Consider the following 131,046-nt stretch of genomic DNA (forward strand, 5'->3'; position numbering starts at 1 on the left):
GCATGCGGCTGTGTCTTTGGCACGCTTTGGCAGGACACTTAAAGGCATGCGCATGCCTGAAGGTGGACATGAAGATTGGCTTCCTTGCCTTCCCGTCCACTTAATCTAAATCTTCAACCACCAGGTGTAAGCCTGGATACGACAAACAAAAACAAAAAACCGCGGCGTGACCGGATAAAAAAGGTACCGGTAAGACATGAACATTGTGTTTCCATGTCACTTTATTTATCGAACTACCGTAGGCTACCGTACTAAGACAGATAAAACAAAGGAACTTCAACTGGTTTAGCACATTTTTTACACAAAGAAATATAACATCATTTAAAATAAACTCATACACTTTTGGCACATGGCGCAACCTATTTCGTCCCCTGAAAAGATTGAGAAAAAAAAATACAACAGAGCCGAAGTCACTGACAATGGGAGTCGCCACAAACATTTCAAAATTTTTTCCTTGAAAAAATTGAGAGAAATAATACAGAAATATCGAAGTCGCTGATCGGAATTGCTGTTGCCAAAACAGTTGACCACGCTACGTACAATATTTGAAATAATAGTTGATAAACCGAACCTCACTTTAAGGTTAGGCTATTGATTGATTGATTGGCGTTTATTTTGTTGCGAGTATAAGTACCGTAGCCTACACACGCAAAGTCAAATAATACAAACAATCACGTAGAATGTGTGGATACTGCAACGGGTGGCTGCGAAGTGACCTGGAAGATCTTCTAGTCAAGCAACCACCAGGTTAAGGTTATCGAATTAAGATTGTGGCCCCTCTATTACAAATGACCACGAGCTGCCACACTGGAATGATCTATTCACTTCCAACTAACATTTCTAGACAAAATTACAAACAAAAAGTTACACTTATTTGTGGTGGCCCATAAAAATTCAATGATTACTGTACCCGGTAATTCAAGGGCAAAATTTTAAATGTTTGCGGAAACTTCAATCAGCGACTTCGGCTTTATTCTATTTTTCCTCTCGATTTTTTCAGGGGACAAGATCGGGAGACAAAGTGTGCAGGGGACGAAAGTGCAAACTCAACAAGTGATACACGAATGATTACGAGTAAATAACACTGCTGGAAACAGATTACATGAGTTGTAAAATACAAACATGTGACAACAATGCCTGTTGAGGGAAGGATTGTAATAAGATAGTTCAATTTGCCTGTACACTAACTATAAATAATAGCTTTGAACAAAATAGCAGTAGCTCAACAGCTAACACAAGAATGATGACAAGCAAACAACACAGCATGAGACAAATTACAGGAGGTGTGAAAGTGAGACACAAGCAAGTAATGCAAACAATTCGAAAATGCACAAAAGATGACAGGCCATAAGAAAACAATTGCCTGATTAAATTTTTGCATTTGATACTGTACTCAAAGTTTTCATAATTTTTTTGTCATGAAAGCCCTCACTATCAAACACTATAATGTGTATTTTGTTTTTTCTACATTGTTTGCAGTCGCCAGAAAAATAATTAGCAAACTGATTGTTTATTACTTGTCAATGCAGAATTTGTATTTTTTAAGCTAGTGGGTTTATTTATATAATATTGGAGACCTGGTAACTAAAAGTTAAAACACTGACTGTCTTTTTTTCTTTAAAAACCTGCTGGGCTGTGCAGAGTTTGCAATTTCCACATCACAAATAAACCAAAAACAATGGAAACAAACAGCATCTCTATTGAAGGCATGACATGCAACTCATGTGTGCAAACTATTGAACAGCAACTTTTAAAGACAAATGGAATTTTCAGCATCAAAGTAAGAAATGTTGATTTCACAATATATATCTTTACTTCGTGTTTGTGTACAACTGTACATCTATAGTTTCTAGCATCTTATATGTTTTGTTGCATTGTATTATATGTATGTTCTATGAAAATAAATGACATAGACATGATGCATAGGCTTTCACAAACCACATATTTCTATCAAATTTGTGCTGTAGTAACAATTTTTGACACCCTGTCTTGTAATACATCCTTAAAATCTGCACCCAGATGTTGATCCACAAGCCATCCGAGACGTTGATAATTACAGTAACTACTGCTGTTAAAGTCGTACCGGCAAGAAAAGATTTTTAGTTTACATACGGAGAATTCCATTCAATACTTGAACTATTGACTGTGTTTACATATTGCTTTGTACATACTATGTTTTTTAATCATACAAAAGGCTCTCAAGACACATCAAAACCATAAATTGCTTCAAGAAGCATTTTAGTCGAGTATAGAACCCAAGAACATTTTTTATCTATAATTGGCTCAAAATTTCAGTTCTAAAAACTTGTCTTGTATATACATAATATCCAGGCCATCAGAAGGTCTTATTCAAAAAGATTCTATTTGAATAAGACCTTCTGATGATCCGTTAGGTGAAACAATTTGTAAAGGCTTCAGATAGTAATAACTACATTTGATTTAATTCGCTCTGCTTTGCCTTTTTGCTTGGCATTGAGCACTTTTTGTAGTATTAATAGTTTTCATTGTTTTAATATCCAGGCCATATATTTGTGTAGGTCACTGTTGTATCTAAGCCATGAATGATGATAATACTCTTTTGAGAAGAAAAATGATAAAAATGCTTGTCTTTTTGTCAACTTACTCAGTCTTTGAAATTAGCCTCGGCAATCGGCAATTGCCGAGGTGACTGCCGAGGCAGATGCATGAATAGCACATTAGCCTCGGCCAATGCTGCCACAGCAAATTTGGAAAAAGCACAAGATTTAAGAAAAAAAAGCACAAGATTTGGATACAAAAGCACAAGATTGCAAAATTGAACCTTTGCGACCCATTTTGTGCCAAATTGAAGAATAACATGACTCTGAAATGAACAGTTTAGAGAAGATACATGCTTAGGTTACTAATCAAATCACTGTTCTCTTTCGATTCGTGGTCTTTAATTTATTATATAATCACAAATTTCATAAAAGGCTACGTATCAATTAGTTTTGTCTTCTAGTATCGAACTTTTAAAATCAGAATCATTCAACCATTGACGATTAAAAGGCTGTTTATACTACCACTTTTTCGTTTTGGGAATGATGTGAATGATTGTCATTATTTGATGCTGATGTACTCTTTTCGCTGCTCTTGTTATCTACAATCGAGCAACACAACCTCTGAGTCTGACGACGAGCACATACCGTACTCTCTTCAGATCAAGTTTTTAGCTAATCTTGTCACTGTCAGGCTTGATAACTCAATGAGTAAAATTGGTCATTATTCCTAAGTAGCCTACGTACCAGAAACCTACGTAGTTACCAAAACCTTTTAGTTCCAGTCCTTAATTCTCTACCAAACTCAAACCATGGTAGCAACGATTAATTTGACTTTGATCAAAAAACACAAGATTTAGCCAAAAATAGATCGGAAAGCACAAGGTCAAAAGTAAAAACACAAAATCTTGTGATAAAACACAAGCCGTGGCACCACTGGCCTCGGCAATAAAAATGCCGGCATGCCGAGGGCACACGAGCGCGTGTAAGGACCACAAGATTACAAAAATAACCCTAATTTTCTCAGACCAAACCAGACTAGGAGGTTGATTTAATCTTACTATTGCTTAATGTTTTTATTTGGGTTACTTTCTACTTCGCCGGCGCTTATAGAAATATCACCATATTTGCATTGATTCAACGCCAGTAGACGTCAAATTATTGTAAGCATTTACTCCTTATCGCGCTTCGCCTTCCGTTATCTCGTCCAGCTGTATCAGAAACAATCGCGCCGCTTTCACAACGAACCACACAACATCAACAGACGTAGAATACATGTAATGATGTAAGTAATAGGTTAACGCGTTAACCTTTATAGTGAGCTTGGTTACTAATTGCAGTTTGTGATAGATGTCTGGTTGCGTAACATTTTTAACAACAGCAGGTGCAATTTTATGCGCTGACAATGCTCATGTGAACTATAAAAAAAAGTTTGCAACCTTATAAATACTGGTTTAGTTGTTACGCAATAAGTTATTCTTTCATCGATTGCTTGTTCTTTTCCAGTGTCATTACCAATATAAATCATGGTAAAGGAAGAGTAGATACAGTTAAAATATGGAATTTACCTGCTATAGGTTATGAAACAGAGGGGACAGAAGGAAAAGTTAGTGTAGTATTTTGCAAAATTTGTAAAGAATTTTATGACGGAAACAAATCAGAATTAGAAAAGCTACGGGGCCCAGTTAAAAAAGTAGTACAAAATTGGATATATAAATGGTACTTCGGCAGATCATATGACATCGCGCGTTCATGAACGGGCAGTTTTGCGTCTTCAAGCTTAAGCTTCAAGCGTCTTAAGAAATGACGTCGTCGTCGTCATTTCTTATTGGGCGTTGTTGTTACGCAATACAACCGGTCGGGAAAATTAAATCGATTTGTGCTGACTCGAACGTTGAATCAACCCAAAATTAACATACTTACCCCCGGGAGTTATTTAACATGAATTATCGTAACAGCGTGAGTATCGCGTTGCTCGTTTTATCGCTACTTTTGGTATTATTACATCACAACAAATCAAACAATGCGGTCTTGATAGACTACTCTATTATATTTTTCGCTTCTCGTTTTACATGTTGTGGTAGCCTACAATTTTTTCGTAATAAACGTTCACAGCAATTGCCGAGGCAATTTCAACTTTTGCCGTTTGGCCTCGGCAACGTTTTTGCCGAAGTAAAAATATGCTAATTTCGAAGACTGCTTACTTGCGTTTGTATTGAAGGTGCAGCTAAGCAGTGCAACCGGAGTGGTTGTGCATGATGAAAGCATCATTAAAATTGGTGACGTGATTGAGATAATTGAAGACATGGGATTTGATGCTAAGCTTTTGGGTGAGTGTATATTTCAATTGATATACTAATCCAAAGGTAAGTATGTGCAATTGTGCATGTGTGCATTAATCAATCAATCGTTTATTTATCAAAAAACAAAACACAAAAGTGACATAAAACAATAGTACATACAATGTTTAGGTTTTGTTATTGATAGGGAGACAACGAAACGACCATACGGTCAACTAGTCAGTTGCCACCCTGGAAAGAATAATTTGACTTATGAAACTAATCAACAGTTTAACTAAATCGGTTACAATCAAAAAAGAAAACACAAACAAGACTAATACTTCGATTAGTAGCTTACAATTAATTGTCAGCTTCATAAAATTGTATGCGAGATTGTAAGATTGTATGCGAGATCATAAAATTGTATGCATTTTCTATATCATACTAAATAATGCGGTATTTAAATTAAAAGGTTTAGAAAAATAGCCACAACATAAAAAACGACATGAACCTTTTAAAAGTAGAAGGTTGTAATTTTAAAAATATAAAATTTCATGCACAGCTCAAGAAGAAAAGGTTGTGGTGATCAACATTGATGGTATGACTTGCGATGCTTGCGTCAATTCGATCCAGAATAAGCTTTCTAAACAAAATGGTGTAAATGGGATCCAGGTAATTATTTTATGTTGATACTAACGCAGCTGACATAAATGCTGTGTTTTCTCTCATACTCTGAGCATATTTTGTACTGCTATTTTATCTTTCAATTTCAGAGCCATCATGTATAGAACTGGTTTTATTTACACAGGTTTTAAAAGAGAATTTATTTGATCCCTGCTAATGCGTTTTCAGTTAACTGTCATATTACTCTATTTCTCGCCATTAACATGTTTGGGTGGACTGAACAAGTGAACATAGCTACAAATCCTACAATATGCAATACCCTTCACCAAGCATGGATTGTTGCTTCACGCGTTTGAGCAGTGAAGTCCATGATGGTATTTAGTTGTTGATTTAGTACTGCCGCAAAACCTACAAACTGAAGAGTCACTATTGAGTAATATCTTTGATATTTTACTCCCTTTCTCCATGCAGTTCCGTTCACATCCAATTTTTTTGTGATATTGCATTTGAGTTTTCTTTTACAGGTTTCTCTCCAAAACAAACATGGAATAATTCGATACAGACCCGATGTAGTTCAACCTGAAGATTTTGTTACTGAAATTGAGGACATGGGGTTTGATGCCTCGGTCAGCAAAGATGGTCTTTTAAAGCGAACTTCAACTGGTGTTTTATCAATTCAAGGAATGACTTGCAATTCTTGTGTCAACTCTATTCAACAACAAATTGGATCTTACACTGGGGTGCACAGCATCATGGTAATAATCATTGCTGTTTATCATTTGTTTTTTTGGGTTGAGTGGTCGGATAGTAAAAGCGTTCGGCTGATGCCAAAAAGGTTGTTGGGTGGAAGCCTACTAAGAGCCCAAAAGATTGGCTTCCTTACTTTCTCTACCTCTTGGTCTAAACTTGTATTACCTGCATAAACATGAACTTGCGTTGAACAAAGTAATATTTTTGGTAACAATAAAGTTAAATCCACTTGCTAGGGTAAGTTCAGCCCAGAAGTACACAGTTCTTTGCACAATGCTGTATTTTTTTAGATGAATCTTTCAACACATGCATAAAACACTGTTTTTAGTTGCATGAGTTTCATCCATTTAAACAACGTAGCCTAACAATGCTTTACTTATACCAGGAAAAGTAAAATTCAACTGTGCCTGTGCTTAAAACGTCAATTTTTTTTTTTGGATTTGCAGGTATCGTTAGAATTGCGTGAAGCGGTGGTAGAGTATAACGCAGAACTTATACAACTAAAAGAAATAAAAGATGCTGTCGAAGACATGGGATTCGTCGTTTCAATTAAAACTAGTGCTTTTTCTGATGAACACACGGCTGCTCAGTCAAAAGACCTTATCACACTGACTGAAAATTTGACTGTACAAAACAATGAAGTTTCTGTACCGCTGATTAATGAAAACCTTACGGACGTAACCCAGTTTACTAAGTTATTTATTGGAGTGGAAGGAATGCATTGTAAATCTTGTGTTCGCAAAATTGAGGAAAACCTCAGAGAAGTTGAGGGCGTTCATTCTATTAAAGTATCACTTAATGACAAAGCCGCTGAAATTTATTATGACAACAACAAAGCACATCCAGAGAACTTGGCGAAAAAAATAATGGATTTAGACTTTACCGCAACGTTACCGAACGGAAAACAGTACATCCCAGACACTGCAAAAGACAATGAAACCTCTTTAATTCTCCCATCTCCAAATAATAGTGATCGAACCTCGCAGAGTTTTCAGGAGGCTGCGATCTTACCCGTCAAGTCAGTTCATTCTAAAAGCTCTCAAAAAAGCAAGTCTTCTTCTGAGGGAAATACAAAACGAAATTTGCAGAAGCGAGGCATTAATGTAACCAAGAAGTTCGCCCCAAAACCAAACTCGGATAGCGTAGTGATCTCAATGGATAGAGACGTTGAACGATGCTTCATTAACATCGTGGGAATGACTTGTGCGTCTTGCGTTAACAACATCGAAAGAAATATTGGTTAGTTTGCCTATGTTGTTGACAGCAATTTGATGTTGATTTATTATAGTGCTTACCATGTTATTTGGATCCAGACGCCTAGCAAATTAAACCCATCTGGCGAGCTAAACGTAAAAAGAGGGCCGAATGCTTGCTCATAGTCTCAGTTTAGATTATGGCATTTTGATTGAACAATAGGGCTAGTAGATGGTGGGCTGGTAATTTGTATTACTATTTTTTTGTTTCTTTTGTCATAAAGTAGTTACGCCACTGCCTACCAACACATGACGTGGTTACGTGAACAGTTTGATTTTCGTACATCATTCCTGAACACAACGCCACGAAGGACACAACACAGCAACCCAAAGCCAACCCTTAGAATGTGTGCAACTGACTTGATATTTTACTTCAGGCCGCGAAGAAGGCGTCATTAGCATCTTAGTTGGGCTCATGTCTGGCAGAGCTGAGGTCAAGTACCGACCAAGCATTCTAACCCCTGAGAAAATCGCCGACATGGTGGAGGACCTTGGGTTTGGGGCTACAGTCCAGGAAAACGATGGCAAAGGAGGGCAATTGGAGTTAAATGTGAGTTGATCCATGCCTTGTTTCCCACAACTTAGCATATTAAAATCTTGATGCAGAATATCGAAATTTATTGAAAACAGAGTAGTATTGTATTTTTAATCCATGTCATAAATCACCTTTTTGTAATTTGCAAGTGCAACTATTTTGCATTCATCAAATGCTGGCATTTGCACAACAATCTAACCTCTTAGTGTTATTTATTAAGTAAGTGCAAGTGCAATACATGATCCACAATAGCACAATAAAATATCCCACTGTGTTGGTTATTACAACTAAGAATTGCATTAATATCATTGGATTACACCAGATCACTGGCATGACCTGCTCGTCATGTGTCCATTCGATTGAGTCACGACTTAATGACGTAGAAGGAATTTCTTACGCTTCCGTTGCCCTCGCTACCAGTAGTGCTGTGGTCAAATATGACGCCGACATCATTGGAATCCGCGACATTATTGAGCTGATTGAGGTAACTAAGCAGCGATTTGCCACTGCGTTCATTGTGCTGCAGTGTTGCAATGCATAGCCAATTAACAAAAATCAATACAGATTAATTTTTGGTTTTAAGCGCCATTAGCCAAGTGTTAACCGGCAATAAATATGATATCCTTGCTTAAACACAGAAGAAAACAAATGTTATGTTGACAGTTTTATTTTACGTTATTTAAAGTTGTTTTTGCAGCACTGTTATAATATATGCTTTTGTAGCACTACTATACTATACTACTGACTGCACTATAAGCTTCAAACAGATATATATATATTTAAAAATAATGTACTGTAGCGGTGTAGCCCACTCTGCGTGGGCTTGTGGTGTGTTATGTGATGTTGCGCAGTGCAGTCAGCTTGATGACTCCAGGTGTGAAAATAAATTTATTTGTATTACAAGACATATAACCGAGTCGTTCATATCAAGCATTGTTGTGGGTTTGACACCTGTCAGAAGATATTTCATTTTCTTGATTTTCCAGGTCAGGACAAATTTTTCTTGAGTATTGTTGCATGAGTATGGCTGATACTGCTCTTGAAGTGCCATGCTGTTTCCTGCATTGCTCAGGAAGTTATCCCAACCTTTTTTGCGGTTTCATAACAGCCAATTCCCATACGGGTTTGATGATTCTGTCCGGCTACGGATGGCGCAGAGAATAAGGCTCTAGCTAAGTGCGATCCTGGTTCTTGATTGCTTAAAAACACCACTCACCTCTACCCAGAATGTAATAAATTGAGTGGGCATAGTTGCTGAAGGCAAGACGGCCGAGAGAAAGAAACTTACCAACCACCCTACTCTCGTTAGTGCCGAAAGCTAATAACCTTACCTTTTCATCCCCCCATTGCTTGGATTCAGGTATGAGAAACTTTTATCTTAAGAGAGCAAGCCTGCTGAAACAAGTTGTGTTTTTTTAGGATGCTGGTTTTGGTGCCTCACCTCGCACCAATGAGAATCGCGTTGGTGCTCTTGACCACAAAGTCCAGATACAGCAATGGCGCCGTTCATTCCTAACTTCTTTACTTTTTGGTGTTCCGGTCATGATTATCATGATTTATTACAAAGCTTCTGGAGCTCACAACCACCCTCAAATGATTGTACCTGGCCTCAGCTTGCAAAACCTACTTATGTTTATTCTCAGCACCCCAGTTCAGGTTTGTTTCATAGCTGACCGAGTTGATTGAAAACGCAGTATTTAATCATGTTTAAGTGGGCGAATCTGCTTTGAAAATGACTTTTAGAACTTTAAAACTGCAGGCCACTATCCCAATCACCCTTTTTCAGACGGTAGCAACTTTAACAAGTCAAAATTCTGCCACTGAAAATGACTAGAATGAAACCGCCAACCAATCATAAGCTACGGTTTAAGTGACGTAAAAAATGGCGAAGAGAAGATAATAATAGAAAGAAAATTAAGTGATGGATTTTTTGTCAGCTGGTTGGCTTAGGGGTTAGGGTTAAGGCTAGAAAGTAGTCATTTCATTGACGCGGGTTCGGTTCCCACCACTGCTATTGCTCTTTTTCTTCTGTAATTACCAAATAAAGTTCAAAACAAGCATTAACTCTTTGAATGAGTGCTAGAAGGGTCACAATTGGACGGTAGCCTCTTATAACATGTTCTGATTGGTTGGCGGTTGCATTGTAGTCATTCGCAGTGGCAGAATTTCCACTTGTTAAAGTGGCTACCTTTTTAGACGTTGTGTATCTTCCCAGTTTGTGAAATTTACATAAAGTTATGAGTTAAATTACTTTACATGAGTTTTGTGCTTTACTTACAGCAGTTCTTCAAAGATACCTTTCGAAAGAACGATTTTCTCTAGCAATACAAACGTTTGTGCGATGTACTTACGTACAAACCTTGTCATTTCTATCTATCTAAACTACTTTATGATGCATCTATTGTTGAAAATGCAAATCACGTTTTATCAGCATCTGCGTTTCATAGTTTACATTCTTTTTCACACTTTACCAAACCATCATTGATCTAAACTCTGTCACAGATTTTTGGAGGAAGATATTTTTATGTGCAAGCATATGCTGCCATAAAACATCGCACTGCAAACATGGACGTTCTTATTGTGATGACCACTGTCATAGCCTATGGTTACTCTGTGATTATTCTGGCTGTCGTCATAATAGAGCAGGCTCCTGGCAGCCCGAAGACCTTCTTCGAAACCCCTCCAATGCTGTTTGTATTTGTGGCTCTTGGTAGATGGCTGGAACATATTGCTAAAGTGAGTTGTGAAAATGCAGCTTCAAACTTTCATGTCATGCAACAATTCAACCAGTTAACAAAGAGTTGTCGTTTGTACATTGTTTTAATGTTCTGTAACGTTGAAACAATGTAGAAAAGAGTATGAAAAGATGATAGTTTGTGTTTATCTATCACAGTCGATGGACGAGCATTGGCTGAGTTGCTGTGACATGTTAGCTGTAAAATTGAGGGAAGATGGTAGCTTGTTGAAACGCTGTGATTTAAGCTCTGTCATTACTTGCTTATACCCAACGATCAACGATGTTATTCGTGTGGTACTCACTATTAATCACAGGACTGCGTGTGTCAATGCATGATTGATGTTAATTCTTCAACTTCACTGTGTTTTAGTCTACTAAGTGAACTGAGATTGCAGCTCATTATTTTTCACTAAGTTCCCTGAGCAACACTTTCATTTTATTCTTGTCTTAGGGAAAGACCTCAGAGGCTTTGGCCAAGCTCATGAAACTCCAAGCTACCGAGGCCATTTTGATAACATATGCAAAAGATGGCACAACAGTATTGAAAGAAGAAAGCATACCCGTCAGTTTGGTCCAACGTGGAGACTACTTGAGAGTGACCCCTGGCACTAAGATACCGACTGACGGAAAAGTTGTTGAAGGAACATCTCTAGCGGACGAAGCAGTTATCACAGGCAAGTTAAACAAAACATGTTACACAAAGATGTGCTTGTGTGCTTTGTTACCTGTAATATGATTCACTTGTAATTTGCATCTACCTGCTTTTCATCGCGATAAATTCAATCGCATCTCAGCTTATTCTGTATGCTGCCTGTCATCTCATGTAGGATGGGATTTCAGCTGAATTTTTGTAGGATGGATTGAATTTTTGTGGGATGAATTGTAGCTGAAAAATTTGAATAACATTCTAAAGGGATTTTCGAACACTACTTACTGTAGTAACTTGAGTAAACAACTTAAAAAAGCTCATTTAAACGTCAGACAATACACACCCCAAGGAAAAGTCTGTCCGGCTTATTAGCCTACATAGTACATACTTACATTTCTCAACATTGAATCGACGGTTGTGTTGTTGCGAAGAAAAATTTGGTCGTCGGCAGGCTGGAACATTCGACCAATAGCTTGGAATATTTCCGCTTATGATTGGGGAGTTACTAGGCTCTGATATGTCTACGTGACTAAAAGAAAAGTTTCAATCCTCCATACATGTGGAGCAGTTGCCTGTTGAAACATCTCAGTCAGCATAATCATTCTGTTTTTACATTGATCCAACGTCTATAGACGATGGATCAATGCAAAAAGAACGTGGGATAGCAAGTTGTAGTTGATTAAGCCTTCTTTAATGTTTTATGTGTCAATAACACAATTAATCTGTTTCGTTACATTGAGAAAGCGCGGTTTAAACCTAATTGGTACTTAATTACGTTTGTGAACTAACCTATCATTTACAGAAAGATAGGTAATGTCAGTCATTAGGCAAATAAATACTATCAATCGGTTGAGTTTCGCTTTGAGCAGCATGATCGTTGTTTACTTCACAATCGTGTCCAGGTCGTTTGTATCCACCTTTGTGAAGTAAATACTATCAACTACCAAACGTACTAATCATTTTTGATTTTTTGAAATGCAACTCTGCATGGTAACCAGCGCAACTATGATAATTATTTTCACGAAACGCATGCCTTCAACATCAATTTTGCCGACTGTTGGTTGGTCAATCCTATAGCTAACTGGTCCCCAAACATTTCAACGTCGTCTGTGGGCCGACTATTTTACGTATTGAAAATAGCCTACAACACACATAACAGCGGTCAAGTATTGCTGCACTGCTTAACTGCTCAGTAGCATGTTTCAATGTGACTTATGGAACTGTTTGTTACCGATGATACAGTAGTTCTAGTATTTCGAGCTAATGCGAAAGTTGAAGCGACATGCGGACACTGACTTAATTTGACTTTTGCTGAACACAAAGAACTGACTCATAGAATGAACAAATAGGTAATTGGGTATTCTTTAGAACAGCCCTGATCGCCTTTGACAGCGTTGAAAGTAAACAGTTTACAGTCACCTACCCAACTTGTAATTACGGTACAGTCTGGTGGCTACCATTAAATTTGATTTTTTGCGTCAATTCATTTGCATAAAATTATTGCAAAACTAAGCATTGTGAAGAAAGCTTGTGGGCTAAATTCAAACCCTTCGTGGGCCAGACTTTGGGGACCGTTGCTATAGCTTCCAACAGCCTACGATTTGTAAATTCGCATTTTGGTAACTGGAAAAGTGCAGTGTTGTCACTCACGACTAAATCATAAATTGATGCTCTTCTAACGTTGACAGTATTAATTGTGCATCATTATGCGCGGTTTACATTTTGACTTCAAAATTAGTTTTGACCAGGGTTGAGGGAATTATAACTATCAGTCCTCATTCGCTTCTCAAAGCATTTTTTTATGTTGAATAACAACAAAATGTTGAATAAAAAAGCAGGAGCAACGAAATGATGCTATTGAACATCAAACCAACGTCATTTATTTTTCTTTACCACCGAACCAGGAATTTGTCAATTGTTTTGCGTTGTGTGAAATAAATTGAGCAATCTCCGTTTGCTTCGTGAAGAAAAATACATTTAGGTTTTTAGATTCGCACCTTGTTTCTAAACGTTTGTTTGTTTTATATCGATTAAACGCTAGTAGTATGACACTATGGCAGGACTGCCTTGTTTCAGAAAATATTTTCTTTTCTAGGTGATGTTGACACAATTCTAGGTGTTGTTAGGCAGGACAACTCCAACATTGTTAGACGTTACTATGTCATTGATAGATAATATTGCAGTGTTTTTCCGCAACAGCAACAGTATATATTATTTTGTTTTCCGTTTGCAAACTTTAAGACTGTCAAGGACCAAAGTAGCTCAGTTCATTCACACTACACAACGTGTGACATAACTCATTAAAGTTATGCTACATCTTCAGTTATTCACGATCATAAAAGTAGATCTAATCAAAAAATAAAGAGCCCAAAATCTAGATACTGAACTCATGTTCAGCAAACGTTTCGAGAACTGAACTGTTTTCATCTTCAGTGACATTAAATCAAGAACTATGACAACAAATTTCATACGTTTGCTAAACATCAGTTTAATAGTATTTACATTTTGGGTCTTCGTTTTTTTTTATCAGATTGACCAGCTAGATCAGTTATGTATTTTTAATTTATGTACAGGATCAGTCATTTTTTACTTGATAAGGGCTAACATGTATATGGCTGAAAACGTTCGTAATTAATAGTTTATTTTCTCTTTATTGTATTATTATGTTAAATGCCGTGTGGTTGCTGGGCTGTATTTGTCTATTTAATAAAAGTCGTACAAGCATGCTAAAACACTGTTATTTCAGTATGTTATGGTTACCTTGCAGGTGAATCAATGCCAGTTACTAAGAGACCAGGCTCTTCTGTAATTGGGGGTTCTATTAATATGAACGGTTCTCTGTTGATCAAAGCCACCCATGTTGGGAGCGATTCAGCTCTGGCTCAGATTGTCAGACTGGTGGAAGAAGCACAGACATCAAAGGCTCCAATTCAGCAGGTTAGCACCGCCTGCCTGTGGCGTTCCAGACAACAAAATCCATCATTGCAGACGTTGAAGCAATATAAAAATGACAAATTTTGCTGTCTGGGAAACGACATGCTTGCAGGTTGGCTTGTTTGTCTTCCCACCCGTTTAATCTATTTCTTCAACAAGTAGGCAAAAAGCAAGTTCGACAAAATATAAAACAACCATCAAGAAGGTCCGACAAAAATCTAACGTGAATCTTATTTATTCTTGTGTTCTCTGTGCTTTGCTCGACCTCTTAATACAATTTGTCAATTAACATGCTGTTTAAAATACGTAATAACTTTCGAGCAATGACTAATAATGACTTGATATGAACCTCATATATTTTTGTCATGGCTTTAGTGTCAATTTTCATGCTGTTCAATATGTATGCATGGATGTTTGTACCGGTTGGCCGACAGCCAGGTGTACACATAAACAGTGCTGGGTTAAATAAAGTCTAATTATTTGCGATTCGTAAACACAGATCGAGGAAGTTTAATGTACAAATATTGATAAGAGTGGTCGTTTCCAACTTTTGTTAATAACGGCCGCTTTCAAAGAATTATCAAGCGTTTTTAAACCAAACAAAATGTTTGTGGTTGACTTTTAGTGCTTAAATTTAATTATTCTTTCCAACTTAATGCATTCGCCTACCCATTTAAACTGACCCAAGTAGTCCGTAAACTCAAGGTTTCGAGCCACTACAGTGTTTCTTAACCTTTCTTCCTGTTGGCACCATTTTGAAATCACCAACCAGATCTCGCCCCCCCCCCCCCCCCCCCCCCCTTCAAAACGACTGAAAAGTAATAGTCGCCTACAATTCAGAATATTTGGTAAAACCCGGCTATACAAGCATAGTTTCTGACGTCATTTTACAACTAACCCTAATGATTCAGCATCCACCACCCCTTAGTGGTTCGTGCTCCGCCGGTTAAAAATCCCTGCACTAGATTGTACAAGTTCATTTCTTTTTTAGGTAATAACTAGAGAGCTTGAGCTACTGCATCCAAAATATACTCTAAATGTTAAGTAATCTTTACTTTTTCATAGGTTGCTGACAAGATAGCTGGTTACTTTGTTCCTGGAGTTGTTCTCATATCCTTTCTAACTTTCGTTGTTTGGACAATTGTGGGATTCTCAAACCCGGATATCCTTGCTCCTTATCTTGCCATGCACATGTAAGTTGTTACAGTTTTTCTTTGGATATCCTAAATTGCTTGCCAGCACCGATCGTTATGTGGTATGTTGTTTTCTTTTACTTTGCTGCAAGGGTTGGAAATAAACAAAACCGCGTGAGTTCGATTTTGAGAGAATGTAATTACAGGTCAACAGAAACTACTTGCCTAAATGGGAACAAGTCAAATGCTTATTTCATTTAATTTCTGCTGTACGAACATTCATAGTGATTAGTGACATGCTCAAGAAAATAAGAAATTTGTAAGGACGTATTTACCAAGCCCTTTATTGTTTCTCGGCAGTCGAGTGTAGCAAGAATTGACAGCGGTAGACACGTGTTTCGCCCATGAAGCTGGGCTCATCAGTATCGCACACTAATTCATGCCACATAGTTCTCAACCGCTGCTTTTGTTAGTCAATTGAATCCTTACCTCTGTGGAAAGAAAACAACTAAACTAATTGTCGCCAAAAATATGCACTGTTGAGAAGGAGCGATCTTCCGTCAGCGTCAGCACTACCTGACTACGTGATGCGAGAGTGACGAGTCCAGCCTCATGGGCGAAACACGTATCTATCGCTGTCAATTCTTGCTACACTCGACTGGCGAGAAACACACGTTTTTGGAAACGTTTTGATGGCTAGTGTGTAGGCTACACCGGTATGGTTAGCGAAACACAATGCTCGCTGCTCTATAGTGAGTAGTTAGGTAGTGCTGACGCCAGGAAGATCTTTCTCAACAACCCCTTTATTGCTACATTTCTTCGCCTAGTACGCTTAAATTTGCCTTTTTTTTCATTCCTAAAAATCTATTTTCTCTCCAGCTACTTATCGTCCCACGAAATGGTTATACGATTTTCTTTCCAAACGGCCATCACTGTTCTCGCAATCGCCTGCCCCTGTTCCCTTGGTCTGGCCACCCCTACTGCAGTCATGGTGGGCACTGGAGTTGGGGCCCAAAACGGGATACTCATAAAAGGCGGCGAGCCGTTAGAAACATCACACAAGGTAGATTAGTCTAATTTTATTCTTCATTGAAGGAAATTTTGATTGCTGAAAAGTTTAATTTCATGTGCAGCCCGATGTATGAATGAATTTTGCTTGCAGTGCGTTTCAGCGGAGCTTATGCCCGCCCTAATGTCCTAGATATACTGTTAAGTGTTGATATTTTATACAGTACTTTTGCAATCCAACGCAGGTTAAGACTGTCGTGTTTGACAAAACTGGAACCATAACAGAGGGAGAGCCTCGTGTGGTGTTAGAGGAGATGTGCAGCAAGGAAGATGGTGGCAGTGGCATGTCCTTACGCCACCTGATGGCTATTGTGGGGACTGCGGAGACAGCAAGCGAGCATCCGTTAGGCGATGCTGTTGTCAAGAAAGCAAAAGAAGTACGTTTGGTGACTTACAACTCAGGTGACAAAAGTTGTCGTTTTTATGTCGGATCAGTGTTTAACGACGTTCAAAAAGACAACTCTTGGTGTCTGTGGAAACATTTCAACGTATATACAATACATTGGAGAAAATTTTTTAACATTTAAATATTTTAGGTGCTGTGACAGAGATCTTTGGTAGAGAGATGCTTTTCTTGTGCCTTAAACATATTAAATGAAAAAAACACAAGTGGGTTTAAAGTGCAACTGCACAATCGAATTAACATTGGCTAGAATCCATTGCCAAGACAACCGGTACCGGTTGAAAAAATCACTTCCTTACAATTGAGGCCCACAGCCATGAAACCGACCTTTTCCCACTCTCTCTAGCTGTTCTCTCTCACGCTACCTGGAAGTGGCAAACTCGTCAACGCCATCTGGTGATATGACGTCAGTTCAAGGCGAAACGAGTGGAGACCAAACTAGCCGAGATAGGCTTGGCATCAAATAACGAAAAAATAACGAAAGGACTTCTAAAAGCGATTGTCGCTTCGAGGTCTGTCTAGAACTGACGTCATAATCCGGTGTGTTGTGCAATACAATCCGCCATTGCAGCAACGTGCCCAAAAATACAAGCGCGTGGAAAACCATGGTTTTGATAATTTTCATTGAGATAAACATAGCCTTAAAAGTTAAAATGTAACGGCGAAGTTGGTATTTATAGATTGAAACATGTTCTTTCAGATAAAGTGCGGTAAAAGTCATCGGGCAGTTGCATTTTAACATTCTTTTATTTCAAACGTGCTGAAAAAAATAATTGATGCAAAGAAATGGCGGGTTTCTTCAAAAGGTTTCAATGTGTTGAAATCATTATTAGAATAATTAATTAATTAAAATGTAATCATATTCTATTTAAATAAGTTTAACTAAAGATGATCCAGCTGCTACCAGATCGAAATCAAGTTTTAGCAGAACTGACTCGTGTGCATATGAATTTATTTGTATTACACGACATGTCACCGAGTCGTTCATATCAAGCATTGCTGTGCGTTTGACACCTGTCTGAAGACATTTTGTTTTTTTGAGTTAAAAAAGTTTCTTCTTTTTCAGTTGTTGAAAGTGTCTCTGCTGGGCAGCACAACCGACTTCAAGCTCATACCCGGGTGTGGTATACAGTGCAGCGTGTCTGGGATTGAAAGTGTGCTTCTCAACAGCAACAACGCTTCACACGGACTGATGGTGTGTTGTCCGCTTTTGTTTGTCGTCACTATTAATCTTTGATGTTGTTTAAATATCATGATGACGTCATGTTCTTGCTTTTTCATAGGACGTCAAGAGTAAATAATAGCATATTTGTCTGGCACGCCTCTTTCCAAAAGATGTGTCATAGGATATTCGAATAGCTTTAAGTTAACTTTCTGTGAGCAAACCACCTAAAAACTTCTTCGCATACTGCTTGCTCCTCAACATTGTTGCTGTTTGGTCATGCATCGCCGTTTCAATTTTTTGATATTTAACGTTATTGCGCAATGCGTATAGCTTGTCACGTTTTAAATTAGGCTGTGGTCGTTGTTCAGTCGAAGATACAACAGAGCTTTATACCGCCATTGCCTACACTGTTTTTTTTTGTTTTGTTGTTTCTTGTATGTCACTTTAGGCTATGTCTTTTTTCTGCTGTGTCATTATCGGTCTGCAATGTATCAGGATGAGGATAACATGCAACTAACTTCGGAAGAGTCAGCGTCACTCTCCTCCGGATCATCGTCTCGTGTCTACACTGTTCTCATCGGGAACAGAGAATGGATGCAACGAAACGGGATTGTTGTTCCTGTTGCTATTGACAACGCGATGACAGGTTTGACAACAGTTAACGCCGTGAGACTGAAACTTGGTCAATGGTCATATCAGTAAATTGTTGAAAGTATGGAAATTCTGACCTTGTAGAATGCATTAGGAATAGAAGTTCCTACAACTGTCACGATACTTTCATGAAAATTTGTACCATTTTGTTAATACATTTCATAGCAACACGCGATAACTTTTTAAGCTTCGATTTTGTAACGTTATCAGTGGTTTTGTTAACTTATCCCAGACAGCAAATCAGTCATCTTTTACATTGACTCAACGTCTGCAGACGTTAAATTAATGCAAATATGACCGATTTGCTGTGTGAGATACAACCAAATACGGACGGTACAACGCGTTTTCATGTGACAGAGCAAGAAGAATGTGGATACACCGCTATTTTAACTGCTGTGGACAGTAACTTAGAAGGCATGCTCGCTATAGCGGATACTGTCAAGGCAGAAGCTGCCATGGCAGTTCACACTCTGACGCACATGGGAATAGATGTGATTCTGTTGACTGGCGACAACAAGAAAACTGCAACTGCCATCGCCCGTCAGGTCAGACACCTCTTTGCTACTCAACCAGCAGGGCTGGAAAAAATGTTTAGCTTCCCGGGAATCTGTTTTTTAGCGAAAAAATTTCCCGCGGCTAACAATCACGATAATGACGTCATAATTATACCGTTTACAGTTTTCCGGCGAAAAGCCTCACGCAAAAAATATGGACGGCCATCTGTAGCTTCATAGTTCCAATAAAGAATCTTGGTATCGTACTCGTAAGCAGGCATGGCGCACTGTTTGTGCCTGATGTGCCCGCTTTGATCGGAATACATTGGCCAACAACTATAGGCTTAATAAATTAGACGCCGCATGCTCACAAATTAGATCCACTGACTCACCCACCACCGTGTGAATGTCATGAAACAATGCGACATCACGAGCCGCTTGTTACGTACTTGACAAGATGCTTCATGCTCGAACGGGTTGATAGTATGTACAATGTGCATGAATAGCATAACTAATTATTAAGCGATATAGGCATATAGCACAAAAAACGGCCAGACGACTGAATGCACAAGTTTCGCTGAGTGAGAACGCAAGACGTTGGGAAAATTACTTCTGCAACCTACAAAACAACCAGTCGGTTACACGAAGAATAACGAAACGCATTAATTAATTTGACAATATCAAAATTATGACGCTAAAACAGCTGTTTTTGTGAATCAAAGAAACCGCAAGCAAGTTTTGCCCATGCGAAATTACTACAAATACATTACCGGGACATAAAAAAATGATGACGATTTCTTGTTGTTTGGTCTATCTACCACAGCAGACACTTTGTATATTTTCGAGCGAACGTCATTAGTACTACATGAAATGCCATAGTTTTCCTTTAAAATGTAGATTAAGACCCTGTTTCACGAAGCTATTACACTTGCTTCTGTGTGGCCCATTCCAGTGAATGAACAGCTCGTTGCTAATGTCTTTATTTATTTTATTTTATATTTGTGGATGTTTTTGTACCTCCGCAAACATTTCGAATTTTATCAATTACACTTCCCGTGCTTTTGACGACGCTTTCGGGCGGACTACTGCAATATATTTACGCAATTTTGGTGAACTTGTTCAGCTCTGAGGTACAAGTTAGAAATCGTAAATACGCACTACGCAATGATACGAATCAGTGTCGGAACTGCAATGTGTCAGCAAATTACGATGACGGTTGACGGTGAATGAAAGACGTTAGTAACGTGATTCTTACGGTAAAAATTTCCCGCGAACTGACAAATTTCCCGGGAATGTCATTCCCGGATTCCCCATTTTTTCCAGGCCTGCTCAACCAGACTGCAAAATCCGTTATTTTTACGTTGATTCAACGTCTGAAGACGTTGAGTCAATGTAAAAATGACGAACTTTGCTGTCTGGGTAATTGCTGTGAAACAAACGATGTGCTTGCCACTTGTTTAAGCGGAAATGACGACATGGCATTATTTAACAGGCGGGCATAAGGCAAGTATATGCGGAAGTGCTGCCATCTCACAAAGTGGAGAAGGTCCGCCAGTTACAAGCACAAGGTCAATGCGTGGCGATGGTGGGCGACGGAGTGAACGACTCCCCTGCTTTGGCTCAAGCTGACGTTGGGATAGCGATTGGTACTGGCACGGATGTTGCAGTTGAAGCGGCAGACGTGGTCTTGATCAGGGTAGGCTGCTCAGTGCTCATCATGTGTTTCAATAACTTTCAAGTATTCTTCGTTGTAGATTGTTGTACTGTACTATGCGTTTATTTAGCCATTTGTTGCTGCAAGTTGTTTTGGCTTTTTGAACATCATCAGCAGTTCAGCGCCGACTCACCAGCATCAATGCTTCATTGATTTGTTAAACGATTCGCGAATACTTGATCTTTGCATTCATAGAAACTGTGTGAGTGTGTGACCTTAAAGATTATTACCAGTGCTTTCTCAACCTTACGGGATAGTTGGAATGCCCCCTTTTTAAGATAACTTTCTATTGTTTTTCAAAATTTGGTTTGAGCACAGTCTTCTAATATTCCAACTACGATTTGCTTTTGAATTGCTTCAAAATGGTGGCAAATACACGTCATTGTTCACTCACATTCTAGAATGATCTGATGGACGTAGTGGCGGCAATCGACCTGTCGAAGCATGTCATCCGCCGAATCCGCCTGAACTTCGTTTTCGCTTGCATCTACAACTTGCTGGGAATTCCATTAGCTGCCGGCGCGTTCTACTCGTTAGGTGTCGTTTTAGAGCCCTGGATGGGATCTGCTGCCATGGCAATGAGCTCCGTGTCGGTGGTGACGTCATCGCTGTTCTTAAAATTGTGAGTTGAAGTTTCAGGTTGTTTTCAGTTATAACTTAATTTGAAATATTTGAGTTTTTAAACTGAGTGACTACAGCTTTTATAACAGTTTTGCACCTACACTGTGTGTTAGTTGATTTCAAACATTATTGTTTAAATGTGCGTGTTTGACAAACATTCGCAGCATTGGGCGACGCTTAAAGAACTGGCAGGCGGTTTCCGAGGCACATTCTTTGGACAAGGTGGATGAATCCACTTCAGCAGCTTCTTCATTGCTGTCACACAGTTTCAGCAGTGATGTGGCTTCTCAAAAACACTTTGTCTTGGCCAGCGCCGCTCTTGCTCATGCAAACAGCCTCCCTTTCATTGATGACGATACGGGTTCCCAGAATGTTTTCAGCGGATTTGATTCTTTATAATATCTTGCTTCCTGTCTTCATGTGCTAAAGAACGTGGTAATGGAAAGCAGTAGCTGTCGAGTGCTGTAGTGCGAACAGGTGGTGGGGTCGTTGGGTTACTTGTATTTTCGGCTCGTTATTTTATCACATTTTTATCAATTCAACGTCAGAGTATGTTGAATTACTGCAAAAGAAAACGATTGTTCTTTTGCTGTCATTTACATCACCAGTCGAGTAAGCAACCATATCACTATCAGCCAACAAATCAATCCATTATACATTGATTCATCGTCTGCAGATGTAAAAACGGAACTAAAATAGCACTGATTTGCTGGCTGGGAAAAACTGGATTTATTGTCTAGTCATGGCTGGTTGGTCACATGTACGTCACGGCCAACTCGTCACAGCTGAATGGTTTCCACCATGATAGTGGATTGGTGACAACCTCCGTTGAGTTCAAGAATACTTTTTTATGAAGGTCATAAATGAAGGGCAGACTTTTTTGAAATGCTTGAAAGCGTGTAACAAATCTTGTATATTACATCGATGTCACATCGACATGGACAGCGAAATGCTCGTTGTCAGGCAACTCACGAATTAATGCGCTTGTAGAATATGTTTGGAATTTAGAAGCATTTCCTTTTGAAGTAGTCGTTGGATTGCCGGTGGTGGGCTTCTGTCTTCGTGTAGATTAGACATTTTTGTTTTATATATTCGTACTTATGTTGTTTTTAGGTTAATTACGTTAGCAACACTGCTTTAGTTTGTCAAGTTGATTGACTGAGCCTGATTCAGTTTCCAGCCGCAAATTTGTCCTTTTTTACATTGTTTCGACGTCTGCTGACGTAACAAAGGACTGATTTGCAGGTTGATTTACGTTCAATATAGAAAATACCGAAATAAGGTTATTTGGTGCTGCATCAGGTTGCATAGCCGTGAGAGCCCTGGTTCGACGTTCAATAGGCCGCCGGTTCGACACCGCTTAAGAGCATGTAGCTGTGTCTTTGGCAAGACAGTTAAAGGCACGCCGTCGATTGCAGAGTGGCGCCCTTCGACTATAACTCTCATTATGAATTTCTTTCATTATGAACAGTGAGCTGCTCAAGAGAGAAATGCCGGCGGCCCTTAGGGCTATGGCTTGCTGAACTGAACTGAAAACCTGTGGATTTGTAGAATATTGATGGTGGCACTGCTTGTAAACCGCTGCATCTACAACTCTACGTTAAAAGAACCATCATTAACGTTCTTTGCATCATTATTTACAATTTTAAAGTTTATTTCAAAGATAAAACTGTTTCTCTTTACGTAGGTATAAGAAACCTTCCATGGACCGCTTTGGAGAGCCTACGTACGTGAATGCCACTGACGTCTTAACCGACCGTGACGTGCAAGCTGTGTCAGGAGTTGAAGGTGCTCTCAGGCCTCCTGTCAAATCGCTTAAAAAGCAATTTGCCGGCCTTAAGCATAAAGTGGTCGATTCTTTGCATTCTCTGTCGCTCAACGATGATGGACAAGCGAGCTTATCCGGAAAGCGATCTACCGGATCGCGCTCCGGGATGCTAGGAACGTCCGGGAAGAGCCACGATGACCAAGATCTTTCGCTCTTGCTGGATGGCGAAGATGAAGACGACGAGGTCTTGTAATTGACTGTGTCAAAGGATGCTCACAATCAATTTCCCAACAACTGATTCGAGTGATCATTTTGTGGCATGGTTTGTTATTTTTTCTTAATTTTGTGACTCCCATTCAACGCTCTGAACCGCCAATACTGTCATCATCACTATTCCAAAACGATAACAAAACTTTCTGGAAATTACACCGCCAGATGCACTTGCTGAAAACGATTCGGTATCCAGTTGGACATTAGCAACACTACGGTCCTTCGATCTGACGCGTCACGTTCTTACAAAACGTTCATAGCTTTGTGATGTGATACAAATTAAAAGACAGATCTCTTTTATTTGAAGTAGTCCTTTGTCAGTTACTGTCTTTGTCAGTTGCTTTGTTCTTCGTTTTGCGAGTATTGGACGTCAGCAAATTTCGGTCAAATCGTCTCCAATAAATTTGTTATTCCGACTGTAACAAGGAAATTTTTCAGTCCAGGTCTTGGCAAAGTTTTGAACCTTTTTTTTTTATTTATAGTGACGTGATTTGGGTGTATCGAGTTGGTATCGCCTTGCCCGATGACGTACGCAGTGTGTAACATCCTTCTTGGGCTTGTTTCATTCTAAACGAGAGCACTTCTTCTTTTGTTGCAATCAAACTGTTTAAAAATATTTTTTCTAGGTCTTTATTTTTTACTATTTGGCCTTTAATACCCCAGACAGCAAAATCCGTTGTTTTTACATTAATTCAACGTTTGCAGACGTTGTATCAATGTGAAAATGACGGATTTTGTTGCGTGGGACCATGTTGACCTGATTTATCATTCTGACATTCATTCTACCTTGTTTCAGATAAAATATTATCTGTTTTGTGTGCAAAGTTTGATGTTGATTCAACGTTTATTTGATTGGAGAGTTATTATGCATGCCAAGAATTGTGTCCTTGATCACCTATCTCAAGCTGAAAGCTCAACCAGCAAATGTTGCCACTTTTACATGGTTTTAGCGTAGGCTACGACGTTAAAATAATGCAAAAATGACTACTTTTGGGGCCTGGAATTTTCAGTTAAGCAACTTTTCTTACACTAAAGTTTATCAGAAATGCTATTTAGTTAAAGGACACGAAATCAAGAATCTTAACGATTCATCTCGCGAGATGTGGTCACGGAATGTTTATGGCAAACTTTTTGTAATTTTACATTTCTGGTCGAAAGCTTTTCATCTTTTGGCCTTGAGATTGCTTTGCCTAGGTCGGATCCATCTTAAATCTAAAAATGAACTGCCGCCGTACCTGTGACGTTACAAGTCACATGATTGTGAAGAGTCCAATCTGCAGACAACGCCAGAACCACGTCATGTGCAGTAGTTGCGTACAATTGGGCATTTTTGTGGCATAGCTGTTTTATTATTGAGTACGCAATGTTAGTATATTTTGTATTTCACGAAAAAGAAGTTTCGTGAAAACAACTGGCTTTTTATCTCGTGATCGTGAATTGAACGATGTACGTGATTATGGAGCATTCTTTTTTAAATGAAGCTACTAAACCTAATAAACTTGTCAATTGCGATTAGTTCATCAAACTGAGGGGTTGTTTAAGCAACATATGGCGGCTGGTTGTTGAGACGGTCATATTGCGTTGTATAGGCTGACGAGTCTGTGGTAAACCAAGAAGATTACGTCATATGAGGTTCGAACCACTTTTAGGCCATTGTTTCCCAGCCCTTAGAAATCACGTACCCCTTTCGGTGAATCAGCAAGTCTGCTTTTACAAAGTCATGAAATGGATAGTGTTTTTTCCTCAATGCTTTAATGATCTTTGGAAAACACTGTCCTTAAACACAAGCTTTAGAAAGTGGTTAATTAGCACTTGCAAAGTTTTATATAAAAAGTATCAAATGTATTTTAAGACGCACAATTCTGTAGCACGTATGCATCGAAGCAATGATTTTTTAGCATGATCGTGTTGGTGTGCAGCTATTTTATAAGAGTAATTTTTCGAAAGACATATTTTTAGTCAGGTGGAGAATGTCACCAGCTTCAACCCATCACCTACTGTTGAACCAAACATCCGAAGAACCCGTTTGGGTGGACGGCAGCCTACGGAAGCGGATGATCACGTATCAGAAATGTATCAGGGATATCTGAACGTATTCAGTCTTTTGAGATTGAAACAAATTGTGAACAACAAAGTGTCCTGAACACTACTTGGCCTATGCCGACACTGTAAAAAGCAGTTGCTTATTCTCAATAGGCTAAATGCATCTGCTAAAATAACTAAAGCCTATTTAAGTTTGATATGTGCAATTGTGCATGCCTTCCCTTCGAGTACACTTCTATAGTACGCTACCACAATTTTCTTGAGACATTTTTCATCTAAACTACATTATTTTTGTTCTTGCATAATAAAAAATGAACACGAAGTTCGTTTCCTTCGTATTTGTAATTCATTTGTCACGCTGAGGTTGTTGAAGCAAGACTATGTGAAGATTTCTAGACCAGTCATATGTAGAAGACTGTGAAGAACAACTTGCATCAGTCTCGGAAGATTTTTTTCAAAAACTGTTGAATTCAACTGATTTAATTCGGTTTTCGATGCGCACATTTTCTGCTAAACAACAGGCTATCCTTATCAGAAGCGTTCACAAAGTGTAGCCAATTTTGGACCAGGGAACGAAGCAAAAACATACAACCTTTTGCTATGTTATTTTTTGGTGGAAAAACCACCTTTTCTTAAATAGTCTACCACATTCCTTTAAAGGAGATTGTTTACTGCAGAAGTGCCTTGTTCTTGGTGCTCATAGCGTAGGACATGGAGGGACGGTCCCTCCCCCGCTAAAAAAAGCGTCGCTAATTTGAGCTAAATAAATTAATCGAACAAAGACGTAGTTACTGAAAGGCCAACGAGAGGAAGAAACTAGCCATCCTAATGTCGTTAGTGCCGAAGACCGAGTATCATAAGAATCTTACTTATTCCTCGATACTTGAAATCAAGTGTGGGACTACCGTACCTTTTTTGTCTGAAAGTTTGTAGCCTGTGTATATCCGTAGACCAGACTCAAAGCAAATATTAATAGAACTACCGTACATCAAAAATAGCTTTATATTTCGGTTGCATCATGATTATGTATTTTCCCACACCACTGGTGTGCAAACAGCTCAAGCTTCCATCTGCCTTCACCTATTTGCTTGCAGCTGAAGGATAACTTCAAAAACAACAAATGGTTTCCCAGCAATCGGTACACCATCCGTTTGTACAACATTTAAAAGTGGTCGTGCTTCAAAATTCCTGGTTTGGGCAGCTTCAGCAAATCAGATGTCGACTTATTTTGAGGTGGCTGCAAAATATAAAGTCACTTTGGTAATCACTAATCAGACAAAAAATATACGGTAGTAGGCTACAGTAATAGTTCGAACTTGTTCGTAGCGTAAATATTGAAGCAAATAAACGTAGCTTTTGTAAATAAGTGCAAAGATTTTTGGCCTGCAGTAGCTTATCCACCGAGTACCGGTACCTACAGGGCGCAAACTCTTTTATCTCGAGGGCCGCATTCAGAATCTTAATTTGTTTGAGGGCCACACTGTAAGTTAGTATAATTAAGATTATAAGACAAAACACAAATTCTAACATAGTTAAAGCACAAGCTTTTATTTAATTTTAAAGTGACTAAAGAAATGGAGATATTATATATTACATAAAAGATGTACAAAACGTTTGTCTGGATTATTCATCTGAATACAACCCACATCAAGATCACCTACGTTGCCAGACGCACTTTGAGCGAATTAAACAGAGATAACAACATACAGCTCATCAGAAAGACATCCCGTTATTTATGAATGACCGACGTCGACGTCGAGCAGAACTGATTTTGATTTTTCACTAGGAATTTTACCATTGTGGAATCAAAAAAGATGATTTCGAATAGCTTGTCTCCTCCTATGCTCACTCGTCGGCTGTCTCTACGCCTTGTGCTACTGACTTGAACAGACCTTTTCCTTTCCGCTGGTGTTATATTTGCAGTTGATCGTAATATAGAAACACTTGGGCTGAGACCTAGTCTGAAACAAGGTGGCCAACATGGTTTTGGTGATTTGAAAAAAAGCATTGGGCAAAAATCCAAACGTTGTTGTTAGTATACTTTTAGGCTTATGCCTAAAGCTGCGGTGAATCAATGATACTTTTCTATAGCTTGCCAACTAATTAACTTCCTTCGATTTAAAAACGCGCAAACGTTACATTGTCCTAACCAACAAAATGTTCAACGAGCCGATGCATTCGACCGGTAAAAATGTTAAATAGGCTATGTAGACAATAAACCGTTCAGGCAAGGTTACAATATTTTTATTATCAAAATGAAAAGACATGTTTGATAAAATTTGTCAACAACACTACAGTAGTATAGGGAAGGCAATATACTCTACTTGCTGTTCTGCATTGTCTGGGCTCTATGGGCTGCTGCACAATAAATGGGAGCAATAAAAATAATGCAGCCGAACTTTACACATTAAATTAAATACGGTAGGCTACTAAACTTAAGTAGTGTTGGAGTTTTGAAAGCAAAAAAACGCAAAAATGTTATCTGATTTAGCCCATGAATATTTAGCATTCCGTGGCTTTTTTCAAAATTGTAATATAATTTTTTAGCATATCGCGAAACTGGTTCCCCACAACTTAACAACAACTATCTCTTTTTTCAACCGTTGTCGCTGCACCAAGACAAAAATATGTTCTTTTAAAATACCCAGACTGCTAGAAGTGTTACTCACAAATTGTTGTTCCAGGCAGGAGCACTTGGTCTTCTTGTTGCTGTGAAAACAAACAATTTGGCTACATGTTGTAAGCCTAACACATAGGCCCTAGTAATAAAATGCAACATAGGCTAGTTACGCATTTTATATCGCTTTCATTGGAGATATACCTATATCATGGGCACTGGAAGCTATGTGGTTACACTTCTGCCAAGTTTTTATGCATTAACTGTTTCACTTTCCTGACTTTTCCTGCAGCCAGTGTTGGGCGCGATAACTCATTTTTCAGTTAAGCGATAACGATAATCGATAAACGAAAAATGCCTAAAGCGATAGCGATAAACGATAAATCAAAAAAAAGTTAAGCGATAACGATAAACGATAAATTATCGCCGATAATGTCCGATAACATTAATTTTTTTTTTCTTGATTAGCGCTTCCCCATCCCATGCAGCACGAACTGTTTTCATCAATGTGACGAAAAATCGAACATAATATACTGTAAAGGGACAGAACTTTTTGTAAGTTATGCATAAATAGAATCGCAATAGCGGCAGTGGGTATCGAATCTTCAACCTCTTGATCCAGAATCAAACCACTAAGGTAACCGCCGTGCTTATAATTATACCTTCAGATACCAGTTGAATGCTTTTATCAATTGAGTTGCACTGGCGCTTACGTGCAGTAGGCAAAATAATTAAATCAAATGAAAATACCATAAAAAATTCCAAACTTTGTATTTTGCTTTCTGCTTAAAGGGCTGTTTACAGCAAAGTCAGCAATATTTGAAAAAATTCCCAAAAACGCAAAATGCTTGAAAATTTATCAGTAATCTTAAGCATTATTGGTAGTAAAAATGTGCATAGGTACTGTGAAATCCATCAAGCTTGTCAAATTAGTCGTGTTTGTTTAAGAACAATAACATAATTATCGTAATTTACTGATAATTTCAGATAATTTTTTTTGTTTTCTTTGTGAACACCATCATTAAAGCAATGGCAGAACGCTGAGTTGTTGAGATAAGAATTACAATGTAGGCACTGTATTAGTGGGAATAAAAATATTTGATTGAGGTAGGCTATGTCGCATAGGTACAGTAAATGAGAAAGGTTAGACTGTATTTAGCATAATTTTACCACGCAACTCGATGCGCCTATTGTCATGCAAAAACTACTACAAGATGCAAAAAATGTGATGTCGGTCTGCATGTCAAATGCTTCAAGCAATATCATATTCCGCAATGACTTGTTTCAGTGATGTTGTGTTAGTTTGCTAATTTTCATCTTCATATTTTTTGAACTTTTATTTCAATAAAATGCTCGATGACAATAATGACATGACAAGACATGAACAAGACATTTTCCATTTATCACTTTGAGCGATAAGTAAAATGTACTAACGCTTAAGCATTAGGCTACGCACAAGAAACTTGTGACATTTGATAACGGATTTGCCTAGCGTCTTATATATAGGACGGCTTTTTTCTCAAAAAGTGCAAACATAATTAGGAAAAAAATAATTGTGATATGTTTTTTAGGTCGTAATTATGCAATATTTATTTTTTCCGAAATTTTTTTTAAGTACTTTCACTTTCGGCACAAATGGGTTAACTTTTTAAGTTAAATGGCACTTATGGATTTGGTTATTATTTTTGGATTAAAGTTATATCGCCAAGCTAGAAAAAAAATCGATCTTACAGTCTATAACCGATCTTGTGTTGTTATTGTGTGTGAATTTTGTCTTTTAATCTGAGTTTGTGACGTAACCGCACGTCTCAAGGCAAGTTCTTGCAATTTTAGTTAATCTACTCATCTAAAGATTTAATGCGCTTAAAACAGTAAGTTTCATGTTTTGACGAGAAAGATTTTATTTTTTTACGACAATTGCTAAAAACTAATATTTCCAACGAAAAAAGAAAACACAAGAATAAAATAGTTGATGGTGAGGTGGCGCGAAAGACCACGTTTCCGATGTAAAAGCGGCCTCGTATTGCGACACTTTCACAAACCACTTGCCAACTTCTTTCGCTTCGCTTCAAAGGAGGTTGTGCCGCCTATGCGCTTACATTTTAATTGTAAATTCACTCGCGATTGCCCATTGCAGCAAAACAACAAGAGACTTGTTGCATGCATTTCATTGCATTGCAATTTGCAACTCTAAAAAATATTGTGTTGTCAGGGCCGTCACTGCAGGGGGGCGTGCCCGCACCCCTGATAACGACCTGTGCACACACACTTCAGGCACTGAAGAAGAACTGGTTTTAATTTTAGTTTCATTAACTAAGTGACTAGTAAAAATATTACTTTTCATGGTCTTACCACTTGTGTGTTGATCCGAAATAAAATTTATCGGCGATTAATTATCGGCGATAATCAAATATTGCCTTTGGCGATAACGATAAACCATAACTGAAAAAATAATTGAGCGATAACGATAAGCGATAAAAATTTATCGCCGATAATTATCGCCGATGAATTATCGCCGATAATGCCCATCACTGCCTGCAGCTAGACAATCTAACTAAATTATAGCTGTTCTTGTGCAATAGGCTAAGCTACGAGTGAAGCTATTTAATGAAAATGATTTTTATCGTGTATCTTAATAAAAATTAAAGTCTGAAAAAAGTCCACGCTCCCACTTATTGCTATAACGATATGTTTGCAGGAGTCAATCTTCTACATAGCCTACTTAGAAGCAGAAGTTTACTTAGAAGCTTAACTTTGCTGCTGCATCTAGCAGCGGATCTATGGTAGGGGCATTTGGTCACGTGCTTTCTAAAAATTGAGGAAAATAAATGTTTAATTTCTTTCCGTTTGTAAAAAAACTTCTGGCTCACTTTGCTGAAACACATTGTTCAATCAACGAGTTAACAATTAAAATCACCTACCGGTACTTTAATGTGTTAGATGAAATGTGCCTCTGGCTGTGGGCTACAATAGGAAAAGGTGGTAGGCTACTTTGTTAACATTTTACTAAAAGAAATGCTATATAAACCTTCAACAAGTAGGCTAACTTGTTGAAATCATTCTGTGGTCGTAAAAGAAAACTTTTAACATATAGAACGAACGATAACTTCAGTTTTAAGCCAAAACTTGTACGCCAGCCTACTATTTAAAAGTTGTAAGAAAGTTCAGTGCTGATGGATTTGGTCGAATATAAAATGTGCATCTTAGTCAAAAAAACATTATTGAGCTTAAACATGCACAAAAAAGCTTCAAAACAAGGTTAAATTTGTTTGAATTTTTTTGTGGCAAACCCCCCGGACCCTTACCACACTGGTTTAGTTTTTGGACTTCACCATTTGTTCATTTTGTCTTACAAACTTTACTTTGTTGAAACTTTTCAGGCCTCAGCGTTTGATTTCTAGAAATCAACCTTAGTGGACATCGTTTGAAATGGGTTGTCACTGCGCTGTCACTTCCAAGTACACCACAGACATCATGAACGAACGAATGAGAATAATATGACAAAGCGAGTTTGAAATAAGATAGTAGGCCTAACGGTACAATAAAACAAGGAAAACATAGGAAGACACCATGAAAGATGACTTGACAAAAAGGAACTTAAAAATTGAAGATATCGACGATAGAGAAATGGAAAAGTCACTGCAGACAACTGGTCGTCCTATGATGTTTTGAGGTGAAAACCAGGCTTCCTTAAAGAAAATGGAGAGAGAGAGTGAGAGGAGAGGAGAGAGAGGGAGAGAGAGAGTGAGTGAGAGAGAACGTACTTGCAATTTTGCAGTCTTAACTACATTTATCATCGCATTCTACTATGACCAGTGTTCACCGCTTAAGGAGTAACTCATTCAGCATTATTAGCCTAAGTTATTTTCAGTTTTAGTGTAAAAGTTACACCTGAAGATTTTTTTCAGTCTTTAAAAACGCACGTGACTAATGACAGCGAAGCACCGCGTCAAACCGGCAACAAACTTCATCAAGCAATCAGACTCATCAAACAAGCGTCCATGTCCCACAATTTTTTTTACATCCGCTACTGACTGTATAAGGCAAGCACATAATAATAATAATGCATGCTTTTATATAGTGCTGTATCCAACGCAGAATGCGTTGCTCCTCAGTGCTTTACATAGCAGCAGTGTCAATGACCATATCAATGATCTGGTAGACTAAGGTACCTCAACATATCAGCCAAGATTAATATATGGCTACGCCAGGATAATGCAGTGGAAGGTTACAATAGAATAACATGTTTACTTACCGTGCGGTATGTCTAAAATTCTTTTTTGTGGTGTATTTGAAATTCCAATATTATCTGACGCAGCCTTTTTAGAGCTATTTGTTGGTACAGACATATGTTCCAAGAGACTTCTATTGCTATGAGATTTAAGATCTTGCGGATTCAGTGATGGGACTATCATTTTCTGAATTTTAGTTACTCCTTTTTCATGGCTGACTTTTGGTTTGTTGTGTCTTAGTTTTCGTGGAAGATCCGACTGAACTTCCATAAAGTTGGTGCACCAATCTAGAAAATATGCAGATAAACTTCAGTCAAAACAACAACTAATTATTGCTAGGCTGTGTATTGTACAATTGCTCAAATTTCTAAAACTTGCCATAAGTTTTAAAACTAAAAAGCATCAGGGATTGTTTACGTTTATCGCATAGCCATAGAAGATGAAGACAGTGGGGTATAGTTTTTAAAACGTTGGTTTGCTAAACATGAGTTTACTAGCTACATTTTGGGCTCTTCATTTTTTATTAGATTTATCAGGAGTTACAACTATGTTGCTCTTTACTTAAGTCGCATTTTGTAGAAGTTGAGTTATTACCAAACATATGCTGTATGATGGTCATTTTGGTCAATGCTCGTCCCAACGCAAAATTTGATTAAAAACGGCTCAATTTTCTATAACACACGCTGGTGTTTGCATTGAGATAAAAGATTAAACAAGGTTGAAAAAACTTTAATTTGCTTTATCTTTAAATTTGTGTTTTAGACTTAAGTAGTTCTTCAACTCAGGTCTTCAATTGCTCTATCAGCGTAAATTTTATTTTTGCTTTAAATTTTGTCACATTAGTCTACTCATCGCTAAACTTGAATTTGTCGGTTGGCTACGGAAGTGTCTACTGTACAATTCAATTCCAGTACGGTACTGAAGATAAAAATAGTTCAGAAGGCTATTTTAAATGTAGCATACCAAACCTAAACCATAGCTCAGTGAAGGCATCTGTGCTTAAAAATAAGCAGAATGGAGCTAAAAGAAGTCCTTGTTTAAGCCAGGAATGTAGCCACGGCGGAAGCAATCGCTCTTCCCTTCCGAAAGAAGTCTCTATCTTGCCCCTCCAAGAAGTAGGTTTTTAATGCTATTACAACATTTCAATGACATTGTATTACGTGGAGAATAACGTTCAATAAATGTAGCCTATAGCATAGCATCTTTTCACAAATTGGGACTAGGTGGGCAAATTTTAAAAAAAGGCCACTTTTAGCGCGAGAGTTATGTTAAAAAGGATACTTTTTGCGCGTAAATGATGGGAAAAAGAGCGTAAAACATAAGCTGAAAAATGTAGATTTCTCAGACAAATTGTGGATAAAAAAGCATATTATACCTAGACTAAACTTTTGACACCCATAATTGATTCATATATTCATCGCCGCCCACAATATTTTATAAATAATAATGTAATAAAAATTAATCTAGCAACATTTAGTTGCAGAGGTCTCTGTACTAAAGTAAAAAGAAACAACTATGATAATATAGCCTATCCATATGAAACACAACTGCGAAGATATTATAATGAGTTGAATCTTTGCAGAATTAGATGATTCTAAAAAGCTGGTATTTTATTTTGATGAAAATCAGGAAACAAACTTCTGCAATTCAGACATTTAGAATCTCACACAAAGTTTGAGGTAGCCTACTCACAACACAAATTGATAATTAATCTGCTTAAATAGAACATTAAGGATACCGTATTATAAGTAAGGTCAAAGGTAGGCTGATAAGTTCTAAATGTAGGCGCTGAAGCTTTCCATGTAGCAGTTCATTCTTTAACTTGGATCTAACTTAAACAAAAATTAAGTCTTAAAAATTGCCCACCTAGTTTCAAACTAGGGGGGCAAAGAAAGGGCTAGGAGGGCAAGCAAAGGGACTAGGTGGGCAATTGCCCACCTAGTTTATATGTGAAAAGATGCTATGGTCTATAGCTGCATTTAGTAGCTATATTTTTAAACAAATTCTTTAATTGAAATGTTGAAGTGTTTACCCCCCAACAGTTGCTTTTCCTTCCTTAAATTTTACTTTCGAGCTATCTCACTGGTTTAAGCCTACCTACTGGATTCAATAGCCATATTTTTGGTTCAAAATACAAAATCAAAAAAGAGCTCTATTGCTACATTAAGCTTGCCTGGAGACTCGCTTCTTACCTTTGGCAATGAAACCCGCAGGGTATTTAAAACGATAATTTTTGCCCCATAGGCTACCAATGAGATTTTTGGGATCCAAATCAAGATACTTTTAAGAACTAGTAGCCTATCCAAAGAACTAGTTGAACTAGTTCTAGTTGAAGAACTAGAACAGGGGTGTCCAACCTTTTTGGATAAAGGGCCACATGTAGTTTACGAATGGTTGCGCGGCCACTTGAGTATTTACTGCTAATTTGTAATCAAATGACTGTCTGATAATTTCTAATTAAAACCCTCACACGCAAATTCTAATTTTAGAAATGTGTTTGTACATTTTATGGGTTATATAAGAAGAGTGAAGTTGGTTTTAAAGTGGTTTAAGGTTTTTAGTTGAAAGCAAGCCAGCAGCAAAGCGTAAAAAATGTCAAATTGGCAATTGACTCTTCTGATGTTGCCGGAACAGCGAAGTTGCGCGTCCCGTAATGTATTGTCCGGCTGTCCTTTTAGGTTCATCCACGAAAAACTTGCTGGTAGCCACTTTAACAAGTCGAAATTCTGCCACTAAAAATGACTAGAATGAAATTGCCAATCTATGAATCCTCTGATCTTTTTCTTAAGAAACAATTTTTTTTTGTAAAATTCTAGCAATAGAAAGTTTTGAACTTCTCTCGCTAAAAGCAAGAAATATTGCTGATTGACTGACTCTTGAAGCACCAGTACTATTGTGTGGAAAAGGGTATGCGTAACAATGTGCATTGTGATACAATAAAATTAACTTGAACAGTTGCGCACCCCATGCACTAGGGCAGCGTTTCTTAACCTTTTCTGACTCTAGCACCCCTGTAAACAGGTCTGAGCAGTCTAGCACCCCCTAACATACGACTACTATACAGTGCCGATCAAAAGTTTAGTAGAGACCGCATTTTGACATGCCTTTCAGATTGCTGGCGACAAATTTTGAAATGAAGTCTCTTGTTGTTTAACAAACTGTGCAGTTGTTTTAACGAAGTTGATTCAGGATTTGGTATTTGACTTTCATTCACCAACAGAAATTCAATTATAACAATGTGTAAGTGAATCAACTCTCTTAAAACAACAGCACAGTTTGTTAGGCGACAAAAAATACAAAATATACCGCCAGCGATCAAAAAGCATGTCAAAATTTCGGAGCCGCCATTAAACTTTGGCCGGCTCCAAAGTTTAATGGCGGCTCCGAAAATGGAAAGCGATGCGAAACTATTGAAAGGAAAGCGATGTAGCCTACAAAGTGATCATTTTATTTATTCTTCAAAACTAATGTCGTCATTGACGATAAAAAAAATAGGAAAACACGAGAATAGTGAAAGAACATGGACAAACTTAAGCATACTTAAGTTACCCAGCTGGGTAACTATAGTTACACATGTATCAATGTGATTTCTGTTGTTGCTTATGTGAGCCCAATTTCTCAATTCAAGGCTTCGTGTTGGTCAAAGCCACTCTCATATCGTGGAGCCACCCATGTTGAAGGTGGTTCTGGCCAATTGTTTTGATTTGGAGCATGGTGGAGAACGCCTTTTCACACAAGTAGGTAGTCGAAAATGGAACGATCAATTCCAATGCTGCTCGTGCCAATACAGGATATGCTGTCAACTGATCACATCAGAAATCAGCAAGCAGAAGGACGAAATTTTGTCCGACAACTCTGATTGACCTGCATGTCAATCAGCTCCTCCTTTAGTCTATTATCATCACTCATGTCTGCCAAGAAGGGCTGCTGTATCCACTGTGGATGTGAGTGATTTGTGGAAACGTATTTTGCCATGGTGGTTTCTAGAAGCGAGAGGTGAGCAGCAATATTACAACAAAGCACCCACCAGGTAAGTTTGCACAAACTACTCAGGATCAATTTGCGTACTTGACTGGGAGATAACTACAATAACAGCAAATCATGTAGGCTACTGTACTTCGAAACAGCAATCATTGACAGTGATGGGCATTATCGCCGATAATTTATCGGCGATAATTATCGGCGATAAATTCTTATCGTTTATCGTTATCGCTTAATTATTTTTTCAGTTATCGTTTATCGTTATCGCCAAAGGCAATATTTGATTATCGCCGATAATTAATCGCCGATAAATTTTATTTCGGATCAACACACAAGTGGAAAGACAATGAAAAGTAATATTTTTACTAGCCACCTAGTTCATGAATCTAAAATTAAAACCAGTTCTTCTTCAGTGCCTAAAGTGTGTGTGCACAGGTCGTTGTCATGGGAGGGGCACGCCCCCTGCAGCGACGGCCCTGACAACACAATAATTTTTAGAGTTGCAAATTGCAATGCAATGAAATGTATGCAACAAGTCTCTTGTTGTTTTGCTGCAATCGGCAATCGCGAGTAAATTTTACAATTAAAATGTAAGCGCACAGGCGGTACAGATTCCTTTGAAGCGAAGCGAAAAAAATTGGCAAGTGGTTTATGAAAGTGTCGCAATACGATGCCACTTTTTCATCGGAAACATGGTCTTTCGCGCCACCATCACTGAAACAAGTCATTGCAGAATATGATATTGCTTGAAGCATTTGAAATGCAGACCGACATCACACTTTTTGCATCTTGTAGTAGTTTTGCATGACAATAGGCGCATCGAGTTCGAGTTGCGTGGTAAAATTATGCTAAATACAGTATAACCTTTCTTATTTACCCATGCTGCATAGACGAGTGGTGAGAGCGCTGGAACGGCAATCGAAAGGGCGCCGGTTCGACACCGCTCATGAGCATACAGTTGCGTATCGAGTTGCGTGGTAAAATTATGCTAAATACAGTATAACCTTTTTCATTTACCTATGCTGCATAGCCGAGTGGTGAAAGGGCAGGACACTTAAAGGCATGCCTGAAGGTGGACATGAAGATTGGCTTCCTTGCCTTCCCGTCCACTTAATCTAAATCTTCAACCAAGTAAGCCTGAATACGACGATGATTTACCTATGCGACATAGCCAACGCTCAATCAAATATTTTTATTCCCACTGATAATACAGTGCCTATATTGTAATTCTTATCTCAACAACTCAGCGTTCTGCCATTGTTTGATGGTGTTCACAAAGAAAACAGAAAAATTTATCTGAAATTATCAGTAAATTACGATAATTATGTTATTGTTCTTGAACAAACACGACTAATTTGACAAGCTTGATGGATTTCACAGTATGCATATTTTTACTACCAATAACGCTTAAAATTACTGATAAATTTTCAAGCATTTTGCGTTTTTTGGAATTTTTCCAATTATTGCTGACTTTGCTGTAAACAGCCCGTAGAAAGCAAAATACAAAGTTTGGAATTTTTTATGGTATTTTCATTTGATTTAATTATTTTACCTACTGCACGTATGCGGCAGTGTAACTCAATTGAGAAAAGCATCCAACTGGTATCTGAAGGTATAATTATAAGCACGGCGGTTAGCCTACCTCAGTGGTTTGATTCTGGATCAAGAAGTTGAAGATTGATACCTACTGCCGCTGTTGCGATTCTATTCATGCATAACTTACAAAATTTTTTGTCCCTTTACAGTATATTATGTTCGATTTTTCGTCATGTTGATGAAAACAGTTCGTGCTGCATGGGATGGGGCAGCGCTAATCGAAAAAAAAAATTATCGTTATCGGACATTATCGGCGATAATTTATCGTTTATCGTTATCGCTTAACTTTTTTTTGATTTATCGTTTATCGTTATCGCTTTAGGCATTTTTCGTTTATCGATTATCGTTATCGCTTAACTGAAAAATGAGTTATCGCGCCCAACACTGATCATTGATAAGACAAGTGCTGATACTGGCAGAAAGACGAAAAAATGCAGAAAAGTAAAATGGCAATTTTTGATATTATACTGCATGCATTTAGCACCCCCTATAGTCTATTCCAGCACCCCCAAGGGGTGCTAGCACCCCCGGTTAAGAAACGCTGCACTAGGGATTATAGAGTAATAGAGAAAGAAAGCAAACAATAAATGCCAATTTATCAAAATGTAAGTTTGCCATAAATTACGTTGGGGATTGAGTTGATTGTATAATATATGTCATTTCGAATAATATCGCGCGGGCCACTCAGAACCTTCTCGCGGGCCACATGTGGCCCGCGGGCCACGGGTTGGACGCCCCTGAACTAGAAGAACTAGTTGTAAGAAGAACTACAACTAGTATCCAAAAAATACGCGATGATTTCTTCAAGTTTATAGACCTCTTGGAAAGGTTACGACTCGTAACTTACGAGCCCCTAAAATTACCCCGGGCCCGCATTTAAAGGTACTTTTTGTCAATACTATTGGACACACCTTCACATTTTTCACTAAAACATTTAAAATTTCATAAAATTTTCTTCAAATTGTGAAGCTTTTGTGACACACAGCAAACACTGAATAGGTACGGTAAGAATAGCATTTCAGTGTGAGCGGACGTCGAATTCTACTCAAATCTTAACAATATTCCACCTTTAACTATAAAAGTTACCTACGTCTGATACCAGATGGGCATAGGCATCCCATTGCTTGGAGGAATCCTCATCTGAAATCACATTTTATTGTTTCTTCCGGACTGCATTTTTACTAATGCATGTTCTTTTGACCTTCAATGTATTGCATTAAATTTCTCCTTTCAATCATACCAATTGTTTTATCATTATTTTTCGTATGACATAACAATGGCTTGATGTAATGATCCGAACGCATGAAATTATCAGTGCCTAAAAATTATGTTTTTGTAGCTGCACATAATCTAAGCGCAGAAGCTGAGGCCACTAAGGACATCTAGGATGCTGTCCGAGTTAAGGGAAACCAACCAGCAACTGCGGGAAAAACTGCAGGGTTTGCGGAAAGAAACTTCTAGATTGTCCGGAGAATCCGAGCTATGTTTAAATGCTTCTAGTGTTATGGATACTTCACTAACGTCGTCTTCAGCAGCTTCATCCACCAGGTAATATTGTTTTAGATTACATACAGCTGCCTAAGCTCACATTGTAATATATAGCTGTGCTTATACTCTTATGTGTATTACTGCAAGTACACAATATTCAAAATTGAATTAGCAGGGTGATCTATTTGCAATTTAACTTGCAGTAGCCTAAATCACCGTACTTTGTTTAAAGTTGCATGACAAAGCAGCTCAGTACAGTAAAATCTAAGATTTGTTTTAAGATCATCCTTTTCATACGCCATTGCCTTCCTTCATACATCATAATTTACACAAAAAATGTTCATCTAGAACTGAATACAGTAGAATGGACTACACTACAGGTTAGTCCATGTTCAAGTTACGACAGTTTGGTGAGGGGTAGGCTGATTGAATTTTAATAAATCAGAAAATTTGAGAGCGACAACAGACAGATGATTCACATGCAAGAAAAATGACGTTTAGGCTATGCATGAACAGCAAAACATCTTCACGTAAATGCAAACAATTGAGCGGGACCAAGAAACGACTAAAAGTAGCCCACGCCAATTTTCCAAGAAAACTAAATCAAATTTTGCAAACCCACCTTGAGCAAAAGCTTGGCTGGCGAACGATAAGCCGTTGTTTCAAAACCTTAAGTCGACTGTTCACTTGTTTTATTTTAGCCTATATAAATTTTATTGAAGGCAAAATTCCATTTCTGATCATGGAGGAGTACCAGCGCCTTGCAGTGGAAGAGTTTCGCCATGTCGCTTCTTGATGCTTTCCGACAGAGCAAAGCACATTAGAGGAGAAGCATCCAAACGGATAGATGGGTTGCTCACTGACTGGAGAGATTACAAAGAAAAAGCAGATGAAGAAATCCGGTAAGTTAAAATATACGACAGGAACTAACTGCTACCTCTGTGAAAGTGAGCTTAATTATTTTCTTAAAATTTGTCAATTGTGATCAATTGCTTGAAAACATATTTTTATGTTTAGGCTTTTGAAAAAAAGAACTTGTATGACATTAAGAAAACATATTCAAACGTCTCTTTCGTCAAAAACTTTGCAAACGTTCTATGAGAATATCTTGTCCAAAGCTGCTGCCGTTGGCTAACTAGTTGGCTAACTGTAGTCACAATAATAAACAGTTACCCCAGAGGCCAGAAGCACGTTTTGGTTTTGATGAAACTAACCCTTATCAAAACTGTTGTTTTCAGACGCCGGCATAGAACAGAGCAACATCTTCGCGAAATGCTTGCTCGAAAAGACAGAGAAACAGCCGAAATGGCACGGGAGCTTTCTTCGCTAAGAATTGTCGCAGATGAACAGAAAGCTATGGTTGACCAATTGACATGTGAACTTGAGACGGATGAAAAGTGCAGAGCGAAATGTGTGTCACTGGAACTTGAGGTTTGCATGGGACAACAAAATTGCTCCAATTTGATATTTTTAAATTCACGATATAATACAGTAGCCAGTAGGTTTGTCCTGTTTTTTGTAACATTCATGAAATTACAAACGTTTACCTTCATCTGCAGCGCTTTTATTGATTGTAGATTGTAAAGATATGCGCAATGAATGAGTAAGTGTTTCTCATCAATACTTCACACGATCAAAATATTTATTTCAAGTCTAAAAATTCTTGAAATAGAAACATCTGTCTAACTCTGAACTTTAAAGTTTTCGTGAACATTGCTGAATTGTACAAGTTTTGGAAAAGATTGAGGAATTTGTCACGGTGTTCAAAGCAATGGTAACTGGCTCCTTTTTCCCAATTTAACAAGGTCTCGAAACTTAATCGCTCCATGACCCAATTAACCGAAGAAGTTCGAGCTAGAGATCAGCTAATCCGAACCAGTGAAGCGGAACGTGATTCCCTGGCTTCATTGAACGCAGAGTTACGCGAAAGAAACAGGGAACAGAAAAGCAAAATTGAATCTTGTGAGCGGGATGTCAATGGTAAATGTTGTGCGAAGAAATTATTTTCATCGTTATTGTAAAATGATTCTATTTGTAAAACGTGACACCAGCTAGTCAAATCTGCTGACTGCATAATCCTAACTTTTGATAATGATAAAATAGTTTTGTTTATTGCATAGTTTACGGTTACGATATGGATTGTGTCGCTATATGCACTACAGTACATGCTATTATTAGTATAAAATCACTAATGATAAGATAGAGGTTTGACAGCTAAAAAATATCTGAACATTACTACCTAAATATGTAAAAGTAGGGTATAACATCATATGTTTTTTCATCTAAATGACGTAAGTTAAACGTCTGACTGGCACAAGAAAGTATGCTAGTTTAATCTCACTCGTAAGCAGTAGCTTTCGTTCGGTTGGTTTTTGGCTGAAATGGCGTAGTCAAGACTTTCAACTCTGGGGTTAGTGACTCTAGTGAAAGTATGAGTCATAAACAAAGGTATGTTACTGGAATTTAAGAAGTAATTTGGAGCGATCTGAGCTTAATCCTGGCAGTTTCACATTCATGTAAAGACTTCACTGATACAGAACGAATCACTGATGCAGAACCGGTCACCGAGATTGACAGAGTGAAGTTTTCACTTGTTGTTGAAAAGTCAATTGTGAGTCCGTCCACTATTCCACTCAGTAGATGCGGCTAAATAGAGAGCAGTTTTTGAAATGCATTTCTCAAGCGCACACCCCGAGAGCCGAACCAGTACCGCTTGATCTTGGTGCTTCTTCGTCTATGAAGTCGGTCGCTTGACCAACTGAGTTATTGAGGCGTTCTTTCTGCGCTCTAAATCAAATGTTCAACTGCTACGCAAGCTACAAACTTCAATATTTAAAAGACATTTTTGTTTGTTTGTTGCTTCTATAGAAACCAGAATGGAATTAGAGATTTTAGAAGAAATGGTTAGAGCTTTGAATGAAAGAAAAACAAATATATTTACCCACAGCACAGCTAACAGTGTCCGATCAGTGACACCAATGTAAGTAAAAAAAAAAAATCTTTTGGTCAAGAAAATAGTTACAGCATATTTAATTAGGCTATGGAATTGAATCTCAGCCAGAAAAAAAATCTTGTTTACATCATTTCAACGCCACTAGATACTAAAGCGATGTAAAAATGGAAATTTTTTCTGACTTGGCTCATAAGATGTACGATTTCTATAACATATTATCACAACGTTCACTATTAACGGTACCGTTGGTCAATCCAGCAAAAATTGCAGTGCCGTTAGTTTGAACGGCGTCTTTCGATAATTTCTGAAACACAATATATTTTCCATAATATATATAGCCTACCGTTGTTTGGCAATTTTTTTGTTGACGATTTTCAACGGTTGGACGAAATAGCACTATATGTCCTTTTTTTCATTTTGTTTGCTTATTTCATTGTTGTCTCTTCATACCGTATATTGTCAGTAGTAGGCTACTCAGTACCATCACATTAGAAGCCTATAGAAAATTTAAAACCAGTCTGTCATAAATTATATCTTTGAAAGGCTCTGAAGTCAAATTCGCATTGGATTAGGCTACTTATTTTTATTCAACTAGTACCCCTGCCGACGTCTCGTTCTTATCGAGACAAAATGTTCTACAAACAGCAGCTAACAAATCTATTTCTTCCTCCGTACCTTACTGCAGCATGCGAGACGAGATTATTCCCACTTCATACAACACTTCCCGATCTCCGCAATCTGTGGTGAGTGTGATGAAACTTTACTTTATTGAAAGCTTTAAACTTAGAAGTGAAGCATCTAAAACCACAAAAAGTTACTGAAAATAAAGCACATAACTGAGAATAGAATTAGGCATCTGACTGGGAACTAAACACTTTTGCTTGTGCAACTGATCGGGTTTGTAACAAACTGATTAGTCAACGCAAAAGGAACACAGGCAGAGTACAGAGCGAGTGAAACAAACATGTCAATCAACGAATACAAATGAACTCAGGCAAGTTTTAGGGCAATTCACAACAGTGAGTATACAAGGCAGCCTGCAACAGACTTGTAGTTTTTATCATTAATAAAACAGCATACGTATTGATGGCTAGTGAGCTCTCGTCTTTTTGGACATAAACCACCCAATAAAGAATTCAGAAAGCAATTTGAAGGAGACACTACAGATGAAAATTTCTCGTATAGTCGCTAAATGTTAGAGCATCCATCAGTCATCCACAACTCATGTTTTCAATACCCACCAGGCCCTCTGCGCTATGAGGTGGTCTGTACAGAGAACAGTCTTTAATTAATGACAAACAAGGATTCCCAGAAGGAGAAAAGAAAGTAACAAAGGGCCATCGACAAAAGGGTTTGAGCCATTAGTTTCCAACATTCATTTGGTCATCGGAAATTAAACAGTAGCTTTTAGGGTTTAAACGAATAATAGTATAATTATGTTTCACAGTTTGAATGTGGTAGCTTGATTCTTTCTAGTTTCTAGTGCTCACAGACCCCATGTACCTTATGAAAGCCGCAGGCTTAAGCTTTGGGTTTTAAAAAATTAAAACAATTCTCATTGGGTTGATTGGTTTTTGAATCTTTATCCTCAGACTGACAAAGCCTTGACAGGTTATTCCTGGTAGTTTCGCATACTTGCAGAGGCTTTTGACGCAGGGCCGGTTACCGAGATTGACAGAGTGAAATTTCCGATTGTTGAAGTGTTGTTGCCGGACGAATTATTCCATTCACTAGGTGCTGCTGAATGGAGAGCAGTCCTTGGAATGCGTTGCTCAAGTGCACATCCCGAGAGTCGAACCAGCGCCGCTTGATCTTGAAGCTATTTCGTTCACGAAGTCACGCGCTAACCAACTGAGCTATTGGGCTTATTAATCATCCTTGAAAACCATCATTTCATCCGAAACTTTGAACCAACCCAAGACAACTTTCTCTTCTTATTTTACTGCACTGAGGAGATCCAAGATCGAAACATTGGCTGTGTCTGCAGTTAACAATGCCTTTTTAACAAATTTCTTTGGACAAATAAAAAAGAGTTAAAAGTCATATAATTTTCGCTTTGTGTTGGGTTAAAAGGTTGCTGATACTTTTTTATTTGCATAGCTGAGTTTTCATTAAAGAGATGAGATAAATTACTAATGTAGCCTAAAACTTAAATTATTGCCATTCATTTAAGTATAATTTAAAGGAAATGCCTCCACCAAACAGACAGTCAACCATGGTGAAAGAAAGTAGTGACCGAGAGTTGGCAGATAGACGCTCCGCAATGTCAGCTCTGAAGTCTCTGCAGAAAGAACACACAGAGAAATGCGAGTAAGTATAACAATGCCAGTCACGAGTATACACGGTCAAGTTTTTCAATGATGTTATTATTAATTCGTGCATGTGCATAGCGCTTTCTTTGGCAGAAGCTAAATCTAGAAGATGGACACGAACAATGAACATTGCCCCTTTATATTAAGTTAATATAAGTCTTCAGTAAGGATGGATAAACGTATTAAATATATTTTTACTGCTTAATTTTTTATGGCGTTTTCTCGTTTCAGCTACTTAGCGGATCACATCAGAAAATTGAAGGAGGAAAATAAAGCTAAAGAAAAAACAATTTCAGACCTTCAGACTTCTACAAGCAAAAAACTGTCAATGTAAAATATGATATTTCTGATATTTTGAAACCAAATACACTTTGATTGAAATGCAACTCTGAGTTGAAATATTCTTTAACGTCTCACGTTGTCGTGTTGGATTTTTAAATTTTGAAAACACATGCGAGTGATATTGCTGCCGTTATATTGATCTGTTGATGCAGGCCTGTTTCTGAGGTGTATTTGAGTGTCTTATTTTTCACTGTGCTTTTGTACAATAGAAATAAAATCGACCAATTTTGCGCATTAGCCGAAGTATAGTTTATTTATATCGTTGTCCTGTAGTCTACAAGCGAAGTTAAACCGCAATAACTTTCTAAACAGCATTAAAATTGCATAGACAACCTTTCAGCTCCAACTACATAGAACAATCGACGACAGAAAATATTTTATTAATTAAACTCACTTAAACAGTTTTAATATGATTAGATGTTGATTCGACGTATATGTACCTCTGACTATTGCGAATCCTCCTGCATAAAACATGATACTCCGAGACCCCAGCAATTTACATAAAATTGGTCGTTGCAAGCGCGTTATTTATTGCGAGATCAAAAGATACGCTGAGCTACATGATATAACGACGCTACAGAATATTGGGAGCAGCTTTGCAGAACATGCTTCACAACATACAGCAGATGAAGAAAATCAGTTTTTAAAACCTAAAAAAGGGCTAAAGATTTAAACAAGCATAAAATGAGAAAAAACTTAATCTGCCCTAAGAAGCCGAGTTGTTTTCCGTTCAAAAGCAATGCTTACTTTTATAAAGTTGGTCCTCTTGCTGAGCGGTATAGCAGTAAAAAATTCCTTGTGTTTGCTTTGCTGGCGATGTAACGTAGTCGGAGGAGAAAGTGAATGTTCTAGCCGTGGCAGGCCAGAAATTTGTCAGAAAAATCAAGTAAGTAGGCTACAAGGTTGGATTTCATTTACTTTGTTCTATGCTAGGGTACGGATATCGTACCGGTGGAAATTAAAATTATTAAAGAGAAAATCCGGACAGGTTAAAGCTTTTGGGCTCGGATGAAGAATTGGAAAAATACACCATGATACCTCGACCAACTTTTCAAAGACTTAAACGTGGTTTGCAGAAAAAAAAATTTAAAGATGTTAAATTTTAAGCATTTTTTATTTTGCTAAATTTATTTATATGTCTAGAAAACTAGGCTGTCTGAAAACTAGAGGAAAGATGCTCAAACTAGCAACATGGAATGTACGAACATTGCATGCTATAGGGCGTTATGACAATTTAAAACAGGAGATGAAAGAAATGGGAATTGACATTATGGGAGTTAGTGAAACACGGTGGAAAGATAATGGTAAAATAGCACATGATGGTTTCGTAATGATCTATTCAGGCGGATGTAAACATATGCATGGAGTGGGAATTCTAATGAAGAAAAGCGTGGCATCTGCAATGATGGGATATTGGCCAATGTCCAACAGAATTATAATGATGAAACTGCAAGTAACCCCTTTCAACATAAATGTTATACAGGTATATGCACTAACACAAGATCATACAGATGAAGAAATAGAAAAATTCTATGACAACATAAACAATGTTTTATCATACACCAAAAGGAATGAAATTACGTTCATAATGGGAGACTGGAATGCGAAAGTTGGAAACCAATATGAATTTCCAGTAACAGGACATTATGGTTTGGGAGAAATGAACCAACGAGGAAGACGACTATTGGAATTTTGCAAACTCAATCAGCTGGTAATAATAGCAAACACTTTATTTCAACAACCACCTAGACGACTATACACATGGCATAGCCCTGGAGATCAATATCGTAACCAAATTGACTTCATTCTGATAAATCAAAGATTCAAGAACTCAGTAAAACAAGCCAAAACGTACCTGGGGCTGATATAAACTCTGATCATAATCCAATTGTTGTAAAAGTGCAAATAAAACTGAAAAAAAAATGAAACGAAACCCCATTTTGGAACAGCTAGATATGAATCAACTTACAATTGAAGAAACGAAACGATAGTACAATCTTTTGGTGAACAACAAATTTGCCTTATTGAACAACGAATCTGGACCACAAGAAGGTGACACTGAGAACATGATTGAAAACCAATGGCATGAAATACAGAAGAACTTGAATGATGCAAGCAAAAAAGTTTTAAAACAAAAGAAAAAAGCCTCTAAGCAACCATGGATGAATCAAGAGATTCTAGACTTGATGATAGAAAGAAAAAGAAATAAAGACAATAACATCCAGTATTTTAATCTACATAAAGAAATAAATCAAAAGTGCCAAACAGCAAAACAAAAGTGGTGGGATGAACAGTGTGAAACTATCGAACAATTAGAAGCTACGCACAAGTCACGAGATATGCATCAAAAAGTTAAAGAAATGACTGGTAATAGAAAGTCAAAAGCAAGACAAAACAATTGCATCAGGAATAAAGATGGAAAAATGATTTTCGACCGAGATCTGGCGACGCGAAGATGGGAAGAGTATATTAGCGACCTGTATGGAGATGAGAGAGGAAATATTCCTGCTATTAATAATGAAGAAGGTGAACCAATACTGGAATCTGAATTTGATGAAGCCATAAATGAATTGAAAAGCCATAAAGCTCCTGGTAAAGATCAAATAACAACGGAAATGATAAGAGCTCTGGATTGTGAAGGACTAAAACATATTTATAACTTATGTAATAACATCTACATGAATGGCCACATACCACTAGAAATGAATGAATCCATTCTTGTCAAACTGCCGAAGAAGCCAAAAGCCACACAGTGTACACAATTTAGAACCCTTAGTCTGATGAGTCATATACTAAAAATTTTGCTGAGAGTCGTTCTCAGAAGAAATAGAAAAATCATTGAAAATGAAATTAATGAAACTCAAAGTGGTTTTATGCCTGGAAAGGGAACACGGGAAGGAATTTTCAATATGAGAACTAGGCCTATATGTGAACGTTACAACCAAATCAATAAAGATGTTTATACCTGCTTTATAGACTATGAAAAGGCCTTTGACCGAGTTAAACACGAAAAATTGATGCAATGTTTGGCTGATATAGGTTTAAATGGAAAAGATCTGCGACTGATAGCTAATCTATATTGGACGCAAAAGGCATTTATTCAGATGGAAGATGGTTTATCTGGTGCAGTGGACATAAAACGTGGAGTTCGCCAGAAATGTATAGGCTACTATCTCCATGTCTATTCAACCTGTATACTGAAATGATTTTCAGACAGATTGATGGAATGGAGGGTATCAGCATAGGAGGTATGAACATATCCAACCTACGGTATGCAGACGATACTGTTTTATTGGCGGAATCAGCAGAAGCTCTCCAAACAATAATAGAAAAAGTGAACAATATTGGAAAGGAATATAACATGAAAATCAACACAAACAAGACGAAAACGATGATTATTACAAGAAAAGAAAATGTACCAAGTTTAAATATTACTATTGACGGAATGCTGGTCGAGCAAGTCAAAAGCTTTACCTATCTGGGACACACAATAACTGAAAATGGCAGATGCGATACGGAAATATTGAGACGAACAGAAATAGCAAGAAACAACTTCGTAAAAATGAAAAAGACATTAACAACACGCAAAATTAACATCAACACTCGAAAACGAATTGCGGAATGCTATATATGGACTACGTTACTCTACAATGCAGAAACATGGACACTGTCATCACAGATGGTTAAACGACTTGAGGCATTTGAAATGTGGATTTATAGAAGAATGCTTAAAGTTTCATGGAAGGATAAAATCACAAACAAAGATGTACTATCCAGAATACAAACCAACATGGAAGTTCTACAAACAATTAAATCAAGAAAATTGAAATATTTTGGCCACATGATTCGCAATAATTCTATTCAAAGACAACTACTAGAAGGAAAAATGAACGGCAAACGAAATAGGGGCAGACCACCAAGAATTTGGACTAATGATATTGAAGACTGGTCAGGACTTAACTACAAAACTGCAGTAGAAAAATCTTACAACAGAGAAACTTGGCGTCTCATTGCCTCCAACCCTCGACGAGAGGAAGGAACTTAATGATGATGATTTTGCTAAATAGAATTTAAAGAGCTCCTGCTGGTTAGAGCTAACAAACGTTTGGTATATGAAATAGACTGTGCTTCAATGCGCAGTCAGACCTTGTTTAATCAACCCAGCCCAAGAAAAAAGAAAAGCATGAGCTATAAGGAATAAGAAGTGTAGATTTAGAAAACGGAGAATTAAAATTTCTTTCTTGTTAATTCTATGATTATGTATTATTACCGCTCAATATAGCCAACTGTGTTTTAGCTAAATTTATACTTGACCAAACTCATGTCGGTCCAAGTAGGCTAAAAACTAGAATTCTGTAAAAGTTAGAGATAGAAGGTTTGGTTTAAAATTGAACTGAAATTTCATATTATTTTTTTCTTACACAACTGTTCTTCAATAATTTATTTTTTGACAAAGTTTTGTATTGTGTAGTTTGATAAATTTCGATAAGTTTTGTATAGCTGATAAATTTCGAAAAACCGTTCAAGGTGTCTTCACCTTTACCTGTAGGCCTACCACCCACAAGGTACATTTTACCCCATCGGGTACTTGTGTTTAACACTGGAATATAAATGAGTTTAATTATTAAATTAAAAAGCACTGTGTATACTTTGGAATGTTCAACTATTTTTTGAATTTTGAGAGTCAGAAAAAGTTCTATTTTGTACGTAATACATTATTAAAAACATGCGTGCCAATGTTGCCGGTTAGGTAAAAATGTGATTGAGCGAGAGAAAATTTTGCAAAACAAAAAAAAGAATGTTTTTTTTTCATTTCTTGGTGATGCACGTGACCAAGTTCCTCTCATGAATCCCCTACTGGGCTAGCAGACATACTTAATTTAGTTGTTTTCGTTTTCGCAAGACTTACTTAGGCTTCTTACAGTGAGACTACTCGAAGTAAGATATTTTATTTTTACCAGGCGTGCATAACAGAACTCCGAGAAGAAAACAAAGTGTCCATCTTAATACGAAGCTGCAAACAAAAACGGGCATGTAGAGTCATGGAGAAAGACAACCAGATTACTTGCAACAAATTTAGGTAACTTAAGCCTAATCTTAACAACTTGAAAAACTTTTCTTTATAGCCTATCTTCGCTTTACAAAAGTAAATTCGTTTTAATGAGAAATTTTAATTGTTCGAAAAAATATTTATCTTCGGATTGAAAAAGTTTCTTTTGCAGCTCAATCTTTGTAGCTTTTCACACGTGCAAGACTTTAAGCCACTGAAACAAGCCTGGTCACTAGTGTTGACAGGAGTGTGGTTTTGAATGTGTTTCGTAGCGCAAGCTTGCAAGCATTAGCACAAGGTCGAAAATTGTGAGGAGAGTTTTTTTTTTCTTTTACAAACAAAACTAAATAGGCTACGGGACTTATTTAATTTAACTAAAATGTAAAGTTGCTAAACCAAACTCTGAATCCACTTCACTCCTTTTCTAAAAAATGAAACTCCGAATCCACCACATGTTTTGAAAATCGGGCAAACTCCGGTTCCGCTCCGACTCCACTCCATGCTCAACTCTACCGGTCACTAAGAGTATTAAAGATTTTCTCTTATGGTTAACTTTTTCCTCCATTAGGTGCTGACTAAAAAATTATTTTTGAATTGTGCTGTCCAAGCTAGGAATTGAACCAATATCGCTCAGTTTTCTCATTTTCTATTCTGCAAAATATGTCATTTTGAAACGAATCGCGCGTAATTATTTTAATGGTCTGTTGCTTTGAGTTTGGACTTACATCATTCTGGATGAGGCTGATTTTAAAACAAATATTCAACTAAAAAATTTTTTAGAAGTTGATATGCCACTTTCTGCAGTTAACTTTTTTCTGTGTATTTTATAAGTAAACATTTAAACTGATATAGGAATATTTTATGTTAAAATATAAATTCAAAGTAAGGAAGGTTTCTTCTTAAGACAACTCAAGACAAGAAAACGTCAGAAGAGTAAAATAAGTTTATTGTTCTTCAATGCGAAATTTTCGCTGAAATTGCAATATTCATGCGCAAGAAAATTAAAGCGTTTGAGAGCTTCACTTGCTAAGCAAGCTGTCTTTTCCAATAACATGAGCGTGCATTTGATATTTTTCAGGCGTAACATACAATCGAGTGTTTGTTACGATTGTTGTACGAAAGATTTCTGCAATGCCTTGCACAATGGTCCAAATATGAACACATCGAAACAAAGCAACACCAAGCCGTTTATCACAAAGCATCTTGACGTGACGGAGAGTCCAGATGAAGAACTGAACAAAAATCAGGCAACTGATAGTTTTGTTGTTACTCAAGGTACTAATCTTGGGTTACCAACGGAGGCTCATGCTAAAGTTGACTACAAAGAGAGAGAAAAAATAAATGATATGCGTCACACAACTCAGGGTAGCTCAACGACAACTTCAACGCAAGATTCAACTCAACAAATAAATCACCAGTCAACGCAGCAATTAACTCAACAACCAGTGCAACATTTAACGCAACAGTCAACTCAACAGCCAATACAACAATCAACCCACCAGCTAGTGCAACAATCAACGCAACAGTCAACTCAACATCCAGTGCAACACTCAGTGCAACAATCAACGCAACAGTCAACTCAACATCCAGTACAACACTCAATGCAACAATCAACTCAACAACCAAATCACCAGTCAACGCAGCAATTAACTCAACAACCAGTGCAACACTCAACGCAACAGTCAAATCAACAGCCAATGCAACAATCAACGCAACAATCAACTCAACAGTCAGTGCAACAATCAACGCAAAAATCAACTCAACATCCAGTGCAACACTCAATGCAACAATCAACTCAACAACCAGTGCAACAATCAACGCAACAATCAACTCAACAGCTAGTGCAACAGTCAACACAACAGTCGACACAACAGTCAGCTCAAGATCTTCATCTGGTCAAGTATAACTTAAGGGGTGGAATATTGATTGTAGAGCCAGATTACTTTGAAAAATCAAACGGATAAGGCAAAATACCTCGGTTAGGCTGCTATGATCCTCGTGTGACGGGGCATGTTTGAATGATGTTAACAGTACGGTTAGTTCAAAGGCTAGTTGTTATACCTTCTGCGCCTGCAACAGTAGACTCGATACCAAGTAGAGGAAGTGCCAGCACCAAAAGAGTAACCACTTGGCATTCATAGCTGCCTTTGGAGTGTTCTGACCAAAAGAGTAGGCCTAGGCTAGTGCCACATTAACAAAATAATGCACAATGTCACCAAATGTCCATTATGATACAAACGAGCCTTTTCTGTAAGGTGTTACACAGTAAATCGTATACTTTATTCATTAATTGGATTAGTAACTTACAGTATCTCAAAATAGCATGACATTGTAGCTTACTGAATATAAATATAAAAACACAAAAAAGTAGTGCATAGAACAAAGTCCATTTTTCAATTATAATTTAATTAATACTCCATCGACAAACAATTGTCTTCCATTCCAACGGACCTTCTGTCCATTTCTTTCAGCTTTTTCTGCAAATTCTTTTAGCTTTTCTAAACTTAATTTTTGTTGGTCAGTTAAGTCCTCTTCAACTTTTATAGGTAAAGCCAAAGATTTTTTACGATAAAAAATTCTTGTTCTGTCCTTCCATCTTGCAAACTTGACTAAAATCGGCCTGTGTAAAAATAAAATAAGTTTTTAATTACAAGTGTTAACGGTACTGTAGCCGTAGCCTACAAGTTTAATAGGTCGGGATTTTTTTTCAAAACAAAATCTTTAAAATTTGCTTTGTGGTTCTTAGAAAAAATCTGTTTTGAAAACTCATAGAAGTACGTCAAAGTTAAACTACAGTATAAACAACTCGTTACAAGCCATGAGCTTGAAAAGAAGTGGACTGTTGACGTCTTAGAGAATCTTAAGAGTGAGGTACCATCACAGAACATTGAAACCTCTGCGACTACAAGTATTCAAGTATTATTGACTAAATTATGAAAACATACTAGACAGCGCTTGTGCAACTTTCTAAACAAGTGGTTTTTGAAATGGGGGGGGGCAAGCTTCCCTTGGGGGGAGCGAAGGTGGTAGGCTGTTGCACTAATATGCTACTGTATTGTATAAGTTGCAAATGAAAATGTTGGCAAAATACCGTTTTTTGTGTCACGATTATTGACTGGAAATGTGGCCTGGTTTTGACTTTTCTTCCTGCGCTTATTCTTGTGGTTGTTGTTTAGTTTATTGTTCAGCAACCAGGACTGTTTGTTACGTTTTTTGTCTGAAATTTGCTTGGAGCAAGCTCGGAACAAACTTAGCTGTGAATCTAACATCCTGTGTACATTATCTTCAACTAAGCCACGAATTAACATAATCTTTTGATTTATAAATGATGGAAAATACAGTAGAATACAATCTTTATTTTAAAATCTAAAACATGTAAAATTTATGTAGTTTGACTTTAATTTATAACTTAAACGAGAAAAGGAGGCACAAAGTTTTACTCGTGACGTCAAGGGGGGAGCAGCTAACAAAGTTTAAGAACCCCTGTTCTAAAGGATGTCAGTTAAACATTTATCAAAGACGAGAAGCTCTGCCTTGGCAACACACTTAAGACATAGGCAGATACTCTACACAATGGCTTTTTTTGCCATTCAATCCCCTTAATATTTGAAACCTTTATTTTTTGTATTCGTAGGCTACTATCAAATAGTTGTCATGTGACACGAAAACGCGTTGCAAGTTCCTCACCTCCTGTTTAAATAGCTCAGTTGGTTAAGAGTCAGATCAAGCCGCGATGACTCGACTCTCGGGGTGTGCGTATTTCAAGAACAATACACCATTTAGTGGCACCCAGTGAATGGAATCAATTGCCGACAACAGCACTTCAACAATCAGCAGAAAATCCACTCTGTTCTGTGACCGGGCTTTGCTCAGTGGTCCAAAGCCTTTACAAGTAGGCTATGCAAAACTGCCAAGAGTAATCTTGTAAAGAAGCTTTTTCAGTTCGAGGATAAAGATTTCTATAATCAATCAATGTTAAAAAAAACATGGTTTACGATGCACTGCGACAACTTCAAGCTACATTACCTTGGTTTCAAATCTTCGTTTACTCGGAAAGCAACATCTATTTCGTCATTGATTTGTATTCCCATTTTTTCTTTGATAATCGTTTTTACCAACGTCAGTGGATCATCAGAAGTCTCTTCCGGAATGCCCAAAAATTTCAGATTATTCCTAGCAATGTAAAATTCACCATTTCAAATTATAGGCCGAGTAGCCAACTTGCAAGAAAATAATCATAGCGTGTGCTCATAAGTTCAGGCCAATATACAAAACCAATGTTGTAAAGAAATTAGGAGATCTTACATTCGCTGTGATAGACAAAACGACTTCCACAAGATAAACTTATTGTATCAACACTCAACAGTTTTGGATCACTTGTCGAGTGAGCTTTAACTTTATCGACCGGCAAGTTTTTAATTTGTCAACAAAAGCTTTGTGGTTATATCCACTATTCAAGCTAACTACAATATCTGTAGCAAATTTAAAAGGAGGCACTTGATTAGCTCAATAAGCTCTCAAAAAAGTTTAAAAAGTGTAACAGAAAGTAGTGGGACAAAATAAGTTTTTTTTTTTATGAAAAGCATAGGCCCTACTCCACAAGTCCCCTAGCTCTAAGAGCCGATTACGTTGGACTCAAACTGTAATTTATTTGTCCCATGATTAATATTATTTGTTTGTTTGTTATATTTTTATCCTGCATTGCGGGAAAGCGGACTTGAGCGCTATGCATCGGTGTACGCCTTCCGACGTACACCTGACCCACGCTGCAGCCGACTGCAGTGCCTGTTTCCGGTTGTCTACTCTACTTATGACTTAAATTTGGTACTACCCATTACTCGAAATCGATCACTGGGTAGAGGCAATTATCGTAAAGTTTCTTGCCCAAAGAAACAACAGCAAGTACGGGTGGCTGGAGTCGAACATGCAGGCTCTCGACTGCGAGCCCAAAGCGCTAACCACTCGGCCACTGCTGCCGACAATGAAGCTAGCTTGTGATTTCCCCATTTTTTTCTACGATTTATCACAGTGGTCAATGCCATGCACAAACTACATGTCATCTCCTATCAATGGCCTGATTTAATGGATATGTATCTAAGTCTGTCACAATTTCGGGCTTAAATGCTTGGCAAGAGATGGCAGCAAACGTTTTTAAAAAAGAACTTCTATTTCATCATTAAACTTTAAGCTTACCGTTTAGAATTTTGTTCCAGAATTTCAATGTGGTCTTGAAGCGCTTTATTGTTTGAAATAGTTTTATTCACTTCCATCAAAACTTTTCCGTGGGTGGATTTCAATTTCGTTTGCTCTTCCCGAACAGAGAGAACTCGATCAACCATATCCTTGATCTGTTACACTCAATAACAAGTATTTCGAATTCAGCGGCTCTTATTGGATGGAATAATTTACATAAGCCTATTTAACGTAGGCACAACTCTTAGTTGCCTGTTTAGAAACAGCTTGGCATATATGACGATGACATTAAGCGCCAAGTTAGAGGTTTATATTGTACAGCGAACATGCTACGTTCACGCTTTTCTAACTGCTCTTCCGCTGTAATGAATGTACTATTTCGCACGTATTGTTTACCTATGTACTCCAGTTAACTGTGGGCCAGATACTTATCCTCAAGTATGAATAAATTGCGTGTGGCTTACAATAATGCATTTCAAACATTGCATAAATCACCGAGGCGTGTTAGCATTAGTAGTATTCAGACGTACCATCATATTCCTGCGTTTCATGCCCTATTCCGAAATCGTATATTTAATTTTATCAACCGCTGTCAGGTCTCATCTAACAAGTGGTTAGTTGCAGTTTTTACCTCAGAGTGTTATGCTTCTCACTATAACGTGACTATGTACGCATAAGTTGTTCACTGACAACAAAAAAGTTTCTTGCCGAAAAAATATATTATTATTTATTTGCATCAGGCACTAAAGAGACGGGCCCATATTCATAAACACAATATGGGCCCGTCTCTTTAGTGCCTGATGCAAATAAATAATAATATATTTTTTCGGCAAGAAACTTTTTTGTTGTCAGTGAACATCAACAGGCTACGATAGGTAAAACTTTTGCAGTAGGTCTACCCTATTGGTTTGAAAAACAAGCTAATATTAGGTACAAATATAAGCTGTCGTAAAATATGCTAAGTTATATTAACCTATCAGAAATACAGCCTACCTGAGTTTCCAAAGAAGTTTGCCTTTTAAAGATAAATAAGGAACACGCTCCAGAAACAATAATCAGCAGCAGAATGTACCGCAAGGCTGATCTGGCCGAACGATAAGGTGCACAGTTTACCATTCTATATCAAATAGCATACTAGCTGTCACCCTTAGCTTAAATTCAGTAAGCTATGGGCTTGCCCTGTGTATTCAAAGCGAAAACAGTCAGCAGCCAATCGCACAAACTATAATGTTGCTCCTGTCGTTGAAAAGTAAAACTTGTTGAAACCTCATTAAATCAATACCTTTTAAATCTATACTTTGGTAAGTAACAAATTTGCTCTATGGCCTACAAAAAATTTGTGTTTCTGTTGACTTTACTGATCCTGCCACGTTTTAATTTATTCAACACTGCATCAACAGATCTTGTGGCAGCTCTCGCACAACTCCTCTGATTGATTTCATGTGAAATCTTTCAGTGCAATTTGAAGCCTATTGCCTGAGGGGAAATTGAAGATTGAACAGCCGAGAGTGTTTAGTTCATTCTGTAATTATGGTTGGTTTTGTAAGTCATGGACGTCGCTATAATAGCATCTGGACTGTAAGCCAAACGCTAGGCCTCATCTTGCACGGGAAAGAAGGTTGCCGTATTGGCGGTTTCAACATCAACTTTTAGAAATTTGAGCGTTTTTAATACATTTGGCAGCTACTGTAGCCTACTTTGAATTTGGTATTTTGATAAACTTTTGACGCTTTTTCAGCATTGTAAATAATTTAAAAAAACCGCTGTTTTATCAATGCGCAGTGGCCTATTTACAAAAAATATCAGGTTTGAAAAGGCAACTTTTCCCGAATCTTGATACTTTCATAATATTGCATTTTGGGCTGATTTTGTCAACAGCATGATTACTACCATAGCCTAAGTTGTTGTGACAGTGCCATATTTTAATCAGAAAACACAGTCTATCAAAAAACTTCTCTAAAATCTGGCGTTAAAAAAGCCAGTATGGCAATCCTGTTTGCCGTGCAAGATGAGGCCTAGCGTTTGGCTTCGTCCAAATGCTATTATAGCGATGTCCGCGTATAGCTTTACTCGAACAAGATTTTTCAGGTTATACGAAGACAATCGCAGATGGTCTTCAATGTGCAAATCGACCGTCGAAGAAAACCCTGTTAGAATGAGTCATTGCAAAAATAAAATATATTTTATTGTCGTACTGCAGTAAAACTTTTTTTTCACTTTGCATAAACATATATTTATTAATCCACATAAATAGCCTACACTGTGGAGTAAAAACGTCACAGCATATACAGTTAGGTTAAAAACCTTCAAATAGTTGAAGTAATTTTGCATGCAATAAATTTAATCTTAAGTAGGCTATAAAGAATAGATTAGATACCCTTCGACTAGACTAATTATAATCTAGTGGTAAAAAGTACAAGAAAACACAAAAATATATAAAACATAACTTAGTAGGCCTACGTGGCACTGCGGCCGACAGGTGTATATTGAAGACACGTAAATACAGTAAAAAAATAGTTTCAAATCAAAATCAAGCAAAGTTGGCTAAGGTGGAGATATAGAAAATGTAAACTGACAGCATCATAGTACGCATTCTGTTTGCACGGCCGAGTGTGAAGGCAAGTTTGAGAAAAAATTATTCCATCATGAACTTTATCATCAAATTCACGGTGGCAAGAAAAACGTTTTGTGAATAAAAATCAATTTAAGGCTGTTTGAAATTATACTTTTGATTTTAACCAACATTGAGATGCATCAGTTCAACGCAAAGATCGCATGCGTATCTGTTGAGGAGCATAGGTTGGCAATAGCATCATCTTCTACCGGAAAGGCGGGAAGGGCTATTGCTATCAGAACCCGGAGACAGTGGCCTGATACGTTGGGAAAGTCCCGGTGATGAAAGTCCATGACGTTTGAGCTCTTGAATAGCTCGTTCTCTGGAATCGAAAATAGCAGTCACAAAAATGGACTTGAAGCGAATTCAAACTATTTGCGTTTTCAATGTTCTAGAATCTAGATAAATCTAAACTACAGTAAAATATAAACTTCCATTCTTAACTGCAGACAGTGCACACCATTTCGGCCTTCCAGCCTCCTCAGTGCAGTGGGTACACTGGGAATGGCCACGGCGATATATACCTCCGTGTGACGTTTTCTCATTCGTGGAACCCAAGCTCCAAAAAATGGTACTACCGCCAACCTTGCCAAAGTGCTCAAACTGCAAGCAGTGAGCTTTGCGCAATGCACAGCAAGGTGCCTCCAGTAAAGTGCTCAATCGGCATAAGCCAAGATTTTTCAATAACAACATGTTACCCTTTCAACTAAGCTAGCTTCTGTTCAAAAATCAGAAAGCTTCACCGTGCAAACAAGCATTGATCATGTAAGGTAACCGTTATACGCAGCTTCAGTAAAGCTTGGATTAATTTTTTTTTGGTTGGTTTGCGGATTTGGTGAAGCATTTATGACGTAAGTAACAAGCTCATCTCGATGAACACCAACCACTATGAACTAATCAGATCAGGTGGACAGATCAAGTAACGATGGTTCAACTCTCACAGGGTGCGGTTGAGCAAGACACAATGAAGAACCTTCAACTCAGTGGTGTCATTCATAACGTGTAAACTCGTGGATAGATAACTGGGTTAGTTACACTACTCAGATAGTACTTAGTAGCTCGTACAAGCGGAAATTTGCACTTTTAACCCGAGTCTTCACTGTTCACTCCAGGTTTTTGTCAATAGCTTAAAACCTCTACAAGTATGCGATTTTGTTAAGATGAAGTTCAGCTTTTATCACTTTGCAAAGACTGAATGATTAAAGCATCATCAGACAGTTACCGTTCGTATTGTTCATGGGTGAGTTGTTGCTTGGCAAGTTCCATCTCGGCATCCATTTTTGACGTACGGTCACGCAGTGAAACCACTTCACGCACCATGCTTTGTCTGAGTGAAAAAGTGAGCTAGTTTAAGAATTCATATTTGATAAAATGCCATTCATCAGTCTAATATGTTCAGGAAACAAAATGAAGACAAGTGAACACAGAATTAAAGTGATTTTTTAGTTCATCAAATGCTTCCAATGATGAGCTCTCAGACTCACAATTTGCTTTCGTTCAGCGCCAATCTATCACGCAGGACTTGTCCTTCCGACTTCTGCTCCTGAAGATCCAATTGAGTTTGGAATTCTTTTTCCCTCGATCCCACCACGATGTCTTCCAAGTTTTTGCTCCCCAACCTCTCCGTGTCTAAGTATCTTCGAGATGTCTCAAGTTCGGCAGCCAAATCTTCATAACTCGAACGCAACTGTAAATATTACTTTTTTTTTCATTTTGTCTCACCCAGGCTTATACAGGGTGGTTGAAGGTTAAGATTACGTGGATGAGAAAGCAAGGGAGTCAAAGCTAGTGTCTACCTTCAAGCATGTGACTAAGTGTCCTGTCAAGACGCAGTCGCCTGCTTTCGGTCGGTGTCGAACCAGCGTTCGTTCGAGTGTTGCGCTTGTACTCTCATTACTCAAACTTCCAGGAAAATTGGAAAGGTAAGCAAAGAAGTACAGAGGTGATTTTATTAATCATATGCACTAACACATAGTACGTAACCATTTGTCTATGGTTCTACAAAGAAAGTCAATTAAAGGATGAACATTGAACAATGAACCTGTCCTCGACCAAGGAACTAACTGGACGTGGACGTTGCAGACGGTGTATCATCTTTTTATCATCTGGCTATGTTGCAATGATGTGAAAAGAGTATCTTTTGTTCATCGAGTAATAACAATGTAGTAACAGTCCATTTTACACGAACCTGTTCAAGCTCCACGTTTTTAGCAGCTAGTTGCCGTCCCAACTGTTCTTTGCAAGAGTCGAGCTTTGTGTTCAAATCCCGCACTGATTGAAGGTCGTTCCTCAGTACCAAGCTATCGTTTTGCATTCTTTCAAGGTCTTCCTCCAGGTGAACCACTGATGACGTAAGGTCAGACACTTGTGCTTCGTACGTTTGCTGCACCTGAGTTTCAATGGTAATGGTTGGTTCCCAGTAAGCAAAATCTGCTGTTTTGCATTAGTCTATTGTGTACAGATATTGCAAGCGGGATTCGTAACATCATACTTCCCGCCATTGTTATGTTATATTATTGAAGTGTTCAAAACGAAAAAAATAAAATAAACCATATTTTATTTAGCACCATTGTGGCGACAACACGCAGTACACTGTGACCAGTCACACATGCAACACAATAGAAAGCAGCGAAGGGACATGGTTTCATCAAGTCAGCTGCTCCCAATAGTTAGGCAAGCCATTGAGTGTCGAAACGACCTCCTTTCGAGTAGTCACTCTGCTACGTAACCTACTTAGCAGGTGCAGCAGCGATATCAAACAGAAAATGGGCAAAACCTTGTTACGAATTGAAACGATTTATTTATCGTTTTAATGGATTTATGTTTCTGTGCGTTGCGTTTATGATTAAGCTGAAAATAGTAATTACAAAGCATTCTTTTATTAATTAAATTTGACTAGTCACTAGATCAAAGAATTGAAAAAAAAAAGATTGAACAAAAAAGTCTTTACGTTTGTGGTTTAGATTCAGTGAAAGCAATTGAAAAAGTTGGAAACAAAGTTTGATAAACAAACTAAAAAATTGAACTCAATGTTTTCAAGGTACATTGTTATCTATTCATCTTGACAATTAGTGATTGTGATCTTACATGAATATAATTAGAAATTTCCCGTTCCAAGCCTTCCATCCGATCACAACACCTCTTTCGCTCGGTGTCGCACGCTAGTATCTCGGCGCGTAATGCTTGTGACTCATCATTTGCAATGCGATACCTGCTTTCTGCTGAGTCACGGTCGGATGACACTTTTCGATACTGGTTCAACAAATCTTGTAGTTCACGATCCTGAAAACAAAAAACTGAAATTGTGCGACTGATGGCAACGAAAATACAAATGCCGCAAAAACACCAGCACAATCTATGCCTTATGTTGCATAAACGTTAGACCACAAACACTTAAACACTAATAGCTCTGCAACAACACAATATTCCTTATTATTTAAAATAAACACAAAATAGCAAACGTTTTCGGCTTTAAGTCTAGCCCTAATCAAGCTTGTTTTATAATGTTAAATCTTGTGTTGTTGAGTTATGTCTGTTTATGGTTGAAAAAAGTAACCTCGCTATGCAAAATGTAATATTAAATGCTAAAGCCTATAAAACTTTTTTTTCAAAGGGAGTGAGTCTTCGTTCAATACAAAACTATACTGAAGTGATACCATATGATTCTCATCATTTATATACAAAATATTAATTTGATTAATGTTTAAACATGATTTAATCAAAAGGTTTTGTTTGTTTATTTAGCAATAAAGCATGTTCAATAATTAGTTATAGTCATTGCACATTCATTAAAATGTTTTTTGAAACTTTATCGTGGAAACAAAGCCAACCTTCGATGTGACGGTCCCATCTAAAATGGCAACACTTGCCGACTTTTCTTCAACCTGCTTCTTCAGACTATCACGACTCCTTAGCGCATTATCCAACTCTATATTGAGGTCTTGATTTTCTCGTGTCAAAGTTGAAAGGTCATCTTGAAGCCTAAAACGAAAAGATTAAGTAAAATGGTGTGAGTCATCTTTCTAACAAAGTGGCTTGAGACTGAACAACGTCGCACGACGTTATAGTTATATAACTTCGGTACCTTCTGTTCTCGTGAGTCACGGCTTCCAGTTTTCTAGTTCTTTCACCCAGATCACTTTGTGTCGAGTCGAGTTGTCGTCGCAAGCTTCGAACTTCGCGTTCAGCACTCGCCAAGTCATCACCAGCACGGTCCAGTTTCGCCTGTGGGAAGGTTTATTCTTGTCCGTTAGCTCAACTTGGCTTTACCAACGCAGCACTACAATGTATCATGAGTGGCGGTACAACAGATATGCGGTAAAATTGATCTAACAATGAAAAAGCATTTGCAGATAGAAACCGCACCGATAGCTCAGTCGGTAAGCACACTATTTTCTACACGAAAAAAACGGCAGGATCAAGCAGCATCGGTTCGACTCTCGAGATGTGGGATGCACAGTAAGGACAGCTATTCATTCAGCGGCACTTAGTGGATGGAATAATTTACACACGACAAACTTCAACAATCAGAAACCTCACACTGCCAAACTCGATAACCGCGTTAGTGGTTCAAAGCTTTTACAAGCTTGCAAAGCAGCTTTCTCAGTTTCAGAATAAAGACTTAACAATCAACAATGATTTGGTCAAAAAATATTACAAAACGTGTTATCGTATGAGACTTTGACGTCGAGACTATGTCCTTTCACTTCCCCATGATAGTGGATGGCGATGTTTTTCCAGACAACACTAAAGGGCTGCTGGAGAGGAGCCAGTCTTTGACGGAAAGTGAAACATGGCGGAATTCATACAGAAATTGCAAGTGAAAACGATTGAAATAAAATATAAAACACGCTTTACTTCGACATCGCCAATAGCACGACCGAGATCGGAAACCTCAGTCTCCTTCATCGAGAGGTGGATTTCTAAAGAAGACATCCTCTCCGCTCTCTCATCCAAGGCCGCTTGCACTGTGTCTTTCTCCCTGTCCAGAGCCGTGGTCGTTGCGCGCAGTGCTGCGACTTCTTCTGAACGCTTGGATGATTCTTCAAGCAACTCCGTGATACGATTCTACAGAGTGAATACCAGAGATAAGAACAAACTGTGTTAATACTAATATTACAATTGCAATAATATGGCTATTGGAACTGCTTGTTTCTTTCTTCGTTCTCTGGGCCCGAGGGTTTATCCTTTTAACATCCCAAAGATACCATGACGTGTCTCTGTTTGTTGTCATTAGCCTGATATTTTCAGTTTTCGGGACCCACCACGAGGAGGTTGACAACATGATTGTATTGTACAGTCTGACTAGGGATTTTAGATCAAGGGGATGCGAAACTACACCGCTTTTTGGATTACCCGCCACAATAGAAGGGTAACGTTTTCGTTTTACTGATTTACAAAAAAGTGCACTTTTTATGGGTTATGTGCTGTAAAAGTAGTGAAGCTGGTTTTTAAGTAATTGAAGTTTTTTGTGTTAAAAGCTTGTGGCAAAGTGTTAAAAATTGTCAAATTGGAAATTGACCCTTCTAGTATTGACGGAAGAGCGGAGCTGCGCGTCCCGTAAGGTAATGCCCCTGAATGGAACCCACAACAATGAAATTTGTCTTACTTCCAAAGTTCTGATCCGATCTTCAGCCATTGCCAAGTCTGTCGACGTTCTTGAGGAAATTTTGTGGTTGTTTTCAAGGGATATTTCTATTTGAGACTTCACGACTCTGCGCACAAACAACGGGAGAGCGGTTGAGCGTCAGCAGCAATATTTAACTAAGAGGTTAAGTGAATTGTTAATAAATTACTAAGCCCATTTTACCGATTTTATGTGAGAATATAAGGCTTAACATACCAGCGTCCAGCAAGGTTATTAATATTAACTAAGCGTGTACACTGTAAAACTGTACACAAATAGTCATTTATTCACGCTGGGTCACACTGGGCAACGACGGTTTTTGTACTGGGAGCTACTAAATCCCGGATGTCGGATCACTCGGCATGCGACAACTCAACAAGTGCTTCAACTCAGCAAGTGCTTCAACTCAACAAGTACATTGCAGCTACTGTCCAAGTCAGCAAATGAAATTTCCAGCTAGCATCGGACTTGCTTGGTCGTCGCTTGCCAAATTGAATTTGCTGATTTGTGACATGCCAAGTTTCGGCTTGCTCAGTTGTTACTTTCTCATTTTCATTATTTGCCAACTTCAACCGCTTGTTGAGATGCTTCTAGCCCAGTTGTCACTTTCTCAACTGCCATTTGCTCAGTTCACAACTGCGGACTTGTAGGAGACTCCTAAATCCCACATCCAGACTTGTCAAAGCTTGTGTTGTTGAGTTATGTCTGTTTGTTGTTGAGTTATGTCTGTACAGTTTTACAGTGTACACGCTTAAGTTAAAGAAGTTGACACAACAAAACTTTTGCTCCTTAAAGAGTTGTTGTCTGTGAATTATTCCGTCTACTGGGAGCCGCTTAATAGAGTGCTGTCCTTGAAGTGTCTTGGTCAAGCACGCACCACGAGAGTCGAACCACCGTTGTTAGATCTTTTCGTTTCTTCGTGCACAAAGTCTTGCACTTAACCAACTAAGCGATAAGAGGAAACAAAATAAACTTTACAAAGGCAAGTAAAAAACTTTTAGTGAAAGATGATAAAATTGCCGGGGTGATAAATGGGAGCAGAGATAGACTCTCAAACGGTTATTGTCGCCAGAAAAAAAGATAGATTTCTCAAAAGAAAGAACTAAAAACTATAAAAATATCTTCAAATGAAAACTGAAGAACTTGTAAAGAACCAAACGTGAAAGAATTACTTTGTGTCGTCTAATTCATTCCTGAGAGCATCGAAATCTTCTTCTGCCTGCTGTATCTTCAACCTCAATGCTTTGATGCCTTCTTCTTGGCTAAAGTTGATATTTTGCAGCGAATCAATTTGGCTCTGAAGCGATATTAAAGAAACGTTATTTCAACATAAATCGAACAATAACTTTCAAATGCTTGCACATGAGCGCTTATCTTTATTAAAATTCCAGAACAATCAAACCGGTCACCCCAAAGAATTACTGGAAAAACAACAATTACCTGCATGTCCTGCCTTTCCTGCGTCAATGCTCCTACTTCAAGCTCCATTTGCTCCAATCTCTCATCAAGCTCCAGGCGATCACTGACACACTTTTCCTGCTGGATCTAAAAAACAAAAAAAACTTTAATCGAAGCCATCGTCATAAACTAGAGAATACACTTTTACGATAAACTTAAAGTGAATTCTAACTGAACCACAGCCCACTGGAAGAAAAGCATGTGAAAGACCAGATGGAAACCAAATGAGGAATAGCCTAACTGTATCGTATCTACTTTGTAAACTACATGTTTATCATAACTACTTCCTAAAGTCCTAAAAAAGAACTTGAACTTCATACAATGTTTCAAATCATAGAGAATTTTTTGCTTCAGTGCGTTTAACTGCAACAACTAATAATGCGTACTTTTAACTTTTCCCGTAATGTGTCTCTTTCTGTTGTCATTCTGCGAAGGTCGGAGATCGACGAATCTCGATCGCTCTCCACGCGCCTGAGAATCGTTTCCGCGGTTATGGACGCTTTTGGTGATTTCGGCGATCGAATGTATTCGCGGCGCAAACGCTGAAGTTCCTCGTTGGTCTGAGACAACAAAGCATTGCTCAGTAAAGTTGATGAAGTTTGGATTGCCTAATGAGAATGCTGTGTCAATGCTTTTAAGGTGTAGCTCAAAATAGCCCAAGACCTACAGGATATTGCCTAAATTTTAAGACGCTTCTAAAAAAAAAGTGTTATATTTCAACTTCAGAGTCGACCACTTAAGAGCAAAATATGAATTTTCAATACATACTCTTGAAAAAAACATCTTATTATAAAAAAGTTTATATGGATAAATGAAAATTTGTATGACTAGAAAGAGAAAAACATAAGGGCAACCTAAAACAATGTGGTTCAGCATCGTGACTGGAGTGCATGAGGCAAAAACATTGCAAGTGCACAAATAGTTAACAACAACTGATATAGGAGCTACCTGCGGCATCCTTGAACTATAGAAATCATGATGGTGAAACTTGCATTGTTTGCCAATACAATGAAGACATATTGCATCCTTTCTTTCGAATTTGATAAACAGCATGGTGGAAGGTAAAAGGCTTAACTTCAAGCACTACTGTAACTAGTGGTTCATGTTTTTTCAATCACAAAAGTTTAGAATCAATCGTTGAATACAAAGGTCGTGCTACAACACACAGTTTTATGAAACATACTTGTTCATAAAGCATGTTGGTTTTGTCTCTCTCTTGCGTCAGAACCTTAACATTGGCTTGTACGTCCGTCATATGCCTCTCAAACTTGTTCAGCATTACTTGCAATTCATCTCTTTCTCGCAGCAGTTGCCTGTATGGTTCGTTGGCTTCTTTAGCCTGGAATGACAGTGATATGTGATTAAAAACAGGAGTTTAATCACATGTCATTTAGTGTAATAAAACCAAGCAACCACACGGCATATAACGTAATACATTAAAGTGAACATAAACTACGATTTATATTCACTTTGATGTATTATGCTAAATGACGTGTGGTCGCTTGGTTTTATCTGTCTATGGGTTGAAGAAAGTCACCTCTTTTCCAAAATTGTATTTAGTGTAATCCTTTACACTTGCATGAAATTTTTATAGCAATTGATCTAAAAAGATTATTAGTATCCGTTGGATAATGTAAGATTAAAGATAAAAAATTGTCGTGAAATGAGTGGTCGTTCAAATCGTCTAGTCTAGAATGATAACAATCAGAGTCTACTCTACAGACTTCACGATGTAGATTTTAACGATCTGTTTTAGCTTGATGCTGCGAGTTCGCTGTGCCCACTGCAATCAATCTAAAACAGGTCGTTAAAATCTACAGTGTATTATGAAGTAAGCAACGATCATGCTGCTAAAAGTAAAACCTGATCTATTGCAAAGTCTACATACATTGAATTAAAAAGCTAATTAAAATTAGTTTTGGTTGAAACAAAACTTACGTTTTTGGACGAAGTTGACTTGCCAGGGCTGCGAGATCTTGGACTGCTTGATCTACTCCTTCGGCCTTTGTGTTCCTGCAACAAGAAGTGGATCCTTTCGAACATAGTTATCCCCCACGCTGTTTTAATTGGAATTTCTTTTGCGACTGTTTGCCTGGCTTGTTCACCATGGAATGAAAATACGACTGTTGGCGAGATATCTCATTTAAAAAGGTGGTATATACGCTGTTTTAGTATTATTTTTTGTCGGCAGATATTTTATCACTACTGGCAGCGTACATGAGTTGATGAACTAGCTCAAAACAACCGTTTTAGACGAAAACAAAACTATCCGGTTATTTTCTAGCAAATGCCTGAACTACAGACGAAGACGAGTCTTCAAAAGCGTTTTGAAATCAAGGTACAAAAACAATCGTTGAATGCACACCCGTAACATGGCTTGCAGAACATTGCATTCGTCTTTGTAATGATCTCTTTCTTGTTCTAAAGTGCGCACAAACGAATCAAGTCTACTGGGAGACTTGTCTCGTAACCGGGCATGAGAAGGGTTGATGCGGTACTGTTCCAACTCCATAACCAAGCTCTTTTCTGTCAAGCACAAAAAAAGCTTATTTTAAGGCTTCAGGCATCTAAATTTTTGCTGGTATTTACCGATTTTTTTTGGGGGTTGAAACGAAGTCAAGATAAGAAATTTTGTTTCGAAAAGAAAATGTTTTGGTTTTGAATATTTCTAGGATTTAAAAAGTGTGAAATGGAAAATTAAACATACTTTACCGTTAAACAAATTGGCAAAAGTGTTGACATCACATCGGGGGCGTACGTGGATGAAAATGACGACTCAAACCAAAGGCATGCTAACCGGTCACTGCAGCATATGGACAAAAAGATTGTAAATAAAGCCTTAGCCTACATAGTTTGCCACACCTTTTGCAGACATGGTTTCAACTCTTTCTGTTAGCAATTGTTTATCCGACTCGACTTGGTCCAACAAGCCATTTAGTCTGTGAACATCCACTCTGGCAGCACCCACTTCATCTTGCAAATTACGATTTTCAGCGGACAGTCTGCTTGTTTCCTATAATCACAATAGTATACATCACAACTATGGTCATATTTACAAAAACTGACACGGACAAGTTCTGCACAACAGTAGATAACGATCATCAGGCACAAAACTGAAACACCTAAAATAATGTAACCAGTTTGGGACATTTTTTTGGAAATTAAACTTTCTTGACAATATTAACAATAATAAACTCAAATAATTATAATAATAATGCTTGTTTTTATATTGTTTGTTTGTTTGTTTATCTTTATCCTGCATTGCGGGAAAGCGGACTTGAGCGCTATGCATCGGTGTACGCCTTCCGACATACACCTGACCATGGACTTCTAAATAGTAGCACCTGGACTGGAAACTCACTGGACAACATGAGGCCAAACAGTTGGTACAACAGTTGGCCAACAGTGGGCCAACAGGGTTAGTTACTTGGCTGTTGGCCCACTGTTGGCCAACTGTTGTACCAACTGTTTGGCCTCATGTTGTCCAGTGAGTTTCCAGTCCAGATGCTACTATTTAGAAGTCCATGACCTGACCCACGCTGCAGCCGACGGCAATGTCTGTTTCCGGTTGTCTACTTTACTTATGACTTAAATTTGGTACTACCCATTACTCGAAATCGATCACTAGGTAGAGGCAATTATCGTAAAGTTTCTTGCCCAGAGAAACAACAGCAAGTGCGAGTGGCTGGAGTCGAACATGCAGGCTCTCGACTGCGAGCCCAACGCGCTAACCACTCGGCCACGGCCACGGCTATTATTTTATATAGTGCTGTGTGCTCCACAGCGTTTTACAAACCAGACAGTGTCAATGCAGGCTGCAACCGTAGAGGCGCAAGTGCGTAACTGAGTACATTGTTATCGGAATCCATCCCATATTCCAATACACACACTATTCATAAAATCAAATCTTTTTAGATAGTTTGGACTAAGCCTCTGATAGGTAGTTTCTCAGTAGTTTCGCATACTTGTAAGTTGCAAAGGCTTTTGGCGCAGGGTAGGTTACCGACATTGGCAGAGTGAAGTTTTTGATTGTTGAAATATTGTTGCCAGGGAATAATTCCGTCCACTAGGTACAGCTGAATGGAGGGCAGTCCTGAAATGCGTTGCTCAAGCGCACACCCCGAGAGCCGAACCGGTGCCGCGTAATATGTCGGGCGCATAACCACTGAGCTGACGGGGCGGATACCACCGTAGTGAATAGTTTTTCGGTTTATACGTTGTGCAGACTTGCATTGACGATACTTTTGCTTTAGCTGTGGCTGGGCAATTTTGTAAATATCGATCGGCAAACTATGTTTCATCAACGTGATCGGTTCGACCATAAATTTTGTAAAGCGAAAAAGGCTGCATTGTTCTTTTCGTACAAGAGTATTATTTTTTATTCAGCAGCAAACCATGCCTTTTTTTCTTTCGTCATCTCTCGAATCGACACGCTTCAATGTACAGCAAAACAAACAGAAGCAACTTTCACGAGTCGCTTGTTGCTCAGCACTCAGTATTTCTTGCTTTGGCAGCAGTCTGCTACTTTACGATAGGCTGCGCACACAGGTTTTTGTCAGTCAGTGGCCTGCCAACTTGTCTAACTTGAAGGTGGGCGGTAAATATAAGCGATAGGCCAAGCGAAAAGTTTTGCGAAATGAATACAGTCTTTCTTTGGCAATTGATTTTAGTGCACATACAGTGCAGCAGTGCCATTCTCTTCCCTCGAGAATCGGAATCACGTGAAATAAAAGACCTAAGTGGACGTTGGAAATTTCGAGTAGATGATTCTTCTGACAGGAGTCAAAGCTTTCAGCAAAAATGGTGGGAAAAGCCGTTGCACGCATCTGGTCATGTGATTGACATGCCGGTGCCCGCCAGCTACAATGACGTCACACAAAGCAAAGCAATTCGCGATTTTGTAGGATGGGCTTGGTGAGTTTAAATTCATAAACAAATCGTGTCAATTTTGTTACGTTTTTTGCAACGTGTTAAAAACATATCCTAATATCAAATAGAAGTGGAAAAAAACAATGGAGTTTCTAAATCACAACAAGCTACCAATATATCAAAAACGATATCTTATGCTGTCCAGCATGATAGAAGAGCTTATTTTTTTTCTAATATGTATAAAACAATTGAACAGCTTGTTTCATCTATCTCGTGTTTAAAACTGGTACGGTACCTAAAAAGGCTCAATTGAGTTTATGGCCATGAAATGCTATTACACAAGTTTTGAATGTTTAATTCTCAACCTAAATCATCTGTAAAGTGGTTGCAATGCTTTGTTGAAAAACTTACTAGAGTTTGAATAACAACTTCACTTTTTAATTGCAACTCATTCAGGCTACAGATTTTGTCGCTCCTGTTGTGTAGTTTTGTTCGCTTTTTCTCCTATTTTGTACTGTAACTTTCCGTTTTTATTTTTCTACTTTTGCAACATGTTCTATGTCACTGATTTTACACCGAAACGTGTTTCAAATACAGTCCACTAAAAATGTAAAAAGTTCAAATGACAGCCATCTTTGTAGCCTAAGCATATTATGGAACCAAAATATTGCTGCTTTAAACTGTTATGTTTAACATTTGTGTTGATAGCATTATCAATAATGCTGGTAAACCAGCCAGTGCAGCCACAAATTTACCTTTTTTTTTAATGACTTTGGGCTGCATTGTTTGATACATGAGACTATTTAATTTTGTATTTCTTTCATAAATGCACAATGCACAAACACTGATGATATTGACAATGTACGTACCTACTGAATGTCAGTGCACCAGACTTACATTTATTAAATTTCAGATATGTAAAATTAAATAGTCTCATATACCAAACAAACGATCTAGCAATGAAGTCCAAAATCATCAAAGCCAGTCACCACTTCAAAACAGTTTTCCTGGGTTGGGTTTGTTTTTTGTACGGTTCCAGAAGAGTTAATATTACAATATGTAAACAGACGTAAATAAGTCCTGAAAACATGATGTCAATGGTGCTATCACAGTTTTAAGTATATATATGGCAGTACTTCGGAACGAAGATAGGAGGGCTTGTAAATGATTGATTTTTAAACTACTGTACTGAGGCTAAAAAGTGCAATGCGTGATTGGCAGGCGCGGCCGCAACGATAACATGTAAAGCCTGCCACCAGTGATGGTGGAGAGTGCTGACGGATTTGTCTATTGGGACGCTTTTCCTCTTGATTGGTGATACGCGTTTCCTCACACTTGGAGACGGCCTCACGCACAGTGAGCCTCCACGAATTTCTATCATCAGCATAAGCAAGGTTTATCCATGTCGAGTGTCTTTGAAGCACTTCCTTGAAGCACTTCCCTAACCCAACATTGCAGAAACCTGTGGAAAGCTCTCCGAATAAGGTGATCTTGGGGAGTCTATGGTTGTCCATCCTATAAACATGGCCCACTGAACGCAACAACAGTTAAATGTCTGTTGTATTTCCAGACGTTTAATATAAAATAAACAATAATAATTGTAGCGATAGCCAACCAAGTGAGAAAACCATTTACCTCTTGTTACTTACTGATTCAGTGTATAAAAGCAACGCAATATATAGTAAGAAAGAAACGCAAAACAATCAACTAAGGAACGTGGTACAGAACGCTCAATTGATTACACGCGCAGTGCGGTAGTAATCAATTCCAACGTCTGTACCAGAAAACGCTGAACTGTGATTAAGTAGTGACGTTGGTCACGAGTTACATATATTCAACGTAGATGACGACTATAACACCTCCCCGATAATTTTTATACACAAACATAAAAAATGAACAAGACACCGAATTAACAATAAAACTCAAAGTCCGAAACGAGCCGGAGGTCTGCGGCGACGGCTCGACCTTCGTGGGTTGTGTGGCCCGAATTCCGGTACAGTCGGTGTGTCGTCCGAATTCGTTCGGGCTGAGGTGGAGACAGCGGAAGAGTCGATTGTTGGTGCAGGAGTATCTCCCGGCTCCTGGTCCTCCGATGATGCATAGCGAGGTTGCAGTTGGTCCATATGGCGCCTCCACGTCGGACCATGTGGCAGCAGACGTACCAGGAAGATTCGGCTACCCTGTCGCTTGATCACCTCGGCTGGAACCCAACGAGGATCCTGGCTCCGTCGTGGAGTGAATGATAGCGCGTAACAGGGATCTCCCGGTTTGAAATGTCGTTTGGTACCTTCGGAGGCGTCGGTGTTGTGAGGGTTTTGTCGGGGTACCACTTGAGACGGTGTGGGGAGAAGCGTGTCGATCTTGGTTCGAATCTGACGATTGTTGAGTAATTGGCTTGGAGAGTAGCCACTCGGAGTGGGCGTGCGTCGATATTGCTGTAGGAATTCCAAGACGGCCTGCTTCGGGGGTAGGGAAGATTTGCGAAGTGCTTGCTTGAACGTACGTACGAGGCGCTCCGCCGCTCCATTGGTTTCCGGATGGTAAGGTGCACCCGTGATGTGTACCATACCCCTCTCCTTACAGAAAGTTTGAAATTCTGTGGATTTAAAAGTAGTAGCATTATCGGTAACTATAGTATGGGGATAGCCGAAATGAGCAAAATCTTCTTCTAGCAGGTTGATAGTAGCTGTTGAAGATAAAGAAGTAGTAGCATGAATACATGGGTATTTAGAAAAAGCATCAATGCTGAGTAACCAATGGTAACCCATGAATTCTACCGCATGATCTATGTGTAAGCGACTCCACGGTGCTTCTGGAACCGTCCATGATTGGACCTGGGTTTTAGATTGCGGTTGATATTCGCCACAGGTACTGCACTTGTGACAAAGTTCCGCTATGTCTCGGTCAATGTTTGGCCAGTAGACGGACGTTCTTGCCAACTGCTTCATTCTCTCAATGCCGAAATGTCCTTCATGAAGCAATTGAAGGACGGAAGGACGAAGTTTGGACGGGATGACCACTCTGGAACCGTAAAGTAGACATCCGTAACAAGTAGAAAGAGAGTCTGCGTACTTACGAAACGGTTCGACCGGGTCTTGTGGAGAAGACTTGGCCGGCCATCCTTCATGAATGAAACGCATTACCGTGGAAATGGTAGGATCTTTAGAAGATTCTTTACGCAGTGAGGCAGCATTTGGGGTCTGGACCTGTAAATCCAAAGCATCGATAGCGCAGACGATATCAATGTCATCCGCACTTTCCTCTTCATCGAAGACTTTATCCCCTCCTGCTGGTAAGCGACTCAAAGCATCAGCGTTTTGATGATCCTTCGTCTTCCTGTACTCAATAGTGTATGTAAATTGCGACAAAAAGAGTGCCCAACGAGCCAAACGATTTGCTGCCAAAGAAGGTGTCGATTTAGTCGGGCCAAAAAGACTAAGCAATGGTTTATGATCTGTGACCAAAATGAATGATCTACCAAAAAGATATTGATAGAATTTCTTTAGCGCAAAAATTATCGACAAAGCCTCTTTCTGAATTTGACTATAGTTTCTCTGCGAAGCTGTTAATATCTTTGAAACGTTTGCTATAGGCCGTTCTGTGCCATCTGGGTAACGGTGAAACAAAGTAGCACCGATGCCCACACTAGAAGCATCACATGCGATACCTACCGGAAGTGACGCATTGAAATGTGTAAGAACCTCATCAGTAGATAGATGATGCTTCAGCTGAGCAAAAGAGTTTTCCTCTTGTTTTCCCCATCTCCAAGGAATGTCCTTTTTCGTGAGATGGTATAGTGGTTCTGCTACAGTAGAAGCGTTCAACGGTAGAAACTTCGAATAAAATTGTAAGGAACCTAAAAACGAACGAAGAGAAGATACGTCAGTGGGGGCAGACATCTCCAGTATGGCGTTTACCTTAGGACCTTTGGAGATGCCCTGCCTGGACAAAATGTGTCCGAGATACTCTACCTGAGGTTGTGCAAACTTACACTTGTCTTTCCTACACCTCAGGCCTTTTGAGTGAAGTCGATCGAGGAGCCGTCTAAGATTCTGGAGATGCTCCTCAGCAGTAGTGCCACTGACAAGAATGTCGTCTAGGTAGACTGCGACCCCTGGAAGGTCGGCTGTAAGGTCGTCCATGATCTTCTGAAAATAACCTGGAGCAGAAGATATGCCAAAAGGTAAAACATTTTGTAAAAGTACGCCACGGTGAGTGCTTAATGCGAGTCGTTTTCGACTGTCAGGACCAAGTCGAATCTGATTGTAGGCATCAGCCAAGTCTATCTTGCTGAAACCATACCCACCACCCAACTTTTGCATTAAGTCTTCTGGTAAGGGTAACGGGTGACGATGGGTCTCCAGGGAAGGGTTCACCGTGACTGAATAATCGCCACATATGCGTAACTTGGCCTTCGCTTCTGAAGAGTTTGAAGGCTTACGGACTGGAACAACCGGTGTGCCCCAATCGCAAAACTGAACTGGTGTCCATACACCACGTGCAATTCCCGAATCATAGGCTTGCGCTAAGTCCTCCTTTAGCGCGAAAGGTACAGGCCTAGGTTTGAGAAAAACAGGTTTAGCATCAGACTTAAAATCTATGTCTAGTTCATAATTTCGTAAGCACCCGAGTTCAGGCTTAAAAACATCTTTGAACTCGTCACATAAGAGGGAGCATGCTTTCTCCAGACTCTTATCAGGCTTGTCGTATGACTGGATACTCTGTAAAGTAGAATAGTTAGACAGAAGGAATTTATCGATAGAAATTCCTAAAGACGAGATTGCATCACGACCTAGCAAGTTCAGTCCTTTGACTGTCGTGACTACAAAAGGAATATTATCTGACCTTCCCGTGGAAGGACAAGTTACCTGGGCCGTGAAAGAACCCGTGATTGGTACTAGATGCTTGGTAGCAGATTGGAACTGCGACACTGGTGCTTGCAATTGAGGTGCGCCTACCCGAGTCCAGACGTCGCTGGAAAGGAAATTTCCATTTGTAGCAGTGTCCAGTTCTAAGTGTGTGGTTACCGAATTAATGGAGATCGGTACTTCCAACTTTGAATTTCGAGGTTTTCTGCAAGAACTAGAAAGCATGTTAATTTCCTTAATACAATTTACCTTAGAAGGTTTGAACTGTCTAGCTTTCTTTCGACAAACACTCTGTAAGTGTCCCGTAATATTGCAGAAATGGCAAGTGGCTTTCTTAAACCTACAGTCATTGGCGTTGTGGTTGGAATTACCACAGCGATAGCATTCTTTATTTTTAGAAGAAAAGAAAGTACCTGTAAGTTGCCTAGTTTTTGGAGGTTTGCTGATGGTCCTTACTTTCGCAACTGGTGCTGGTGGAGTGCCGTAAACAGTTTCTTTGGCCACCTTGGCTGCCTCTTCGGTTTCTGATGCAACCTCCACCGCACGTTTGAAAGTAAGTTCATCAGCTCTGATTTTGAATAACGCCTTAAGCACCGCCTCGTTACCTATTGAACAAATAAAACGAGTACGTAAAGCTTCGTCCAATGGATTTGAAATGGACGAGAAGTCACAGGTGGCAGCTGCCTGGCGTATGCGGATGGCTAGTTCTTGAGCTGTTTCACCGGGCTTGCGCTTCATTTCGCTCCAGAAACGGAATCGCTCCCTCACGATGAAGCGTTTTGGGTCGAATTGTTGAGCCATGTAATTTGTAATTTCCGTCATGGTGAGATCGTTGACTTCTTTTGGGTTTGTTTCCTGCGCAGCCAAATTTGTTAACATTTTGTAGATTGTAGGTGATTGATTGGTGAGAAAAACCTGCGGCATTTTGTCTTGTGCGACTGAATGTGCTGCTACAAAGGTGTTAAACCTCTTCCAATAGTCTGCCCACAGTTCAGTGGTGGCATCGAACGTTACGAACTTAGGTAAAGATACCTGTTGTTGTATTGTTGTTGGTTGTGGTCTTGAAGTTTGGGCTCGTATTTCTCGTAGTTGTTCAAGGTGGCGCTTTTCTTGGTTGGCAATTTGATCTTGATGACGTTGTTCTTGTTCTTGGTGACGTTGTACTTGTTCTTGGTGACGTTGTACTTGTTCTTGGTGACGTTCTTCTTGCCTGGCAATTTGCTCCTTCGTCTGGCGTTCTTGGTTGGCAATTTGTTGTTGCAGGACTTCGATCAGTTTCTCCATGTTTCTAAAATCCTGTAGAAATTCTGTAAAGAATCCTGCCGACGACGCCAGTTAAATGTCTGTTGTATTTCCAGACGTTTAATATAAAATAAACAATAATAATTGTAGCGATAGCCAACCAAGTGAGAAAACCATTTACCTCTTGTTACTTACTGATTCAGTGTATAAAAGCAACGCAATATATAGTAAGAAAGAAACGCAAAACAATCAACTAAGGAACGTGGTACAGAACGCTCAATTGATTACACGCGCAGTGCGGTAGTAATCAATTCCAACGTCTGTACCAGAAAACGCTGAACTGTGACTAAGTAGTGACGTTGGTCACGAGTTACATATATTCAACGTAGATGACGACTATAACAGTTGTCTTTTTAACAGAGATGATTTAATGCTAAAAATAGATGCCTGCTGAAGAATTTCATTGTCTGGGACATGTTTGCTCAAGTGAATGTTCAGAATAAATCTGAGGCAACGCTGCTGAAAATGTTCCAGTAGTCGTACATGCTGGCGATACAGCACCCAGTGTTCTGATCCATAGAGGAAATGTAAACACGACTGTCTCATATACCATAGTTTTTGTTCTCTTGATAACACACATGGATTATGGAATGTTTCATGCTTCTGATTCATTCATTCTTAAATAACTTAAAAATTTTATAGAACTTATACAAATAACTTAATGTATTTGTTGATTTGATGTATCCTGTAAGTATTGCATGTTAAATGACTAAGCAACGGACAGTCGGACATTGCACTATTCAAAATCACCAGATATGATAGTATTGGCTCAACTATTGAATGTTGCTGAAGATCAGGGGCATAATTGGACATTTGTGCCAGAGAAAAAATGCAACTATGGCAAGTGGATCCCATATAAGTATTTAACTGCTTTTTTACATAAAAAAAAACAACAAGCAATTAGAAATATTTAAATTGAACAATTAGCTTGCGAGGCGATATTGCTCCATCGTCCACGGCCAATTATGTCTTGCTAAAGACATAACCATTCAATATCGTATTTAGGTATGAAACCACGTTCTTTGCTCCCAAGTCTTGGAACAGTGGTGTTCGGGTATGGCTTCGTATCGGCAGCGCACATTACAACACTATCGCTTATGTCAATGGTGCACAGGTAAGCAACACGCGAGTCTGGATGTGCCCAATGTGAACTATGCTCTTGACGACACTAACCTGACTATTACATGACACGCTCCACCCTGTCGTATACCGCTTAGTATCATTTTCGCCACGATTTGTTGAAAATCGTATTCTTCAGGTCATGCAACATTCTGGTGGCCATTTGCCATTCGAGAGTGTCATCAGTGAAAACTTGAACTTTGGTGCCACTAACCGGTTAACCGTGGCGGTTAACAACACCTTGACACCAAATACCTTACCACCAGGAACGTACGAAAGATATTCTACAGAAGCCGGCTATCCGGAGGGATATTTCACTCAAGTAAGTGTAGCCTGCAGTAAACTTTAAATTCAAAGACATTTATCAGTGTGTGTTGCACTGGGTAATCGTTTCTTGTCACTCAATTTATAAAAGTTTAAATTCATTTAATAGCACAGCAAAGCTTAATTACAAGTTTTCGAAAAAATCATGTCTTGGCTATGGGGGTGAAAGTGAAAGTAATCCGATAAAATGACTGTAGAGTTAGGGTTAGCTTTCCTTGGTGGTTTTTATTTTATTATTTACTTAGCACTCATATTCAGAGCAAACACAAAGTCTTTATGACAAGATCGCATCATTTTTATATGAAATAACACAATGGCATGGTAATTGGTGATTTTTGATGTAACCTTCTCCCTTTCAGGAATATCATTTCGATTTCTTCAACTATGCTGGAATTCATAGACCAGTTACTGTGTACACGACTCCAGAAATCTACATCGGAGACATAACCACTTCTAGCGAGGTGGACAACAACTTGATCAACTCTGCATTGAAGTATGAAATTGCAGTGGGTGATCCCAGGCTAGTATTGACAAGTAGCAAAGAAAAGGCTGCGTACAACGTCACTGTTATATTAAAGAACAATGAAGGAAATGTTCTTAAAACGAGCAGTGGTTCATCAGGACAATTTAATTTAACCAATCAACCCTTATGGTGGCCAGTGGGAATGAACGAGACAGTAGGCTATCTATACACCTTGGAGGTTCATCTCGCAGCTCCAGCTGTCAAAAATGCTCCTCTTCCTCCAACAGATGTTTACAGGTTACCAGTTGGGATTCGGACGGTGCAAGTTGAAGGCACATCTTTCTTAATCAACCGAAAGCCGTTTTACTTTCACGGAGTTGGAAAGCATGAAGATTGGGACGTAAGAGGAAAAGGCTTCGATTGGCCGATGGTGATCAAAGACTTTAACTTGCTTGATTGGTTGGGAGGGAACTCTTTCAGAACCAGTCATTACCCCTACTCAGAAGAAATCATGCAAATGTGTGATGAAAGAGGCATTGTCGTCATCGACGAGTGTCCGGCTGTAGGAATGAGAAGCAAAGACAATTTTGTCAACGAGACTCTGCAGCATCACTTAAAAGTCATGGAAGAGCTTGTGTCACGTGATCGGAACCATCCATCCGTAGTCATGTGGTCGGTAGCTAACGAACCGGCCTCAGAACTTCCCGTCGCCGCAAATTACTTCAAGGTAAGGATGAATTGAGTAACACACACACCTCCTTTTGTGTAACAAAAATAAGGGAATCGACCCGGACCGTTGCCTTGTTGGGGCTGTTTCGGGCAACCGTAAATTATATCCAATAAAAAGTTGTATAAGAAGTATTTCTATTCTTTCTAATTGAAACACTTTATTTCAATCCTGACAATACAGTATTTATCACTCATACAAGCTTTGTTATTGGTTAATGTAGGCTACATAAAGAAATTGAAGATACAGTTTCGAGTTTTACACTTTGTAAAAATCAAAATAGTTGTTATTTTACAACTTTCCATGACATAACAGATAGCCCAGTTTCTTGCTTCTGGTATTCAATACAGTGATTGGGTGGATTGTTTGTTCCAGCAGCCACTGTTTCCCTATAGTATTCTAGGACCAACCCACAGCCTTCGCGCCGGTTGCTGTTTTTCATTGTGTCCGGTACCTTATTATCACTTATCAAAGTATTATGCGCAGACAGTATTAGACCACGTGAGAGCTCTAGACCCCCATCGGCCGGCTACCTTCGACTGCAACGCAGGGTACGACAAGGACGTAGCTACACCGTTCGTTGACGTTGTGTGCATTAATAAATACGAAGGCTGGTATAACGACCCCGGCCATACTGAAGTCATCCAAGGAAGGGTGGCCAACTATTTAGAAAACTGGTACAAGGTGAGATAATTTGACATAAAGTTGCTGCCCCTAGATATTGTGTGACTATATTTATTACCACGTTATATTAATCAGACATAACTGGCCTCTTCAAGTTGTTTCTTTTTTTATATTCAGACGCGATCTAAACCCATCATTCACATGGAATGGGGGGCGGGAGCTATCAGTGGTTTCCACGCCAACCCATCGGAAATGTATTCCGAAGGGTATTTAGTTGAACAGATGAAGGAACACTTCGCTGTGTTTGACTCTCTGAGGTCGCAACCTAATCCGTATTTGATCGGTGAGATGGTTTGGAATTTTGCTGACTTTGCCACGGCACAAGTTGCAAGCAGAATGCTGGGAAATCGTAAAGGACTTTTCACCCGCGCTCGCCAACCAAAATGGCCAGCCTACATCATTCGAGAAAGATACAATCGTTTGATCAATGAAACGTTAGGCTTAAGAAAGTTCAACGAAGGCTTGAGGTATTTCACCGCCGTAGAAAAGGAAATCGACCTTTCATTCTCCGAAATTATATTCTAATTGTTCATGAAACTGTTGACTATACTGTGCCACCAGTAACAATCAGTTACTGCAGCAATAATTATATCATGCATGCAAGTATCTTTCGATGTAGTGCTGTAACTCTTTAGTCAAACTGTGTGTTATTTCTTGCATCTAATTTATGCTGGTTATACCAGACGATTGTGCTTTTAACGACAGTCGATATAACTTGTTGATTGCATGTGGAAAATTACACTTTGGAGTCTTTATGAAAATGATTTATGAAAACCGGGGTTTAACCCTTTACCTCAATTCAAAACTGAGCGTCACCCTATTTAAAAGCCACATACAACCGTGGAATTAAATTTTATCAAAACACATTGAGAATCAATGCGTGCCATTTACAGTAATTGTTGTTGTTTTATTATAATTGTATTACGTTAATTCTGAATCAAGAGAGATTGAACTGACGTTGCTGATTGGCATATTGGTAAAACACAACCCCTCTCCCCACCGATAACTCACTTGGTTCAGCGCCAGCCTTGGTGAACGAAGAAGCTACAAGGTCAAGCAGGGTACGTACTTCAATAACAGTTCCCTATTCAGCGCAACTGATAAATAGAATATTTACAGGCAACAACTTTTCCAATAAGCGTAAAAACTTTGTATGGACGACCCGGCATGCTTCAGTTTGTTCAAAGTCACTGCAAGTACACGAAACTGCCAGAATTAAGATTCCAAGAGATTTTCTCAGTGCGAAGATTCTCACAATCAAACACTTACTGCTTGAGCGTCCTGAAATCGCGTTTCCGCACATTCTCCGTGTCTTTGTGAGTCTCGAAGTTTCAGCTGCGTCTCTTCAATTTCACGATCAGCAGCAACATTTTCATCCTGAAAGGCACGTTTACTAAACATATCAAAAGATACCACCTGCAACACCACCGCTTCTGCACGAGGACGTTGTAGCACACACTCAATAAGTTGAGTTTTAAGCGATAAAAAATTAATTACATCAGTTTAATAGAAAACAAAGAGAGACAAAACGGAACACATACTTGTCTTTCTTGCTCTAGTTCTTGTGCAAGTACGTCGATGTCTCGGATTTCTAAATGCAAGCGATCGACTTCTCTCTCCAACTTCTGTTTATCCGCTAAAGCGGTTTCACGTCCGTCTTCTACTTCTTTTATTCTATCTTCTAACTCCTGGTTGCTTTGCTGTAAGTACTCAACCTGCAATGGGAATGTGAATAAAATCTATCATAAACTAAACTAACATACGCATCTCAAACCTGTGAAAAAAAACATCCCTCATTTAAATTTAAGATTTTGAGAATTGTAGCAGCGATAGGATAAGAAGAATTTATTCAGGGAAGAATTACAGTACTTGTAAATTGAGGTGTGAGACCAGTTTTTCATTGTTCCTGTACTTTGCTTCTAACGACACAACATCGTGAGGCCTTCCACCTTCTAATGATCTGTTGAGGCGACCAATCTCACGATCTCTGTCTTCCACCTACATGAAACAAATAAGATTGTCTTGATGTTAAAAAGTATATATGCGGATTGTGGAATATCAATCCTACATCGTATTATCAAACAGTCTATCGTTGACTATTTGCTCAGTACTTAACAAACCCACCCAGGAAAAGCTTTTGATCCATCTTTTGCCAGCCATGCTAATCAATAATTATCGGATACAATACTTACTATTATTAATCTAGGCGATATGCGGTACTCAAAACCATAGTTGGCACCGTTTCACGTTATTACCCAGCTTCTGCATCGGTGCAGAAGAGCTGAGAAGCAGTAAAAACGGTTTTCTGACCTTCGGTGCAGTGTTGCCGTAACGATAGCAATAGAAAGATTTACAAACAATGATATAGAGAAATATTTTATACTTTTGATCATCCCTGTTATAACATTCATGCCAACACTAGTAACACAATTTCCTTTTTTGAACCTAAGTTGGATGTAAAAAAAAAGACTAAAAATTGTGCTCACACCACTTCTGGCAGTCCTAGCAAAATAGAGATCTCCTGTCTCGTCTAATGAGTTACTAATCTTAATCACGTCCACAGTAGCAATGGAAACTAACCTAATCCGTTTGCCCAAACTTGCCTTGTTCGCGCAAGTATTCTATCTCACATTGAGTGACCACAATGCTTCATTTGTCAAAATACAGTAGGCTACAACAAATATAATCCAGAGAGCGAAAGCGCTGTAGAATCGTATATTTTCGTTTGAAAGACATCGAAACAACGCAAAGGTAACTCTCATTCATTGACTGCTAAGTTTATCGTCTGTTACACTAAGACAGTGCATTTATATGAGAACAAAACGACTATTGGAAGTATCAACAAAATTCGTGCGGCAGAGGTGTTTGGTCTTTGTAATTCCGAGTAGTTGTTTTGCGTAAAGCACTTTTAATTCAAACGCGACTGCTTTTAGAACTACAGTGTTTCTGAAAACTAGAAGGAAAGGTTGACAGTAACGTACTAACAAGGACGCCAGCGTCTGACAACAAGCAAGCTACCGTTTTGTGGTAGTGGAGCTGAGCTTTTAACTCAGCTTCATCACAAAGAGGTAGAGCAAATCTTCGAACCTTACTTCTACAATTAACTCAGTGAACGTCACAAACTACAGCAAAGTATTTACAGTAAATAAACTCAGATCAAGTATATTTTGAAGCAATGTACGTATAAAAATATACGCAACAACAAAAACACTGCATTGAAAGTCACAAAAGGCGAAAACTGCTCATACAGAATGATATACGCAATATTGGTTATACAATTCATCAAACGAATTCTGGAAACCCTTCAAAGATCACAAAAACTTTTCAAATACAAATTAGTGATAGCTACACAAATGAGATTGCAACTCTAAAGATAAACTCGATTGGCTTTGGAGGTTTAGTTTTTCATTCAAAGATCGAGACTTGTGTTCTACTATTATGACAAGTTCACTTAAAGGAATTCAGCGTCGAAAGTGGTAATTTAAAACTGATGATTGTGAATCAAAATAAACTGCTTTGCAAATGATTTTTATGCCAAAGACATTTCCATGGAGACAATGCACTGCAGACAATTCTATTACGCTCAATTTAGTGTTAGTCTTGCACCAGTAGCCCCGCAAAAGACACACCAAGAGTATATCCAGATAAGCATTAAGCACACTACAAAATGCCAAACATTGAAATTGAAATAGAAAGCACCTTTTTCAGAATATTAGTGGGATGTAGAGTGAAACATGCATGCTGACACACATTATTTCCATCATCATTAAAGAAAGAACACTGCAAATATTCGAACATATTATTAGTTTTACAATGAGATCGTGCTTTACAAACAAACAAATTGCCTTGAAAAAAAGTAAAATTTCATACTGTGATGAACCACCACATAAAGATAGCTTTCACCGATCTACTGAGTTTGGACATGAAATCATGATAAAGGCAATCGGTGAGTTTGTGTCTCAAAAATTCTAGGGTTAAAGCTATCTATCCATTCCTCCAGACTTCGTCGAATAGGATCCGATGTGTTTTGTAATCTAATTTGTGGAACACTATGCTTTCGCGATAGATACAGTGCGGTACACAATATCTTTAGAGATAGCAATGCGGACCGCGGTAACACACGAAAATATGCAAATCATTTATGTATATGTGCAAAGCTTTCGGCAGAAAAACTACAGTGGAAGAGATTAAAAATTTGCAAAATTACAACAACCAATTGCACAAAACAAGAGAAATCCAAACCGCTGACCACTGGTTTCACAATATCGAACAAAACTGTTTAAAAAAAGTTAAGAACAGTGCTTTGCAATTGAAATATTAAACCTATTGTGTCCACAAAAGGCATACGAACTTTCGTGCATCCAGGTAGGAAAACCCGTACTTTTTGCATTGATTTAACGTCTGCGGAAGTTGCTGGAAACAATTTCTCGATAAGTACTGTAATTCATTTTCAAGCGCTTAACGAGTAATATATAGTAGATGTACTTCTTGATTGACGAGATCTTTGCAAATATTTAAGTCCAGCAGTAAGACGATCCAAACCAAGATGCAAACTCGAAAAACTCGTTGTTTTGGCAAAGCCCGAATTACAAGTTCATTAATTTACGAAATTTGCAAGTCGAATAATTGTTTTTTAATTGTCTGCAGAAATAGTCCCAATAGTGGAAGTAAAAACTGAAAGGGACATTTCATTGTTTAGAAGGTTTTTACAATCCGAAGTTCAAATTCTGATAAACGCTAAATTAAAATTAATATAAAATCACGAAACCCGAAAAAGTTACAAAAATATTGAAAATAAAAAATTCTAACATGAAAAAATATAATTAAAAAGCTGAAACATACAAATACTTTTTACTCAAATAATAATTCGTAGTCATGGAGCAAACTAAAAATAGTTATTGCTATCTTTGATGAACTCTGTTTAGAGGTGGGACTCTAACCCGTGTTGGCCGACTTTCCAGTCCGGACCTCTTCACACCAACTTCATTTGCATTCCTACAACGTTTTGGGTCGTTCACCCATAGATATGAACGTGGTTTATTGCATGAAGCTTTACCGTTAGAAGCTTGACTTAAACTATTGCTGTTATGATTCCAAGCCTGTTTGGAACACCGAGAATTGGAGCTCTTCCAGGTGAAACGACTCGCTAAGAAAGGTGACTGTGAATGACAAGATGGTGTTGGAAAAGGTATCTCTTGGGGTGAAGCTGTATCTTTAATATCCGATGGAAGAAAAATGTCAGATGTACGGCGTGGACATGTAAGTTCAATGACGTCTAATTCATCTTCAGCAACGATGCCTATAGCTGGAGAAGGAGACTTCCAAACATATTGTCTGGATGGGGCATGTCTAGATGCTGCTGGATCATCTGAATCAGAGAGAAAAGGTTTGGAAACATCGTTTTCTGGCGCGGGGTCTGAAATTTTATTGACTGGTCGTTTTCTGCTTTTCGTTTTCCAAATAAAACGGCGTTTTAACCCTTTCCATACGTTCATCTGTTTCTTTTTCCGGCGCCTGTGGCAATGCTTCGACTGTCGCTGTTTTAAATCTTCGGATGCAGAGAGTGGTCGAAACCATTTCATGGGTCCGCCAATCGGTAATTTTCTCCCTAAAGGAGAATTCCAAAATTTATGCATCATTGTCGTCTTGGGTGGAGAAACAGTAGGAATCGTTTTGGCGGGAGGTGGTTGACTGCATTGGGCATCATCAGGCTTTCCCTTCATTTCCTTCTTCACAATTGTATTTTTCTTATTAAGTTGTTTGATTTCTCTTTTTGCACAAGCAGTACTCAAGGCTGAATTGCATTCATCGCTGTGAAGAATTTTCATCTTTTCATTTTTGCCATTCTTGTAAACAATCATGGCGCGCCGATCCTTGACGCTTGAACTCGTTCGTCTGGAAGTTGAACTTGAAAATCGTCTGCGAGTGCGAGGCGATCTGTAGGTACATCGCGTACCGGACGCTACAGGCATGTACCGGCTAGTTGAGAAAGCACATCTGTTGCAGCTGTACTTAGTGCGACTTGTGCAAGGCGTATGGATAGTGGAAGGAAGAAAAACTGAACTATAGTGACTTTCAGGCCTATGAAACTCGTTGCGAAGAGGACTGGTGTGTATGTGACTGCAACTGGTTATAACCGGTTTGCTCTGGTTTACATAATTGTTGTTTTTGTTTGAAGAAGGCTCTATCTTTGAAACATGATTGGAACGCGTACGTTTTGTGGCCACAGATTCTGATTTACGCTCATCTTTTGACTTCTTAATTTCAGCACATTTAAAAGCACCATCGGTTTCATCATCTTCTTTCGGACTTGTCAAACTGTGAATTTTATTAGAATTTGGTTTATTCGTGGAAACTCTATCCCGTCTGTTGGAGTAAGTCTTCTTAGTTCTAGATGATGAAGTAGCACTCTCTTTAACATGCTTGTTGTGCTGTTCTCGGTCAAAGTTGCTAGAAAGTTGCCGAGTTCGCTTCGACTTCTTTGCATGATTTTGCGTTTTAACTTCACCTTCGATTTTGCTTTGACTTTTTGAGTGGCCATTGCTTTTTAGTTTCTTAGTGAAGAAATTTCCCATAGATCCAAGCTAAAAATCTGATAGCACCACCTTTACTTTCCACAGACAAAAACAACAAACAAAATGATGAAAAAACAATCCTATTTTCACTGATTGAAATTCCATCAAACCACAGGCACTAAAACAAATCTGAAACAAATAACACAATTCACATGCAGTAGTAGCCTATGCAAATGTCATTAATTCAAATACTTCGATAATAAATGACTGCACAATGCACATCTAACTGTTTTTTTTAAAGTTAGACGACAAGCTGTCTTGCAAACTGCACCAACGATACTAAAATCTCTTGATTAAATTCATTTGCTGGCAACAAAATCGAATTCAGCCTGAACTTTAGTGAATTAGTCGAAGGACTAATTCACAAGCTGGTCATTCCCAAGGAAGCACTCGAATGTAGTTTTTCAAGGCCAGATGAGTCCTCAAACCAGTGCAAGCTATTGTGTGCTAAGAATTCAAAGTGCCTCTAAGTAGCAGTTATCAAAAGTTGACTTAGCGAGCCAATATATTGCTACGTATTTGATTCGATAAGAGCTAAGAGGGTTCTTAGCTTGTCGTTAATAAACAAAAGTATGTAAAATTTGTATGATTTAATAATTTTCCTGTTTACACATTTGACGCCGGGAAATACCATCTAACAAATATATTGGTCTGTTGCTATAAGTTTCAAAGCTTCGAGAACAAAACAAAACGGAAATCCACCTATACTGTATCACAGAACTAGCCAATTTTATTGGATAAGTAAATTTTCATTGTAAATTTAAAGCGCACTTGAAACCGCAAAATCGTGCTGTTTTCTTGTTTTTACCCACAGAGCAGATTGAAATAACAACACGTGATAATTCTTACCCGCAAAATCAACAAAATATTGTACTGCTATGATCGCACAAATTGATTCTCAACGTTAAATAGCGGTCATTAAACGTTAAACACACTTTATCGTCACTTTACCAAGGTTCTCACGATAACTTGACCAACATCAAACTCTTGAAAAGCATCGTGTGCGTGAAACAGGACATAAAAAGTAATTTAACGATCAATTCCACATTAGCTTGCAAAATACCTGTTTTTCAGGTGAAAAAATGGGTTGCGGCACAAAAATCTAACAGTGTGTGCACTGTGCAGTGCTGAAGATTTTAGACGTGATGCTGTCAATCAAGCAATCACTGGGTTGATTTTTCTAAAAATATCACAATAATACACTGGTACTTCATAATATAATGAAATTGAAAGAGAGAAGCGACAGATCTTACAAGGTCACCTAGTCAGTTACCAAGTTGTTACCAATAAAATTATTGAAAAGTTGTTACCAATAAAATCACCTAGTTGTTACCAATAAAATTATTGAAAAGTGCTGGTGAATACTAGACACTAACAAAACTCTTAAAAAACTCAACTAATCTAATTTTATTGTATAAAAAATTCAATGTGGAAATTCGACACAAACACTATAAAATTACAGTCTCGTTGATGTGAAGTAAATCAGTGATATGTTACCCATTTCTCAGGAAAAAATGAAAAGGCATAAGTTAAAAAACAGGAAATTACTCACTCCTTATTCTAAATGCTGCACTGCACTGTATACTAACTTCGACAATGGTAACTCCAACTCGGGTATGCTAAAATTGTCTCAACTACTGTAGTGTACAAACTTATTAATCCGTTAACCCTACTGCGATTTTGAAGTTCTCTTCAGCTTTCACCTTTCTCGCTAGCAAAATCCGTTCGTATTATATTGATCCAACGACTGCAGATGTCAATCAATGTATGAAGGAGAGATATTGTTAGCTGTTTGAAAACTTGATGACGTGTTTTCAGCTTGATAGCGTCATACTGGATGGGTATTGGGTAAGCTCACTGTTCTGATGTCAGTATCTTTCCACGTTGATGATTAATTAATATGTATATTTTCTACGAAACCTAAGGGGTGAATTAACTGAATTAAGAGCCTGCTATCGTTTGATGAAAAATATGACATATATCATATCAATAGTTTCCTTATCACGTGATAAAATCTACGAACTATGAAGAGAAAAACGAGATCCTGCTTTCTAACTTGCGTAGCATGCACTTAAAAGCACGCCCATAGTGGCACTCCAAAAACTTGTCAAAAAAGTAAAATGGTTGGAACGCTTGGTTCCAACAAAAAATAATTTTCTGATCAGATTAACCAGGCATTCCAACCACTTTGGTCCTAAGATCTCACTTGTTGCTTGAAATTCTTTATTTTGTTGTGGTTAATTTCCTTCGCTTCTTCCAATTTTTTGAGTTCTATGCTAAGTTGGTTGATTTTTGTATCCGCAACCTGACAAAAAATAAATATTAAACACTATTTAAAATATATTGGCCAACAGTATTGCGGGTCAATTCTGGTATATGTTAAATATGCGTATTATCAAGACTTTGATGTAATCATATAACATGTTAAATATTCAGTCCACATCACAGTTAAATGAATATTTACAGCATCTTGTACATTAGGCAACAATCAACATTGGAATTGACGGATATTATCATTTACACTTTGAGATAGTGCAGCGTGTTTTGCAAAGGAAGAGCGCAGCTTACGCACCGCACTTTCAAATAAAACACTCGGCGATGATGAACAATCTCATAAATTTTTTCCAATGAATGTCGATTAGTAATTAATTTATTTTTATTCGTCATTCGCAAACCTGCACAAGGTCAGCAATGTAAGGATCATCTGGTTGAGAGGAAATGTAGGATAACGATTCAGATGGAGGTAGTGTTGAGTCAATCTGCATCCTCTGACGACGAAAAGGGATGCTTCTTTTTCTTCCACCTTAATCAGAAGTTATATGATAATAATTTTCGAAAAAACTCAACAGAGTGGTCAGGTCGGTTATAGGCGAATTCTTCGTAAACAATTCTTCGTAAAACAATTCTTCGTAAAGCAATTCTTCGTAAGCAATTGTTCGTAAACAGTTGTTGGTGAAATGAAATCCGTAAAAGAATTTTTCGTAAAGCATTTCTTCGTATACATCAAATCTCCATTGCATGCACGAATAAATGCTTTGGGAAGAATTGTTTTACAAAGAATTAACTTTACGAAGAATTGTTTTACGAAAAATTGATTACGAAGAATTGCTTTACGAAGAACTGTTTACGAAGAAAACGTCGGACACCGGTCAGGTCAGGCATGTTTAAAAATACCTGATATTCTGAAAAAACTGCTTTCTATTCTCTTGTAACTTAGCAATTAATGTGACACTTTCTATTTGCTAGCTAGTGCAATGAGTCGTCTCAGCGCTGAGAATTGAGAGGTCTACATTTTCTCTAAGTCAAAGGATGACACAATGATGAGTGTTTTGAGGTTCATTACAGGCTAGCGAGACAGGGTTACCTCAGAAAAAGATATCGTTTCTACTGAATAAAATTCATAAGTTACCTGGTGTTTGAATGACGGCTTGCAAATTTTTCTCTTGTAGTTTTTGAATCGTTTCAGTTTTAACTGAACTCTGTCGCTCAACAGCTTTAATCTTGTGAATGTATTGGGTGTTCAGAAAGCGCAAGTCGGCATTTTCATGTTCAAGCTTTCGAACGGAGGTTTGTAATGCTGAATAAAAAAGTGATTGAAGATAGAAAATCTCATGCTTTGTAGAGTTACATAACATAGGGGACAACCCAGATAGATCATAGTAAAGCATAGTTTGGAAGAGAAAATGTCAGAATCAAAGCCAATACCGCAACCAAGATTGTGTGGCCGAATGGCACAATACTTAAGGATGTCAGTTAGATACTGCTGCAGCAATTTCTTGGCAAGTCACTTAACGATGTACTAAAATGAAAGCAACTGACTAGATGACTGTACAACTTTTCACTGCTTCTTGACTGTTGTATGCTGTAACAATGAATACAAAGTAAAAGGGTTATTATTATCTTTATAGCTTTTGTAAAAAAGATAGACTAAAATGCCTTTCTTATGCTTTGAAAAACATCCTCAGAGGAAGGCTGGATAAAGACCTTTTGGCAACAGTTACATCAAGTGGCAACAGTAGGGATGGTTAATGACGGGTTTTCTTTAGTCGTAGCTTTTATACGTTTTGTTCTTTTGTTTGTTATTTTTTTGTTTTTTACACTATTCCAATAGTTTTATGCATTTTTTCAAGTAACAACAGTTTTCATTTATAATAACAAACTGCAAATAAAACTGTAAAATGATGGCGGCTGAATAACTTATTACAAATTAGATTACTGCAGTTTGGACTAAGTTCTGTAAGCAGAAGTGTGGCCGCATCTCAGCAAGTGGTACGGTACCAATGAACCACCCAACTTCAAATACTATCAATAATGAGGATGAGAACTGTTCGGATGATGAGCTGATAAATGATCCCAGTGGTGACTACTGACTATGTATAATGTATCATGATATAATGTTTTATCGTACTTCTCATTGAAGCTTCTAGATTTTCTTTTGTCTTAACAAAGTTCAAATGCAAGTGGTTGTTTTCTTTAACAAGGCGTGCATTGTCAATCTTGTATGATTCAATAGCATCTTCAACAAGCTGCAAGCTATCGGTAGATGAACTGCTAGAGCTCTTGTTTGGGCAAAGCTTTGCTTTTTTCAAACTATCTGTGGTGTGGAGTAAGTCATTGAACAAACGCTCAACCTACAAAAAAAATAATAATTGCACAACATAGTATACAGAGATTTATACTTGCAAAATTTATGCATACATCTTTACATAGAATTGTACATAAACAGCTTTGCAAATACACGTTTTGTTTATAGAACAAAACTTTCTAAAATAAAGTGTTACAATCTAATTAGAAAACTTAAATTTGTTCAAGTGATACTAATGCATTGCACTACAATACTAGTTGATGTGGGTCTTGAAAATGTTAAGCTTCCCATCACGTCAAAGCATAGAAAAATTATAGTGGATTAGATTTATGTAGTGGCTTAAACCTATGAAACGCAGTGACACAAATGTATCAGGCTGATGATCTAGGATGATATGGTAATTTGTCATTCATTAAAGTACAAAATGATAAAAAAGTTTATTACCAAAGGTAAAGATTCAATTCCAAGAGCTTGACGATATCCCAATTGGTCAAGTTTTTTTCGCAGGGTAACATATTTCTTTTCCATCATGCAACATATGATGCTTTGAAAGCGATTGACAAAGTTTTAGAAATATTCGGCTACTCTACAAACCATTCATTTTAAGTGAAAAAATTCTAGGATACAAAAAGGTGCAGAGATGAGAACAGCCTAGTTAGTAGTTATGTGTACAATACTACAGAACAGTTCATCCTGATAATGCATCTGGTTAATAGCAAGTCTTTGCAAACAAAGAAACAGCAACATAAAATCCAATGTTATACATTTGGGGTTTCTACTTGAATAACACACTTTAAGTAGGGGGGTGTGTTATTTGACGAATTTCACGATGGCAACGTGGTACGGTGCTTAAAATATGTAGAGTAGTATCCAAATCAGGAATATGAAAACAATTATCATATTGGATCACCCTAACCCCCAATCCCCATGTACATGCCCCCTGAAAAGGGGGTATCCATAAATTTACCAAAATATGAGTTTTTAAGCCTTTTCACCAAACGGCGTGTAGTTTGGCGGTATGTATGGTGCTCCTATAGGGGTTTTCGCGGTCTGTGAGTTCAAATATGGCATTAGAAATTACCTCCAAAAATCTAATATAATGGTAATCCAATATGGCGGCCAAAATGGCTTTTAGAATGGGTACTTTCAAAAAGTTTAACCAAACATAGTCATGTAATATGTCGAATTATAGGTTTTCGGGGGCGTAGAATACGAATTTATGATTATTTCAAAAGAAAAATAAGCTGATAACAACATATTTTCAAACTTATGACGTATAATATAGGTAATTTAGTATAAAACACAGTATTCAGGTCTTTGTTAGATTCATGCCGTCAAGAACAGAATTTAAATCAGTCATCGTAACATCCGCTTTGCAACTCAAATTACTCAGGTAAGCTTTCAGATTGGCTCCATAAACAGAAGATGGCAACTTTTTGTGGTCTTTCAATAAACGAAAAATGTCACTTTGTTTTGGAACTGAGAGTGCAGTGTCACGGGCGTATTTGATCTCGAGGTATAACCGCTTCTGTTTCTCAATCTCTGTTATATTACTATTTAGAATCTCATCCACATTAGAGTCCTTTGTAAAAGGACCGCCTTGTTTTTTCAGTTCGTTTAAAGCATTATTTCGTCTTTTATCAAGTGCTATTTCTTTGTCGGCGAGGCCCTGTTGTTGCAAATGCTTCTGTTGCTCATCCCAGGCTTTCATTACGGCGGGAATCGTAAACTTTGCAATGTTGCCATATTCTCGGAATGAACCAGAAGATTTGGATTCTATCAAGTCCTGTGATTTGGCCTTTAGGCTACTTGAACAGTCGACGCACACTTTAAGTTCTTGGCGCCTCGTTGTTTGAGTTCATAATTTATGAATCCTACGCCCGTTCTGAATCCAGATTGTGTATAGGGGCACTTTCTAGTTTTTCCGAATCCATTCTTGACAGAGCAATCTCCGATACTCATCTGAAATCCAAATCCAAATATGTCCCCTTTCTGGCGTTGGAAACCATCTGCTAGTTTTGGTAATAACATAGTAAGAACCTTAATCACTTCAGGACGTGTGTCTTCAATTGCTTTACTAAGTGACTTACGGATATCTTGGCTGTATGTTGTCTGGTTAAAGCGTTCCAGGGAAATGAAGTTGCATGCAGGGCGCAGGCTGTTCGAGATTGAGCAAAGCCTGAGCATCGGTTTCACGAAGGTTTTTATTCAGTGTTTGGAGAGCTTCTGTTAGATTTGAATACTTAGTAGTTTTTGCCGTAGTGAGGGATAGAAAAGGTTCTACCAAATGCAATCCAATCAGTGCTCCTACAACGTACATTACTTTCATGAAATCTAGTTCTAGAAAACATGTTACAATACAAGCGAGCTGGTTTGTTACTTGCTCAAATTTTTGTGGAAAGCTATTCACGTCTTGAAGATGGTGAACAACTACAGCGCAAGTGAGTGTCAACCGATTAAATCTTTCATCTTTTAAACATACGGAAAGATTCTTTTTAGGCGCTATGAAGATATCAAAATCCACTGCTCTGTTCCAAGGCTTGTGATCGAAGTCGTGGTTTACGAGCCTTGTTATGCAATCGAGTGCTTGCTCGGTCACACTTGAATGTGTATTACTTGCTTCAACGAGGAATTTTGAATAGATTTTGTCCTTTCCAAGAGCGTTCTCTATCTCTGCCCATAACCTCGTGATTATTCTATTGAAGATCAAAGTTGGATGCACATTACAGAAGAGGTGATCAGAGATGTGCCCAGTCTCAAGTCTTTCAGCTACAAATTTCTCTACCTCTAGAGTCTAAATTGTGCGAAGTCTGATCAGTAAGAATGAAGTCAAGTTTTTCAAACAGAAGTTTGGTGCTGACTCCACTAGCAGCTGATAACATATTTAACACGGCAATCTTCAGTTCTGCTAGGTTTTCACGAGTCTCGGATGCAATTGGCAATGTTGGTAGTGGTCGAAACATGCCATTTACCGTTACACCCTGAACTGAGAAGGACCCAGCTCCTTGCTTTTTTGATCCGTCATCTGCGTACGTAACTGTAGATTTTCCATCGCTGTCCATCATCTGTTTTACGATTTCATCTAACGCCAAAGCTTCTAAACTTCGCCCCACCTGTTTCACGTTGCGCTGATCAGGCAACGTATCTCTGTCTATTTCATCGGTAAACTCATTGTGAAGTTTCCATTTTCGACCAAAAACCTTATTGCCGATGGTCACAACGCCGCCTGTGTTTCTGACATGTGGTTGACGCTTTTTAATTTGTACATTGCCTCGTAAATCTCTGAACACACTTTTCGTTCACCTAAACGGATGTGACGATACTGCGCTGGCATGTCATCATGTTCATCAGATATACTGAGACCAAAATTGAGCTTTTGTTTCTTTCTATGTCCTCTTGAAACTTCCTCGGAATCACTTACTTCATACTCGCTTCGGTTTTCTTCAGCTGATTGTTCAGAGGAGCCACTTATCTCTGCTTTCTCTTCCCAGTATGATTTTTCTAAGACAGCCGTCTGGCGCGATCTGTCGATACTCTGCATATCTTGAGGATATTGCAAAACACAATGCAAAATAACAAGCATAATTCATCAGTATGAACATATATAAATGCTCAGGTATATTCATTGCGCATGCCAGGAAAGAATAAGCCTCTTTTGGGATCAAATTCGTATTCTACGCCCTCGAAAACTTATAATTCGACATATCACACAACTATGTTTGGTCAAAATTTACAAAAGTACCCATTCCAAGCCCCATTTTGGCCGCCATATTGAAATACCGCCATATTGAAAATTCTTAAGAATTTTCTAATGTCATATTTGAACACACAGACCCCGAAAAGCTACATATGAGTAAGATAAATACCACCAAAACGCAAGTATAGTGGGTGAAAAGGCCAACAATCTTATATTTTTCTAAAAATAGGGGTACCTTATATTCAGGGGGCATGTACATGGGGGTTAGGGGGATCGTATGTCGAATTTTAATAAATATTCTAGATTTTGATACTGCTCCACAAATTTTTAGCAGCGTACGGTATGAATCGACAATTAACACACCCCCCTACTTTAAGGACGATTTTGAATTCACCAGGATGGGAAAAACATATATAGTTAGTAACATTTTAATAAACAAAATCTTTACCATGTCAATTACAATATCCAGCCCTGCATTAATGGTTAAAAGCTTTAAGTATGTGAAACTGCAACGATTAAGCGTTTAAAGAGACTATCGTAGACTGAGGATGGATAGGCTATTCCCAAGCAATAAATTGAAACATGTTAATGTAGGCTACACATTACACAAATTAACCAAGTTAGTCCAACCCGATAGCACAGTGTTTGCCCTGATCGGTGATCGCTCAGTTGGCTAGTGTGTGACTTCATGAACGAAGAAGCTTTGACATCAAGCGGTGCTGGTTCGACTCTCAGGTGTGCGCTTGAGCAACACATTCTAAGGACTGCTATCCGTTCAGCAACACTTTAAATGGATGGAATAATTCCCTGGCAATAACACTTCAACAACCGTAAAAATTCACTCTGCCAATCTTGGTACCCAACCTTGCGTCAAAAGCCTAAGTTACAAGTATGCGAAACTACAAAGAAAAACCTATCAAGGCTTTGTCAGTGCAAGGATAAAGATTCAAAGTCAACCAAAAATGATGTATTTAAAATGTTACTTCATCATCACTTCTATGCCAGAGGTGTACAGGAGCCAGAATTTTGGAGTATTTTTCATAGGAACCGGAGTCTCCAGTTTCAGCCAGAGTTGTGGTCTGAAATTCTTGGTAAAAACAGAAGTCAGATTGAAGCTGAAGTCGTTTTTTTTTGTTATTTTTCACCAGTTGACACTTTTAGCGTACAATTATTTATGCTGCACTCGGTGCAGTTATTATTTTTGTGTACTTTTGTTGTTTTATCTTCCAAGCAGTGCTTTTTACATCAAAAACTGTGTTTTTTGTTACATGAGAGATTGAGAGAAGATAGGGAAGGTGTAAGTTATAGTATAAATCAACCTATTGTGGTTTCTGGTTTGTATTCGGAGTCGAATTGATTGATAAATTTATATCCTCTGACTGGGAAGGCTTCTTGCAGAGCTTAATCCTGGCAGTTGCGCATAAATACTTGTAGAAGCTTTGAATCACTGACAAATGCCCAGTCACCGAGATTGACAGAGAGAAGTTTCCGATTCTTGAAATGTTGTTGCTGGGGAATTATTCCATCCATTAGATGTCGCTACATGGAGAGCAGTCCTTAACGTGTGTTGCTTAAGTGCACACCCCGAGAGTCAAACTAGCGCTGCTAGAAGCTTCTTCATTCCAGAAGTTATCGTACACTCTAACTACGGTAACTGAGCTATCGGGGCGGAATTGGAGTCAATACCCTGAATAAAAATTGCAGCAGCAGTGGAACACCAGTCCAAAAAACTTGACTCTTTCTGCTCTGAGCTGATTGTTAGTACGATAGTACGCAAGTAAAGTCAGTTCAGTTGTTTTATCTTCAGTCGGCTATCTTGTACAGCCTTGCTTAAGTTCGAAAGACTTGCCTCAATTTCCAATGCCACTAGAAACTTTGCTAACTACCCTCAATCAAATCTATTACTAGTGACACTTGTCGTACTGTAATTTACAATGATACAATTTGCACAGAAATCTGCATGAGCGACAACGTTCAAATTTTCGCGCCACCAACGACCTTTCTGGGTCAGATGTTATTAAATTGAAATTAACCCTACCGTTTCCTTATTGCTGCAGTTCTACAAAATAGCCACCGAAAGGTGGCGCATAGTATACAATTCAATTTATCAGTCAATATTGGTTGGTTTGGTTTTTGAATCTTTATCCTCGGACTGACAAAGCCTTGATAGGTTATTCCTGGTACTTGTTCGCATACTTGTAGAGGCTCTTGACGCAGGGCCGGTTACCGAGATTGGCAGAGTGAAGTTTTCCGATTGTTAAAGTGTTGTTGCGGAGAAATTATTCCATTCACTAGGTGCCACTGAATGGAGAGCAGTCCTGCAATGCGTTGCTCAAGCGCACACCCCGAGAGTCGAACCAGCGCCGCGTGATCTTGAGCCCGACGCATAACCACTGAGCTAACGGGGCGGACATTATTTATTTGCATCTGACAAGAATGTCCATAATCAAGTCACACAAAATAAAAGGCATAAAACTACAGTAGTAGGACACGCAGCTATGATGCAAAAGTATTTGAAATGAAATTACAAGAGCATTTTGTTCATACAAACCAACAGACCAGTAAGATTTAACCCTAGCAAACGATGATTGTTAATTTTATTTTCTCGAACAAGATGACAAGTTAGAAAGCTCAAAGCTAGGATCGACGATATGCACATATCAAACGTTTGAACAAAATTTGATATGTTAGCCTTGAACCTAACCCCCGTCAACTCAAGATCACGCCACGCTGGTTCGGCTTTAGAGGTGTGCACTTGAGCAACGCATTTCAGGATTTCTCTCCACTCAGCGGCACCTAGGGGATGGAATCATTCTCCAGCAACAACACTTTAGTCTTCAACAACAATCGGAAACTTCAATTTTCAAATGCTTCTGACACCCAAACCAATCAGAATATTTGTCTAAACTTTAAAACATGATTATTGGCAATATTTGAAAACTTTGCTTCTGTCAAATTGACTTTGAGAGTTGTGGTGCACTGGTGCCATTAACAGAGATCTTATGAGGGTCTGAAAACCTCAACAGGCAGAAATAATAAGAAATCGGCGCTGCATTGTTGTTGGAGTATCGGCGCTACTTTTTATTTAATGCAGCGGTAACGGTGAGGCGTTACTAAGTTATACGTTTCTTTTCAACACACTCTCGCTACTTTCCAATTTAAAGTGAAAAAATTACTCGTTTTCGGAGATTTTCCATGGCAAGACAACAGTGTTGAAATGGCAGTGTAAACAAATGATATCGTTCGGCTTTAAGAACTTTTTGACGTCACAAAGTGCTGCTTGAGTTAATTTAAGACAAAAGTGGAGGTAGCGAACTGTGTTTAACGTAGCAGATGCCCACCTCTGATTAAAGGTAGTCCACAGAATACTTTTGGACCGCGGTGATTTTAGGACTTTAAAAAGACGTAGTTCGCATTGAGCTTGTTTTATTTTGAAGACAATCTGCTATTTTGGGATAAAAGCAGCCTCTTTTCTCGATGATTTTACTCGTAGCCTTTTTCTCTTTCCCTGATTTTTAAGTGTTTTTATTGGTAAAGGTATCTTGTTTTTGGGAACCTGACACCGAAAATGCTATTGGTACGGTACCTGGCCAGATTAGCCTCTCAACGGTTCTGCCTACAGTGCTTTTATTCAATTTTGATTGACAATTCTCCAGAGCTCTCTCTTAACTGGGTTATTGCGAAACTAACAGGTTCATGATGACAAAAACTTTTGTTGTGTGAACATGAACCTGTTAGTTTGACGCAAATAAGAAATTAAAACTAAAATGTCGCCAAATCGAGTTTACAAAAAAACAGGTGGGGGCTTACTTTTCTATTTTTACTGAGATTGCCATAGAAGTATTTTTGAAATAATCAAACGATTTTATAATAAAATCAAAGTTGGATGTGCCACCTTCAGATCGGTTGCTGTAGCAACCAAACGTTCTATGAAATAGGCTACATCTGGATAGTTAATTTTATTGCAGCAGCTTGTCCATATGCATGATAAAAAGTTTCGATATTTCACAACAATAATTCTGTTTACCAATAGTTGGTCCACCACATTGCACACAATCAAATCTTTTTTAGCAAGTTATAAAAACACCAGGGTTGCCAGTTCCACAGCTTCCTGGTGGAATTGGTATAGTTTTGTTGCCGCGAGAAAATTCCAGCAGTCGCGAATTTTATGCAGATTGATTTCGTTTTATTTTAAACCGAATTTAACAAAATAATTACCACTTCTGGTTAACATTTTTTTTACTTTAATTTATACAAACTTTCAAATTATGGGCAACTTAGAGCTTGTTTCAACTTGTACATGATTGGGCTACTGTTTAGTAGCAATTAAGCTGAAAATGTATAAATATCTGGCAACCTTGGAAAAGACACAAAATAGCTAAGGTCAATGCCGAGGACAAGATACCGCTGTGGCCTGTGCTCGTTAAATGGCAATTCAATTTCCTTCAGCAAAAACGTCACCAAAAACCACCGCCAAAAACATTTAAAAACAGCGACTTTAACGTCTTGAAGCATAGTTATCAGGCATCGTAGCAACAAGGCTTCCGTGAGCTGGGATTCTCCACAGATATCCAGCATTGGGAATGATATTCCAATTCAAGGAAATCTTCATGTTTGTTCCCCTGAAAAAAAAAACTCTTGTTAGACATTGAAACAACATAAAAACGTCGACTTTTTGCTAGCAGTGAAATCAGCTTAGTCCTTATGTAAAAAGATTTGGAAAAATTTAAGTCACAAGTTTGAAACAAATACAGTTTAATTCAGTACTAGCAAGCAGTGGCGGCTCGTCCTACTAGGCTGCAAGGCAACCATGCAGCCTACCCTCGTGAAACTGATGAATGCATATGTACAGTAGAATTCGCCTATAGTGACACCTAAAGGGAACGCAGAAAAAGTGTCACCATAACCGAAGTGTCACTATAGCCGAATTCTACTAAACTCTTGCGTATGCAAACGGGACTTTGCAACAGGTGTCACTATAGGCGAAGTTTCACTATAGCCAAAGTCACTATAGGCGAATTCTACTGTAAAACATTTTTGCAGCCTATCCATTAAAACATGCCATGAGCCGCCACTGCGAGCAAGTGTAAATTTTGTTCCAGATTAGTAATAACAGTTTAAAGATGTGTTTCCAACAAAAGTCATGCAATTTCTTTTATTATGAGTAGGAAATGCATCTGCACAAAACCAATAGCAGTTTTAACTTTTACTGGATTATATTCGTTGCACCAGTTACTCATGTGGCAATTTGCTACTTCAGTCTACTCTACACTAACAAAAAGACTGCTTAACTCTTGAGCTCAGACAAACCACTTCAAATAAAAGCTACACAAAAAAGGGGGCATGATATTTCCACATTTCATTAATTTCTTATACTGTACTCAGATCCTAAACAAATCTTAGTCTGGCTAGTTTACTGAAATAAGCTATTTTACATGACCAAAGTCAACTAGAGTTCATCTTTAGCAATGCCATAGACTTTTGAAACACCAACATTCGGTTGAAAATAGAAAACATTTTTGTTTTAACTTACAAGACAGAAATGTGAATGCGGTAGATTTAATCCATTTTCATCATATGTCAACATAAAGTAGCCTATACACATAAGTTAATTTCTTAAATACTATTAATATTACAAAAAAGTGCTCAATGCCAAGCAAAACAGCCAAGCAGAGCAAATGACATCATATTTCATTATTGTTCTCTAAAAACCTCTTCAGCCTGTAGAGCAGTGGTTCTTAAACTGGGGGGCCGTGTGAGGCCCACAAGGGGGGCGCAAGAAATTGAAAAACTCTGCATGAATTATGACTAAACATGTCTTCACAACTACGCTAGACAGTCGAATGTTGAAGATGAAACTTTGTGTTACAGTGGCACAAGTGTTTGTAGAGCGTGTTGTTGTCACATCTCGCATTCTTTGTGATGTTTTAGAGACGTTGCTAAATATTTACGCGACACCTTAACGCTCGTAACACAACGGCTTTCTGATACAGCATCCTCGAGCTTTGGTTGTAACAATAATGGCAACGACTGACCAACAAGTGACAGAGGCTATAGAGTATACAAGTACAACAGTATCCTCAACTCCACAATAGTACCATGCGTAAACTATTTTTTTTAATTTTAGCATTGATTTAATTAGGTTTATTTTTAATTAATCAGTTCTATTGACGTAAAATGAGTGGGGAAAAGTATGACAAAAATTATCTGAAGTTTGGCTTTATAGATGCCATAGTAAATTACTACGTTGTACCACAATGCGTCATATGTTTTTAGACTCTGAGCAACGACGGTTTGAGACCAACTCGTTCGCAGCTCGTAATCTTGAAAAAAAAACACTTTGACCACCAAAGTAAACCTTTAGCTTTTTTCCAATGCAAGAAAGACTCTTTTAAAAAAAATGAAGATTGCAAGTAAACTGGGGCTGTAGCATCGTTCAGTTCAAAAAGGAAACGCAGCTTCATTTTCCAATTTTGGTACTTCCTTGAGAAAAACCGAATTGAACTGAAGGGCGAGCTTAAGTTCGAAGTGGTGCCAACTTCAACCTTGGAAACAAGAATTTGAACGCTATTTTCCAGACTTGGGTGACACCAAACTTCCAGAATGGCAGATGACAAGGAATCCCTTTTGTCTAAATGAGAAAATTCTTCCCGACAATTCATAAGAGGAATTCTTGAAGCTAAAATGAAATCCTACTGCAAGGGACAACCTTGAAGCAATGCCACTAACAGAGTTCTCGGCGAAATTTGTGCACATTTACAAGAGTGTGGGTGCTGTGGCTACACGCACACTTCTTTCATTTTCATCCACAGTGGCCGAGTGGTTAGCGCGTTGGGCTCGCAGTCGAGAGCCTGCATGTTCGACTCCAGCCACCCGCACTTACTGTTGTTTCTCTGGGCAAGAAACTTTACGATAATTGCCTCTACCCAGTGATCGATTTCGAGTAATGGGTAGTACCAAATTTAAGTCATAAGTAGAGTAGACAACCGGAAACAGACATTGCAGTCGGCTGCAGCGTGGGTCAGGTGTACGTTGGAAGGCGTACACCGATGCATAGCGCTCAAGTCCGCTTTCCCGCAATGCAGGATAAAGATAATAAAACAAACAAACAAAACAAAGCACTTACTTGTGCAAAAAGGTTTTTCTACTCTCGTAAACATAAAGACAAAATCTAGAAACAAACTTGAATGTGAAGCCGATCTGAGATGCGCATTATCTGTTACTAATCCCCAAATTAAACATTTGGTATCCACAAAAAAGTTACATCCTTCGCATTAATGCAACTTACCTCAAAATGAATTGCTGTTCTGCTTAATGTTTTTTGATTATGAAACAAGGTGGGGCGCGAATTTTGTTAGAATTGTAAAGGGAGGGGTGTCTCAAAAAGTTTAAGAACCACTGCTGTAGAGGTTTTTAGAGAATAGTAACTGAATTTGAATTAGGTTTACTTTCTTTACGACTAACACAAAAGCTTTTTCAATTTTGAAATGGCAACACCGACTAAACTAGATTGAGGTTTCAGATGGGTGTTGGTTAGACACAGTGGTTTAACATTGATAGAACTAGTTTCCACTAATTACCTTACACGGTACAACATTTAACAAATACCTCCAATTCTCCATTGAGTATTAAGTCATTTTAAATTTTCTTGATCTGATTGATTTTAAGATAAAGATCACACAAAATAAAAGTTGTTTTAATGAATAATATCAGATAACGCCAATCTCTGCATCCTGATGTACAATATACATATATACTGGCAACCTACCTTAAAAATGAACCATCATCAAAAAAATAATATTTGTTTGAAATTTTATTGAAATCAATCACAGCATTTTCTCCTCTCTCAATGATGTAATCCCACAAAATCACTTGATTGAGCTTGTTTTTGGGTGTTTCATACTCTGCTAATAAGTACAAAAACAGTTCTTTGCAATTCCAGTTAAACACTGAAGTCAGGTCTGAAATGGTCAACAATTAAGGAACTTTTACTATTTGTATGGAACATAAGTCTATGAAACATTGTCCAGTACTCAGAAGAATGGCCAAAACCTTTATCAAAAAAGCTCGAACGCAAATTATTATTGTATAAATATCAGCATTCAGTTAAAATTTAGCATTAAATTATTTAGTGTTTTTAAAATATGAATAGTCAGTATCTTCAGAATACTGGTGAACAGTGAACACACCATAAAAAAAGCTTCTGTTTACCAAAATATTTAGATAGAGCCTATATTTACCATATATTGTGAATAAAGCCACTGAGGCTATATTATGCACCTGTTCACTCAAGCAATATGATGACCTAAATTATGCACTCAGGCATGTATTGTTGGTACGTAGGCTCCATATCTAAGTTGCGTATGCTTTGGTAAACGTATGAAGGTGGCAGCATTAAGAAAATGGCAAAACTAAAGCTTTCAAATAACACTTGTCAGTTGTCATAACACTATCTTCTTGAAATAAGAAAATTGTTAAATTTTGCATTTTTGTCAACTTGGCTAGCAAATAACAGAAGAAGTTTGACTCAATGACTCGGAGCAACAGTTGTGCACTAAAGATCACGAGCAAGTTTGTTCAGCAAACATAGTCAACCCTTTTTAACAAACTAAAATTTTTTTCAAGTGAAATTCTCCAACTCCAGCAAAATCAAAAAAAAAATAGAACAAAAGCCGATTATTCATACTGTTACAGCTGAAAGCAAGAAAAAAGCACTATTATCAATCAACTTTAAAAAAAAATCCTGGGAGGTGTCAAACTGATGCCCTTTGTAATCTGAGACCGATGCAGTTGTTACGAGCAGCGGCGCAACTAGAAAAAATCAAAGAGGGTCGGTAACGAGAGAGAAAACTAACAAATTATTATTTGTAGAAGAGGATATATCACAGTTAGATTGTTAGAATATTAGCCTAGTGTAAATTGACAGCGCAATGATCCAATTCTGTGACATGAGAAGCGACCTTTTTTTGCTCTATCTGCGCTTGCTACTCACTCTCAAAAAAAGTTTCACGCGCTTTCGAAAGTAGGCAGCAAATTGCTCTCCCAGGCCCACGTTTTAAAAAGTAGTCCACACAAGCTTAGGGCCTGGATACACGTCAAGTTTGACAAGATTGTAAAGAAAATTTAATTGCCGTCTTTTTGATACCAAAATTATAAAATTGGTTTAAGAACGTGTGAAGTTGCGACCATACGAAGATTGCGTGAATAAATGACGGTCTGTTAATATTTTGTATTGCGGTTGCGGTTTATGCGACTTGAGCGTGAAACAAGTTTGGTATGCATAGAATGTAGCTTGAACTGACACACATTAAGTGGTACGTACGGTAAGTCTCAGTCTAGTTAATCATCCCTTTTCTTGAAGTTGCAAATCTTAAAGGGGGCTGTCATGCCGACTAGACAGCCCCCCTGGTTACGAGCCACAGGCGTTCATGCTCAAATTTGTCAAGTTTGAAAGTAATAAACGCAGCATTTGTTGTTGAGAGAAAAGAAGGCGAAAAAAACATCACGGTTAGAGTGAACAGGTGCATAATAGCCTCTGAGGCTATATTCACAATACATGGTAAGCATAGTCATTGCAAAATATTTAATATATATCAAGTAGAAACTGACAAACACAAATATGTCAGGTATGGGTCTTCTAGGTTTCAATATGCTTAAGCTCAACTTAAAGACAGTTATTCTTGATTTTCTCCCTCACAGAGCTGGACAATTTCAAACCTAATGTCCCCATATTTCAATGGTACTGTCAATAATGTACGGTATATATATATGCATGCAATAAACAAGGATACTGGCTTTCAAAGAGAAGGTAAAGTGACCCAGATCCATCTTCTCTCTAATGTGAAATTCTTCAATATTCTTTCTGCAATTTCAATGAATTTTTTATTATATGTAACAAAAGAGCTTAAGCCAATTTCATAGATAGTACAAAGCATCATGTTGCAGATTAGATGTGGCCACAAACATATTATATACAACTAGCCTACAAAACATGTAAAAGCATGGTCTTCACCAAACAATACAAGTGCATTCAGTGCACAGCTATAGCCAAGTGACATTATGTATTGGATTTAAAGATTAATAAACTTAGTACAGGTATTGGTACGGTATATAATATTGATAGATTGATTGGGTAGAACGATTCAAAAGCATACTTTAATAAATTTGGCAATTGAAAATTAGGAGGTGGTGCACAAGTCTCCGCCCTAATGAAAAATACCAAATTGGCATACATTGGTATCAACCAAAAATGTAGGGTGAAACTATTTTACTTTTGCTTTACTGTTCAGTGTTCACTGTTCAAATACTTGACCCTATATGTTTAGGTCGTTTCCAATCATTGGCTTTACTATCAGTTACACTATATCAAAATAACCCTAACCCAAAATTTAGTTTATCAACAATAATTTCAAGATACTTAGCATGGTCAACTAGTTTGGCAAGGCAACTTCGATCAACGAATTCGGCTTCTGTATTTTTTCTCTAGCAACCTTTTCAAGCGAAAAAATTGAAATGTTTGCGGTTACTTCGACTCTGTTGTGTTTTTTTCATCGACCTTTTCAGAGGACGAAATAGGTTGCACCCCTAATCATTAACGTATATCACGTCATACCATTTATGACAGGAGCAAAGACTTGTACAGTACACCAGCTCCAAAAATTGTAACAAACTTACACAGTGACTTTGTTAATTTCAATGTTTGCATTTTCTCCATAATCATTGAAGTGTGTTGTAAGAAAGCACGCAAACGTCACAGCAGCTGCCACACTTAGACTCCAGGCAAATAAAGAATTCAATCGTGAAAGAAATGTATTCATGGCTCTACTGGTAATATGCTATTCACTAAATTAGCAGCTGGTCATAGTACCTTCAAAAACATAACATTAATCAGATATACAATTCCATCATGTATATATGGCTGTATGCATTGCACTTTTTTTTTATTGATAACTAACTCGTGTTAATTAGAAAATTAGTTGACTGCATCAATGCAAGCCTTAAAGCAGCCGGTGGATTTGGCCACTAAGTAGTGCTTGAATGACCGCCGGTGCTACCTCCTCAGTAGACCAATTTGGCCGCCGGTTTCTTCTAGCTAATTATTTAATTTCACAATAGAATGATCGTGGATTAACTGTCGAAAATATCTAGTATCAAAGAATGACGTAGAATTAGGTCAGCGCGAGGAAAACTACCGTACCGATACAACAAAGTTCATCATTTTTACCCTGATTTAACGACTGCAAACGTACAATCAATGCAAAAATGACGGATTTTGTTTTCTGGGTAGGTTAGTTGACATCCGAGGGGAAAACATGTGTCTTCAGAGTTCAGAAATGTTCCCGCTGTGGGTTAGTGACTTCACACCAATGGTGACATCATAACAGTATAAATGGTCAGGTTTTATGAAAGGCGATATGCAGTTGAAACAATTTAGTGTCGTTAGATGGTCCCGCAATACCGGATTGCAATCTCGATAAAGTAGTTATTGCGTGGTACAACGATTCTATTGCAGGACGTCGCCCAGACTTCAACAACACTAAGTGATCATTAGGGCCATTTTTATTTTGACATAAAAAAAAAATTTTTTGACTTTATTTTAATCAAATTTTGACCTAACGAAATTGCTTGTTTGTAGAGGCCACAGTTCTTCCTTGAATTGATACCAGCTACTCAAACATAATATTTTGTCGATTTTAGATCCAAACGTGTTCAATAAAAGGGGCTTGTTGAATAAAAATTTGCCTTGATTGCAATGCTTGTTGTCGCTCCAATCCAGCTTGATGGCGCTTACTTTTCCTGTGGCTTTCAACAAAATACATTTTCTCGCACTTCACTATAAACTCGCAAAATTAGCTCCTTAAATCACCCCCGGGAGTTGCATTAAATTCATCAGGAAAATCTTGACAAATTTGTCTAACTTTTGCGAAAACGATTTAGCTTGCTTAGGCATTTTTGTATCATAGATTATAGAATGTCAGTAAGCTATTCCTAAAATCCAAATTGTTGATCTTCGAAAAGACCACGTTTGTGAAGAGGAAGTGTTTTATAAGAATTATTTAAATACGTAACAATGAATAAACAATGGACAATTTGCGATAAAACTTACTGCTGATCCAAGTGGGCATTGTGATATATTTTCTGCATTATGGGTTAATATGGTTTAATTGTGTCGCAGTTTCTGATTTACAATGCTTCTACGAGGATTTTGACATAAATTACTCTCAAGAAACACAAAAAGTTTGTCAAAAGCTATAATTTGACAAATTTTAACTTTATTGAAAATTTTGACTTTATTTTGACCTATAAACTTCTTAGAAACAGTCCCCTAGGTGCTGAAAACAACTTTATTCTTTGATTCGTGGACAGACAAGGTCCTTGAAAAAATTGACTTTATATTGACTTTTGCGGGCCCTAGTGATCATTTTAGCATTGTTGCAAGCTTAATTCTATTTACTTGTGCTATCGTTATTTTGTATTTTGGCCTCCAAGCACGCAGATTTGGCCGCCGAGAAGGAGCTCTCGGTAGGCCACGATGGCTGCCGGAAAAAAAACGAGTTTTAAGGCCTGCATTGAGTGGTGAAAGCATCTGCACAACACTCGAAATGATGTTAATAATAATAATGGTGTTGCAAGCACAGCAGTGCTTTGTCACCTTCATGATAACTTACGTAGCAATATTAAATAAATAAAAAAACGAAATAGAATACCAACAAGGAAGTCATAAACAAAAGACAATTAGAAAAATTCCCTTCTATCAATTTGTGGCTAGGATACCCTACTAGATCACCATGCCGTTTGAAGTACCTACCTCTAGCCATTTTCGAGTTTTTAAGGCTGCAATGGAGACAATATGTACAAATTCAAAATGGTATCATATAAACCCTTAATGGATTGCCCCAGCCTAACAAAGTAAATATTTTTGGATAGCTTGTTTCCTCCTTTTTCCAGCAATATATGGTTTGTTGGGGTTTGTGGGTGAACTTTTGTGTGTAGATTGTTATTTATGACAAGTACGAAAAATGCGATTCTAAGTAGAACTGCCTCCTTAAGTAAAAAGATTAAGTGGATAGATGACAGATAAAACACTTGAAAACATACCAAAAATGGAAAGAACTGAATTAATGTGTCTATAATCTGTAACTGATTCTAGTTGTCAGCTGTGTTGCATTTGGCAATGTTACACATTATCACCAGGGAAAGCTTTGTAAAAAGTTCTTACTTTATATAAAGTACTTACACTTTTACTTTCTTTGTAAATCAAAAAAATTCAAAAAAAATCAGTATTCAAAAAAAATACTGGTTCTCCAATAAACTACAAATGAGTGAAGAGTCTCTTTAAATCATCATCTCAATTCACAACAGTTCAAGACAACTTTCCACTGTCACTTTACTACGCTGAAGAGATCGGAAGATCGAAACACTGGCCACTGTCTGTAGTTACTTTTAATAATGTCTTTTTAGGCATTACTTTTAAAGAAATAAAAAAGAGTCAAAAGTCATGTAAATTTCTCAAGATAAAAACCGACAAATTAGAAGTTTTATTTTTCACTTTTTGAGGTTTGATAGCTGTGCATTTTTAAGATAGTGTCTTCCAAACAGTGTTTTATCGATGCATTTTTTAAAACTTTCACTTTTGTCATGTTTTTTTTTGTTGATGCGAAACTCGTGTATTTATCTTACCGTTTTCTACATGTTCCCTCCAACATGAAAAAATAGACGCTTACAAAAATTGTTCCGTTTTTGTAACAGTGAGCAGTGGCTGAGTGGCTACTTCTTACCAGTGGTCCCATCCACAAATTTAAAAAAATACCTACCTAGATTTTATCTAAAAAAAACTACACTTTCTTCTATCTTTAAATATTGTACCGCCCGCCCATCGACTATTCAAACATACTGTATTTCATTCTACAACAATTATTTTCTGCAAGTCTTTTTTGTCCTTGGAGTCGTTTTTCATAGATGACAAACAACCAAACACCATCTATTACTTTGTTCACAAATTTTTATTTAGGTTCCCAGGTATGACAGTTATGCCCCGCTCTTTTCATGGCCTGTTTTGCTATCAACAAATCTTCCACAAACTAGCAATTGAACCAAAACTACTGGTACAATCGGGTACTCACTCGTTACTCAAACTGGAAACTGAATGCTTTACTTGTAATCTGGAGGGGAAACTAGCCTATAGCTTTCAAATTAGACAGAATTTACTTCAGATAGGCTATAGCCTATTTTGTAGCCTAGCGAAATGATTACTTAAAATAGTTAATTCAGCTCGCGATTCCTACGGTATATTTTTATGCAAAATCAATAGATATTTAAGAAAAGTTAAAATTGCAGAAAAAACCCAGATATCAACGTTTTATAAAAAAACCAAAAAAACTTAAAAACCCAGACGAGTAAAAACCCAGATCTGGGTTTAAAAACCCAGGAGGAATGGGAGCCCTGCTTCTTACGCATCTTTGGGTAGCCACTTTAACAAGTCGAAATTCTGCCACTGAAATTGACTACAATGCAACCGCCAACCAATCAGAACGTGTTATAAGAGGCTACCGTCCAATTGTGACCCTTCTAGCCTCATCCAGGGAGTTAATGCTTGTTTTGAACTTTATTTGGTAATTACAGAAGAAAAAGAGCAATAGCAGTGGTGAGAATCGAACACGCGTCAATGAAACGACTACTTTCTAGCCCTAACCCCTAAGCCAACCAGCTGACAAAAAATCCATCACTTAATTTGCTTTCTATGATCTTCTTTTCGCCATTTTTTACGTCACTTAAACCGTAGCTTACGATTGGTTGGCGGTTGCATTCTAGTCAATTTCAGTGGCAGAATTTCGACTTGTTAAAGTGGCTACCGCATCTTTGGCAGTCAGTGAATCAAAGTTTCCGCAAAATTTTTTCAGTTTTATCCAGAAGTGTTGTAATCTTTCTTTTGTCGAGTTTTATGATCTAGGCCTACCACAAAACAATTGTGACTGTTTTTTGTCGCAGTCTGTTCAATTTGATTTTTTGCCTATTTGGCTAGCCTTTCTAGTTTCTGCCCAAGTCAGGAAAGAATTTAATTCATCGAAACAAGCAAAAAAACTACTTGGAAAATGATAATAACAAATGACTGAAATTAATTACAATCTACACTGAGCTAGATAGGCTACCAACACGACTAAAAAACAAATACCAAAGATGTTAACAAAATCAAGAAAGATCAGGTTTTTTATCAAAATTTTTTTAAGCAATATTTCAAAACTAGTGTAGGCTTTTGGACTGAGTTGTTTGCTCTGTCTAATATTTGTTACAGATCATAATCATTGAAATCAAACTGAAAGAATTGTCAAACACCAACCCCTTTCTTAAAAAAATAATTAAAATTTTTATCTCCTTTGCCGAAGGTCAAGGCATAGAGCTGCGGCTGCTGAACAGCACTGAGACAACTGTAATGTTTGGTTTACAAGTGCTAAACTTGGCTTGTCACAGTTTTAGTATTTTCGTTTAAAATGTACTGGTGCTTAGACAGAGCTCCGAAGCTGTTTGTCACTGAGCTCGCTTTATTGTGTAGTTTTTAGTGAGAGCTAGGCTACCTAATTTTTTTCATGATTATCATTTTGCTGTATTTCGGTGTTTCTCTTTTTGTTATGAATCTGTATCATCATAAAAACAGAGTGAAACTGTTCACCAGGCATTTGATAATTAAAGTAGCTTGCGTTTTTTGGTGACTATAGGCTACTAGGTTAGCTCCTGATGTTAAGGATGATACTTAGTTACTTACCGTAGCTTTTATTACCGACATTTTGTCAGTCAGCACGACTGACTTTACAAGGGGCTGAAACAGGTAAACACAACTTGTTCAGCAACAAATGGCTCAACACAAAAGCATACTGACAAATTAATTAAGTAGCAAGAATCAGAGTGAAGATAATGCGACAGATAACACAGTGATGCCTCGAAACAGTAGGCTACCGTACTATCCGGCAGCGTAAATTTATCCATCTTTCTAAGGCTAATGTCAAGAAACGTTAAAATAATATGAGACAAGACAGAAATGGAATTAGAAATTACAACAATAGTGAAAAAACTCTGACCAACGAAAAAGGTGAACGCAAAGTCAAAGTAATTTTTGTTTACAGAGAGAAAGCTCTGACCATCATTCTGGTTAAGAACATGTCGTGCCTTTTGGTTTACCCTATGTGCCAACTTTCTGTAAACAATCTTTTTGTATAATCCTTTTCAAATTTAAGAGTAATAGGCTAGCGTTCCATAATGATGTTATGGTCTGAAGTCATAGAGCGTTTGCAAAGAGCGCATTTTTCTGGACGTTGAAATTTAATATCTTTTTGGTGCTTGTTGATTCTTGATTTAAGATCATGTTTAGTCTGTCCAATGTGGATTAAATCACAGTCATGACAGGGAACTTGGTAGATCAAACCAGAAATTTTACCTTTCTTTTATGGGGTCTTTTGCCAAGGGAATGTTTTTACTGTATCATCATGTTCTCAACAAATTAGCCATATTTACAGTGTCAGTAAAGTCAAGACCAGAGAAAAATATTTGTGTAACTTGTGTTAAAAATCTTTTGCAAGTTTCAGCAGAATCGTTAATAATATTTTGGATATGGTTTAACCTACTGATGAAATTTACTATTGAAAAAACAATAAAAAATCATTAATTTATGATGAACTTTGACAGGCATTTAGACAGTTAAATGTTTAAATGAGAAACAGCAACATGATATTCTTTTCCAAGAAATTTTAGGACTAGACTAATTCTAAACAAACACAATAAATTTTGTATAATTATTGGTCTGAAGTACTACTAGAACTTTTTAAAAGGAATCATAGGCTATTCTTTGATTGAAACAAAACAAGAATTCTTAGTTATTGGTATTTAAGTTTTCAACAATGCAGAAGACTTTTTATATATATATATATATGAAGAGTTGCTTGTGGCTCTGCAAAACTCATATTCTCAACCACATTGCAGTTTGATGCCTTCTACAATGTACATCATTCCAATATGGCTCAATTACCTAAATGTTTCTTTAATAGTTGTAACAGTAAATATTGAATAAAAAAAAAAGTCTTTCACTGTGCTGGTATTTTTCTAAGTATATAAGTCATTCTAAAGTTAAAACAACATTCTGCAGATGTTTTTGGTATGGTAACTATAGTTAAAAAACGTAAAAATTTCTATGTCAATCAAAAAATTTGTTTCTGAGATACAACTTGTACGGTATGTGTCAGGTAATCGATTAGTGTTGCCATACAGAAACCATACATAAGGCATCTGCTTGTGTTGCCAATTAATTACAAAGAAAATATATATTATATCAATGTTTTAGCATCAAGCAACACATAATTTCTTCACGATTTTTACCTAACGATTGAAAATTATTGCAGCATGAAGGCAAAATTATACTGCAACAATTATTAAATTAATATTTGTGTGACTATTTTCATAAATGCTGTGCAAAAGACAGCTGGAATTTAAAGTTTAAAAAAAGTGCTTCTGAACTAGTAGGAAAAATGATAAATAATGAGGTCATCTACCCATCATTTTTATATTGAAGAGCTGGTGAAGGAAAAGATGAGCTCATGCACTGGTAGCTGGGTATTGGGTAATCATACCTAGCCTCAAAGGCTATGGTTAAGATATATGTATAATTGTATACGGTATAACATGGTAACAATAGCCACTGCATTTATAAATATGTTTAATGTTATTGTTAGGCTTCCTCAGTGGCGTAGCCAAGGGGGGGTTTTGGGGGTTACAACCCCCCCCCCCCCCCTTTGGCACGCGTGTGACGTCACGATATTGAGAATAATGCTTTCAGTCTAAAAAAAAAATTGCCTAATTTTATACAAAACTGCATTAAAAGAGCGAATTTTGCCAATACCAAACATTCAAACATCTCAGCCAGGAATTAGCAACAAGAAAACATGGAGACTTAGCTTTATTTCCGAAAAATGCCGAAGAAAACATGATCTTATCCTTTTGCTATGCCACCGGACAGCACCATTTTACAGGAATATTCATACCCACATTTTTGTTGAAAATGCTCTCAGAATGCACTAAATTCAAAGTAATTTTTCAAAATTTTCTGGGGGAGGCCCCCCAGACCCCCCGCCGCTGGGTCATCAAAACCCCCCCCCTTTCAAAATTCCTGGCTACGCTACTGGGCTTCCTTATTATGTCTGCTTAAATTACTAGAACAGTATTATGCCAGGTGGTTATATACGTATGTTTCTTGGCCTCAGTAGCTATGATTATACGCTGTGGCTCTGTGTGCTGGTAACTCTTAGCCACTGCTTTTACCAATGTCCAATATGTATAATGTTTCACTATTTTCTTTAGAAATATTGATACTATCCAATGGCTTGTTTAAGTGGAGTAATTGTTTCCATCATCATAAGTTTGACAGCTTTTCCAACTGTGTCTTTTGCTTTAAACAGCACATACACATCCGACCCACTATGGCTAGCAATTATCATGTTTGCATCATTTCTCCTAATCGGCCTTCTTTGTGCATTGTTCTTAAAACCAAACCACATTCAAGAACGAGAAAAGCTTTTGGAGAAAAGAGCTTTATTGTATTACACTTGCTGTGTTTTTATGTGGACTTGTGTGGCCGACATTGCACTACAAGCCCATAACTTGGAATTATTTGGGCTGGAAAAAAATAGTCAGTACTTTGATTTTGGTGAAGTTTATCTTAAAACTCCATTTGGTTCTGCAACTCAATGGTGGAATGCAATTGTAAACTATTTCTTTTATGTAGTCATAATATTTCAAATCGACAATCATATAGATTGCAGAAGTGTTTCTTTGTATTGGTCTAGCAATATGTTGGCAGGTCAATTTGTTGTTATGGGTGGTTGTTTATCAGGGCTTTACTCAGATCAGTTAGAATATTCCAGTTTAGGGAATGTTGTATTTATTGCTTTACCACTTTGGGCATTGTATCATTTCTTGACTAAACCTGTAATAAAAAGTGCATCGGAAAACAATTCAGTTACAAACAAATGCTGCAACATACTTTTTTGTGTTGGACTTATAATAGCAACTGTTTTTAGCTTTTTTCGGGGACTTGGGGCTTTTAACAGTAAAATTTCAATCATAAAGTGGTATGTTGACCAATTTGAACCTTACATTAAAGACCCTGCTTTGTTTGGGTCCGCTTGGGTCATATTCACTGCTGTGTATGGTGTCCCAATTCAGTTGATGTGCATTCATGGCTTACTTAACAGAGGCTGTAAATGGATGGTAGATTTATCAATCATGTATGCAGGAGCTATTCTCCAAGGAACTGTTATATATTTATCTTATTCTTGGTTTCCATCAGCTGAGCAAAAGTATAGAATTCCACAAGATTCTTTTTATATTGTGCTGTTTTTCAATGTTTTTTTGATTTTTCTTTCTTACTGTTTAATGTTTCGTTGCGTAATCTACCCTGAGGACTTCCTGCATAAATCAACCATGGCTTCGAAGAAAAAGAAACATTGATCTGCTGCTGATGTCATTTGCCAAACTTAATGGACATTTCTCCTTAAATTTTAATGCAGTTAATCATGTTGTTATTCTTCAAAAAAATCACTGCATTGTACTGTACATATGTATTTGTAGTTTTAAAACACATTTGCAGTACCGACAAATGTGTCATACGTCTGTATCGTAGTGTTGTTAATTAGTTACCGTACATTTTTTGTGATTTATTTTCATAGCAGCACCTTAGTTCTGCTTCAGTTGTGTCAGTGCTTGGCTGTGGAATCCATAACAGAAAGCATGTTTGATCTATGTTGTTCATGACTTATCAAAGAGTTCCAACCATGCATTTTTATCGATATTTTCTACATGATTATATGCAAAATTATTGATTTATAATTGTGCATTCAGATTTGATTATTGATAATATTTTTACATTGGCTTCTTCAACGATGGTTTTGACAAGATTTTTTAACTCTCGATCCTTGACAACTGCTCGAAGATTTTCAACTTTACTTAGGAATGCAAAATCAACTCCAAGTATGTATAAAATCACAAAATTGTAGATCATAATGCAGCAACATGTGATTAGAATTCGTTGGTACAAGCAGGTCTTAAAAAGTATTACCAGTAAGAAAATGTTTTCATGAGAAGGGCTTGTATTTTCTGCTCACATAAACTATCATTTATATAGACCAAGTTGAAAGCTTATACATTTGATTAGTTCCATTTAATTTTAACAACAGTTAATGCATTTTTATTGAAACAGCTTTTCTGGTTTCATTCAGAAACTCTTGTGGTTAGAAAGAAGTGAATGTCTGCTTCTCGCCTCCACAATTAGTTCAGTTGTAAATTTTCGAAACCTTGAATTAATAAAAAAGGTTTAGTTTATTATTTTCAACATAGATGTTAGCAATCAAGTGCAAGCAGCGGCTGGACGCCGTTTCATGTCTGCTGGGAGCCCCGACATTTCAATGGCAGAAGGTTTAGCCTGGATATTCATTGCCGGTGTCCCAATTTCATTGTTTGTAAGTATTGTGTTAAATATAGAAGTTTACAACTGTGAAACATTCCGAAAACAATTTTTGACTTTATTGCTTGTTGTTATTCTACAGGATTTTTAAGTTGTATATAACTTTTGAGTTGACCACCCTATGTTTTATCGTCAGGGTATGTATATCACAAAACTTTTGAGAGATGGTATTGAATCTACTGAAGCGGGTGAAATGATGCCTGGGACTGGGCCACAACGAATGTTGACCAATGATCAATGGATTATGTTAAAGGAGCAGGTGTGTGTCCATATCAGTGGTGATTTTGGCTTAGCCCGAGCAGTAAAAGAATTAACAAGGAATAACTACATATTACTTTAGCAGTCCAACGCATTACAAGAAGCCTGGTTGCGATTTATGTTATTTTAAATACAAAATATATAATCATCTTAATTGAGAAATTCTTTGCGTTTGAGAGATTTCCAGCAATCGCTCTCAATGAATGCGTGTTATTAAGATTCAGACATTTTCTTTGTTTAATCCGCAATTCAGATTTTTTTTTCAAAGAGTTGCACAATAGACTTTTACATGAATTTGCCATTAAACTAAGAAGATTAGAATTTATGTTTAAAAAAAGCCAAAACTAGCTAGATACTAGTCTAATTTTTTTTTCTTATTTATGTTGTATTTATTGCTATCTTCTTAATTCTCATGTTGCTCTCTTAACCAATTAAATCTGTCTTAAGTGCAAATATTGCTGTCAATCTATGGACTGTATCGTTCAGTTTTTTTATATATATTTTTATTTATTTTTCAGGCTCAGAAAATGGCTGAAGAAGAAGAAGGTCAGTGTGGCATTGTTTGATCGATTAAATACAACAAAACTTTAATTTCTTAGCCCAAAATCCGCTCAAGAATTTTTTTGTTAAATATATCGACAAATCCACTTTCTTAACTTTTAAACTCGCTTCTAAACTCCTGGCGGCCATGGCCGCTGAGAAGTCACTAAATGGCCTCTCAAGCAGTCGCGTCGATAGACCATGTTTTGTCGCCGGTGTAACGGTCCAGGAGTTACTGTGGTCCAAAAGTTACTGTGCCGTTGCAGCGTGGCACTGTAGAAATGACGTCTGACCACTAATAACCAGAGCTGCCCGGCGCTTCTGAAAGCGATATAAAAACAAGAATTTTACAACTAAGTTTAATTGAGTAGTTACTCTCAAACTAATGCATACCTTTTCGTTTAAGATTAATTAATGCCTAAATTGTCAATGTTACTTTTTGAGCAGTAGAAATTTCAATTATTTTCATAAGAAAAAAAACTTAATTATATTTGGCAACCCTGGTAACTCTTGGACGGCGGTCACTCCTGGACCGTTACACCGGCTTCCGCAAGCCAACATTTCTCCTCCTGCGTTGGTATTTGAATTTTTTCTGCACTCGTGTTTGCACGTGAAACTTTTTTCTCTTCACTTGCATTTGCAATCTTTTTCACAAACAAGTCAAAGTCTCTCACACGCTGACGAGAAATATTGCATTTAAAAGTTTCGCAATAACTCTGAGTGTCGATCTATAAAAACTCAGAGACTAGCTCTACACTACTTGGGAAGCAGTGCATTTTACAAAGTTCTGCAAATATATGTCAGGGCCTTGTTCTTACCTTCGGAGTGAACGCAAAAACACGATATCAATTAAGCGATTTTTGAAAACACGAATATTTAACGGATTTTTTATTTTGGCTGCCGGGGGCGAGAAATTGGCCGGGCGGAAAGAAGCTCTGGTAGGCCATGCTTGGTCGCCGGAAAAGTAAAGGAGCTTAGAGGCATTAATTACAGTAAGAAACAGGTTTTCAGGTTAAACACATCAATGTAGATCATACATGATAGCAGTTTTGTCAGGGAGTTTTGTAAGTTTTGCTGGGAAGATTTCATTAATGGCACAGCGAAGTTTTTCATTGAAATGAGATTTCTTCAGATTTATATTACAGAGATGCATGCAGCTTGCTAACATTAGTATTACAGCAGTTCCAATCGACCTGGCCGTGCTGCCGTTTGAACTAGACATCTTATAGCTTAAATTACCTTGATATGACTTTATCTCCCTGCAGTCATTTAAACAATATCGTCATGTTTTTGCCCAAAAACTTGTTGAGTTTTGGAGGAAGCAGAGCTTTGTCCACGCATTTCTGGTTTAATTTTATAGTGTTTGCTTTAACCAACAACGCTTGATTGCTAGATCCGTCCTGTCTGTTTTTTTGTATGTTAGATTCTTGTTTGGATTATGGGGGTCCACAGAATCCAAACAATTAGGTTGGTGATCCACTGACTCAACGTATTTCACAATTCCTGTATTAAACTCAGCTTAGATGCAGAGGTTAAGAGACATCAGCTTCTTCTTCATCACTCATGGATATTTTTCTTCAATTATGTTATGGACGCTAAAAGCTTGTCATTCGATAATATGTATTTGAATGAAATTGAGCGTATATAATGTAAGACCTAAATCTACAGTGTTATATTTCATACTTTGGTCAATCAATGCGATGGTACTGGTGATTTTTCTTCGCTCGGAATTACGCGATCGTGTTTTCGTAATTTTGCTTGAGGTAGATGCATGCGGGAAACTGATTTAGAACAGCATTGACACACAAGAGCACTAATTGACATGAGCAAAATTCGACTAACAATATTGATGCCAAGAAGGCTGATTAGTATCATGTTAGTATTCATCCGCCAGGTCGATCAGTCAAAATTTGGTTTGGAAGCCGCCTACAAATTTAAGGTAGGTATTCGTGCTTGTAATCCTGTTAATTTGCTGTTGGTGTGTGCTTTGTTACTCTCCTCAGTTTGTCGCATGCTTGTCATTGGTGCGTTGCATGGCCTGTGGGATAACCTCACAGTTCTATTTCTTTTCCAGATGATGAAAGCGAAGTGGCGGCAGCGGCTGAACCCGATGTTGAGGTAAACAGTTCCCAGCGGTTTTGATTTCTAGTCGTCAAAGCAATTATTATTATGCTCTTGTCTAAATGTTTTAAACAGAAAGGCGAATCTGTGTCACGATTATTTTACTTGTTTTAGTTTGAACTCTTCATCATTTATTTTATTGCAGGATGCGAAAGAGGAGGAATTTGTAATCCTGGAAGATTCAGCATCTTCTCCAGTGCCTGGTAAATGAATAGTTGCGTAGTGCATGAACTTTTGACTGTTACTTATCCTTGCAACTTTCATAGGTACTTTTGTAGTTATTGGTCCTAAATTGCTATCTTCAAAAAAAAGACCAAAAGTTACAAAACATTTAAAAAAAATGAAATTCATTTCATCACGCTTTTCTTCCAAAGAGTAAGAACAATGTAAATCCACATTGGACTTTGCTGGCAGTCACAGATTGCAATGGCTAGCTGGTTGTTTTGTAGTTTCCGTCGTCGTTCCTCGTGTACAATTTCTGTCAGTGAACCTACATGCACGTTTTTTGGTTTGTTGAATCTCATGCCACCAAAACTATCAAATATAGTTTTAATATTTTGTACCATCACTAATTTAACCATTCTATCGTTTACACTTATTACAGACTATATTTTGTGAGCAAACATTAGTGGACTGATATCACGTTGGTTTATGAACGTTTTCACTGTTTTTATGTTTTTCAGAACCGGTTGAATCCAGTAAAGACCGGATAATATTTATTGGTAAGCAAAATAATTGAGAAAAGCTTTTCCAAATGCTAAAAATAGAGTGAATCTAAACGTCATGGTTTGTCAAACTTCTTCACAAAGATGTATGTTCCTGTTTTGCGGGTTAGGCTGTGCGCTAGCAGCATGTGTCAGAAATCAGAATTGTGTCGCTTTTGATACATTAATATCTGGAGATCTGAAAAGCTAATGGATTGATGCTGAAATTACATTTTAGTGAAATTCATATAACAAACTCTGGTAGTCCACTAAAGTAGAGCTCTTATGATGACTTTGTTTTGTTTAACAGATCCACCGACGAAAGAATAGATTTTTTCGAACTTACATGTAGCCAAGGTTAGTGTTTGGGAGGCAATATTTTTGAAATGTGTTTTCAACAAGGGGAACGTTCAAATATTACGTAACGCTTTTTTTACGAATTTTTGACCCCCCCTCCCCCATGTAACGCCAACGTAACGCTTTTTTCAATCCCCCCCTCCCCCATGTAACGCTTTTTCACTACGAATTCAGCACAAAAAACTATCATTCCGTACTCGAAAGCGTTACGTAACGTTTTGCTTGAACCCCCTCCCCCCCGATGTGACGCTAACGTAACGCTTTGCATAAACCCCCCCCCTCCCCCTCGAAGGCCTTACGTAATATTTGAACGTTCCCAAGTTGCAAACTACCTTGGTAAAAGACTCAGTATTACACTACTTTGTCACTTGTTCATTATAAAGCGATTTTTGTTCATGCAGTTAGGAAGGATATTTTGTGCACGTTGGGCCTATAACTTACCATTCAGTTGCACAATCATCTAAATGAATACATTGCTGGATAAGGCTGTAAAGTATTGAAACCAAAATATCAGCCAAGAAAATGTAACTTTTTTTCTTGCTTTGGGCGTTTTGTTACTTTTATTACGCAACGTAATCTTACTTCTTTTGGTAGGCTACACTATTTTTATTAAAATTACACAGGAATAGTGAACCTTTAGCATTCATTGCAGGGTGAATGTTGATCATTGCTGCTTTGCAAGGAACAAGCTAATCATTCTACTATCCACGAAGAAAAGAGACAATTCAGCTTCATGATCCAACAGGATAATAATCTTTTTGTGTATTCTTTATGTCATGAACCAGAAACGGGATTTTGTCGCTGTGGTCGAAATAAATGAAATAATTCATTATCATCTGTGGCTCAGTGTGATTGGATGTATCGGATTATACGAAGCCTAAGATATGAGACGTTCTCTATATGTTTTCAAGAATATTTTTGTTATTATTCTTTATATGTATTTTATGCGTAATTCAATCAATTTTTCTATTGGAAACGCTTTCAAAGTGTTTGAATCACACTATCCCTATTGCAACGAGCTTTTGTCTTGGTTAACAACAATTATTTTTAATGTTTGCCTCTGTGCCAACATGCATAGAGCTTTATAGGGTGTTTCATTTTTTTTACGATTTCTAAAATCGAAAATGCTGTGGCTCTAAGCAGATCGGATTTCGGTCACATACAGCCAATCCAAAATATTTTTTTGATTGGACGACTTTTAGAAAATGCGCAGTCCCCTCAAAGTCTGAAAAATTGAAGTGTAGAGAAATTTGCAGGAAGTATTCGATATCTCGGTAACGGAAGGAGATAGGTAGACCTGTAATGTGTCAACTTGTGCGGAATGGCCAATTCCTATCTGCGCTTAATACGGTACATTTTACTACCCTATCTGCAAAAGAAAACAAGTTAATTAGTTGCAAAATACTGTTTTTTGTCATATTTTTGATGTTTTGTTTCCAGTTTTACAGAAGCAAAACGCTTTCAGTAACCACTATGATAACAAGTTATAGAGAGCAACAAACCCTATGTGCTATGGCATAGGGTACAAGTGTGCTATGTATAGGGTACAAATATGCAATGACGAAAGCTAGTGCAATTCGTTATTACCTCAGCAAACTCGCAACATCAGGCTAAAACAGGTCTTTAAAGTCTACAATACATTGTGAAATGTGAAGTAGGCTAAGCAACAATCATGCTGCTGAAAGCGAAACTCAATCTATATTGCATAAATTACTCATAAGCTAGCAAATGGACGAAAGATCTAGTTCATTTGTTTTTATTTCTGACTATGACAACGAAAACCAATAAAAGCCAAACTTACCAGAAGTTTAGAAAAATGTAGAAGCGACAAAACGCAAACGTTGTTAAGTCCTTGATACCGAAACAGTGTGAGTAGTTTAAGATTTAGCACAGTTGCAACACATTAATTGCCTTAAAGTAAATCGTTAGTTGAAAATTCATGGTTTTGATTTTGTTTTAACTTTTTGTTTTCGTTGCAGATTAATCTCTTTGAATCTATTCTGCGCGGTCTCTATTGAATCCAGCTCTTCTATATTATGTGTACCTTCCGGAAAATATATTGGAAACCTTGTTTATCTTGTCGCTCACTTGCAGCTAAGAAGTCAGTTTAATCTGTAGCTCAGCGGCGATGGCTTTCAGACTCTCAAGCATGCGCTTGAGCAACCCATTTGAAGGACAGCTCTCCGTTTAGCGGCACTCATTGAATGGAATAATTATATTTCACTGTCTCTGGGAATAAGTCACAGACAGGTAGAAGCGTTGTCTGAATCTTTTTTTTAAGACTGAAAAAGCTACTTTACAAATTTAATGCTAGCAGTTTCGCATATTGTAGGATACTTGTAGAGGGTGAGAACCACGAACGCAGGCCCGGTCACTGGGATTGACAAAGTGAAAATTCAGACCCTGCGATGTCACTATACAAGCCTGTATCGGAATTAGCCTAACAGCTTTCATAAAAGACATGCTTTGCTCAGTAGTTAAGCGCCGGACTCAAGATTACGCGGACCTGGTCGACTCTCGGGGTGTGCAATTGAGCAACGCATCTCAGTACTGCTCTACATTTAGCGGCACCTAGTGGATGGAATAATTCCCCGGCGACAACAATCAGAAACTTCATTCTTTCAATCTCGGTATCTGGCCTTGCGTTAAAAGCCTAGTATAACCTACAAGTATGCAAACCTACCAGGAATCGAAGATAAAGATTCAAAACCAACCAACATTTATAAACTAGGCCTATTCATCCTGCTTTATAATAATAATAATTTATTTGCATCAGACAAAGCTGTCCATATCCAAAACAAAACAACAAAATAATACACAAACTGCAAATGCACAAATAACGAACAACAACAACGAAATAACATCAAAAAATAACAAAATAATACACAAACTGCAAATGCACAAAATCTCAATAAATAGGCTATCTACTGTTACAAGTTTACAGACAATGGTACGGTAGCGTTACAAGTTAGAAGAACTGAAAGTATTGAGAACGATAAAAACAATCAGATGACATGGCAGCCATCAAAACTAGTTAATAGCATACATAGAATTATTATAATGAAGACGGTAATTTGATATACGATGGCAATCAGACCTCATCAGGGAGGCAACAATAGAGTTAGACGATACTTCGCATCTTCCAACAAAAGAAAAAACATATTTACGAAGTAATGCATCAAATGTTATGATGTTACACAAGACTTGATGTTCACGTACGCTATAGTGTTTAGGCAAATTATGTATAATTCTAAACGCATTATTGAAGGCAACACGCAGACGATTAATGTCACGTTGATGATAATTTTCCCACAGATGACATGCATACATTGGAGTACAATAAGAACGGAATAGAACATTTTTAATATCACTGGAGCACTTGTAAAATTTGGATTATAAATAGCTGGATTTAAATTTTCAATACGCTACCTACCACACTCGCCTCGAAGTGGGTCTTTAATCATTAATGGGAAAACTTTCAATACTAAGCTACAGTACAGTAGCTAACTTACGTTTTAGGGTAAGTTTATCACATAACGATCTGTGAAAGGTGCAAGCAACAAATACATTAATCATAGGCTGTAAATTATTCAAGCGAATATTGAAAACGTCAACAAACTATCCAGTTTTAGAAAAATATCCCAAGTGAAATATCAAACTTTGAGGTGCATGAATAGACATAAATTTCTGCCATAAAATTTTTACTTGCAACAACCATTTGACATGAAGGCGTTCTAAGTCTCGGTTTGACTTATTCGTGATTGCATGGACAGATGGGTTTTTAAAATCTTAAGGAAAGGCAAATGCATAAGTAAAGTGGTTAGGGAGCAAGTTACGGCGCAGTTTGTGATGTGATAATAGCGGAAGGCTAAATTCTCATTTTGGAAAAAAACATAAGCGTAGGCTTCTGAAAATGTCAATAAATTGATGATGCTTTCATAAATTTTAAATAAACTCATAAAACATATTTATTTGTGTGTGACAGCGCCAGTGCTGTGTCAAGGGGATAGGAAGCGCCACCATCTCAAGAGTTTAGGCCTACAGATAATTAACTTTTGCGCTTCAGTAAGAACTTGTTTACCGTACTGTTTTAAACTTTAATTCCGAGCCAAAATGCAGCTATGACTCGATAGATTGATGTTTGCTGTTAGCTACAATTGTGTTGTTTTCTAAACTGATCAGGAAATACAAGTGTAGGAGCAGGAGTGCGCCCGCACTCCAAAACTTTTTGTTTTGTCGAAGGTTTGGACAAATTTGATCAAAATTAGGGTAAAATTTTCAGCATTTTCGCATGGTAGCTAAGCAAGATTATGCTCTTCACTTCTCGAAGTTTAAATCGCAAGAAACATGGAACAACTAAATAACTCAAACACTGCAAGAACAAACAAGTTGAACGAAAACTCAACTTATCTTGGTAACGGTTCGTTGTCTTTATCAGAAGTGGCTGGGGCTACTTCGAGAGTCAATGGTGATGCAATAACATCTAAACACTCCGAAAGGGATGTGTCGACAAACTTGGAAACGTTGACAACTGCTAAACAAAAAGATTTACTACGACCAAACGCAAAGTTACAGCAGAACACCAAGGCGAAGAAAACGACCACCCGTACACAGGATAGTGATGTTCTAAATACAAGAATGGCTGTGGGTAGTCCAATATCTGAAATTATGACCAATTCTGGCGAAAATGTAGTCGCCAAAGAACAGTCTTGGAATGACATGAAAGAAAAGCGAAAACTTATGCGTCAAAATTCAGAGACTCAAATCTTCAGAAGCGAAGCAAGTAGGTAAGATTCTAATTAGCTACATCAAAGATAGAGTACTTTTCCAAACAATGCCTAGAAAACAAATTTGTAATATAATTTATCATTATTTTATTCGGTAAATAAACTTCCATAAAATCATAAGTTCCTTTTCAAGGCTTAACTATATTCCTTTACTTGGGCCAATCTAGCGTATGGTAACAGTTACGCTACCAGTTGTTTGTGCACAGTGGAGAGACTCGTTTTAGCCTCAATGTGGTAACAGTTATCAAACTCAGCTCATTTCGGATGTAGACAGTTTCCTCAAAAGCATATTACGAGCGCTGAAAATCGTAGGCCATGCCGCGATTTAGTTTCTTGCAACCAGCAATACTCTTATTCTAGTCATGGCCACCTGGAGACGCCTAGGTAACCAAGTTCTAGCCCAGTGGTCGGGAACCTTTATGAGTGAGAGAGCCATTAAAGCTACTTTTTTGGAAATACATTTCCGTGAGAGTCATAGGTTAGGCTATACTGTAATACTTTAACACTTAATACAATTAACACGTGGTGGCACTGGTGAAGTCTTGAAAGTGGGAACGCGTCTTAGCAAGAGGAGAAAAACAGCGGGAGGTTTGGGAGATCTCCACCACCGAAAAAAATATGAAAAATTACAACTAATTTGGTGCATTCTGAGCGTATTTTCAGCTCTAAATTGTAATGAAAAGTTAAGATAAAACTTTTGCGGTTTGCACTTTAGAAGATTGTTTTTTTGCGAGCCAGATGCCGTCTTCAAAAGAGCCATATATGGCTCGCGAGCCATAGGTTCCCGACCCCTGTTCTAGCCTATATGAAGCGTCCATTATTAAGTTAACATGATTACGTACTCTAAATATTTTACGTAGGCAAAAGTTTCCCGTGTTACTAAAACGTAGGTCGAAAGCCGCGCTTCTGATATCCATGATTGAATTTAACCATCACGATAAACTTTTTTTAGCCAAAGCTGATGTTTTGCTTTATCGTTTTAATGCATTTTACGGGCTACTCCATAAAACGAAACATTTAATGCATAACGAAAAATAAAATCACTGCTTGTTTTAATGATACAGATTGGAAAGAGCAAAAAGCGATCTCCAGAGAAGAAATTCTTTCCTTTCCAACGAAATTATGAAAGCAAAAGAAGAAATTCAAAATATTGTACCGGATAATAAGTTGGAGGAACTAAATGCACGAAATGAAAGTTTGAAAGCGGACAAAAACGATATTACCTCACAGGTGAACAGCTAAAAGGAAAAGTTTGTAGTCTACCAGTAAAAAGTAGTCTACTAACACATTTAGGCATTTTACTCGTTTGAATTTTTAAAAACAACATTTTAATTGTCAACAACCTTTGGTTTTAAAGTTGAAATTAGGCTCTGGACTACAAACAGGTGTATTTCACAAAAATCAATGATTTTATCGTTCACCTGTATTGTCAATTGAACGCATGCCTTGCCTTGGAGCTAAAATACGTATGGCTCCTACGAATTGTAGGCTCTGTTACGTATAGCACGTGGATAGACTACAATGATATTATCAACTGTTAAGTGTCAAGAGCTTCTACCAATTAAAACTGAAGCTCAGCGAAAGCAAAATGGCAGCCTTCTATCCCCACAATAGGAAAGCAAAAAGTGTCTTCGAAAGTTACCATCAACGGTAAGATTTTCTCGTCTTGCCTAGAACACAAAAGCTCCCAGGCCTACACCTTAAGGAATCTCTTGAGTCTTGAGTCTTGACAGATCACAAACATTCTGTCACTATTCAGTACAGTCACTACGGAAAAGGCTCCCGTCGCCTTACTGGGGTGTTCGACAAGAACAAGTTGGGGTGCAGATGCTGACACTCGAAACACCTGCTCACCTAGTCTGATAAATACTGCTTACCTACATGTTGCTGCAGTGCCTATACCCGTCTCGTTAACCACTCAATCAACTACTCGTTGCGTAGCATCCGACTTGTTTAAGTTTGCGGAAAGGAAGCTTAGCAATTATATACACCGGGAAACGTAGCCTATCCTAAATATCCTAATCGCTTGTTCCACTTAAAGCTTTATATACTATTCCAAAAATTCTTCCTATGACAAAAGTCAAGGCATCTCTTTGTGCAATCAGCGCATACATTGGATGGATGAAACACAGACAGCCACTTTATCTAGTACAGATCTTTACTAGATCGGGTACGGATCTGATCAGATCTGGTAAAGATTTATGCCAGATAAAGTGGTTGTTTGGGAAGACGCTGGGAATAGGCCTACAGCATAGTGTACCACGACACAAAACACCACTTTTTGCCTAACCGTCGCTAAGCCTCCAAGACTGAACTTTCCACGGCCCACTTAGTCAAGCTAACTCGCATTCAAACATGAACTGACCACTTACATTTTGTATATGCCTAAGTGGGATTTGGCTCCACCAACGGTTTGTAAATGCGGATCAGAAAAATAAACTACTGACCATGTTACTTTTAAGTGTTCCATCTACTGTAGAAAGCAACAAATGAAATGCTTGGTATAGGTCTAGCAACACTGACAAAGCTATCGTGACCTGGTTTTTCACTACCTAACTACCTATTTTGAAATTGATACAAATTGTCTTACAGGAAAGATGAAAACACGTAACACTATGCAAAAGCTTTTTTTAGTTTTTGAAGCTACTTTTTATTCTTACGCTTCGATTCTTAATTTTAGATTCGATCTATCAAAGAAAAGATTAGAAAAGCGGAAAAATCTAAAGTTAAAATTTCAACGGAATTAGCTGAAGCCACACATCATTCAAAGGTGATTAGACAAGAAGAAAACGATTTTAATCAAGAATTAGACAGGTGACCACCATTTTTCCACTTGTTGATCTTTGTTTTTTATGGGACACCCTTTCAAGTGACAAATATAATGTTGTCAAAAATAAAGAGATTTTATCTTGGTCTGATAACTTTTATTTGGAAACACGTTGATTTTGAAAGTGATTGAGGAAATCAAAAATGGTTGTAAAATATAGGGTTATAATGTAGGTTTTTGTCGGCTACAGATTTTGTGGCCCAGTTGTGACGTAGAATTACAAACCTTTGACATAGCCTTAACCTGTGGAAATATTTTAATATTTTTAGATTAAAAATGAGAAAACAAATTTTAGAAGCAGAAGTATCTTCCTTATTATCCAGAAGACAGTCTACAGAAGTCAAATTGGAAAACGTAGCTCAAGCTTTGCAATTCAAAATAAAAAAACGTATTGGCAAAGAAAAAGAACAAATGGTATGTAAGCATAAAACTATTTTTATCCTGAGAACTGAGATGTTTTCTTGGACTTTCTGTAAGATATGGGTACACTACTTCAGCGAAATATAATGTAGGCTAATTAGGCTACATATTTTTTTTACATAAATTATCACGTTTTTTGGTAATAAAGCACTGAGCTTTTTTTGAGCAGGAAACAATGCAAAAAGTATCAGCGTTGAAGCAAGAAGTTTTGAATGGCGAAATGGAATATCGACAACAAGTAACTGAGCGTAATACATGGCAAGGGACCTTGGATGAAATTCAGCACATCCATTCTAGCTTAAAAACTAAGCAAACAAAATCAGAGGTTAAACAAAATTTTCTAAAAGAAAAGATTAAAAGATCTCAAAATAATCTTGTTGCTCTGAGAAAGGACAGTGAAAAAGTTATGGCAGACCTCACAAAAGCTCAGCACAACTTCCGTAAAAAAGAGGAAATCAAATCTAATATGCAACATTGTAATACCCAGGTGAGTAAATGTGATAGCCTAGCGAGGAATGTGAAGCAGAAATTGAATACATGTCTTGGAAAAAAACAAATTGACAAAAGCTCTATAACTGTTTCTGTACAGTTTTCAAAACTTTTGGAGATAAATTTCTTTTATTACTATTCTTCCAGTTTTATTTTTTAGGAAATTGAATGTTTTAAAGTGTGCCTTCCCTGAACACTCTTAAAACATTGAGGAAATAGAATTGTTTATTGCCTTGCTATGCTGACACAAAACTGATGGCCCGGAAGAGTTTTTCACCGTCATGTTTATTTTATTCTTTAAAATTACTGTTTACCTGACGAAAGATCAAACGATGGGCCATTCTCATAAAATATGCATAACGCATGTACAAGCATTTGATAGAAATTATGTAGTCATAAAGTCATAGGAATAGAAATTTCATAGCAAGGTCTCAAAAACTTCAAACTAAATCATGATTCACATCAAGGTTCTCAAACTCAAATTGCTCTGAAAGCCAAATGAACACTAATAAATTAAGGGCGCAGTACACAGAAAGAAATCAATAAACAAAATAACACAGTTAAAATGCATTAAAAAAGATAGTAAGAACGCGCCAAGAACGTTAGATCGCAAGAAAAAAAAATATGGAAAAACGACAGCGACTTCAATATGTCAATCCTCAGGAAGACTCAATGACACCGTAAACCAATCAGAGCATGTTTACATGGCTATCGTCCAATTGTGACCGTTCTAGCACTCAACCAGAAAGTTGATCTGTGCTTTGAACTTTGTTTGATAATAAAGAAGAAAAAGGAGTTATGGTGTGGACCGTGGGTGGGAATCGAAACCACGTCATCGAAATGTATTTCCTAGCTCTAACCTCTAGGCCACGCTGGCTACGACGGAACGTTTACTTTATTTACTTTCTATCGGAACTGTTTGCGTATTTTTTTTCTGTTCTACCTCTAAAATCTGATTGCTTGCAACCTAGCCACTTTGGCATAACAACTTTTGTAAGAGCCAGTAGGCTAAAACTTCAAAGCAATCAACCAATCAGAAGTTCAGGTAGAATAGCGTTTCAACTAATCAGAAGTTAGAGGTAAAACAGAGAAAAAACGCGTACAGTTCTGATAGAAAGTAAATCTGACAAAAGTCAATAAAAATATGATAGAAAGTGAACGTTCCGCCGTAGCCAGCGTGGCCTAGAGGGTTGGGGCTCGCGACTACATTTCGATAAAGTGTGTTCGATTCCCTCCCACAGTCCACAACCTTTTTTCTTCTTTAATTATTAAACAAAGGTCAAAGCGCAGATCAACTCTCTGGCTGAGTGCTAGAAGGGTCACAATTGTACGATAGCCATTTAAACATGTTCTGATTGCTTGACAGTGTTGTTGGGTCTTACTGAGAATTGAATTGACATGTTAAAGTGGCTACCGGTTAAAATGCTATTGTACCTGTACTTCTGAATGGTTGATTGGTTCAAATTTTTATTGGCTCTTACTTAAGTTGGTTATGTTAAAGTGGCTACCAGGAAAAACACTGTACGAACGCAAAACAAACGCAAACGAGAAAAAAAAATACGCAAACGAAACGACGGACCTGGAGAGTAAAAATATTGCAATCAACTTTCAAAAAGCGCGGAAAAACTAAACCCTTGAAGAACTGACTTCAGCAAACACCAAGGTTACTATTAAGATAACAACACAATGACTGAATAGGTAAATGGGTTGTGATGAAGTGATGTAACAATACGGGTTTCTCGCACCCAATAAAATGGCGCCACAAGAGTGCTAAAAACTGTAAAAAGTCGTGCGAAGTGTGATGGGCATTTTCAGACTTTTAAGCAATTTCAGAGAAAATTTTACCTTTTTAAATCTATGGAAAACTATGTGGTACTGTAATTGTTAATTATTTCAAAGTTTAAAAATCCATCGCGGGCCGCGTGTTTGAGACTCTTGATTTGCACGAATTGGTTAACATTAAATAATAATTTGCATCAAAAAATTGCATGATTGTAACTTCTAATTTTATTTGTGATAAAGTAAAAGCTCGACAGTTTGAACATTCAATTTAAGTTTTTGTTAATTTCGCCACAATTTCCGCCATGTCACATACATTGTTAGTTTGCTTGTCATCTTATCTAACAAACAAATTTCCTACAAATTTGCTATCTTGAAATTAACTAAGAGCCATTTCTAATGCTGCATAAATGTACAGTGGATTATAAAAATTTGGCAGTACTTGTAAGAGTCAGCTCGTAATTCTTATCCTGTAAGAACCTTCGTATTTTGGTGCAGTGGTAATCCGGACTAGTCCAACTGTCTGAAACAGTTGCCAACCAAGTGGCCTTTTTGTTTTTTGTCATTAAGTTTATAAAGACAACTTGTTTTTTGAAGATGATAATATGCAGATGATGACACGACTTTCGATTTCCACGCTACAATTACAAATCTAAACATATGTCATTTCGGATTTCGCCGAAAAACTAAATAAAAGCATGAAGAGTTCGCTCGATTGGCATGCAAAGCAAAGTTAACCTACCTCTGTTGTCACAAAAGAGATTTTTTTTGTGAAATTATGTGAAAATGACGTTGTGGAAAGCCTTTTGATTGAGATATTGTCTGAAAAATTATCCCTGAGATGTTGTTGTCTGAAAACTTATCCTGGTAAAGTTTTTGCATATTTATGACCTGTGCAGAAGCTTGCAAAACTAAGCATCTGTGAGGTCAAGGTTTGGCATTTCAATTGACTGTTTTCCTTACAGACCACTAGTCGACTTGTAATCATGCGCGACATCGCGTGGATAAGAGTAGCTGAAGAGGAAGTTCTATTATCACCGTTATGCGGCGATAGTGATGGTATGTTCAAATCATTTTTCCTGGTGCAGACCTGAATTTACAATGTTTTGTAATCATTTGTCATAATTTATTAGCAACAAACTTGTGCATTTTACAAGAAAAAACTGAGGGATTCTGTCTTTGTTATTGTAGAGGAAGTCGAGCAGTCTATGCACTATTTAAGTTTTCCACCAACGCATCAATTTCACATAACTCAAAGAATAGCTCAATTGGTTAGCCCCGATAGCTCAATTGGTTAGCGCGTCACTTCTGGGACGAAGAAGCTTCAAGATCAAGCTGCGCTGGTTCGACTCTCAGGGTGTGCGCTTGAGCAACGCACGTTAAGGACTGCTCTCCATTTAGCGGCATCCAATGGATGAAATAATACCCCGGCAACAAGACTTCAACAATCGGAAACTTCACTCTGTCAATCTCGGTGACCGGGCCGCGAATTTTTTTTCCTGCGAACTTTTTGCTACTTTGCATAGAGTTTGTACCCTATTTATACCGTGTGAATGCAAACATATTTCGTTGGTGCGTTTGGTTCAGTGGTTACGTTTTTGCCTTATAATCGTGAGGACATCGGTTCGACGCCCATCGAGGTCAATTTTTTTTTTTCTTTAGGCCTACATTAATTTTTGCGGTGCACAGAAGCTTTCAAAAAAAGTAAGGTTAAAGCTAATGGGTTAGGGTTAATTCTTAATCAATTCGGAAAATCTTACTTTGAGACTAGTGACCACAATCAATTTCTTATCTCAACTTTTTTAAACTTGACTAGACTAGGTGTGTCTCCAGGCTACGTATTTTTTCAAGTTCAATGTTTAGATTTGGACCTGGAGGTCAAAAATCTGCTGCTGTGAGGGCGAAAATGGGTAAAAACAGTTACGTACGCCGCGCGGTAACCAGTAATGGCTACACTTACAGGAATATGCAAATGAGAC

The 131,046-nt window shown here is 37.8% G+C and overlaps 10 protein-coding genes across 13 annotated transcripts; 5 read left to right on the top strand and 5 right to left on the bottom strand.

Moving 5' to 3' along the window:
* The first annotated feature begins 1,569 nt into the window (after nucleotides 1-1,569).
* Nucleotides 1,570-25,923, top strand: LOC145780094 (copper-transporting ATPase 2-like). Its single transcript, XM_082591808.1, has 21 exons — nucleotides 1,570-1,780; nucleotides 4,738-4,846; nucleotides 5,358-5,467; nucleotides 5,944-6,174; nucleotides 6,616-7,408; nucleotides 7,800-7,972; nucleotides 8,280-8,441; nucleotides 9,377-9,613; nucleotides 10,460-10,693; nucleotides 11,146-11,368; nucleotides 14,111-14,280; nucleotides 15,343-15,470; nucleotides 16,290-16,473; nucleotides 16,664-16,855; nucleotides 17,948-18,076; nucleotides 18,542-18,692; nucleotides 19,055-19,242; nucleotides 20,684-20,887; nucleotides 21,307-21,527; nucleotides 23,214-23,538; nucleotides 25,524-25,923. The coding sequence occupies exons 1-21, from the start codon at nucleotides 1,679-1,681 to the stop codon at nucleotides 25,566-25,568; spliced, it is 4,311 nt and encodes a 1,436-aa protein (XP_082447934.1). The 5' UTR covers nucleotides 1,570-1,678; the 3' UTR covers nucleotides 25,569-25,923.
* A 668-nt stretch (nucleotides 25,924-26,591) lies between these two features.
* Nucleotides 26,592-39,241, bottom strand: LOC145779994 (uncharacterized). Of its 2 annotated transcripts, none has more exons than XM_082591689.1 (5): nucleotides 39,124-39,241; nucleotides 32,480-32,743; nucleotides 28,277-28,316; nucleotides 27,403-27,568; nucleotides 26,592-26,844 (listed from the first exon to the last, which is right to left on the bottom strand). In XM_082591689.1, the coding sequence occupies exons 1-5, from the start codon at nucleotides 39,152-39,154 to the stop codon at nucleotides 26,770-26,772; spliced, it is 576 nt and encodes a 191-aa protein (XP_082447815.1). In that variant the 5' UTR covers nucleotides 39,155-39,241; the 3' UTR covers nucleotides 26,592-26,769. The 2 variants fall into 2 exon arrangements, with proteins under 2 accessions (XP_082447815.1, XP_082447816.1); XM_082591690.1 differs by having other exon boundaries at nucleotides 39,120-39,240.
* Nucleotides 39,242-39,364: 123 nt separating this feature from the next.
* On the top strand, nucleotides 39,365-45,358 carry LOC145779591 (uncharacterized). Of its 2 annotated transcripts, none has more exons than XM_082591218.1 (8): nucleotides 39,365-39,581; nucleotides 40,244-40,423; nucleotides 40,760-40,952; nucleotides 41,327-41,501; nucleotides 42,390-42,501; nucleotides 43,070-43,217; nucleotides 44,660-44,784; nucleotides 45,018-45,358. In XM_082591218.1, exons 1-8 carry the CDS (start codon nucleotides 39,421-39,423, stop codon nucleotides 45,118-45,120), a joined length of 1,197 nt encoding a protein of 398 aa, XP_082447344.1. In that variant the 5' UTR covers nucleotides 39,365-39,420; the 3' UTR covers nucleotides 45,121-45,358. The 2 variants fall into 2 exon arrangements, with proteins under 2 accessions (XP_082447344.1, XP_082447345.1); XM_082591219.1 differs by having other exon boundaries at nucleotides 43,160-43,217.
* A 6,984-nt stretch (nucleotides 45,359-52,342) lies between these two features.
* LOC145780041 (uncharacterized) lies at nucleotides 52,343-56,394 on the bottom strand. The gene is made up of 4 exons (XM_082591746.1): nucleotides 56,365-56,394; nucleotides 55,372-55,526; nucleotides 54,205-54,351; nucleotides 52,343-52,798 (listed from the first exon to the last, which is right to left on the bottom strand). The coding sequence occupies exons 2-4, from the start codon at nucleotides 55,515-55,517 to the stop codon at nucleotides 52,576-52,578; spliced, it is 516 nt and encodes a 171-aa protein (XP_082447872.1). The 5' UTR covers nucleotides 55,518-55,526; nucleotides 56,365-56,394; the 3' UTR covers nucleotides 52,343-52,575.
* A 1,137-nt stretch (nucleotides 56,395-57,531) lies between these two features.
* Nucleotides 57,532-91,167, bottom strand: LOC145780038 (centrosomal protein of 135 kDa-like). Its single transcript, XM_082591743.1, has 24 exons — nucleotides 91,030-91,167; nucleotides 90,409-90,631; nucleotides 89,410-89,577; nucleotides 88,676-88,803; nucleotides 88,207-88,305; nucleotides 81,295-81,423; nucleotides 80,967-81,140; nucleotides 80,695-80,802; nucleotides 67,932-68,082; nucleotides 67,435-67,595; nucleotides 67,008-67,082; nucleotides 66,253-66,408; nucleotides 65,456-65,629; nucleotides 65,052-65,156; nucleotides 64,784-64,908; nucleotides 63,594-63,699; nucleotides 62,843-63,052; nucleotides 62,070-62,209; nucleotides 61,816-61,966; nucleotides 61,073-61,267; nucleotides 60,174-60,374; nucleotides 59,470-59,672; nucleotides 59,208-59,312; nucleotides 57,532-58,307 (listed from the first exon to the last, which is right to left on the bottom strand). The coding sequence occupies exons 1-24, from the start codon at nucleotides 91,114-91,116 to the stop codon at nucleotides 58,184-58,186; spliced, it is 3,498 nt and encodes a 1,165-aa protein (XP_082447869.1). The 5' UTR covers nucleotides 91,117-91,167; the 3' UTR covers nucleotides 57,532-58,183.
* Nucleotides 69,640-80,417, top strand: LOC145780040 (beta-glucuronidase-like). Of its 2 annotated transcripts, XM_082591745.1 has the most exons (7): nucleotides 69,640-69,983; nucleotides 77,114-77,222; nucleotides 77,367-77,549; nucleotides 77,911-78,044; nucleotides 78,312-78,741; nucleotides 79,228-79,425; nucleotides 79,543-80,417. In XM_082591745.1, exons 1-7 carry the CDS (start codon nucleotides 69,706-69,708, stop codon nucleotides 79,948-79,950), a joined length of 1,740 nt encoding a protein of 579 aa, XP_082447871.1. In that variant the 5' UTR covers nucleotides 69,640-69,705; the 3' UTR covers nucleotides 79,951-80,417. The 2 variants fall into 2 exon arrangements, with proteins under 2 accessions (XP_082447871.1, XP_082447870.1); XM_082591744.1 differs by having other exon boundaries at nucleotides 77,911-78,741.
* LOC145779623 (uncharacterized) lies at nucleotides 71,765-76,320 on the bottom strand. Its single transcript, XM_082591260.1, has 4 exons — nucleotides 75,839-76,320; nucleotides 74,565-75,661; nucleotides 73,015-73,880; nucleotides 71,765-72,534 (listed from the first exon to the last, which is right to left on the bottom strand). The coding sequence occupies exons 1-4, from the start codon at nucleotides 76,088-76,090 to the stop codon at nucleotides 71,861-71,863; spliced, it is 2,889 nt and encodes a 962-aa protein (XP_082447386.1). The 5' UTR covers nucleotides 76,091-76,320; the 3' UTR covers nucleotides 71,765-71,860.
* Nucleotides 91,168-98,226: 7,059 nt separating the features above from the next.
* LOC145779824 (signal peptidase complex subunit 3-like) lies at nucleotides 98,227-105,146 on the bottom strand. Its single transcript, XM_082591475.1, has 4 exons — nucleotides 104,957-105,146; nucleotides 104,074-104,144; nucleotides 102,051-102,243; nucleotides 98,227-98,904 (listed from the first exon to the last, which is right to left on the bottom strand). Exons 1-4 carry the CDS (start codon nucleotides 105,097-105,099, stop codon nucleotides 98,781-98,783), a joined length of 531 nt encoding a protein of 176 aa, XP_082447601.1. The 5' UTR covers nucleotides 105,100-105,146; the 3' UTR covers nucleotides 98,227-98,780.
* Nucleotides 105,147-112,607: 7,461 nt separating this feature from the next.
* On the top strand, nucleotides 112,608-114,164 carry LOC145779571 (transmembrane 6 superfamily member 1-like). The gene has a single exon (XM_082591191.1). It carries the CDS (start codon nucleotides 112,643-112,645, stop codon nucleotides 113,771-113,773), a length of 1,131 nt encoding a protein of 376 aa, XP_082447317.1. The 5' UTR covers nucleotides 112,608-112,642; the 3' UTR covers nucleotides 113,774-114,164.
* Nucleotides 114,165-114,167: 3 nt separating this feature from the next.
* LOC145779572 (uncharacterized) lies at nucleotides 114,168-119,608 on the top strand. The gene is made up of 9 exons (XM_082591192.1): nucleotides 114,168-114,292; nucleotides 114,659-114,780; nucleotides 114,922-115,044; nucleotides 115,562-115,589; nucleotides 117,658-117,701; nucleotides 117,850-117,907; nucleotides 118,388-118,426; nucleotides 118,719-118,765; nucleotides 119,418-119,608. The coding sequence occupies exons 1-8, from the start codon at nucleotides 114,205-114,207 to the stop codon at nucleotides 118,736-118,738; spliced, it is 522 nt and encodes a 173-aa protein (XP_082447318.1). The 5' UTR covers nucleotides 114,168-114,204; the 3' UTR covers nucleotides 118,739-118,765; nucleotides 119,418-119,608.
* The last annotated feature ends 11,438 nt before the right edge of the window (nucleotides 119,609-131,046 follow it).

The sequence above is a fragment of the Aplidium turbinatum genome, chromosome 11 (genome assembly GCF_918807975.1).
Source record: "Aplidium turbinatum chromosome 11, kaAplTurb1.1, whole genome shotgun sequence".
Classification (NCBI taxonomy): domain Eukaryota; kingdom Metazoa; phylum Chordata; class Ascidiacea; order Aplousobranchia; family Polyclinidae; genus Aplidium; species Aplidium turbinatum.

Bases quoted from the DNA above. Each gene is read 5' to 3' on its own strand.
- LOC145780094 (XM_082591808.1), top strand. From the start codon at position 1,679: ATGGAAACAAACAGCATCTCTATTGAAGGCATGACATGCAACTCATGT. The intron at 8,442-9,376 runs GTAACTAAGCAG...GTGTTTTTTTAG, and splicing joins ACATTATTGAGCTGATTGAG to GATGCTGGTTTTGGTGCCTC. The intron at 19,243-20,683 runs GTCAGACACCTC...ATTATTTAACAG, and splicing joins CAACTGCCATCGCCCGTCAG to GCGGGCATAAGGCAAGTATA.
- LOC145779994 (XM_082591689.1), bottom strand. From the start codon at position 39,154: ATGGGATGCCTATGCCCATCTGGTATCAGAC. The intron at 32,744-39,123 runs GTAGGTAACTTT...CATATTTTCTAG, and splicing joins ATGCCCATCTGGTATCAGAC to ATTGGTGCACCAACTTTATG. The intron at 26,845-27,402 runs GTAAAATTCCTA...TATATTTTGCAG, and splicing joins TCTTTTTTGATTCCACAATG to CCACCTCAAAATAAGTCGAC.
- LOC145779591 (XM_082591218.1), top strand. From the start codon at position 39,421: ATGCTGTCCGAGTTAAGGGAAACCAACCAGCAACTGCGGGAAAAACTG. The intron at 40,424-40,759 runs GTAAGTTAAAAT...TGTTGTTTTCAG, and splicing joins AAAGCAGATGAAGAAATCCG to ACGCCGGCATAGAACAGAGC. The intron at 40,953-41,326 runs GTTTGCATGGGA...CAATTTAACAAG, and splicing joins GTGTGTCACTGGAACTTGAG to GTCTCGAAACTTAATCGCTC.
- LOC145780041 (XM_082591746.1), bottom strand. From the start codon at position 55,517: ATGGTTGATCGAGTTCTCTCTGTTCGGGAAGAGCAAACGAAATTGAAA. The intron at 54,352-55,371 runs GTAAGCTTAAAG...TTACATTGCTAG, and splicing joins CTGGAACAAAATTCTAAACG to GAATAATCTGAAATTTTTGG. The intron at 52,799-54,204 runs GTAATGTAGCTT...ATTTTTACACAG, and splicing joins AACGAAGATTTGAAACCAAG to GCCGATTTTAGTCAAGTTTG.
- LOC145780040 (XM_082591744.1), top strand. From the start codon at position 69,706: ATGAATACAGTCTTTCTTTGGCAATTGATTTTAGTGCACATACAGTGC. The intron at 69,984-77,113 runs GTGAGTTTAAAT...TATCGTATTTAG, and splicing joins GATTTTGTAGGATGGGCTTG to GTATGAAACCACGTTCTTTG. The intron at 78,742-79,227 runs GTAAGGATGAAT...TATTATGCGCAG, and splicing joins TCGCCGCAAATTACTTCAAG to ACAGTATTAGACCACGTGAG.
- LOC145779623 (XM_082591260.1), bottom strand. From the start codon at position 76,090: ATGGAGAAACTGATCGAAGTCCTGCAACAACAAATTGCCAACCAAGAA. The intron at 75,662-75,838 runs GTATCTTTACCT...TTGGCTGCGCAG, and splicing joins CAACAACAATACAACAACAG to GAAACAAACCCAAAAGAAGT. The intron at 73,881-74,564 runs GTGCTTACGAAA...CATTTTGTCCAG, and splicing joins GTTTTTAAGCCTGAACTCGG to GCAGGGCATCTCCAAAGGTC.
- LOC145780038 (XM_082591743.1), bottom strand. From the start codon at position 91,116: ATGATGGAAAAGAAATATGTTACCCTGCGAAAAAAACTTGACCAATTG. The intron at 81,141-81,294 runs GTACTGTAATTC...TTCCCATTGCAG, and splicing joins TCTCACACCTCAATTTACAA to GTTGAGTACTTACAGCAAAG. The intron at 80,803-80,966 runs GTATGTGTTCCG...CGTGCCTTTCAG, and splicing joins AACTAGAGCAAGAAAGACAA to GATGAAAATGTTGCTGCTGA.
- LOC145779824 (XM_082591475.1), bottom strand. From the start codon at position 105,099: ATGAATACATTTCTTTCACGATTGAATTCTTTATTTGCCTGGAGTCTA. The intron at 104,145-104,956 runs GTAAGTTTGTTA...TTGAAATTGCAG, and splicing joins GAAATTAACAAAGTCACTGT to AAAGAATATTGAAGAATTTC. The intron at 102,244-104,073 runs GTATCCTTGTTT...TGACCATTTCAG, and splicing joins TACCTTCTCTTTGAAAGCCA to ACCTGACTTCAGTGTTTAAC.
- LOC145779571 (XM_082591191.1), top strand. From the start codon at position 112,643: ATGGCTTGTTTAAGTGGAGTAATTGTTTCCATCATCATAAGTTTGACA.
- LOC145779572 (XM_082591192.1), top strand. From the start codon at position 114,205: ATGGTTTTGACAAGATTTTTTAACTCTCGATCCTTGACAACTGCTCGA. The intron at 115,045-115,561 runs GTGTGTGTCCAT...TTTATTTTTCAG, and splicing joins GGATTATGTTAAAGGAGCAG to GCTCAGAAAATGGCTGAAGA. The intron at 118,427-118,718 runs GTAAGCAAAATA...TTTGTTTAACAG, and splicing joins AGACCGGATAATATTTATTG to ATCCACCGACGAAAGAATAG.